Source organism: Pezoporus occidentalis, unplaced genomic scaffold (genome assembly GCF_034315485.1).
Source record: "Pezoporus occidentalis ecotype Australia unplaced genomic scaffold, CSIRO_AGI_Poc_V1 ctg45, whole genome shotgun sequence".
NCBI classification, from domain to species: domain Eukaryota; kingdom Metazoa; phylum Chordata; class Aves; order Psittaciformes; family Psittacidae; genus Pezoporus; species Pezoporus occidentalis.
Window position 1 is genome coordinate 7,538,284 of NW_026915780.1, and position 144,179 is coordinate 7,682,462.

Below are 144,179 nucleotides of genomic sequence, written 5' to 3' on the forward strand. Positions count from 1 at the left end.
TTATGTGCTTGCAGTTGGAAGGCCAACATTTCCAAAAATCAGGATACTTAAGGGCTTGAATGCCGGAGGATTTGCAAAGGGAGTTAGGTGTCCAATGTCTATTGAGAAAAGGTTTAGGAGTTTCATGAGCATAACTTTCAGGTATCCATTAGGAAAATCTCAGCTTTGCTTCAAATGCCTCTGGATTCCTTAGATTTCATTCATTTGGCAGCCAGGCACCGAGTTCTGTTGTCTGACCCAAAAGAAATTTGCCGAGTAGTCTTTCTTTGGAAAATAAATAAATCATTCCAATGGAAATACTCAAATAGCTGGGCACTGGTCCAGATACAGTATGCCTAGCTTAGTGGCAAGAAGTTACGGCACACATCCTGTATTGTCGAGGACACTGAATGTTTTGGCTGCCCTAATAGAAAAACAATAATTCAATCATATATTATAAAGGAATTTCCTGGACAAGTTTGGCCCCACTCAATCATCCTATTAGGTTTTTTCCTTAATGTGGAAGAACGGCACATTAAATTCATTACATACATTAGGCCAGCTACATTTATTTCCAGATGGGTCTCCATAAAGTGGTTGAAATGCCTAAAAAAAGACATTTTGAAGATGCCTTTATGTGTTACTCATACAGCATAATAACGACACCACAGTCTTACACCACTGCGTGCTCAGTAATTCTTTCTCTTGGTGGAAGGGCACATTTAGCACAACTAGCTTTAAGTATATTAAAAATCAATAATAATAATAGGTCCATGGGGCTAGGATTGTTCTATTATTTTGCTGACAGGGGCCCACAGGGCTAGGATATTATGCAAAGATGAGAGAGGATATGTGAGGAGATAGTTATGCTAATATACAACATTTCCCCCCTCCCTCTCTTCTCCCTGGAGTCTCTTAACATTACATGTGGTGATTTGTCCTGAGCAGTTCAAAATTACCTACATTCTATTCAATGACTATGAGGAAAACACAGTTCAAAGTGCTCTGCCACAGCCCTACAGCTCTCACAGAAGTGTTTTAGATAGCTTTCAGATGGAGAGGAGTTAGCACCACAGCTTCTGGAAATAGGGATGCAGTGTGATCTTCTTTAGATGTAAGGAAGAAGTTCTTTACTGTGAGGGTGGTGAGGCACTGAAACAGATTGCCCAGAGAAGTGGTAAATGCTCTGTCCTTGGCAGTGTTCAAGGCCAGGCTGGACAGAGCCTTGGGTGTCATGGCCTAGTGTGAGGTGTCCCTGCCCATGGCAGGGGGTTGGAACTGGATGAGTCCTTTCCAGTCTAAACCAGTCTATGATTCTATGAAATCCTTAAGTTGCTGTTCTGGTCTGTGGAGCAAGTGAGAAGTAACCCTGCTTACTGACTAACCCTTTTTAGGTGACTGTATCAGGGTGGCATGAATCATTTGCTGAAATCTCTCATAGTCTCATTCATTGGAGATTCTATTTCTCTATGAATGAAAGACGGCACCTAGCTGTTTACCTACTAGTTACCTAGTTGGTAAACTATGCCGTCAAAGGTCACAGGGATTTATTCCAGTCTATTTTGTCTTAGACTGCATGGGGCAACTTCTCAGTAAGAGGATCAGAGATCAGCACCGTTCCTCAGTCATGACCTGTGTCTTAACCAGCTGTCACCCCCACACAAAGGAATTTTTCAGTAGAAATACTTAATACGATTTTTCATTTCATACAATCATCATAGACTCATAGGATGCTTTGTGTTGGAAGGGACCTTAAAGTTCATCCAGTTCCAACCCCTGCCACGTGCAGGGACGCCTTCCACTAGAGCAGGTTGCTCAAAAGCCCCATCCAATCTGGCCTTGACACAAATCCTTCCCATCTCATTCAAAGCAGATGCAGACAAAGGTAAGCATCTTGATGGCAACCTCCCTCTGACCTGAGGCTGCTCTGAGGAGGCTTCTGAGCAATATCAACACAACCAGGTACTTGCTGTACTCCGCTTTCTCAGCCGCACAGTCAGCACAAGTGAGCAGCAACATGGACAGGCTTAAAGACGAGCTCCCGTGAAGCTTCATGATTATTCATTTGCTTGCATTACCAGCTCACACTGTTTTAACTGTCTCTCCATCAGAAAAGCAGAACTGCCTCTCCAGAAGGAAGATGAGCTTATCATGGGAGATTGCTGTATGCTGTTCTGGTGTAGAGCACCTTCTGTGCTGATAACATTGTACCATACTGCAGATGTGCAGGGATGGGCTGGTGTATCATTTCAGTAAAAAATCATCCCTGAAATGGAATTGTATAAAGCTGCATGTAGACTGGGCTTCAAAAAGACATATTACTTCAGTAAAACAGGATATTTAGCAATTTGTAACTCAGGATATTTGGCTATTTGTAACACAGGATATTTATTTTTTTGCAGTGTTTTGTGTATACCCAGTGCCCAAACCAGACCAAAACATGGATGGGATTGTGAAACACCATGGAGCAGCTGGCCACACTCAGGTACTCAGGGCTGGGTGCTCCTTGCATGCCACTTTCCTTCTCCTTCTCAATCAGGGTTACCAGATACATGGAAGTTCCACAGCAGAAGTCTTGACAGATGCAGATACAGAGAGGCATTAATTACACACAGCAAGTGACTGCAAACTGTCATTTCAACTGCACTTGGTGCTGGGAAAGGTTTACTATTCTTGGATTTGTCACAAGAAAACATTTCAGTTGTTATAATGCCTCCCTCTGCAAAGAGGCAGAAGGCTCCAGTATTTCAGCGGTGCCAATGCAAACAGTTTCTTCATCACCTTCATTCAAGGCTTTCCTAATGACACCCCTGGGCCCTGTGCTGCCCTCCAATACACGTGTAGTCATGTATTTCAAAACCACCTACATTTTATCCATATGTAAATATTCCTACTTTGCATTCATGCGTGTAACACAGGTATCGCATTCCCAAGTACCTACAGGATCCGTAGCTTTACTGGTGCATATGCATGTCTTCTGCATACTTAGAAGTTATATCAACAAGATGCATGTGCCAAGATTTTTCAGGAAGGAATCTGAGTTGTGTAACAGCTGGAAGACAACCCAGAAACTGTGATATATGCCCATAAATTACTGCTACACGCAGTCGAGTTGTGTTCCTCCCAGCGCCGGCAGCGGGAGCAGGCAGGATGCTTTGTGCTGGCATCCCAGCAGTCCTCCTGCATGCCTGGAGGTTTCAAGGGAGGTCTCCTGGGTGTCCTTCTGTATGCTGCTGGTATGATTTCCCAAGGATATAATTTAACATATATTTGGATTGCTTCTGTAGGCTTAGGAAAACTTTAAAAGCACACGTTTGTAAAAACTCTGGGTTGCCTGGTATGCTCAGAACTTGTCAGGCGCCTTTAATGCGTTTCCTCTGACAAACTGAATCCTTTCCCTGTTCATTTCTGACAGGTTTTCCATAGTCCCAAAGTATCAAAGTCCTCATCTATCAGTTCCAAAATTGCTAGAACCATAAGGTTGGGGATATCTCCTATCATAAATGGAGAGTCTATTTACACTATTTCACTATGTGGCCTCCTGCTGCGCTGAACCCAGTCTCCCTGCTCTTCAAGCTGTAGGTCCTTTGTTCTGCACTGATGGAAACAGTTTCATACAATTTCAGATGTCCCACCGGGACAGTTCATTGTGGTTGCTACATTAATCATTCTCTGAACTTGCAGTGTCCCTAATTCTAGATCTGTGCCTGTAGTCATACTCCATCTGTAAATTTGTAAGCAAGTTCATTGTTTTCTTCACCTTTCTTAACAGTCAAACCCTTCCATCCTCAATGTTTATGATATCCAGAGCAAAAATAAGGAATTAAAGATAGAGTTCAACTGGACAGGCTCTTAGGAAGTCTTCCTGTGTATCAGTTAATTTTTATTGTTTATTAAAAAATAGAGAAAACCTGATAAAAAAGTGAAATCATTATTAAGTACACTGTTAAAACTAGGCAATAATTTGTTGCTTTTTCTACACAGAAGCTTGACACGTCTTTCTAGCCTGTATGTTTTCCAACCTTATTTTTCTCCATCACTAACATCCACTGCTGGAGAGCACAGCCACCCCCTGAATAAAGCTCTACAGACACACTGAGATTACAGACTGCATTTTGATTTCCCGTATATTAAAGAAATCCAGTATGATGCCAATTACTTCAGGGGGGAATGACTCTGGATTTATACCACTGTATCTGAGATCATAATTTGACTCCTTGTGAGTAATTGAGGTCATGTGTCTTCCTTTTTAACTTCACCACTGTAATGCCTACGCCTCATGCTGGAGGGTTAGTAGCTTGAACCATCCCAGATGACTGAGTCATGAACATTTTTTCTAGATGAATACATGAGAGTTTATATGAGAGCAAGTAATTGCTCTTCATATGTGCCTGGGATATTATTTCATTAAGCAAACTACTCCCTGTTCATGCAGAAGCCCTCAAGATCAAGCAGCTGCTAGTACCAAATTAAGTTCTCCTTGGGGTTAGAGCACAAAGTCAAAATTCTTGGGTCCTTTTTCATTAACTTCCGCAGTTTGTGTCTTTGGACAAACTCTCTGGGATCTCTATGCATCAGTTACCCGTCTATAATGTGGAACGAAAGCTTATTTTACAAGGGAAAAGTGATGTGAAAGTTGTGGGGCCAAATTCTGTCTTCTTACTCATGCTGAAACAGTCCCTGGCTCTGTGCTCCTTAACTGTTTGGCTCCATGACATCACTGAGGAAAGCCGGACTCAGTGTGAGTTTGTGTTTACTCCCGGCTCTCCAGGTTGGTAAAACACTCTGAAACTCTCCAATGAAAGCCACCCTATACTTGCAAAGTGCTCTTGTGACTCAGGTTCACTCTTTGGGTACAGATTCAACTCTCACTTCCTCAGCTCATGAGACAGGTTGTTATTACAACACTCTTTCCTACCTCCTAACACCTACTTAAACAGAAATCACTTCTTCTGCTCTCACACTCAGGGCATAGAAATCTATTTAAACTTCCCTTTTGACATGAAGGAAATCATTAAAATCAACCTCAATCCCTCTCCCCCTGAGGGACTACTGTCTTGTTACGCCAAACCTCTACAGGTACAGCTTACTGCATGTCTTTAACTTTGCTTTTCTTAGGAAGGACCTCAGTGTTGGAGACTGAAGAGACTTCTCTGTAGCCATGAGCAGCATAGGACAGCAAGGGCATGGAGGAAAAGAGAAGTTCTCCTCCCCAAGGGGGAGTTTTAATATGCCTGAAGAAGGGAATTAAGACTTCAGACTGAGGCTTTAGCACTGTGTTATATAAGTGACACCCTTTAGCATAAAATCACTTTACTGAGGGAAAGCAGGACATTATCAACTATGTTTATATAACCAAATCTGAGAATATTTTGCACCCACTTCATGCGTGTGTAAGTGGCTACATAACCTGTAAAGCACTAGAGGTCTGTTTTGTGAAGTTTTTGCCCTATGGTAGTAACTTTTCCTCCCTAAATGTAATATTTAAGCTAGAGTCAACCAGGGTAGTGATAGAAAACTGTTATTTTCAAGCTCTCACAGCTGTAGAGGTGGCAGGTTGCATTAGTACCAACACAGCGTCAAACAGAACAGCACTGAGCCCAATAGACACCCACCCAACACCCCCAACACACATACACTGGACACTTCTTACCTTGCCTTGCACAAGCCTGAGGTTCCAGTGCCACCAAACCCAGATGTGCTCCAGAGATCTACTAGTGCAACACTAGAGAGCTCATTTATGATACCACAAAGGTTTAAGTGTGGTCTATGAAAGTGGGAGGAGAAACTGCTCGCTCCAGAAGCTTTTGGCTACAGGATTTCCCTATCTTGCCAACCTCCATGCATCCCCCTGAAGCTGTGGGTTTGGTGGGGAGGCCTCTGATAATAATCTGGCATCGCTTATAATGCTCATAAAAAGAGTTGGTGAGAACACCTTACGTATTATCATCTGTATTTGAGTTTCCACAGGACAAAGCAACACTTCCAGGAAAGGAGGGAGAGAGCATGCAGTTGATGCTAAGGCATTTGGGGAACCATCTGCCAGGGGATGGCGTGGGGAAGGAGGGATCCTGCCAATGTGTCTCAGAAAGCTCAGGCCAGCTCGTTCCCTTTTTGCTTTCTTGTTAGGAAAATTTGGCTTTACTAGAATATTATATAGTGGGATTGTGAAATGAAGGTGATGAAAATGGGTCATTGTTACAGGAGACTCCCTTTCAAAGGGAACAGAAGGCCTAATATGCAGACCAGACCCACTTCTTTGGGAAGTCTGCTGCCTCCCTGGGGCCTGGGGTAAAGATGGGAAGGGAAAGATTGAAAGTTTCCTAACCCTGGTATGGCCCTCAGGTTCTTATCCATTACCGACTTTTCAGGTAGGCAGGGATGAAGTTGCAACAAGAAGTCTGAGGGCAATCTAGAAAGACTTCAGAGCCTTGGGATGAATGGTTAAGGGATCAGGAGCACTAGTGTTCTCCTTTGTCCTTCCAGCTGCAGGGAATGATGAGGGAATAAATGGGAAGGGCCAGAAGATCAATACCTGGCTACTGCCAAATCTGCTGGAAACAGATGGGTTACACCTATCTCAGAGGACAAAAAGGATCTTTACACAGGAGTTAGCAGAGCCCGCAGAAAGATCTTTAAACTACATTTGAAGGGGGAAAGGGATAAAACCATGCTCAGTAGAGATAAGCCTGTGGGCAGCATGCCAATATTTGGGGGAGGTTGTGCTAGCAAGCCCCTTCAGTCTAGTGACTCAGTGGAGGTAGGGGATGGAGATCATGTGGCAGTAAAGACACAAGGGTTATTGGTGTCTTAGAAACCATAGAAGCACCTGAAATGGCCATGTAGGAATTAGGGCTTCTACTCCAAAAAAGGTGTTGGGACCAATAGCCCAACTGAATTGCACCTACACCAATGCATGCAGCACGGGCAACAAACAGGAGGAGATGGAAGCCATTGTGCAGCAGGAAAATGATGACATAGTTCCATCATGGAAACATGGTGGGATGACTCACACAACTGGAGTGCTGCAATGGATGGCTATAAACTCTTCAGAAGGGATAGGCAAGGAAGGAGGAGTGGTGGGGAAGCCCTGTATGTTAGGGAATGTTTCAGTTGTCTAGAGCTTAATGATGGTGATGATAGGGTTGAGTGTTTATGGGTAAATATCAGGGGGAAGGCCAACAAGGCAGATATCATGGTAGGAGTCTGTTATATACCACACAAACAGGATGAAGAGGCAGATGAAATACTCTGGATAGAGCAGATGAAACGTCTGCTGGAAATACAATACAGTGGACAGGAAACAGTCAAGGAGGTTCCTGGAGCATGTGGAAAAGAACTTCCTGACCCAGCTGCTGAGAGAGCCAACTACTGAAAGCGCCTTGCTGGACCTGCTGTTTGTGAATGGAGGAGGAACTGTGGGTGATGGGATGGCTGGAGGCCATCTTCAGCACAGCGATGGTAGCTCCTGATTCTCAGAGAAGTGAGGAGAAAGGGTCAGAACTGCTTCCCGGGATTCCCAGAGGGCAGACACTGGTCTGTTTAGGAGACTGGTTGACAGAGTCCCTTGGGAGGCAGCTCTGAAGGGCAAAGGAGTCCAGGAAGGCTGGACATTTCTCAAGAATGCACAGGAACAGGCTGTCCCCAAGTGCCAAGAGATGATCTGGTGTGGAAGAAGACCAGCCTGGCTGAACACAGAGATCTGGCTGGAACACAAGAAAAAAAGGAGTTTATGACCTTTGGAAGATGGGGAAGGCTTACAAGGAGGGTTACAAGGATGTCATGAGGTTATGAAGGGAGAAAATTGTAAGGGCCAAAGCCCAACTAGAACTTAATCTGGCTCCTGCTGTAAAAGACAGTAAAAAACGTTTCTATAAATACATTAGCAACAAAAGGAGAACCTCCATCCTTTATTGGATACAGGGGAAAACATAGTGGAGGTTGTAGCAACGTGGGGTGGGTTTCTTCTCCCAGATAACAAGATGGTGGTGCATCTCCCCCTGCCATCCTCCTCTAGGATCGGAGGAATTCTCATCAGGCCTTGGCCTTTGTGTAATGACTGCCTCCCTCCTTAGCCATGCAAGAGTTACTCGCACGGTCAAGGGACACTTCACTGCCCAACTCATTACACAAAGGCCAAGGCCCGATGGGAATTCCTGAGGAGAAGAGGAAATGACCTCAAGTTACACCAGGGATGTTTAGATTGGATATTAGGAAAAACGTCTTCACCAAAAGGGTTGTCAAGCACTGGAACAGGCTGTCCAGGGAATTGGTTGAGTCATCATCCCTGGAGGTCTTTAAAAGATGTGTGGATGTGTCACTTAGGGACATGGTTTAGTGGTGTATGTGGCAGTGTTAGCTACATGGTTGGACTCAATGATCTTACAGATCTTTTCCAAACTAAACGATTCTATGACTCTATGATCTTAAATGACAAATTAAATTTGATATTCAATCTCCTGTTTTGGACTGATAAATGGCTTTCCCACAATATGCTAGCTTGATCAAGAGCCAATTCAAGCCTCTATGAAATCAAAATGATCCTTGATCCAAAGTTTACATCTTCAACTGAAAACAAGGGATCAGGTTCCCTCCCTCAGGCTGAGTGGATTCTTACTCTGCGAGTAATCCTATTGAAACCAACGGGACTACAATGGAGCTGAAAGATGTACTGGCATGGTGTAAAGGTCACTGATATGGTTCCATATATCTATTCACCTTGTTTGCTTATTTCTGTATTAAAAAGCTTTTAACCCTACAGGCATTGCAGTGTACTGGGACTAAGGCACAAAGGATGAACTTTGCTGCCTGCTTGGGCCCTCCCAGGGTATGTAAAGAAACCCAGGGTCTGGAAGGATGGAGCAATTTGGGCCAAAATGACGTTCTGTTTCTTCTGGTTGGTTTGTTTTGTTGGGTTTCTTTGCTTTTCTTCCTCTCTCTAGCCAAATTTCCGCTCGCAGTGTCAAAGTGAGCTGTGTTTCACTGGACACCCTGCCTTAAAAAAGAAAGTAGCTTTTCCACTAGCAGAAGAAAAAGATGGATCCCATATGCATGGTGTTGCTACCTCTTTTTCTGAGCAAAGTCAGCTGATTAACCAAAGTACCTGCTCTGTATACCCTCTCTGGGGTTACACCTAAGTACCCGTGACATTAATACAGCTCTGCACATGATGCCATTTCCATGTGGCATTAGTATGGCTCCACACGTAAGGAAACAGGTGAAGAGGAGCTCTGCAGACCTCCCTGGGTCACCCTTCGGCTCTCACTGAAGAGGGCTGGAAATTCCAGGGAGGGAATTTTGACCCTGGCACGATGCCAAAGTGATTAAAATCAAATGAACCTCCCAGCAGAAATCAGTCACGTTTCTCAGGTTTCCAATGAGCTCAGCAGGCTGCTGCACAGCCTGGTGATGGAGAGAGCCCCAGCTCAGTCCCTTTAGACCCACAGCTCCATTAGAGAACTGGGTGTTACTGCTGTCTTTATCTGTGTGACTGCAAGAAATTCATCAAGCTGATGTAATCCACACTGGACCAAGCTCCTGGGTTGAGTGATGAGGCTCTAAGGACATGCTCTGCTCCTCTGGAGTGTAATGGAGCTTGGAAACGCTGAAGCTCAGAAGTCCTCTGCTTTGGGAAGTACCTGAACCACCCTGAACGCCACAAAGTGGTTCACAGGAGGAAGGTGCCCACTCCAAAAACTACATTCAAAACCCTTCAAGGCAGCAAGGAGGAGCTCAAAGGCAGTAATTTTGGGTTGCCTATAACAACTTAATTCCACCTTGTGCGTAAAATAAACTCTCCATCCAGCTCTCTGGTCCTGTTCTCCTTTCTCCTCCTACACTGTCACTTAGTCTATAAATGACTTGGGGACCCCTGCCTGCCTAAAGGGGACAAATATGGGAAGAGTCCAATTCATCTCTAGAAGTCTCTACTGGGTATATATGGTTTCTTTCACAATTTTCTTTCTAAAAAATAGATTAATAGTTTTATTCCCTTGCTTCTCAGATCGAGGCAGTAAATCTAACAGACGTTTTCAGATTGAACAATGAAAGTTTAGTGAAGCTATACCACATGGGAATTAGCACCTTCTCCTGGGATGAGGTGGGACTCAGGAAGTGCAGGATAGACTGGCAGAATGTTCACTGTTCAGGCTGGTGAGTGGTGTCAGACCCTCCAGAGCACTTCACTGAGTGTAAATGTACATGATCTGCCCTGAGGTCTCAGGGGAGCAAGGCTGATTCCTGCTTTCATGATGTTTTCTACATGATTGTTCCAGAATCCCTTATCTTGCCTTTCTTCCCCATAAAATCCCGGTCTCTCATCCAAATCTTGATGTCATCTTCCCTTTTCTCTCCCCAGTGTCCTATTTAATCTCTTCATATCAATCAGATTGATTCCGCTCTTGTCTGTGGGGATGCCAGCAGAGCAAAGATATCACAGAAAAGAATTTGTTCTCTCATCTCCGCTATTTCCTTCGTTGCAAGGCTTCAGAAGCAGACCCACCTCTCACCTGATGTCTATGCAAGTGTCCAGCCCAGTGGGATGGATCTAAAGAGAACTCATCCTTAGTGACCTGGCTGGTGCTTTGTCTCTACTGCTTTTTAGTATTATAATACACAGGATCAGTCTTTTATCCTCAAGAAAAGCAGCAGATCTGCACTGTTCCCACAGAAGAGGCAGGGAAAGGGGGTGATGAGCTGGCATTTAGCACCAGCCCCAGGAAAAGCGTGGAGCAGGGTCCCCCAGCTCATGACCCCGGGCTGCATGGACATGTTCCTACTCCACAGTGGCCTTGACATGGTGTCATCATTCTAAAAGCTGCAGTTTCTTCCCCTCTATCCCAAGGTCCCATCCCTGATGAGCAGAAGGTGTCTGGCAATGAAAGAATACAGGCTGTGCATGTGCATCTTCGCAGCCACAGACAAGGTGACAGGCATGCGATGCTGATAGAGAAGAATGAGATGAAAAGTTCTCACAAACCATAAGTAAAATAATATTTCATTTACTCCACATTAGGAGGGGCTTTGGTTTGCTCTCCTAAAAATCCTCTGAAATGGAGCAGTAGTGACATCCAGTGGCTGCAAACTGACACAGCTACAGTAATTGTGGGTTGTAATGGTGTGGGTTGAATATACGACTATTCACATGCACCCTAAAAGTGTTCTGTGTGCAAATAATATAGATGGGTTTTATAAGTACCACTGTCCAGGGAGCGAAGAAAAACACCACATCCATCCAGACCATCTTTTCGAGGGCTGGTGCAACGGCCCTAGTCTTGGAGCTATTACTCTGCTCTGACCCACACAATCAAGTATGTTCTCTCCCATTAGGACTGATTTTTGGAAGATTAATTCACTGAGCAAGGTGTTTTGAGGTGAGTTAAAGGTCTTAGGGATGAACTTGGGTTGCCTGAGCAGGTTGCGTTTGTTTTATCAGTTTCCTGAAAGGTCTCTGGCTCTCAGATGGTTTCAATTTTCTGCTTGGCTTCTTACATGTCTTCTAGCAATGCTATCTGAACAAAGGGGAAATCTGCGCTGCCCATAGGCCTACAGATGTAATGGTTCCTGCATGATGGGTGAGGGAACTGCTTCTTTAAGGGAAATGTGTATGAAATACAGAGTTTCTTGGTGCAGACACTGGTTAAAACTTCCACAGGATTATCTCCAGAGCTTTAGAAATGGCCAGTAGACCTAGGTAGTCCAAGTGCAATCTGGCAATCCTACATCATGAGTGCTTTTTCTACAGCATGAGCTTTTCTTTTCTTACTATGTTATCACAGTGTTTCAACCCACAATGTGCCTAATACAGCAAAATGCATAGTTCAAGCGTCCAAACAGCTCCCTGACCTTGAACAACCAGATACAGCGGCACTGCCTTGGATTGCAGCCACCCAGCTTCACTTCTTGCTGATCCAGGGATGCAGAGTGACTTAGCTCCTGATGGGGAATACACACCAGGCCACTGATGAGTGAATAAGTTGGTTTGTATGATTCAAGCAACTTGGAGAAGACCTTGCTTCTCTTTTTTGGTGTGCTAGAAAAACACCGACCAGCCCAGCGTGCGGCACTGAACACTTCTTACTGAGTAAACGTGCACTAAGAAATGCTCAGCTCTCCCTCAGAGACAATAGGCTTTTTTTAGTAAAGTGCTGACACTGCAACTCCATGAAGTAAATCCTTGGTAAAATATTGTTTCTTACTTGATCTCACTTGCAATTTAAGAAGTTAAATTTACACGCTCTCCAACAGCCTCATGCCTCTCGCTCAATTCTAATCTGAAGTGACTGCTGTGGTTCAGTTCAGGGTTGGAAGAGATAATCAAGTTACTGTTGGTTGGAGGGTTACTGTGTGTTTGCTGAGGCTGGGGGGTCAACCACATGCATGCTTCTAGACCCTCACAAACACAAGGCAAAAAATGCATTATCTTAAATCTTCTTTTCCTTGCTGACATTTAAATGAACACATTTTTCCTCAAATATCTCAGAGGCCAAGAGCATCTGGCTCCACTGATGCTCAGTAACTCATTCATTACACTGCAGGGGCTCACTTATTTTTGAGCTGTGGGCTTTGGTAATACTCTTGCTCGGTTTATGGCACTGGTGTACTTGATTTGTGCCTGAGCTAGGGTGTTATATTTAGGTGCTTGAGCAACAAATTTTGCACAGCAATCCAAACCTTTCATTCACAGCTATGGGAAGGGCTGGAGTAAACTCCCTGCTCATTACTCATTGTTTACATTTAGAATACGGATGCTTCAAGGACTGACAAAATGCACGGAGTCTAAGAACATACATATTGAAACTAAAAAGCAGAGGCACATAAACCAGCCCTTAAGATCCTGCTGATGCTTTATCTGAGATACCAACTGATAAAACATCCTTCTCGTCTGTTTAGAATGCTTGCTGAGGGACATTATGATGACTGACACTTCTGGCACACCTCTTTTTGTTTTGTGATCATCAGAATGGCTCTCATTTCTCTTCTTCTATCTCTTGTAATGCTTTTTTACTTACATTGTAATGCTTAGTCCTCTTGGGGATTGAGAGATGTTAAGGCTACAAATAAGACACAGATGGCAGCAAGCTCCTATTATTTATCAGGAAAGCACCAAACATATACAACTGTTTACACTCAGCTAGGACTTACAATCGTATGGCAGACAGAATTATAGAAATATAGAATAGTTAGGGTTGGAAAGGACCTTAAGATCATCCAGTTCCAACCCCTCTGTCATGGGCACGGACACCTCACACTAAACCATGTCACCCAAGGCTCTGTCCAAACTGGCCTTGAACACCGCAAGGGATGGAGCATTTACCACTTTCTTGGGCGACCTATTCCAGTGCCTCACCTCCCTCACAGTAAAGAACTTCCTCCTTATATCCAATCTAATCTAAGTTTTAACCCATTACTCCTTGTCCTATCACTACAGTCCCTAATGAAGAGTCCCTCCTCAGCATCCCTATAGGCCCCCTTCAGATACTGGAAGGCTGCTATGAGGTCTCCACGCAGCCTTCTCTTCTCCAGGCTGAACAGCCCCAACTTCCTCGGCCTGTCTTCATACAGCAGGTGCTCCAGTCCCCTGTGATCATGCATAGTGATTTGTAACAGAGATGGGTATCTATCTTCACAAAAACCCAGATTCTGCACCTTTCAGAAAACTTTGGGATAACTTCCCAAAAGGACTTATTAATACTGCAGCAGTAAAATCAACACCCCTCTGCTAATGTGCTGAACAGACCAAGAAGTTCATCATTATCTAGAAGTTTGATTCCTGCTAAGGAAACAGAAGAGTTATTATATCTGTCTCCATAGTAGCTCGGAGATACTACCTTTGTATCCCTCTGCCATGGCAGAACGTGAAAGTTCTATGAGCCAGGAAAGAGCAAACAGATTACTACTACTACATGTCAGGATAACATCGGAGGAAAACATTAGTCTGTAAGGGAGGAGTTAAAAATGGAAAGCTTTGTGTCATTGCTGTTGGGCTGGGTGACAGAGGAGGTCAGTTGGAAGGAGAAGAAGGGAGTCAGTGAGAATACAGGTCACTAGCAGAGTCTTTATGAGGCAGTGTAAGTCTAGCAGGGGTTAATGGAAAGTAATAGGATTAAACTTGGCTGAATTCAGAGCAAATACCGAGATTTGTTTTTTCAGAGGTTTGAGATTTGGAGGTTTGGCAGTTCACTAAGAAATGAAACCTTAAAAGGGGTGGTTGGAGGGATTATTATTATTACTATTTATTATTATTATTTATTATTATTATTACCCTTTCAAATCCCTGGTATGGATATGGTCCTTAGGTGACCCACCTGCAGAACAGGTAGTTTGTATGGAGGGTGACTGGTCACATAATGTTGCACTGTCTTGGAGTTTGGCGTATTTCTGCTTGGGTGACTTGGTCTTCCTCCAAGACCTGAGACCGCCAGCACCATGGTGAAGGATTCACAACAGCTACCTGCTGCTGGAGATACAGGAAATATAGATGTAATCTTTACTATGTGTGGAAAAGGGATCTGTTTTGTTTGTATGGCCAACAACTGTTGGCTGTGTCTCTGGTTTTATTTTTTTTTTTAATTTATATTTTTAATTCTTGTGGCAAGAAATAAGGGAAATAAAGTAATTCTTACTGGCTGTCTTTTCTCTCAGCTGTCCTCTTAGGACCTCACATAGAAAAGAGCTCATTGCAGCTTTCCTTATCGACTCACCTACAGGTGAAAGAAACTAACTGGAGGGTGGTAAATGTACTTGTGCTCCTCAAAAATCGTTAAGAAATGAGGGTTATGCTCCCTGGTGAAGGTGGCAATTGCATAATTAGCCATCGATGACAAAAAGTCACCCAATGCTGCATACTTTTATGCATGAGCTCATGTCTCTTTGTGTTGATTCTAGCTCAATAGAGGCTCAATCTGGGGGCAAAAAATGGAAGAAGCTGGAAACTCTTCATTGTAACAAATGCTTGAAGTTTGCCAACGCAACTACAAAGCTTTCCTGTTAACAGCAACAAGCAGTACTGGAACCAACCATTTAGACAAGCTATAATGGCATATTACTGCCTGTGAAGGAATTGCACTTCTTAGGTTTTCCAGTATTGCTCTGTTGCTAGATTTAGTATCACATTACAGGAAGCCTGGACAAACCTTGGCAAGATCTAATAGCCTCGTGTTCTTTGCTGTTCTGTTTTACATGCCGATGTGCAGATGCTGATCTGTTTCAGAGAAAGTATGGGCTGGCTTTGCATCTTTTGCTATTCAGAAAGAACCAAGTTTTAGAGCCCCGTGTCCCAGAAGACCTGTGAGGATGAAGCTTTAGACTGTATTTTGTCTCTTATAGACAAGACTATCTCCAGAAGCAGCTGTACAAAGGATAATGTATTCTTATTGTGCTGGTTAGTCAGTAAGGCTTTTAATGCCACAGGAAACCTGAGGGATGCAGCTATGAGTTTCCATGTGGTTAACTCCTGAAGCACACAAGTAATGTCATGGAATAATATATTCCACACTTAGTTTTAAATCCCAAAACAACCAGCCCAACAAAAAAAAACTTAAAAATTACAAACCCCGGTAGGTTTTCTCCTTTCTTACTACATGAAAATGTATTTTCTTTGATTATAACCATCCTCTATGTGCTTTTTCATCCATTCAGTTGTCTCCAGTCCCTGTTTAGCAATGGCCTGTATGGATCTAAGTGTCCAGCAGAATCTAGCAAGTTACTCTCTGGCATCTTTATTGCACTTACAAATAACAGGCCACATTTTTTAAGTTCTTCACCTGTTACTTCATCATAGCACACAGGAACATACACACTGTGTGCCAGACCAATACAGGGCTTAATTTCCTTAGATGAGCTGACCACAAACAGGCTCCAGCTAAAGTAGAATGAACCAAAGCAATAGCAGAGAAGTCACTCAGAAAAACAGTAAGGAAAAAGAAATGCATGAGATTTCTTGAGCATGAAATCTTCAGATGCTAAGGATCAGATGTTGCAAATTCTCGCTATCCTTCACAAATGCTGGACTAAAGAAGCACTAAGTACATCTGTGGTATTGCTGGAAGTATTAACAGTTGGGTCCCATGTGTAAGGAGCGGTCTATGGAAAGGAGATGTGTTTGCATAAAGATAAGCCTTCCCCAGAAAAGCTGTGAACCTGAACTCTTAATGGCTACCAAGAGTCATTTTTATATTGTTTACTAAACCCCAGTTCTTCTGAATGCTTCTCTATTAGAAAAGGATTATTTGTATTGTCGGTAAGTGGGATAATAAGGAAGTGTGAAAGATGAGTCACCAAGCCACAGGGAAAATAAAAGTACCATGAGCAACCGCAGCACCCTCTCGCTTGCCCTGTGGTCCTTCGACAGAGCAGAACGCAGTTTCCTGCAGCCGTGGCCTCCAACAAGAGTTATATTCAGCTCACTGGTGTGGATGAACATTAAGGATACTAATTCCAGCTGCCCAAGATGTCCCTACATGTCCAAGTTATCTAAACAGCTTGCAGTTTTAGTAAGTACATTATCCTGATCTCATAGGTGTGACTTTAAGGCTTAAAGAGCTAAGTCGCATCTTCTCATAGGCTTCGGGTGACAGCATACCTTCTGAAGATATGGAGCTACTCAGTTATTGTCTGTGTTGAGAGTTAGGTCAGGAATCCTGGCATTGCTGCTTGCGAAGCTGTCCTCTCCATGTTTGGTATCCAAATCATTACAATACCCTTCTTGAACAGCAAGATGGGGCAGATTCAAAGCAAAACCACCCTGGAAGCTGGGCAAAGCTGAGGCCAGACACAGAATAACACAGAAGCAAAATGCTGGGCCAGAATGACAAGTAGGGAGCGAAAACAGGGCTGTGCTGCTGAATTCCGCCTGAAACCTGTTTCTGTACAGAACACTGGTGCCAAAAAAGCAAACCAACAACAAAATGAATGCAAAATGCAAGCCAACCACAGAGCAGGATACTATTGCTAACACCACTAAAAGTTGGAAGTGGAAGAAGTCAATGGTGTGTGGTAAAGCAGCAATATCTTGTTTTTAAATCTTCATTGCATCTGTGACCTCCTCCTTCACCTAAATTTGAACCTCGTGCTTGCTCTTAATGGCACCTGTCTTGTGTCAAGTGAACAGTCTCCCCTGGCAAATGCATCATTCCCATAAATGATGCTAGAGAGAAAGCTACTGTGGGAAAAGCCATACTGATGAGATTAACTGTGCGAAGAAAAGAACGTGGCCTTGTAGAAAAGCAGTATTTTCACTGTTCTGCAAGGGTTTCACAAATAACTTGGCCTATACTTTGAAAACGTCCTTGGCGGTGCCCTTTTAACCAACGAGAAAGCAGGCAGGCTCACGTTACAGCATCAGATATGCTGAGCAACTGGTGTGGAGGAAGTATTAATGCCCACAGATCTCCTGTGTAAAATCAAGCGCAGACAATTACCTTGGTTATGAACCACACTGGTGTAACAGGCTTCAGCTAGCAGCCTGGCCAGCTGCTCTTTGGCACGGATCCTGAACAGACCTTGCCGTTAGTCCTTAATCTCCAGATCCTTTCCTCTTTCCCCTGCTGCTTGGCTAGAAGCTGTACTGATTACATTAAGCATTCACATAGACACTTATGGTTGCCCTATTCCTAGAGATAGGGGCAACTTGGCCAAATTGCCATAGGCAGTCTCTCTCCCAGGCTTTCCCAGTAAAACACCACAGAATATAAGTGAAAGGGGGATACAGTCTTGAGGAAGAACTTCACAATCACCCTCCTTACATTCTTAATTAAAGCAATTACAGAGCTGTGATTAGCTGAAGAAATCTGTGCTCCCTTCCTAACAGAAGAGAGAGGAAGCCCCAAATATACTACGCACCCCATGCAATTCTGTTGTTCAAATGCATCTCTTTGTGTATCTCTGTCAAAGACCTTTGCCCGCCCTTGAAGAGATTTAACATGGGACAGAGCTCACTACTTTCACCTTATCCTTGCCTGTTCTTGACAAGGCCTGTTGTCAAAACCCCACTCATTTTTGTCCTCATATCCTTCTTACCATGTAATGTATACATTTACCTGTGATTCCTTTCCCCTGCCTTTGACATCCTTTCTGCCTAAACTGCTCCAGAGATGGAGCAGAGGCGTGTGTATATTAATAGAGTGGATAACACGTGAGTATACTCTCATGCTCTGTGGCTCATGGTCTGAAAACAGGCCATTTCTGCATGGTACAAACAGCATTGCCAGACTATGCTTTAAGAGTTTAAGGTAATGAAACAAAGATTAGCACCTCAGAAGTCTATTAACAAACCTATGAGGGTTGGTTTATTACTCAGTATGTGCATTTATATATTATTCATGAAATCCAAGACTGGCAGTATATACCTCTATTCCTCCTGTACCACTCCTGTGTATGGCAGTGTATAAATTATTCCTATTATTGGCCCTTGCTGGTTGTGTCTTAAGAAGTTAACAGTGAAAATAGCGAGCTTTCTGTTCCTTCCAGGAATGAAACCCCACTACCGCACTGAGCACTAGGCTGAGCTTAGCCTGCTTTCTACCTGTTTCATCTGCCTGAGATCTGCATTCCCTCCCTGAAAACTGCTTTAGGGGTGAGAACCCAGGGGCAAGCAACAGGACTACCCTAAGATAATGAAGGAAAATGCTGGGTACAAAGAGGTTTGTGAAGCCACACCAGCCTTAACTCAGTCTTTATGCTGGCATCAGCAGGGGATGAAGCTCAGCAGAAACAGGTCTGAAGGAAGGGTATGCAAGAAAGAAACATGTGCTCCTTCATTTCTCAGAAAAACATTATTGTCCTTCCTGCTCCTCCTCCAGAAGCACCGTTTCTGATCCACGAGATAAACACAACCGTTTTCTGTTCTTCCTCTTTTAACCAAGCTCTGCTCCTGCAGCGGCTCCTCCGCTGCAGTGCCTGTGGCAGTTTTCATGGGGGCTCAGGGAGATGCCTTCCAGCTTCCTCTTCCTCCTCACCACATTACCTGCGAACTCTGCCTCCTGCAGCCCCACTCATGCATGATGTGCATCTTCCCCAGCCTCTTATTTTCCATCCTCTTCCCATTGCTTTGGTGCTACCAGTCTGCGGGATCTTCAGGCACAACCTTCTCATTAGATCCTTTTTACTCCCATATCCCTTCCTCCTCCTTGCAAGAGGAGAGGGAGCTCCTGCAGGTTTATTTTCCAGACCAGCTGCCTGTTGATAAAGAATTATGCAATATTTAGTGGGTATTTACTGACTGCAAAGGAAAGCAAGCCTGCAGTGATCTGCAGGAAGACAAGGCAGGGATCACTGTTTCAAGCCTTGACAAAGGAGTTTTGTTGGACGACTAGCTCACAGCAGCATCTGCAGTGGAAACAGTTAATAGTCGCACTTAAAAAAACATGAACGTGAGACTAAGGTAGAACATTTAAAAATAACTGTTCTTAATGTTGCTACGGAGACCTTTATTATAGCCATTGTACGTGATGTGCATTGGTTATATTCCATGTAGGTAACATTTCTCTCTCAGACTAGTAGATGCTGACAATACTCCCACTTGCAGGAGATGGTAGGTAGGAGCATACAGGTTGTGGAACTAAACAACAGCTCAGAGGAGGCTTACTTCATTTTTCACCACTTAAAAATTTGTAGATGTGCAGTTTTAGTACTCCATGAAGAGTTTTCACCCTTGCGGGTACTCCTTGCTGAGGACATTCTGCCTTTCCTAAAGCAGAAGTGCTTAGGATCATTATAATCGGGGTCATAAACTCAGCAATACTATTAGAAAAGTAAGGGCTATCATTCCTGTGGCTGGCAGTGCATGCATCTGGAGCTTCTTCAGTTAAATCCAAGTGGTTTCAACACATGGCATTCAAACAAAACCTGTATTGACTGCATTAAAGATTTTATTTGTCTTTAAGCCTAGCTGATTAGGTCACAGTACTGAGGGCAGAACATGTATTTCTGGTGCTCATGTAGTTACATGGGCTGCTTTCTTAAAATGCTTTTGAGAAAACTCTGATCAAAAGTGGTCAAGTCAAACTCTTGCCAAAAAAACCCTCCAAGCTTTCATTACCATATTCCAAACTTTACCCATTCCAATGAAAATAACAGTATTGGGAAACACAGCCCTCATAGAACTTCAGTTTCGCTTTTTATATGACAGTTTTCATCTTCCTGGCTTTATTTGATTTAATATTGATTCGGATTAAATAACCTTGCATGGATGACAAATTTTAGCAGAAATTATTCAGGAAGCCAAGCTTCTTTAGGGCTTATTGCAGAGCAGTTTTACATTTCATATTGAAAATATTTACTTCAGTTTTTCCATTTGTTAGATGGAGAGCTCAATAAGTAAATTCAAACAGAAGTGTACGGGCTGCAGTTCAGGAGGCTGTGGTTTTAGAGACACACTCTGAAAATGATTGGAATAACTGAAGAGTTGTAGTGGGAGGAATTCCTGATCTGCTGTGTTACTGAGGACAACAAATTCCTTGCTTCCTTCTAGCCTGCAGACTAGAATTTCACCTTCTCGGTCAGTCCCGTATCCTCAGCATCAATGAGCACCTGGGAAAAAAAGAATGGAAATTGAACAGAACCAAATCTGTATGGACATCCATGAGTCTTGCTTCTGGCTTAATGAAGCTACAAGAGTAGTTTGTTCAAAAACAGGGAAATTAATTGTTTCTCCACAAACATGACTGCTACTGCTGAACCCAGGACACCAGTTAAAGGGGGATTTCAATTTTCCTCCCTGTCAGTAGTTTGGAAGCAGACATGGAGAACACTGCTTTAAATCACTACTTTCTGCCAGAGGTTTGTATTGATTTTTGCTGATAATCCAAATATTAGAACTAACATTTTTATCTTTTTAAACCATAATATTTTTCCTAATTATTTTTCTTTATTTTTTATACTTTCCGTATACAGGCAGTTCACTTTGCCCATTCCCCTGCAGTGTTTTATGCACAAACAAGGCAGAAAGTGTGAAAAACTTATGGCCCAGACCCACTGTCAAAGGATAAGGCCACACCTTTCTGTTACTACAGAGATAGTAACAGTTTTGCAACTTGCAAAACGTTTGTGAAACTGTAAGCTGCTTCTGTCCTTTCAAATGTCACTTTTTGAGTGTGAAACATGAGGTCGTGTTTCTGGGTGAATTTAAATCTGGCTGGCTGGAACAGAAGCAGCACAGAAGCAGCACAGACAGCATAACATGAAACCAGACCATTAAATAAACTCTAACAGGAGAAAGACAGGAATTGTAATGTTATGCTTTCTCAGCTGAAACGTGTTACTAATGGTATTTACAGAGATTTCAGTAATATAGCTATTTGTCTTACACAGCTGAACAGAGTAACTTATGTTATTATAAATATGTGGCCCAGATTGATATGTATTACATACACATGTATATGTACTACAAAATATAGTCTAGATATGTGCACAAATGATTATTATTAGTCACTGAACATGGTCTTTGGGCCATATCCTAAAGAAAAGCTGCTTGACTGGGCAAAAATATGTTGTGAAGGGACTAAAACTAGATGTGTAAAGATTAGCCATGGGAGTCTGCATGCATTTTTTATTCTCTGAATATAGAAGCACCAAGCACAGGAAAACTGTTGTGAAAACCTGCTAGTAGGAAAGTCCAGAAATGAGAATATGCCAGTAAGTGTTTCCATCTACCTTTATTGAGCTTCCTGCCATTATAAAAGATCACACAATGAAAAGCCAATCTACTTTTCCATGCTCAAACGGACTTGACTTCGTACAAGCAATGGAGCTGAAATGGCCAGCTTCCAGCTTTGCAGTGGGAACTGAGGAAACTGTTTCTTTACTTAGTGCTTGTCAGACTCATCTCTAGAATAGATATTTCACTCCCCTGAAGTTTATTTACATCAAGATGCCTGGTCTAGTTTTGGCTGCCTGGAGCATGTTATTTTCATTTAGTTCAAACTGTTAGGCTGGAAGGAAGAATGGATGAATAAACAGGAGGGAAAATGAAAAGGTCTCTTCAGGCATTTGTGTTCTGCTCTGCAAACACGTTTACATATGTGTTGAAGGACAGCTTTTATGTACAGCCCCACACAGATGCCCATAAGCACTGAGAAGCCCAAGGAATCCCACTACACAGGCATACCACACCTTCTCCTTAAAGCAAGTAGATGAGCTAACCAGTAATTCCATTTCTCTCCTTTCAGTGGCTTTATACTGCGTATGAAACTCTGAGGCAATCAGAGAGGCAAAGGTGAATAATGAAACCCCAGAATCCTCATTTTCCAGAAAACTCTCATGGATCTGGGATACACTTCCTGAGATACTCGCTTTGGCTTGGAGAATCGGGGCAGGTTCCCTCAAATCCCCTACTGCCCCCTTATTTATTCTTTCCAGCGGAGCATCAGAATACACAGGAGCTGCGAGCAGCTATAGAAACTCAAGACTGCCACAGCATGTCACTGATCCCAGGGCTGTAGCTGGTGAAATAGGATTACTGAGTATTTGCACAAGTAAGCACTCTCCTGAGACCATGACATGGATCTTAGGCTCGGACTGTTGAAGTGCTAGGCATTTTTTTCCCCACTCCCCCCCGTTGCAGCCCTTCACGGCCATAGAAACTAATAAAGAGCTCTGCACTGAAATGGCTGCAGCACGGACATGTGTTCAGCCCTGACCTTACTGCAGGGGTGCTAACCTCCAGCAGAAGGAAAGAAGCCTCTCTCCATGGCCTGATTTGCCTGAGCTTATCAGGAGGCTAAAGAGACAGAGCAGACAATCCTCAGCCAACTGCTGCCAGAACCTGAGACAGAAACCCCAGCCCAGTAACCAGCTACCTGTGGAGTGGTGCAGGGAGTTACACTTTTAATGAAGGGCAAGTGAAGCACAAAGCCTCACAGGGACCCTCATCTGAAAAATTACATTCAAACCTGAAGTGTGTGTTAACTCTTTAGCCATTGAATCCTTCTACAAACTCAAAATCACTTTTCAATGCAGGCTCTTGAAGCCAAGCCTCTCCAGCAGCCAAAGGCTGCTTCAGACTAATACAGGAAATGAGTCAAGTATTAAAAGAAATACTATGGGGTTGTGAAACATCTAAAACATATTGATCATAGTGTAATTATAACTGAAATGTATTAGGGAAAGTAGCCAAAACAAACTCCACTCTGAAAAAGATGACTGGGGAGTGTGCAAAAGGGCCTCGGGCAGGCCACCTGCAATTCTTATGAGGGATGGTGAGTCTGCTTCTGAGTATGTAAGGAAAGGTACTTGAGTGAACACTAAATGACAGCTGTGATGATAACTATCCTAAACATATCCCCTTCTAAGCTTTAGCAGGCCCACATTTACATTAATACCAGAAATCAGTGAAGCAAACGTGGGAAGAAGCAAAATACGTGTGACAAGCCTCACTTGCGTCTGTGAATTAAAGAACAGTTTCTGCATTTAAGATGTAACAGCGGCAGGGAATAAAGGAAATCTTCAGTTTGCCTTGGATATTGGTGATATAAAAACCCTGAATTTGTTATATTTACAGTTAAAATGTCTTTTTAAATTTTAATTTAAATCTTGGAAAAGCTCTCTGAGAGCTACAGTTCCTTAGTGGAGGATCTTATTTCATGACATAACAAAAGCCAGGGTCTGGGAGAGATAGTAACAGAATCCCTAATTTCGAGGCAGGATACTTTAAGCTTGAATATGAGCCTCTTGAAGTAAGCACCCAAACCACCTTTACACCCAGAATGTTAAGCTCTTGATTAAACAAGCAGAACACACTTTTGATGCTAATTAAAGATGAGCTTCAGTCAAAATAAGGGATTTGTATTTGGGCCAAACTAAACCTTGGATGCAAACTCTCACTCTCTTTTTAACATGTTCTGATCCAAACTATTCAGGCCCTAAGCCATAAACACCAATCAACTCAAGTGCTTTACTTGTTACATGTAAGATTTCAAAGCTGTTCATAAATAATGAGAGTATTCCTGTTGTGAGACATGTTAGATCACCTAATTGAGGGTTGAAGTTAAAAACCTCTTCTTTTTCAGAAGTGAATGTCAATTTGGAGCATCTACATCTTTGGTCAGCCAGTGGAGTTGGGGTGTTTTAACCCTGCTGCACACAGTATTCACAATTACAAAATAAACTCTAGTTTCTCACTAGCCCTGAATATTGAGGCTTAGGTGTCTCAGGCAGGATTCAACCAAAGAGCAGTATTTCATATGCATTCCAGTCTTGAAAACATGGGTCTAGATTCCTTCACTTAATTCATGCAGTGATTAATTTCTAGGGTAGGAATAAAACTTCCTAAAATTCTCAGTCACCATCCTTAAAAACAACTAACATTTGGGGTGAGGGTGTGTGTGTCAGATTCTTCAGTAGGATGAATGGATGCATTCAGCTCAATGGGTCCAACAATTTATTCCAGCTGACAATGTGCTGGTGGTTCACTATGGCACTAATACAGCCTAGAGTAAGACTGAGCCACCCAAACTGTATAGTTTCCCCCCCCAGTTCTGAGTGAAGGAGCTTAGCTTGCAACAGTAAAATTTACGGCAGGGATTTGGCAATACGGAGCCACAAGAGATGGGCCTTTGTGTGAGAAATAGGCTCAGAGGAGTCATGACAGATGAGCTCCTCCAGATGAACTGAAATCTTCCCAAGGACCAACTGGAGGTGGGGTGAGCCCTTTGCCAGCACTGGGAGCAGACTCATGGTGCAACCTGTCCCTCCAAAGGCAGAATTAAACAAAAAACAGTTTAGATAGCATCAAGGGAAATCTCACATGATCTAAAACCTCAGTGTTTTTAAAGAGCTTCACTCCAGTAAAATGCAGGATCACCTGATAAAGACGTGGTGCTTGAGAGAGTTCAGAACTAGAACTGGATGCAGTCCAGGTTGCTGCATTCCTTTATTTCCTAAGGTATCTGCAGAACTGGACGAGCCAAGCTGCCCTCCATGCAGTGTATCCTGTCTGAAATTGTGGATGCCTGAGGACAGTCAAAAGGCCACCCCCAGCAGACCGTCACCAGCATTAAATTCCACTAATCTTTGTATTTAATAGCCTTCAATGGGCTTTTTTTTCTTCCTCATGAATTTACCTAATCACCTTCTGAATTCCATTTCATGCAGCACCATAGGAATGATAATCTAATTTTGGTCTCCAAGAGATGTAATGCAAAAACAACAGGAGGCCCAGGAAAGAACAAAATAATTTTGACAACAGATACTACAAAAGCAGAAAACAACTCCAGTCCAGTGACAAAGAAAATTACTACAGCCACTCGTTACAAAGCACTTCCTGCCTTGAGAAATGATCTATTTAGACTACTTTGCAATTTGGAAAAAACACCTGCAATCGCCATTCTAAGCTTGTGATATTGATGTTTCTTGTTGCTTTAAACTGTGCCTCTTCAACTGGTCCTACTGGCTGGGGTTAACTAAAAATGCCCCTAAACCCAAAAGAACCTTGGACCAGTCATGAACAGTCATTTTGGAAACCTTACAGCAGCCTTCCAATACCTGAAGGGTGCCTACAAGGAAGACTCCTTATCAGGGACTGTAGTGATAACACAAGGGGTGATAGGTTTAAACTAAAACAGGGGAAGTTCAGGTTAGATATAAGGAAGAAGTTCTTTACTGTGAGGGTGGTGAGGCACTGGAATGCGTTGCCCAAAAAAGTGGTAAATGCTCCATCCCTGGCAGTGTTCAAGGCCAGGTTGGACAGAGCCTTGGGTGATATGGTCTAGGGTGAGGCAGTCCTGCCCATGTCACGGGGTTGGAATCAGATGAACTTTAATTCCTTTCCAACCCAAATTGTTCTGTGATTCTGTGAATGAGGGGAATCCAGACAAATGTTTCCAGGGTTCCACTACTCTTTAGAACAGGAAAATAGGCTCAAACATGTTCCTTCTATGAATTTTTGCTATGTGCTCTCTGTTGAACTACCAGGCTCTGTGTGTTTTGCAATCTTTGTACATTATCCCTGTTGCAATCTCCTGCAAAACACTGAGAACTGAAGCTCAACACTTACAGGTTTGTTGCCATCATGTCTTAAATTGATTTGCCAAAATAAGGAGTGTTTTCCTTGTTTAAATATAGGTGAAATGTCATTTTTAATAAACTCTCCCCTAGTACTTTAAAAAAAAATCAAATATAGGTACATGTAAGTGCATACACCTTTCTACTTATACAAACTTCCAGAAAATGAAAATAGCACCTTCTAAATTGAAGCCAAAGTAAAATATGCTCTTAAAGGCCTTTTCTAGATGGTATTAAAAGGAATCTTTTTTTCTCCTCTACCTGGAAAATGCAAGTAATTTTCTTTTCTCTCTTATTTCAATCCTATTTTATTATATAACATTTTCTCCACATCCTTTGTGTATTCACATTAATGTCTTTGCTTATTCCTTTTGTTCTTTCATTCTCTTGAAAATGCTGAAACACGCCCGACCCTTGCTTCATAACATGTCATTAAGATAACACAGCTCCTGCTGACAACCTTCCTGGGAAAGAAGAAAAAGCGATTACAGAGCTGAACATTTCAGAGGCCCTTAAGCTGCCATGAGGTGAAAAAAATGTGCCAACTTTCCTCTTCTGCTTGTTTAACAGAAGAAAACACTCAAGATATCCAGACCATGACTTCCCCCCAACCTTTTTCTCTCCTGCTGTTCTTCCTGACCCAAACCCAAGTCTGCTATTGCCTTTCTGAATACATTACTCCTTATCTGAAGAGCCATTTAGTTGCAAATCCAAACCCTTTCCGTTCTTGCTGCATATGCTTGTATTAGCGTTCAGAGCAGTTCAAATGTTGGGTTAATGACCTCTGCGGTATTTCTACAGAAATGCTCTGTTAAACACTCAGGCATTTCAACTTTCAGTCACAAGACCTATAAAAAATTCATACTCTGCATCTCTAGTTTCAAACCACAGCACTGCATCATGAAGAGCTTTTCAATCCTCCCACCCCACACGCTTTGTGAAGGAGAAGGGAGAAGAGAGCCTTTATCTTCCTACTATTTAGATTTCACATTTTCTTCTTCTTGTTTGCATTTCTTAGTTCTGGAGGTTGCCAAAACAAAACCCCAAACAACCAAGTGTGCGCCTGAGGTTTTCTCTTATTAAAACATATCATCTATGTGCCTTTTAGCTTGATATTTAACTTAAAAGAGATGTAAACTCCAAGCTCCGTCATTTCAGTAACTTTTGTCTTAATTGTGGCTGCCTTTCAGAAATTATAAAACTTCCAAACTGAAAGACAAGACTACCCTGACACAGGGAAGCACCTGGAAAAACACTGTGCAGCTGCCATAGTAGGTTCTCCACAGGACTTACAGCTTTGATCTGGCCTTTAAAGGAGCTTGCTGGATTAGAATAACATGGCTTTTTTGAAATACGTTTAGATTTTGCAGTAGAAATATGGGGGTTTTATACTTCTGTAAATCAGATTTTAATATATTAGATCTTAAGGGTTAGAATCTCAAAATGTTGAGCATAGAATCATAGAATAGTTAGGTTTGGAAAGGACCTTAAGATCCCCTAGTTCCAACCCCCCTACCATGGGCAGGGAAATGACTTCTGAAGCACCTCCACTGTGGCTCTGCCTCATGTCATGTTTCTTCTTTCTAAGCTTGTTTATTACATCCATTCTTCCTGTGTTCAGTTTGATAGGCTGCTGCTCCCCGCTTCCTGCATGCATTATGTTCCTTCTCCTGCATGGGTTCTGGGTAGCCTGATGCCCTCCTCCCCTCACCTTTCTGACTTCAAAGAAGCCAGAGTCTGTCCTACAAAACTGCCGACCGTGATTGTCAAGTAGCGCAGTCCTACATGCAAGACAACAGTGACCTTGAGCACAGCACAGGCTGAAATACCACGATGTGCACAGCTCTCAGCTTTCATCTTTCTTTCCTCCGGACACTTGGTTGGGCTTTTTTACTTCATTTATTCACTGACAGCTTTTAAGTGTTATCATAGAGTTGGAAGAGAGTGGAAACTGATTTCTGTCTTATCAACAATGGCAGAGCCTGATAAAATGTTATCTATGTGGTATGTATGTAAGTTCCTAAAAGCATCTCCCACCAACAGAGAAGAGGTTCTAAATATCACAGGACTCCCACAAATTTCTCCGCCGCTCTCCAGAGCAATTTTACAACAGTTTTAATTATTTAACAGTGTGTTTTCGAAGGGGGATGCCTGAACCACCACAGCAGGCAACGGCGGCTCAGGCATCGCTTACCCTCAGGTAAACCCTCACCCCGGCCTTCTGCTGCCGGGATAACGAATAGACCCTAACCGAACGGAAGCCGCTCCTTCGGGAGTGCCTGCCTCCCCACATCCCCGCTCCCGAGACCCACACGCTCCGCGGACACGGCCCGAGGGCTCGGGCTCCCGCGCCCCCCACACCTCCATCCACCCCACGCATGCGCCGGCCGCGCTGTGACATTACGCCGCTCAGCGTAATGACGTCCCCGGCGAAACCTTCGCTGCTCCGCCAATGGAGACTCGCGGAGGGGAGGGCCAAGTCGCCATTGGCTGGCCCCGCAGCCGCCCCGCCCTCACGGAGAGGGCGGTGTGGGGACCCGGATGAGGCGGCCTCCGGTGGCCGCGGCCGTTAAACAGCGTCCTGCGGGAGCGACCCCCGGCATGGCGGCGGCTCGGTGAGGGCAGCGCGCCCGGGGTGCGGAGAGGATGCAGCTGATCTACGTGATCCTGCTCTCGGCGCTGGCCGGCTGCGTCCTCACGCTCCTTTTCCAGCTGCTGCTCTTCTACTGGGGGAAGCCGGAGCCTGTCGGGACGGCTGGAGACACCGACGGGGTCGTCTACGCTCGTGTGGCGGCTGACCACAGCCTCAGGGACTATCTCCAGGGCTCGGAGCCGGCCGGCAGCCAGGCGCCTTCAGATTCGGCCCCTACCCCTGCTCCGGCCTCAGCGCCGGCCACCGCTGCGGCTCCTGCCGCCGCCCCGGGCTCGGAGCCCAGCGCCAAGCAGCAGCAGCAGCCAGAGCCTTCTCCGGACCCCTGCCGCGAGGAGACGTGCCACTTCCTCAATGCTATCTTCCTCTTCCTCTTCAGGGAGCTCAGGGACACAGCCCTGGTCAGGAACTGGGTCACCAAGAAGATCAAGGTGGAGTTTGAAGAGCTGCTCCAGGCCAAGATGACGGGGAAGGTGCTGGAGGGGCTCAGCCTCAGAGACGTCTATCTCGGCAACGTCCTGCCTGTGTTCAAAGCTGTCAAGCTCATTCGGCCAGTGGTCTGCAACGAGGAGGGCTGCCCCGAGGAGCTGGGCTTTGAGGTAGACCTGGAGTACAATGGTGGCTTCCACTTGGCCATCGATGCCGACCTGGTCTTTGGCAAGTCGGCCTACCTCTTTGTCAAGATCTCCCGGGTGCTAGGGAAGCTGAAGCTGGTCTTCACACGCCTGCCCTTCACTCACTGGTCTTTCTCTTTCATGGATGACCCTGTGATACTCTTTGAAGTGAAGTCTCAGTTTGAAGGCAGGCCCATGCCACAGCTCACTTCCATCATAGTGAACCAGTTCAAGAAGGTTATTAAGCGCAAGCACACCCTGCCCAATTATAAAATCAGGTAAGACATCCTGAGTCTTCAGTGTTATGTTGGGTGGTGAGCATTAGAATTGCTGCTTTGCTCATAATAGGTAAAATAGATTTCTGTTGGCACTTCCACAGTAGGGATATTTGTATATTGCTTGTCTGATATGAAAATCTTTCAATGAAGGTAAGCATAGTTTTCCATTTATGATAGGTGAAGAAGCCATTGCACAGTGAGACTGATGTGCCCCAAACTGTGTTTAAGTAAATGGCAGAATTAGTAGGTATCAGAAATGTTGAAATCCTGGCAGGTGTCCAATCATGGGACCATGGTACCTCTCTTTGGAAAAGGTAGAAGGATGGATCTGTGGGTAGCATGTGGGTTTGGAGTGCTCTCCCAGGCATCTGTCACTGGTGAGCCACCTGGGCAAGCCCTGTGGCTTTGCTTATCTATAGAGGCAAAGTGGCTATTACTTAATGATAGGATAAAGTTCACTCTCTGGGTATGTTTGAGGTGCCAAGACAGGTGCTGTCCTTTTCCTTTTTTGGCTTCCTGAATCCCTTCAGTAACTTTAGGGAAATCTAAAAGTTGATCAAAGTATTGCCACTATTGTGGTAAGTAAAACTGTAGGGAAACTTTTGTGCTTTTTATTTTTTGTAATATAGCATGTTTTCTTTTATAAATGCAGATTGCATTTTATAGTTAATATGATGAAATGTTCAATGATACTTCTGTAATGGAAGTGGCAGGTGGCATCTTTACTTTGATTCCATCCTCATTTTTGATTAAAAGATACTGTCTCTTAGCACTGTTCAGGTACCATATTCCCTTTCTGTCATGTGGCTTACACTTCTAGGCTAACATGTTTCCATTCTCTTTTGTTTGTTCTCCGTAGGTTGTATTGTGTGTCAAATAAGGATTTGTGTTTTGTTTACCACATTCTTCTGCAATAAGCCTTTTCCCTGAAATTCATCAGAGATGAGTAACTGAAAATGGCCTTTTGAACTTTGAAGTGTAATTAGCTTTGCAGTGATGTAATTTTTAAAGCCTTTTCTTCTGCAGTTGAATTTGAGTTTTCATGAAAGTGGATGTGTAAAATACCTGGGATTTGGAAAGCCCTGACAGGGCAATAAGTAGGTTCTTTAAGTAATGTGGTAGTCCTTTTAAATTTTGAGGTACTGAATTGCTGTCCAGAAGAAGAGAGCAATCCCTGGGCAGCAGGGAAGCTGTCAAGGGCAGATTTGCTTCCATTCTCTTACTGTGTTGGACAGAGTCTGAAACTATTAACAGTGGAGAAGAGCCCAAAGGAGGGGCACCACCGTGAGCACTCTCAGCATGCCTAGAAAGAGCAAGTAAGGTGTATGATCTTTACACTCTACAGACAAGTTTTTAAGGTGCCTGTTGAACCAGCGGTGATGCGCTCCTCCCCTTCATTGTTCTTCCCCTGAGAGATGCACCTTGGTGCTCTCATCATTTAGTTAGAGGTAATGAATTTTCCACGTATTTCTCAAACCTTCTCTGCCAGAAGGAATGGATGAAACGTGAGTCACTGTTATGTTAAAGGGACTGGAAGAAGCAGAGTGCAGCGTTTGGGACAGAAATGAGTAGAAGTGTGAGGATAGAAGGTAATTGACACTGAGCACAATATAGGAAGCATAAATTATTATAGAAACAAGAATGGACTTATTTTAAAATGTTCTCTTTAAGTTCTAAGGAGTTAAGAATTTGTGAATTGCTTGAGAGGCAAGTAGGATATCATGGTTGATTTTCACACTAGATAATAGGTTGGTAGCACAGGGTGGCAGATGTGAAACGGTGTCCAACCCTGCAGATGTGAAACAGTGTCCAACCCTGCATATGGTGCTTTTGACCTTTAAATTTCATGCTGTGCTCCGAATATGTCATTCTGAGGCACTGGGTTGTGAAGGGGGTGGCAGGATGTTAAGCTTGATGCTCAGCAGTGAAATTATCTTAAGGAAGGAAGATTGGGTCACTGGTGTCCTAACCGTCTAGAACTTTGCCTTTAAAGCTTTAGGTGGGAACAGAGACCCCATGCTTGGGAACCTTTAGCTGTCTTTGAACTTTTAGCTGTCCACAGTTGCCCAAGATTTTGTGGAACACAGACTGAAAACTTTTATTCTCCACCAGTGTCTCAGATGAATTTAGGCAGGTAGATGCCTAGACAGCAAAACTTGGTAAGACCTGAGTAGTAACAATACACTTCTATGTGGTGGCTTAGTTGAGAATTGAGACATTATGGTTTAGATGGTATGGAGAACTGACTTCACAAATCAAGCCCCCTGCTGATAAGATGCAAAACAATATTTTTAATTGAATTTGTAAGAATACATTGGCTTGGGGTTATGGTATGTTAATATATTCCTTAGCAATGAATGTGTAGGAAGAAGTCAGGAGAGTTGTCACAATTGCATAACAACACCTTACTTAAAGCTGAACAGTTCCTCATCTACAGGGAATGTGCTTATCCACTCCCATTTTTTCCCTGTGGCCTATGTACCTTTTGTTTAAATACATAGTGTTTGCTTCTGTGTGTAGTTCAAAACCTTTTTGATGTCTCTTTACTCTTGCTCAAGTAACTTTGTAATTACTGCTATTCAAAGATTTATTTACAGTCTTGTACACAAAAGCACTTGGAGTGTGAGGAGTTCTCCTTTTGGTTGGCTAAGAGGTGCACTTTGTTACCCTGTTGGTTTCCAGACTTAAGTCCACAAAGGAGTTTTATATTGAAACAGGATGTTAAGTAGCATTAAAAAAAAAATATACTGTTTTCTTTGTCTTCTTGTATTAGGCAACTTCTAGAGGTTATTACTTGGTAGTAAATGACATGAGAAGAGAACTTTTGCGAATAGTTGCTTTTGAACGACCTACAAGTAAGTTGTGTAAAGCAGGTCCCCCTTTCCTCTCTAATTTAACTAAATACTGCATTAAAAAAGTCTTGAGTATTCATTCAAGCACTGCCTGTTGCTACAGCCAAATTACTACACACATGCTTTCCAGTTATGTATAAAGCTTTATGCAGTGATTAGTAACATCAGCATCTCTTGTATCATCCATTGCTAGGAGTGGCTGTGCTATGTGTGTAACTATAGCTTCAAAGTGGAAGAAGTCATCTTGCATGCCTGATCCACTCTTAACTGTTTTTGTGGAGAGGCCATGTAGACTAGTAAATGCATTTTAAAGTTTGCCTTGTGTGTTATGTACAGTTTTCTCCATAAAAGCAATTGTCTACTAATTGAAAAAGGAGGGCTGCACTTTATGTCTAAACGAGTAAGTAGTAGTTTGTGTGTTATCCTAATAGCGTGTAATCACTTTTGGCTCTTTAAGAAATGTGTTTGCGCCTGGTAAAACACCCTATTTTGAAGCTGCTCTGCCATTGAATGGTAATTACTATCTCATACAGTAGAATTTGCTTACATCTTTATACTCAGGGCTGGTAAAATTCAGTGAATGGCAGGTTGGTTTTTCTTTTAGTCATCATTGGTAAAGGATCTGTGCAATTTGGTTGATAGTAGCGAGAGTTACTACTGGTTTATAGTTGACTTGAATCTTAACGTGTTGGTGCTTTGTGATAGAAATGCAAGCAGCTTTTCTGAAAACGTCTGTCAGTTTCTTGTTTAGATGCGGGGAAGATCTAAAATAATCCCCCTTTTCCCCCCCACCCCGCTCCAGTATAGAGGAGTTTTGGTGCACTCTTGAGAAACCAGGTAGCTGCAAGACAAGATTTGTTTTTAATAAGTAGCCCTATTCTCACTAAGGTAATAAAGAACTGTTGGTATCATTTAGGTATCTGCATACTCCATAAGTCTATTTTGACTTGAATTGACTGCTTAAATTGCACTTTTTTTAGTTCTAAGTCAAGCTGGCTGGTGACTGGAGCTTGAGAAGGAGCATGGAAATCCTTGGCTTTCCCATTGTTTGGTTGAGATGTCAGCTGTTGATGTTCTGCAGGGCAGCTGCTGATGCACCAGCTGTGTCCCAAAATCCTAATGCTGGCACTCTCAGGACCACATGCAGTCAGTCTTTCTCCGTGCCATAGCTTGACTTGACACTGTTACATAGGTCTCTTTTACTAGAGCAAGTGGTAGACATTAAGTATCAGCACAAAGTGGAATTTATTTAGTTGCCTGAATCTGACCTTTGGTTTTTCATTGTGTACACTCAAACAGTTCTTTAATAGTACTACTGTAGGCATTGTTCATGTTTGTTTTAACTTTCTATATCATGTCCTTTTAATAGTAGGATAAAGTGGTTAACATTAAGCTGTAGTTATTAGTGTTGCCAGAGTGTGCTTAGTATTTAAAGACATGCAGTAAGGACTATTTCAGGTGTCTGTCTCCTTGCTTGTGCCATTGCAGTGGTCACAGATTCATCTCTTAGTTCTGTAATAAGCTGTACCTTGCTTATTAATCTTTTGCCTTTGTATGTAAAGGGTGAGGAGGAAGTACTTGCAGTCTAGTATCCATCCAGAATTTAACTTCCTGCTATTTAATAATGATGTCAAAAATCTGACAGCTACTGTTTTTTTCTAAATTCAAGGTCTTGCAAGTTCATCCCTTTAGGTTCTAAGCAGATTAAGTATTGCCTAAGCGGTGACTCAGTTCTGTATATTTTAAGAACACTTAGTTCTCAGTTTGTTACATTAAAAAGAACCAATATTTTTTGATCCTGGCCTGTTTGAGAAACTACACTGTGCTTTATTTTAGTGCATGCTACCACAGAGTGGAATAACTTTATTTTCTTTAGAAGTGCTCTCAGAAAGCGTTACTTTCGGTATTTCTATATCGGGTATTTAGATGACCTCCTTGGGTCCCTTCTAACGTGAATTATCCTTGGAACTGATCATTTGCAATATAGTTAGTCATGTTAAATAGTTTTATGCTGCATTTGGAAGTTGGGGCTATATTGAACTTCACTGTGAAGAACCATTAAACAAGCCTATTTTAATTTACCATTATAAAATGCAATTTGAGAGTTACACAGCAGTTTCTTATTTTTGGCAAAACTGAAGCTGAGATGTAAGTAGCTATTGATTTGAAGTGTGCTTTATAATAGAAATGACTTCATAGTATGGCAATAGAGGTATTGGGAAAAGTATAAAATAAAAAAAAGTATGTATTATTCATATGATGAGGTTATACTCAGAAATACCAGAAACAATTGTAGAGATTGGGATTTTGAGCATGTCTTAACTTCAGAAAGCAGCAGCCAGTAGAGATACCTACTTTGTCTAGAGCTTCTGCAAAGGGAGAGGATATAGATATTCGTTTCCTGAGTGGATTTCTACTGTAGTTGATATGAGTTTCTCTTACTAGTTAAATCTCTGAGGCATGTTTTTTCTTTTTATGCCATAGCATGTTTTGTTTTTGTTTTCTTTTTATGCCATGCCTATTCTAGGTGCAAAAATCTTCCAGTATACAGAAGCATAAAAAAAGCCCCTAGCGTCTGAGTCTTTTTGTCTGCAGAGAGGTAAAGCTCTGAATGATGCCAGCATAGATACTTGTTCTGCTAATGGCAAGGCAGCAGTAATTGGAATCGGTAGATCTGTCTGCAGCCAGTAGCTTCATGCTTGGAAGATTATAGTGCAGGGACAAGTAGTTATTTGTACAGGACTTCGACAAATGGATCTGTAGGGAACCTCTGACGCACAGTAAACAAATTCAAAATCTGGAACATTAAATATTCTCATTTCTTTGAGTGCTACATGGGTAGAAGGAAGCTTTTTGTAGTGCAGAGTTTTTTTTATTGTCTTTATTTTGGGAATAGTCTATCTCAGACATATGTTGTGACTAGATGGTCACTAAATACATGTTTCTTCAGATTAAATTAAAGTCTGTGGTACAAATATGTATCTAAATCTCCTTATGTAGATATCAAGTTTAAAATCTATTGTTTGTAGGGGTGTTGAAACCTTTTAGTCATCTTCCCCAGCTCCAGCACTTCACAGGCTTTCACATTGGAAAGCTCTAATTCTGAAAGAATGGCAGTTTGAAACTTGTTCATAATAAAGTCAGATTTCATGAATGACATGTTGGACGTTTCCCAGTATAGAGACGGCACTCTTCTCAGGTCAAGAGTGAGCCTTTTCCTATGATTAGTCAGAAAATGTTACTTTTTTGTACCTGCAAGAGTGAGGAACTAATAGAGCACTCGCTTGAGCTGGACTAATGAAGAAACTGGAAAGCATAGCTGGGAACAAAAAAATAAACTCAGTTGGAGAGAGAAATGGATGAAGTCGAGTAAGTTTTGGTGCTTACTGTTTCATTTGCTGCAGATAGCAATCCAGTAAGGTTTAAGGTTAATTGGTCTGACAGGAAAATAAAACCTCCTTCAACTCGCTTGAAACAATGTATAAAAGATTCTTTGTCCAATAATAATGAAAATTACCTCATTTAACACCTTTGCTATTTTGTATTTAATAGCTCCTTGGCCTTAATCCGTCAGTGAATGTCTTTCATTTGGATAGTGAATGAAGGCTCTGAAAAATCAAGATTTATTTAGTACTTCATGATGTTTTGTATATACTACCATTGAGACTTCACACTGCTGTTCGTCTGAACTCTGGTTTTAAGCATCTAAGCTGATCTTGCTTCTCAGTGAGAACAAATACAAATTATGCCAGCTGAATAAAAAGTATAACTTCTTAAAGTACAAATTAAGCAGTAGCATTTTCTATTTTTTGAAAGGCAGCTTATTTCCAAATCAGCATAGGACATATAGGAGTTAATCGCATTGCCAGACTGTTGGCATCTAACAAATGTTTGAGCTTGGCTCTAAGCCTGTCTGTTGGAGCAGGTAGCTGTATTCAGACACTAGAGCTGGGATATTCTGAATCTCCTTCTACAGGCTGTATTATAATTTTTGGTGTCTGTTAATATTCCCTGCCTGTCACACAAAGCTGAACGCTGAACTCTCCTTGAAGGAGATTACTTCGAGGAACGGGGGTGTAGAATGTATGTCTAAAAATGGGTAGCTAATACAGATCTCTGTAGTAGCTCATATGATGTTAAAACATATGAGTCTCTTGTAGAACTTATTTTCTATATATTAATCATGTGAAATAGTTAATCTTTTTATTAGCAAATGATAGCTGATAAGAAAGCCCTTGAATAAGCAGCCTGGGTAAGGACAGTAGTTCTCAGTAATCAGTGTAGTAGATTGAAGTGGTGCTCCAGTGATTGTGAGGCTTAGTCTCAGGCTGCCGACTTCAGTATTGGAGAAAGTGCTTTCACGTTGCTGGGTTTCTATGGGAAACTGCTTATTCTGCATTCCTGCAGAGATTTCCTGAAGTCACCCGATATGCTTCTGTGTTTACAGTTCATGTTCACATTTTGATTTAAAACTACTTTAGCATTTGGTTATTCTTGATATTATTGTTATTTAGAGAACACTAGAAGACTTTAACCCTTCTAGGTTTAATAAGCTGTATTGTACCCTTCTCTCCATAATTATTTTAAACTTGCCTATGCAGTTTGCTAATTTACTAGATAATGCCACTGCAATCTGCTAAAATCCATTAATTGTGAAACTAAAAAAATCTTTGCAGGATGGATCGCAAAACTGTGCTTTTGTCCAAAAGAAAGCAATATCCAATATTACCAGTGTTAGCTGGGAACAATTTGCTTTGAGCAGGTTCCGTTCTGTGGCTTCCATGAATATCAGTATCTTTTATAATGAAGAAAAAATGCTCTGCTGAAAGTGTTTGTTTTGATGTTCAGGGGTTGAAGAGAGCTTATTTATAACAGTGAATAAATTCTCATTTTGGAAATGAATGTGAATGCCAGTTTGTGTGAAGGGGGTTTGGGAGTCATCATTTTTTAAACATTTGTCAGCTTAATTGTGACATACTGAGCAGAACACAGAATTTCTAAATGATATGAGTAGTTCCTCTTTCAGTCACTGAGTTTCTGATTAAACTGAAGAATTTATTGCTGCTCTGGCGTTCATCTCGGTTGAGAGATGCGTGTCATATCCACACAACTTTTGGATGCTTTTTCTGTTGTTATTTACCTTCACTGCTTAATAAATGGCAGTTGTTTCACAAGCCAATCAAATCCAAGCCAGAATTCAGACCTCCAAAGTGGTCGATGATCCCACACAATGTATCTAGTAAATTAGCAGAAAAAATCTGCAATGAAATCTTCAGTTGACAGATACGTTTGTGTTGCAAAGAAAGGTTCTACAGTACAGTTAAAGTGCCCAACAACAGGGGAATGTTTGTGTACGAGGTGTCATATGTGCTCCTAAATTGCTATACCCAGCAAACTGAGTATGTGCTGTGTTGGGTTTGGTAGCTTGGACTTCCTTTTCACACCTGCACAAAGTCATTTGAGTGTATCTGCTTTCCTAAGCACCCTTCCTTTCTGGAAGGACTCTTGCTTCATGGAGCCCTGCTTGAATTCGTAAGTCCTCTTGGGAGTGCATCTCTGTTTACTGCACGACTAGCTGCAGCCCAGCAGCATTTTAGACTTTTCTGTGGCCATATATAGGTATGAAAACTGCCAAGGAGATGTTGGGTGCAGCAGAAAGGAAAAGGGGGAAAGCCCTTACTTTTTTTGTGAGAGAAGAGAAAGGCAGAAAATGTTTTAAACTCTGAAGAACTGGTTTGATTACCTCCCTCCAGCTATTGTAATTTATTTTAGTTTAGAATTTATTTTGTTTAGGATTGTAATTTATTTTGTAATTTATTTTTCGTTTTTTAGCTTTAAAACCACATGGGAACAACTCTCTTTTCTAATTTCTTAATTCCCCTGTTCAGCTTGTAGCTACGCTGTAGTTCAGCAGAGCAGTCTGTGAGTCCTCTGCATTAAAGCTGTTTCATGTAATGGAAAATGCAGGGATTCTATTAAAGCAGAATAGTTTCACATTTCTGAAGTCTTACCAGATGTCTGCAGTGAAGACTGTATTACAGAAATGAGCTGATGATAGAGTTAATCAGACTGTTCCACATACTCAAAGGCAGTGATTAACTACCAGATATGACTAGCGTAAAATTAAATTAGGATCATCATTTGGGAATACTTCTAGCAATTTTGTGTTGCTTTAACTGTAAAACTTGGAGACAATTTGACATGTAAATTTACAAAATTATTTCTGTCCAGTGTTTTAAAATGATCTGTGGATATCTAATGGGAATCAGAACATTCACATACTTTGTTCCTGACTTAACTTAGTCTTAATGCTAAGTTTTCAATATATCTTACTGTATCAGTTTTAATGGCACCTGTTTGCCTGAGCTGGAAGAGGAAGAGTAGAAATTGGAAGATCATAGTGTTGCAGTGGCATGACAGAAGATTTCATGGTGGTGTTCGAACCACTGCTGATCTGGCTTGGTAAATAATTCCTAAGTAATTAAACAGCGGAAATGATGCAGTGTAACTTCAGCAGTTTTTATATATATATATATATATATATATGAATAACTCTTCATATTTGCTAACAAAACTTAATGCAATATGGTAGAGTAAACAAAACAAATTTAATTGTTGCCAAGCAAAGAGCCCAGTGTGTTACAGGGGGAGGTGGGGTGGCAACAGCAATGTTAGTCATTGGTATTGTTTTAAAACAATACCACAAAAACTCAGATTTTTGTTCTCTTCCTGTTCCACTTAAAGAAGGGTAAATAAGAGAAAATATTCAAATTCCTTGTTGGGATGGTGAGAGAAGATTATGGTAATTTTGAGCAGCTGCTGATTTCCAGTGTAATCACAAGTCCTAACTGTAACTTGCCATCAGTAGTGCAGGATTTGCAAAGTGCAGGAATTCATTGCAGAAGCCCCTCCTGTATTTGATTGCCAACAGTGGTGCCACAGGTCACATCCAGACTCAGCTTCTATGTTGCTTGATCCTGTTACTGTACAGTATGAGCTCAATTAGTGATGCTGTGACTCACAAATGGTGACACTGTTGCTTGAGGGGCAAGTATGTGGTGTGTCCCTTGGTCCCCATCAGTACCCTCCCCACCACTGCAGTCTGAATTGCTGAGCTAAGAAACAGATCCATTATTATTGCTGTTTACAGCTTTAAAGTGAACTGTCGGTCATCTCAGCTTTGAAAATGGTGCTAATCCTGAGCTAGACTGTCTTCACCACTTTGTAAGACTGTAAGGGCATGAACTGGACCATCTTCTGTCTTGTCAGAAGTGACTAGATAAAAGTAGATTAGGAGAAGCTTCTGTTTGAGCATTTTTGAAACTAACTGGAGGAGTGAGGATAAACCTTGGAAAGCTGTCATGTCTAGAACTGGTTTACAGCTGTCAAGACTGTTTTCAGCAGTGAGACAGGCGTTTTCTGTCTAAGAGGATGTTAGTTTTCATATGGACATAGGCTGGTGTTCAGAGCAGAGGATTCAAACTCCTGAGCCCAATGAATGACTTGTGTTCAGAATTTAGACTTCTATTGGAACATCATTTTACATTGACCAGGATTGAAGAGAGGTGATGTTTGTAGAGAGATTTGAGACCCCCTTATGGGAGAATATGTTGCTGAACTGAGGAAAAGCTATCCCTTTGCATCAGTTCCTGGAACCAGTTTCTAATCCAACTGGCTAAAGGTAGATTTTTGAGGTGGCTTGGGTTTATTTGTTTGAGGGTTTGTGGTGGTGGTTTTTTCCCCTGTTGCTGTTCTCCTTGAACGCCTAGAAGATGGTTGCAGAACCACACCTGCCTCTTTTCCAGCTCTGTGTGAACAAGAGCATATTCTGCATCTTCTGTCCTATTTGGAGCAGTGCCACAGCGATTCAGGCTTCCTGGTTAGACAAGGAAATTTTGTCTTCATCCTGAGACTGAACTATAGCAGGATTTTTATCTCTTTCTCTTAATTTGAACCAACGGTTGGCTTCAGCTAAGTCATACTCGATTTAAAAAAATGCACAGGAAAACTTGGAGATCAAACAGGCATTGACTGCATTAAATAAGCTTTTTCAGTATTTATGGAATTTAAAATTTGGGAAACGAGTATTCTTTAAATGCCAAAAAAAAGTCTGTGTACGGTCGAGTTGATGTTGTTTGTGCTGATAAGTAGTTTTGATAAGCCTGATTCAAGATCTCTTTTTTTACCTGTGGCTATTTCAATACAGACAGCAGTGGGAAATCTGTAAGAGCTGTATTTACAATGACTTGCATCATATAAGCAGGAAAAATAAAGGTTGTTTTGAAGGAGCTACTTGACTCTTTAAATCTGTTCTTTTATTTGTTTTTGTAAAGAGGTCTTAAGGTTTTAAAAGTATCTTGAGTGTCTGATTCAAGATATATGTCACAGGTACTGGTATCAGTAAGACTGTACTTTTAAGAGTCTGGAAGTGTGTGAAACATATTTAAAGGGGGGAAGAATAACCCCAACCCTGAATAATAAAATCCTTTATTTTTGTGGAGGTCTTGATTTAAAAAGTGACTGCTCGTATGTTGAGAACTTATGTGTGTATGAGCCTCCCACATGCCTGTGGCAGAATATCCTGTACGACAGTGGGTGGAGTACTAAAACTGATTTGCAGTTTTCCATAAAGTTTTCCTAGAAAATAACCCCACTCTCTTAAAGTTTTTGAGGGTGTTTGTAAGGCAAATTTTCGTGACTGTCGGTAAAACTGAAATTAGTAGATTTCTGTACTGAGGAAGAGTATAATTTGAACTACTAACGTCCCCTGAATATGAATACTGACACAATTCTGCAGCTCTGTTCCTTGTGAAATTGGTAGAAGCTGGAGAATTGCTTTTACAAAATCTACAGTAGTGGTATTTTTTAAGCTACTTTAAAACAAAATCCAGAACAATTTACTAATTCTTTCCAAAGTAAGGATGAGCTCCATTTTTTATATCTTCAGTGTGAAGAACAATATAAGCTATTTGCATTATAATACCCAACACGAACAAGTTTAAACGTTGGCTGATAAGTCCTTTTAAAATCTTACTAATGTGATCATGCCATTTTAGGAGTGGGTTGTAATATTTTACCTTTTTTGTAGGAGTAAACTTCATCTTAAATTACACACAGTAGAAATGGAGGATTTTTTAAATGATTTAAAATACCTGGTGTCAGTCACACTTTGTGAAGTTTATACACTTTACAAGCATATGACTTATTTTTCTGTAAATCAGATAATAAAGGCAATGTAAAAATTAGTGAGTTCTGTTCTGTAATTAATTGAAGCTTTTGAGAACTCCTTGAACTGAAAGCAAATTCAGCAGTTGCTCTTTCAAAAGGATTTTAGATATTAGAATCTTCAAATACAGTAGTATTGACAGAAGTAAATTGATGCTTTACTAAACACGGTCTGCCTTTAGATTTTGATTTAATTTTAACTTAGAGTGGTAAACAAAAGTGTAAGACTTGCAGTGTATTCAAAGTAACTTTATGCTAAACATACTTGCATTTTTAACTGGTGGGCTCTGCTGAGATTTAAGGTCTCTCTCTGCCTTTTTTTATTAGGATTTAAACGTTTAGTTAACGTGAATCAATTAAAACATTCATAAACCTGACGATGTTTAATCTTTATGACAGCAGAGTAGTGCTGGAATTCATACAAGTGACTGGTGGCCTTAAACAGATATCCAGTAATTTTAAACCACTGGTTTAGATATCAAACTTCCTTGATAAATCCAGGGAATAATTTAAAACTTTTCCCATAATTTGTTATTGGAAAATGTTCGTGCTTCTTAGCAAAAGCTCTGCAAAATCCGAGCCTCCTACTGCATTTACAGATCAAGCTGTAACCTTCTGCTTCTGCAAGCAGGAGGTAGAGTAGGGAGAGCTTTTGAAGTTTGATTCTGTCCTTAACAATTTGTGCTTCTGGATATTCTTAACTGACACAATGAACAGAAACACGTAAGTGCATGGTTATCTTTGGCCAGATACATTGACATTTTTGTCTCAGTTCTTAATAGATTTCCTCATGCAACTAAAAATACTGTAGTTTAGTAGATACTAGTGGGAGCAGTTAATTTAGGCTGTAGGGTAATTAAACTAAGGTATAAAAGACTTCTGTCCTCTTCTCTGTTAGAAGTTGGCTAAAGGACCACAACAGAATTATCACAGAATAGTGACTACAAATTAATGGTATTAGAGGTCAGACGTTTCTAAAACTAAACCATTGAATTACAGTCTTGTTCCAAGTAGGTGAGTTCCTCTCCCACAGACCTGGCAACTGGAAGGAACAATAACGTTATTCAGGGGCTGAAAGCACCCCAGATGAAAGGAACAAACTGGATTTGTTTGGGGGTTGTTTTTTCAGATGCAGTTTTGATGTAGACATCCAAAGTGAGGTGGTGATGAGATGAGAGCAAATGAGCCACTAAAGTGACTCTGTGAAATATGGAACAAACGGAGCGTAGAAGTCTTCCGTGTGAAGGAGACATTCTGACTGCGTGCTGTGTGTCTGGAAACACTTTTTGCTGTGCTTGGTATGTGGGAAGAGCTCAGTATTATGCTATTTTAGAGTATAACTTTTTAATCCTGTACATTAATTGAGTAACTTTATCTTAATTATCTTTCAGTATAGTCATCTAACCTAATTCCTTATGTGGAATTACTTTTCTTTTTGCTGTTTGTGTCTTGTGGTTTTCTTTGAGAAACATACTGGCTACCCAACAGCTTCTTTTGGATACTATTTCTATAGGGGTGTTTTTTTTTGCACTCACTGAAACTTCACTTGAGGTTTGATTGATGGATATTCCTCTAAGTTAAAATGGTGGCTTTTAAATAACATTTTCTTAATAGTGTGCTGTTTGAATTTCAGACTTCTGGACAAATAATATGATAAATTTGTGGAGGGAGACTGATAATTTGAAAGCAAATTGAAACCACACTATAAGCATCTCAGAGAAGTCACTTTTAAGGACTTTTTTTTATTTTAATAGTATGTCCTATCCAAGCACAGTTTTGGGGCAGGGGTATAAGGGGTCTGTTCGGTCGAATAGCAATGATGTGCCTATTCTGTTCCTCTGGAGATGATGAAAAGCTTACAAAGGCGTAACAAATATGGTTTAAAGGCAGTAAAATCTCTTCCCCCATAAAATCTACCTTATTTCTGGTAGTTCAGTATCACAGGTTTGGAATTGAAAAAGAGGCTTTTGGATATACAGATTGAGTTGGTGTAATCCTGTTTGTCAAGATTTGTGACATGAGCGTGAATTTTGCCTTTTGACCTTGCTGAATAAGGAGATGGCAGCATTAGACCCCACTTGAAAGGGGTCAAATATAGGTGCAATGAAAATCTGCCTTGAAGAAACTTGTAGCAGCTCAGCAGCGTATAGAAAGGTACTGTATTTCTTAAAAGTACCTTTAGTAACATTTTATTGTCTTACTGTCGGGAGCAACTCCAAGATTTCCCCCCTCCATTGTCATGGCTTAAAACTTTTTTCTCTGGCTGCAGCAGCAAGTGGACCAATTACAAACCATTTGTTAAGGGCTTATTCCCCTCTGATGGAGGTCCGCTAACTTTTTTGGTTAACGGTTGAAGTCAGGAAAAGGAGCTGAGAATACCGGCTGAGTGCTTAAAGATCTAGACAGCCAAATAGAAAACGTTTTTTTTTCTTGTTCAGAGTTTGCAAAGTGAAAGCCTTGAGTTTACGGGAGCAACATACCAGACCTAACCAGATCCTAGGATGACTGCTGTGGGGAGGGCAGAAAGCGGCTCAGATTAACTGAGGAGTTTAGTTTGCTGTCAAAGTTTCTCTATAGACTTTTATATAGAGACTTGCTAGTAGGATACAGAGTCTTTGTCAATGTGATGAATTTCTCTAAAGCATTTACTGGTGGATTTTTTGCTCTTCAGAGATAGATTAAGCATTAGAGGGTAGCAGACTGCACTGTTAAAGCTATTATGAAAGTTACAACAAGGTTATTTACACAAGGTATTTAATACAGCAAGTCCTACATTATAATAAGGATCCCAGGATGATAGGAAACTTATTTCTCCTTACTTAGGAAAGTCTGGAATAAAAAGATACTGAATCACCAAAGGTACTTTAATCTGCAGGGTTTGTATCTCTTGTCTCATTCACTGAATTGTGTTATTGGCACTATCAGCTAAAAGTCTACTTTAATTAGATGAAATACAGCTTAGCTTTCATATAAAAGTGTGTTTTGTTGTCCCTACAGCAAATGCTTTCTGAAATAAATTCATAATTGCACTTGTCTGGCAACATGATTGTTTTCAAGCAGGAAAATTAGACATTGCAGAGGTGGAGAGTCTGGTTTCTCCACAGAGAAAACACCCACTGCTGTTCTGCTGTGTTCCTGCTAGACTGAACAAAACTGCAGCACGGATGGCCCTGTAAGAACACACTCGCCGGAGTGCCTTTTGTTATTGGGGATGTGTTTTCAAAAGGTAGGGGATGTCAGATGCTTTCCCTACGTGGGGAGAACCTGACACGGGTGTGTGCGTGAATTGCACGTTGTGGTTTTAGAACTCAAAGGAATGGAATCTGGCCTCTTACCAACTGGGTCTGTATTAATTCACCAGTTCCCAGCAGGAAACTCTTTCCAAATAAACTTAAGATATCTTGTACTTGCATATCTTCTGTCAGCAGTTCACTTACCTACCATGTAATTGAAATCTACTTGAAATAGTAATTTGTCTGATAGTTAATTTTAGAAGTGTAGAAGCTCTCAGTAAATTGCCTTAAATAGATAAGTGCTGCTCTGAAGCCTTCGAACTTTACAACATGGCATTTAAATAGTAAAAAGCATTTAATGTGGGGTATTAACACTCTGTACATTGCTAATGCCAATGCAAATAGGTAACTTGCAGGGTTTTTTGCGAAGGATTTTGCAAATTAGTTGCAGTGGTAAAAGAATGTGAAAATAAGCACTTGTAAATGAAAAATGATGTGACTGCTTTTTAATCCCGTATTTGTAGAAAAAGCAACTAGTGGCACACCAAGTCCAGCAGACACTATTAACTGTTAAGCAGACACTATTAAGTATTTTGCATATAACTGCACTAGTGTGCTGGAATTTTTTCTCTTTAATTTGCCTCATTTTGAAAAGAAATCAAAATTACAGTAAACTTTATATCTTAATCCTCAGAACAAGTCATTTTTCTTGGGAGATTATTTCATCTTTCCATGCTGCAGCAAAAGATTGCAGCGTGTGCTGCACTGAGCACTTGGCTCTTAGGTTACTTAGGTGATGTTTTTTGTTTGAATATATAGGTAGAAATGCCTGTGTCCTTATATGCAATATATTTTAGTCTGTTATTTTGCTCTTTTTCTTTTGTCCTTATTTTTAATACTGAAAATAGATTTGGCTGTGTTTGTGGGTGTTAAGTGGCCTGCAGGCTTTTCTGTGGTATATATATATAAGGGAAAGACTTTATCAGTGCTGACACTTTAAGCTAGGCATTTGCAGAAATTCAGCAAGGTGCTGGAAACCTGTTGGATCCTCTTGCCTCAGTAGCTCACTGAGGCTTCTGATGGTGCTCATAAGTTTGAGGTCCCCATTTGTTACTATTTTGGGAGAAGGTATACAGGCAGTTGCTGCTACTAATTGAAAAGCAGTTTATTTGTGCTGGAAAAAAACCCCAAGCCTACAAGTAATTTATTTACTCAAGACTTGGCATTATTTTCCAGTGTGCTTGCCTAAATCTTACCATTTTTTTTTTTTGCCTTACAGAATCTGAGCTAAATGTGTATTTTGGGGGGACAAAAAGCATTCCTAAAAGAACAGGCTCTCCTTGCCCATGCTTAAAGTGAAAAGTGTGAGGCGGTGTATGCTGTGATGTGACCAAGGAGGTGGTCAGGCCCTGAAGTGGCAGCAAGTCTTGCAGAGTGAAGATAGCATGCTTATCTAGGTGGTATTTTCCCTACCCTTGTGATCCTTACTATTTATTTAATAATAAGGAAGATTGAGTAAAATACCAGAGCAGATGATAGTACATGCTCAAGGCATATTTTGAGTTGGTTCTTATAGTATACTCATAAGCCTAAACCAATAGCTTCCTATTTTTCATACGCAGACTTAAAAATAATAGAATAAACTATTTAAAATGGAATTATTTTTACTTGACCGATTTCAAAATGGTTTCCTTCCTGAAAGAGTTAATGGGGGAGAAACTTGGAACCAAATTAAAGTTAGAAGTTGAATTGGATTTCAGGGAAATAGCTGGAGTGTTGAGTTGTATTTATTCACAAGAAGAACAAAAGAAATGTCTTTCTCATGGCTCTGTATGAGGCTGATGCTCATACAGAAATGAAGTGTCCCGAATCAGCGTCAAGCTCCCTCCCAAAGAGTGTGCCGACAGTTAAAGGGTGCTTAATTATTTGTTTGAATTTCTGAAACTCCTCAGTTCAGGTCCATGTGACTGTTTCCTGAACATATTGTGATCCCCGAATGTGACAAGCAGATGCCTCTGATGGTTGAGCAAAGAGTACTTATGAAAGGCTTCTTTCTCATGAAATGGCAGATACATCCTGCAGGCAGTGGTGCTCCTGTCCTGCTATTTCTGTCTTCTCAACAGAAATCATCACTGGGAGGCAGTGCCAGTGACAGGAGGGAAACTGAGGCATGGGGCAGTGCTAGGAAATGAGAGCAATAAATAAGAATAGAAAGAACGATACCAAATTCAAATAGTTTATATAATGCTAGTGCAACTTCTGTGGTATCTTGCTGTTTGCAGGGTTGTGGCCCTTGCTGTTAGGATTGCATATGTGTGTCAGCCGTGTGATGGGCCAGCAGCCATGCAGCATCTCCCCCTTCTTCCTTCCCTCAGATCTTGGCTGTGTCTGACACTATCACTTAAAAATGAAACTGGTATTTATAACTTGGTATATTTTAACCAAAGAGAATTATGTGGCGAGTGAAAAGTGTGTAAAACATTTGGTATCTTGAACTGTTTTTTGTGTGAATCATGTGCTGTGATGGGGGGAAAGAAAGCTAGAGGACAGATAGTTAGAATACCTGCATCTTTATTTGAATTCAAGAAGAGTGGCTGAAAAGAGCAACCAAATGTTTCTTACAAAATGAGAGCAGTTTCATTCTCTGTAGCTGAAGTGTGGTGTTTATTAGGGCGCACCAGCCCTCTAAGTACAGCACTAGCATAAAAATTCATGCTTCAGGGTCACAGTGTATTTCTGCCTTTTGATACTGTTATGTTTTATGCAGATAAACTTAAAACTGTAAGATCTGGTAAGATACTTGCTGCAAAAAGGCTCTTGTGTTAAATCACGTTTGTAATCAGGAACGCATTCTGATTTGATCAGCTTCCCGCTTTCGTAAAAGTATCTGTACCAGTAAACGTAACTCGGATAATCTATTCCTGTGAGGCAACCTTTGTTTTTGTATACTGCAGTCATCTGCATTCAGAAAGCTTTATTTAGTAGCTTCTACTTGTTCTTTTGGACCAATGAATATGTAGGAATGGTAGCATTTCTCTTCAGGGGTGTTAGAGATTAAAAGGAAACCTGTTAACCTGATTCCTGTGTGTTAGTGTCACTTATAGCATTTGTGTTAAGATAAGAATCTTCTTTATTTTTCAGGTTCAAGCCATTTTTTCCAGTTCATGTATTGCCACCTGATGAATGTGAAGATCGCGACCTCTGTATACAGGAGCTTCTGTTGACAGAAGGTCGTCTAAGAGTCACCTTAATTGAATGTACAAGGTATGTTTTGCGGTCTTTTGCTCATTCTTGACTCAGCAAGTACCCATGTTTCTTAAGGTTGTAGTAATTGTAGCTTAGGCCTGTTTTGATTCATAGAGTAGCAGCTTTGGTGTCATGTTTGTACTCTAACCCAGAAATGTATTTTTTAAGTAAAAATGAACAAACGGAAGTTGCAGTATGTTTCTGAGGCATTTCTGTGTTCTGTGTGGGAGCATGAACTTGCCTTTCTTCTGACTTTTGTCTGCTTACAAACTCATCTTGCCTCCTGACATTTGTTTTTGTGTGTTACTTTGGCGCACCAAATTATGAATCTCTTTCCAGGACAGTATAAATATCGTAATTATCCTATTGTATTGTGTTGTAAGCAAAGGGGAATAATTGTTTCAGTCGGTCTTACTTAGATTAATCCAAGTAACTTTTATAAGGCATTGTTTGTCCTTGTCTTGAACAAAATAATGGGAAGAAATCTACTTCATTTGCTGAAGAGAAAATTAATTCTCTTTAAAGCTGGAGAAAAGGTGTTTGGGCTCTTGGTTTGTTTGGTGTTTTTTTTTTTGTCAAACCTCTTAGTTCTTGGTTTATGTTAGATCTTATCCAAGTAGTGCTTAGGCTTTGATCTAGTCATATGCTCTCCTGCTCTTTATGAGCTAAACTCTGGTTTGCAGCAAGACTTTTAACCTGTTCTTTTTATTGCCTGTATTACCATGTGAGCTCCTCTTTGCACTCTTTTTCCCCTGCAGCCTTGTACAGCTCTTTGAACTGTATTGGCTGTATTAATGTGGTTTATCAGTGCTGTGGATTACCAGAAGATATTCTTCTGCTTCTAGGGATGGTATGGGCCACAGCAGTGATTATTTTTGGCATTAAAATTGCTGCTTACCTGTCTTCCTAGCTTTGTGGTGTTTTCTGTCGGTGATAGAGGAATACTAAATGACTCTGTGCACTCCTTGGCTGCTAGGAGCGCTTTCTCTTTACCATACTCAGTCAGGGAACTCATGATGTCTCTTTACAGGCAGCCTCCAATTTCAGTCCAGTACTGCATTAATTTTTATTACAAGAGGGCCCAAAATAACTCTCAAGTTGTGTGCAGTTGTTACTAGTTTGGAAAGTAATCTTTTAAATAGTATGTCTTTCCTGAATCGGAAACACTGTGTAACATCACAGACATATCACTAGTGTTGTGTTTCTTTCCATTGTGTTTAGAAGCCAGATTGCTGAGTTTGACATCATCATCTCACTATTTTCAGCTGTCACAGATGCTTATCAGATGGCTGGAGAGAGGAGGCAGTTGCTGGCTTGTCAGGTCTTTTCAGCTTCAGGTCTGACTTAATCTGACTGGTTTATGTGCCTTGGAATTTCTTGACGGACACTTGAAAATGATGTCTTAACAGACACGTCTTACTCTTGATGTCTGACTCTTGACACCATAGTAATTCCTCAGACCTTGCAGGTGTCCCATCGTTTTTTGAACTAAACAAGTACAAATGTCCAAAGAGTCCCCCTGTGAATAAGTACTCTTGCTTACTTTGCACCTGAAGATACTGATGAGACAGAAGCTGAAAAACACATAGAATCTTCTTAGTAGAAGAAGAAATGTAACAATATATATGGAAGTAGCAATGACAATGTATAATATGTAGGATAGTAACAGTGACAAAATTTCCCCTTTTTATCACTACCGTGTGTGAGCGGGTGTGAAGGTTGTTCTCAATGGCTCTTTTACAGTACAGCAGTGCATGCTGAAACAAAGCTTTTTCACTCATGTCTGCCACCGAGACCTGAAAATTTTTCTTGGCGATCATTTTCATTCCAGAATGAAAGATCACTTTAATTTCTGTGTGTTTCAGTTTTGCTCAGTGCCCCAGAAGGTTTGCATCCTGGCAGCACAGTAGCTGTTCCCTGGCTTCTGTACAGAATTTGGAGCAGGATTCTTGACCATTGATGTTGTCCCAAATTTGGGCTTATTCACCTGGTGTGCAATAAGCCAGCCTCACAAACAGAGTTTTGAGATAATGTTAAACTCATATTTGCACAAAGATGAGCGCAAGAGGATAGTTCCACAAAGCTAGCACACCCTCTGTCAGCTGCCCACTTCTATATGTTTCACACAGTGAAAATTCAGTTTGTTCTTTTACATTCTCTTGTCTCTGTTTAATGGCACAGTATATAATATGTATACACATGTTCTGTGAGTAAGGGTCTATGTAGGCAAGGGTCTCTTATCAGGGGGATGTGATTCTTAGTATTACAATGAATGAAGTTCCTTTAGGAACACAGTAATCTTGCATTTTGTTGAGTTTTTAGGAAGACATAAGTAATTTTTAATCTTTCTGAAGTTGAGTATTACTCTTCTGATCTGGATGGTCTCTTTTATCCATCTTCTGCCTCTCCTGAGGTCAGTGAGCTTCTAAGGAAACACTGTTTTTCCTTGCTACATGCAATTCTAAACTCAAGATTTTCAGGCTTTCACACAACAGTCCTTCACAAAATCTTAATTTCTGGATAACAGTGTTTGTATTCCATCTACTCTGGTAAGAGTTCTGCTACTTCTCTTGCTTAGGTCTGAAATACAGTGGTAAATCTATAGCGATAAAACATTTAGCAAACTACTTGTATGTTATAAATGTCTAGTTTTAATTTCCCTATATTCACATGACCAAATAGATGTACTTCTTGCGCTTGTTTGTTTTTCAGTTGCAGGCTTGACCATATTAATTTCCTTGCTGTCATGCTATTGACAGAAAAACTGAGTCTTGCACATCTTTAAAATTAAATGAATCAAAGGATGGGAACTTTGGTGTAAATAATAAGGAATGTTTTGAAAATTTTTGTCTAACTTACTGAAAATGTAAGTTTTCTTGTACGAATGCAGTGCCCTCACAGAACTGAGTCCTTGCAAAAACAGTTACCTGTTGTTACCTTAAGGTTTTAAGGCAAAGGGAAAAACAAAGTGACATGCTGTTAAATTTTAAAGGTACACTGTGAAGAAAGTCTTAAAGCCTATAAGTTCCAATTATATTATTCAAGAACACTTCCAAAACTGTGCCATCAAGTAGGCTTTGTAACTCGGCGTTTGTTTTAATAGATAGCGGTTGCAGACAAGGAGATTTTCCCTAGGTAGTTTACTAAAATACCACAGAGCATACCTGGGGCCGAATTGTCGAGTTTGGAGTTTTATGGACAGAATATTTCCAGACAGAAAAATGCATAACGTGGCTATAAGGACTTGAAGTTCTTGGCTTGCCTCAGCTCTTGAGCTGAGGTGACCACAGCCTCCATTCACTTGTGTTCTGTATCAGAGGACAAACTCTTCATGGCTTGGAGTTCTTGTAGCTTTCACATTGAAAACCAGGACAGCTATGAACTGTGTTAACTGTGTTCATGTCCATAGCTACTCTATTGAATCACTTTGCCTCATGCTTGCTTGCTTGCTGCAGGGAGCCATCTGATTTACAATTGGGGAAGGAATAGAAATTCACTTTCTGTATGCATATTTCAACTACTTGGGTAGTAATTTAATCACATTTCTTTAGCAATTTAATTATAGCTGGGGTTATAAACTTTGTTTCAGGATGTCTTTCATATGCCATTTCGTACTGATTTGCAAACTTTCTATCTGTAGGATATCTATATATCTTAACAGATGGGTGTTTTGGGTGTGTTGTGATATAGTGTCAGTCTTTATCTGCAGCTGTGTTACAGAATACGGAACAGGTATGATTAAGACAAAAATTTCCTTTAGCGTAGGAGCAGTTAAAATTTCCCCTTTGTCTTTCTGGAACTGGAAACTGAATTCCAAACTCCAGCATGCAGAGCTCTTTAAGTATGTAATTTTGCTGTCTTAATGATGTTTCTTCAACTTGGGTATCGGTAACCTAAAATGAGGTGAAATCTCAGTTCTTTTTTTTTCCTTGTGACTACTATCTTACAGTTCTAGCTGAAACTTATGGGCAGGAGGGTTGGATCTAGATGATCTTAAGGTCCTTTCCAACCCTAACTGTTCTGTGATGCCTGTTGTGAGCTACCTCCTGGCCTTGTTTCCTTAGTTGCCACCAGTACAGTACAGCTAAATAGCTACTGTGCTGGTATTTTAGAGGGGCAATAAGCACCCCTGGAAAATTCCATGAGCTTGTGTCTAGGTGAAGAAGGAACATATGCAAGCAGTGATGAGTTATGGAAAAGCTTTAATGAACTGAACCAATGAGACACTGAGGAAAACTTGTGATACCCAAAAGAAGCTACTGAAAGCAGAACAGAAATGCCACAGAGGGTTCCTGGTGGCTTAAAAATAAGTAAAGGAAGTTTGAGTTCATCCGTTCCAGTAACCTTCAACAAACTTAGTCTTGTTCAGACAAAGTACCTGATCAGTTGGTTCTGGGGCTGGATTTCTGCTTACAGTAATCATATCCATGTCAGTAGAGAAACAGAAATGAATGCTGAAAGTCAAGCTGGAAATCGGATTTTTATGGTGTTTTCCAAGATCATGGCATCTGTCCCTCTTAGAATGGGGTTATAGGGTACTGCCACTACCTCTGAGCCGAAACCAGTTGACACTTGGTAAAGCAGGTATGCTGGGTACCATCATCTCCCACATGAATTTGTGTAATCAGCTAAAAATGAGTTAAACACATTCTTCATAGAGAAACATAGAAAAGAAATATTTATTCAGCTGCCCTTGCTGCAGTGCAGGCTGGTGAGCTGTCATAGCCAGAGAGGTGTTTGCCTTTAGGACAGGCTTAGTTTTACCAGTTCTCATTGTTGGTGAAAGTTGGTTTCAGTAGCTTTACTACATTTTTGTAGCATATTTACTGTGTATCTCCACATGTGGAAGATGATGCACTTTTTAATCATGAATATTTAACCTAGAAACACTGTTTAACAGCATCAGAATAAACAGAAAATTGACTTGTTTTTCTGACAGCTTTTGTCTATTATCTGAAGAGTTGTGTAACACATCACAATTGCAGGTAAGTTACTTTGGATGAAAGCTTAGAAACCGCTCTTGTCATAAGCGTATAGAAAGTTTGGGGGGGAAGTAAAATCTTACAGGTCTTTTGAAATAGTAAGATTGAAGTTTCTATTCCAAAATATTTATCTGCTTCCAGCTACTATGTACAAATTTATTGCTGTTCTGTAGGCTAAAGGTTATTGCTTGTTTTCTTTTATAGTACTGGTGTCAACCTGAAAGCCTTTATAGCCTTCTGGAATAGGGTATTGTGAATGAAAGACCAGCCACTCATTTATGTCACAGAATATTACAGGTGTGAGAGGATCCCAGTTTAGTGAAACAGGAACATAAGCGGTGGTAAATGGTGACTTTACAGTAACACTCTTTTGAACAAAGAAGATCTGCAGTATATTGTGAATTTTAGAATTAGGATGGAAAACTTGTGGCTATTTTTGCTTAACCTCCCCAAACCCTCAGAATCTACACTTTTATGGAAAAATACCAGCCTGCCAGTTGGACACTCCTTTTTTTTTTTTTTTTTCTTAAATAAAAACACAATAGCAAAAAAAGAAAACCAAAAAAAAACCAAACCCAACAAACAAAAAAATAGCTAAAAAATGTTAATTATCTTTGCTATTTATAGAGTTCTTCCACTAGAGGGTGGCAGTGTCTTTCCTTTGGCACAAGACTGTGCCTGCTGCATCTTTTCAGTGTGGACTGCTGTATGTGTACATCTTGATAATTAATAATAGAGTATATAAATGAAGAATGGTGAGTTAATATATCTAGAGCATTAACAGTAATACAGTTCTTACTATAGGCTTTTCTATTTCAGGTTATTTATGTTTGGATCCTATGAAAGAGAAGCGAACGTTCATTGCACAATGGAGCTGAGCACTAATGTTTGGGAAGAAAGATCAAGAAGTTCTATTAAAACGGTAAAAAATGGTATAATCTTTGCATATTGCAGTATTATGCTCTTAATACATTGTATAGGAAGCGTGTATCTTTGGACAATCAAGTGGGTGGTTATAGCAGAGCACCCTGAAAGCATAACAGACCAATTATTTACTATTTAGTTCAAAGTATTTCACTGTCCAGTTGACATGGATAACATCATTTCAGTTATGGCAGCTGTGCTTGAAAATGTACCTCATTTGTGTATGTTGTCAGCTGTCCATCTGCATTAAAACAAATAGTGTAAAATAAGCATTTTTATAGTCCTGTTATATTTGGGTGGGTCAATGTTTAGCAAACAGTGAGTAAGACACACTTGTCTTTCACTGGCCAGTAGTGAAACTAACCAGTTTCATCCCTTCTGATGCGAGTGTTGAAGGCAAGCATGATCAGAGGGTAGCTAATGTGATGCGACTTCCTCTTTTCCCCTGCATTTTGTGAAAATACAGGCAATTGACATAAATGTCTAACTTCTTGTAGAGTGTATGAATCCTTCCTTGTCTGCTAAAGAAAAATGCTTTTACAAGTGTCTGCAAATATAGAAAGTGGTGGTGTTACTGTAAGCTCATGAAATCCTAAAATGGTTTAGGACTGTAAAGGTCATTCAGTTCCAGCTCCCTGCCATGGGCAGAGACACCTTCTGCTAGAGCAGGTGGCTCCAAGCCCCTTCCAACCTGGCCTTGAACACTGCCAGGGATAGAGCAGCCACAGCTTCTCTGGGCACTTTGTGCCAGTGCCTCAGCACCCTCACAGGGAAGAGCTTCTGCCTAAGAGCTCATCTCGGTCTCCCCTCTGGCAGGTTAAAGCCATTCCCCTTGGCCTGTCCCTACAGGCCTTTGTCCAAAGCCCCTCTCCAGGTTTCTTATAGCCCCTTTAGGCACCAGAGCTGCTCTAAGGTCTCCCTTAAACCTTCTTCAGGCTGAACAAGCCCAGCTCTCTGAGCCTGTTAATCTTTTACTAATTATCATACTTGATAACATGAGGTTAGCAACATACAGCCTATAAATTGCCCTATGTGTGTGTTTGAGAACGAGAGATACCTCAGGGTTTTTTTTTGCTTTGTTTATCTTCAAACAAGAGGTGGAATGTATGAAAGAGCCTATCAGTTTCACATTAGTATGATATTGTGGTAGTCATCAAGTTGAATTGGGCTTATGCTGAGCAATAAGTAATGTGCCTATTGAAAAATATCCAAGAAGCTATAAAAAGACTTTAACAGTTAGTTTCATGCAAAGAAATCACTGTAACAAAATCAATGTCCTGCATTTTACTCTCTGCTCTCTTAGTGCAACTGGCTTAAGCCCTGTGCCTTTGTTATATCTGGCTGGAGTTGTTTCGACACCAGCACTGTCTTTCCACTGGAGCAGCAAGAATTCAGAATTTTACCATCTTGTTCAGTTTCTGCAATTACATTCTGCTTTGCATTGTTTTTAAAACTCCTTGTGACAAATTATATTGTTTTCAGCTCACTGCTTCTTATGTTTTGCCAGAAAGAGTGTATGGCTGAGCAACAGGCAGAAAGCCTTTTTGTTGTTACAGCTGCTGTATTCTTAGTCAGTTGAAATACTTGAAGAGGGGTTAGTGGTTTGCCTGTGCTCTGATAGGAACCTGTAACACTGGATGGCAGTTAGCTTTCTGAAGTATGGCACCACCAGAGGTGATGGCAGAAAGCATTCCAGTGGTCCCAAGAGGAACTCCTGAGTTAGCTTAGCTCAAGAGGTGCTAGACTTCATTGAAACAGTAGGTGGGAGCTAGATTTGAGTAATTGATTTTCATACCTTTTTGTTTAAACTGGTTTATGCAGCAGTTTTAAATTTTGTTTAATCTTTTCTGTTTTGTTTAAAGGTTTCAGCCTCTTTGCGTGATCACATAAGAATGAGGTGGGAGTAATTCAGGTTTAGTAGTCTGGCCTGTTCTTAATCTTCACCCTTTCCTAATTATATATAGGAAACAAGCAATACTGCCAGTGTTAAAACCAAAACCAACAATCAAACTCCCCCCCCAACATCTCCCCAAACAACACAAAGCACCCAAACCCAGCAACAACAAAAAACCCAAGGAACTTTGGGGTTTGGACCTGAGCCTGCTAAGACTTACTCATGGGAATGGCCCTTTATTTGGGATAAGCTGTGTATGAAGCCGGGGTCTGCAGGCTTGATGCTCTAGCAATGAAGGTATAAAAGTGTCAGTACGCTGAGTTACCATTAAGCTTCTGTGGACAAATGAGTTTGTGCTTGTCTTTAGATGATTTTGAATAGCAATATTGGAATAAAAGGAAAGAAAAATCATTCTGCAGACAGCGTGGCACTGATGTATTTGTGGCAGCAGATGGCAGTAGGACTAAACCGATGGAAGGTGAATGGCTCCTTTTTAAAACTACAGAAAATTACTCAGGGTGAGGCTCTCAAGAGCTTCATCTTGTATTTCAGCATCTAAAATGATGGTTTTAAAGATATCTTAGTGCTTAAAAATATCTTTAAAAAAATCTGTCCTGCAACGTACAGAAGGGTTTTCTGTGCATCTGTTGCAGCCCTTCATTAAGCATTGTTCAAACACTGCCTGTCAGCAAGCAGACACAACTTGATCTGAGTTGCTGCGTTTCTTGCTCTGCTGTTGGTATGAAGAATTCTCTATGCTGAGTCACCTTGAACTTTAGACCACTAAATAGGTGAACTAATATTAAGATCCTGCTTTTGACAATCTTAATATGGTAGAATATGGAAACTGAAAATTAACAACTTGCAGAACTGTTTTTTGCATACTCAACACATGTAGTGAAATCATGGCAGTCTCTTTTTCCTAGGAAGTCAGATTAAATATGCAGGTTAAGTTACAAAAGTGTTAGAACATCTCACTGAGTGGTAAGAGGATTGACAAAGATCCTCAACAAAATGAGTTTTGCTAACACACTAAACACAGGGCTTTGGTTAACTGTGTAAAATAGTTAAATAGGAAGTTAGAAAGAAAAAACATTGTGATATTTTTCCAAACAAAAAGTTTAATTCTATCTTTAATTGTGATTTTTAGCTCTAATGCAATTTAACTGCAAAGCAGCTGATGGCTGATATCTTTTCTAATATAAAGTCCCCCTTTTAATGCTCATGTGCAATAATCATTCGAAGTGAAGTTGATAGAATGAATAACAACTTCCAAAACTACAGAAGAGAAATCATGGACTAAATTGAAGTGAAAAGTAGAAAATTGTGTTCTGGTCTAAAGGCAACTAATAAGAGTCTCGCATGGGCATGACAATGCAGCTTCTGATTCAGACTGTGTTCTACAATGCTCCTGAGGAAAATTCTCATAACTTCCTATACTTCCTGGCATTTTCATTCCTTTTGTTATGTTAGTAGTAGTGATAACAGATTAGACAGGTTTAATACTTCATAATGAATTTTGGCAAGACTTTAATCTGATCCCATCATTTATGCAATATTAGGAGGTGTCAGAATGGGTTTTGAATAAAGATGCCATGTTATTGAACATATCTAGAGTATTATTGAAATGTCTGTTATGATAAAGGTGTCTCAGGCTTCTGTTTATCAAATTAAGCTGAAACACTGATAAAACTTCAGATTTGGCACATTCCTGTGTGACACGTGAACATTCTTAAATACCTCAATTAGTAGTACATGCTACTGGAGTTCACATTAATCACTGCATTGCTATGTAAAACTTAACTGTGTATGGATAGGATGTGTTAATGAGCATTAGCAGTATTGGATTACTAGATGTGTTCTATGGCTAAATAATTAGATATGTCTTAATAATTACGTATACATTCGTAGATATTAAATGGAGGCTGTGTCATTAATGTGAATGGTTCTCAATATCGAATTGATTTCTACAAAAAAAAAACCGTTCTGTTTTTCCTTTGGGCACATCTGTTCAGTGTGGACCCATGGCCTTGTTACACTTGGTGACTGCTGACTTTACCTGTGCCAGCACTTCATGTATGATGTTGTGAAAGAAAAACATAGTTTTTTAGCAGAAACAGGAGTTGCTCTATGAATTAAAGGGTAATAGACTCTGTCTTAAAAGTGTCAGAAGCATGGACATCAAAACGATCTTGAAATATGAGTAACAGAGACCTGAGGTAGCTTAGCAGCTCTAAGTACCCCTTACATTGACTATGCAATGCTTTGAGTGACCTATGGGTGCTCAGCTGTCCCAGGCGTGGCAGGTGCTGGTGCTTTCCTCTGGTTCCAGCACTATAGAAAAGGCTGAATCAAGAGTATAGCAGTACAGAAGTGTTTCTTAGGAATTTCTCTCCTATCTAGGTAGTCCTGTTGATTTTAGGTACTAATTTTTGTGACAGATGAAGTCATTTTCTACAAATTGTAGAAACTATTGCAATAATAGAGTGATATTTATCACATACAGACTCTAAACAGTTTGTGCTTTTCGTTGGTTGTATGAATGTAAAGTAATGTGTAAGAGATGCTGAACTTCAGAACAAAATTCCAAGTTTTCTCTTAGGTCTTTCTTTTTATATAAATCCAGGAGCTCAAGAAAATCATTATTGATTTTGAAATAATCAAGTTAATCTAAGGAAAACATGAGGAAACACCTTTAAATTCTAGTGTTCAACTAATACATTGTCTGAGGTAGGAATAGCTGCAGTTTCACCTTCATAAAGGCAGGAAGTGTTAAGGCTTTTCTTTTGTTGGTGTTTTTACCTATTTTTTTTTTTTGGAACCCCCTTCTGTAAATATTAACTTTAGCAATACAGAAACTGCATTTCATATTCTGCAAGTAAAAATTGTCATCTAGAACATCTCATCTATTAGCCTATAGGATGTATTTTTGCAGGAGTTGTCTCAGGAGCACACCGATATCCTCTGAAGTAACCTACTAATAGAAAGAGTTAAAGAATTAAGGTAAGTATTCCACCAGGTTTTTAGGAATTCTACATGGTATTTTCTACAGTTCATTCTGAACATAGTGGTCAGCACTGGAGTAACTGAAGGGGAGGACAGTATTGCACTCTAAATTTGTGCATATATACACATACATAGGCCACGGTAACCTCACTGAAAGAAGTGGATATCTTGGTAGATACTGCCTTCTCCAGGTAAATGTAATGGTAACTTTGAAGAGGCTGTAGGCAGGTTGGTTAAAACCTCTTTATAAAAAGCAAAGCAATATTTCTCAGCCTTTCATAAAACTAAATTTTCTTTATCATGGATTAAGGGAAACATAAAGCTATTCCAGCACTGTAACATATGAATGTAAAATGAGAAATAATGTAAATCAAATAAAGCACCTTCTGAAATGAGTTGCCTGAAGCTACTGAACTATAATGTCAAAATTTAAAGCAACTGTGAAGTGTTAATTTGTAAATACATGGAGTTAACTGCCTTACAGTTGGCATTTCAGTGTGCTTTTTGAGCAGGCTGCCATTTCAGCATCTAATCCTGTCAAAAGAAAGGAGGAGGATTAAAGCACGAGAAGCTTTTTGAAAATGTCACTTTTTATGAAAATTCATGATCTCGTAAAATTTGATAATATTTGTAAATACAATGGGGAATAGTTCTGAGATTTGTGCCTTACATAATATTCTGTAATCCGTCTTTCAAATAAACTTGAAGGCCACGAGGATTTTTTTTGGTCCCCTCCTGAATGTTTAAGCTTTTTGACTTGGGGCTTCAGAAAGCTTGTCTGTGATTTAATGAGAGGCCTTCTGTGCAAATGCACTGTAGTTCTTCAGTGCTCAGGGACTATTGAATATGAACATTAACTGACTGCTTTTATTTTTTAGTGTGTGTATATTCAGATAATTGATTAGAACCAGATGTCATCACTGGAGTCACAGCCTGGCCTGATACTTCTTGCCTGATTATAAATCATTCAGAAGCTATAATGTACTGTATCTTGGGCTTGCATACCCTTGCGTGGGACAGGTAGAAAGCAGAGCTTCCTACAGCTTTGTGTTTGTACATCATGTACAACCAAGACTGTCGCTTTCTTACAATCACATTCTTTCTCCTTATGTTCAGGCTTGAAGTTGTGCTCCTTCCCAGCCTCCCCGGAGTGCTGCAGAGGTTGCCTGCTTGCAATGAATCTGACTTGCTGAGTTTCAAATTTAGAATACCAGATTAAAGGATAATGGGTAAAAAAACTTGAGTGAGCAGAATCTGTAATGAGCAGGGTCTTAATGCTTTGTGTGTGCATGTGCTTCCCCATCCCCAGCTGTTCCTCTGAGAGCTCACATCAGAACTCATCCATGGTGTTCAGACTTAAGAAGTTCTTCTGCAGCCAGATACTTGTTTCCTATAGTGAAATGTCTGTTTTGAAGCCACTTAGCTGCAGTCTAAATCCCCATAAGATTTTGTAAGTGAGTTGTAGGGTAGGTGCCTTTGGTGGTACTGTCTGATCATTTGGAGTCTTCCAAGTTGTTCTGTTGCAGTGTGGTAATGGCCTACTGCCACAAAAGAGGCACAAGCCTTTTAGGTGGCTGAGTTGGATGAATTCACCTTTGTAAGACCTCTCTGTATTACTGTTCTAGGACAAAAATTACATGGAACTTCAAGCTTCATCAGGGATTAGTTCTGTTCTTTAATTTTGTTTTTTGCAAAGCTGATAACATTCATTTTCAATGTGTTTTGTTTTGTTGTTGTGTTTTGTTGTGGTGTTTGTTTTTTTTTTTTTGAAGGTTACTGGTGTAATAACCAACCTGTAATACAGAATCTTTGAGTTATATTTAATTGCCTATATTCCATATCCTCCTAATAGTATCCAGTTTGAATAGCAATTGTAAGCTTTTCTTGTCATCCTTTTAAACTTACCACTTCCTATTTAAAATATAAAACTATGAAGTAAACACTAAATTACGGTTTTTCCTTAAAAATGCTTGTAAAAGGTAAGAAACCCTGTCTTTATGTCACTAGATGTGGTGCTGAGGACTTGTTTTTTGTATTCTTGTCATCTCTTCTGCTGCATGTCCAAATATTGGATGCAGGCAAGAGTTTAAGTAGTTCTTACAGCATCTGTGTTTCTCATTTGCAAAGAAATTGATTTACAGTGATAGCTGATCTTGCTAAATAAATAGATGGCTGATGCATGAGAGCTAACTTTGTTTGCATAAACAGTATGGCCTATTGTAAGAGAGATAACAGTGTTCTATTGACCAGAGTAAACAAAGTGGTTTCTGGGTAATTCAGTATATTCCTGGAATGACTTTCCTAGACCATTTTGTTACATCCTATTGCAAAGTTACGTGGCCAGATGAACCAGGAGCTCAGTTTGAAGGCTGCTGCATATGGCTGGAGTGGATGAGAGGGACTTACTTAAACACACAATCACCTTTGGGGAAAAATAAGCTATTTGCATACTGGTTTGTCTTTTGTTTTTGTTTTCAAGCTTCCTCTTTACTTTTAAAATCTGTTTTCTCAGAGCCCTTTTATGAAAGGTAACCTCTTCTTAACATACTAGATTTTTTTTCTTTTCAGCTTGAGAGACTGGGATCTGTTCCTATTAAAGATGTAGTAATTGGATTGAAAGTAATTTAGCCATTTGTATGGATTTTAGTGATGCTATAACGTTTCCCTACCAAATCAGGACCTTGCCAGGCAAACTCTTGGGCATGTTGGAAACTATTTCCTTCCACCAATAAACAGTTAAAAGTCTCCCAAAATAATAAAGAAGGGAGCTTGTGTTTGAATGTTTAATTACAGAACAGAAGCATGTTTTCCAGGTTGTAACAACACAAAGAAGGGTTGTGTAGAAAGCCTTGGAAAAGGGGCCCATGCCTGTGAGTAAAGTACCTGTTAAGAAATAGTGAGGTACTGGCACTTGGTGCTGATACGCTCTCCTAAGCATATAGGGTTTGATATATGACAGAGTTTTAGGGGTATTGACTTCTGACTGAAAGTTGCTCAGTGGTAACTTGTCTGCTTCCACAAGTAGTTCATCATCTGGAAGTTCATCTTGCAATTAGGGAAGAGAAAATGACATTGTAGTTTCTGCAGGTTGTTAAAGGATAGGCAAATGCATGTATTTATCGCAGAACCACTAATACTTCTGATCACTGATGCCTTCAGCAATCTGGTATTGCCTTTGGTTCTTCGTATAGTTTATTTACCTGTTCAGTGAGAAGTTGATGAAAGTAATAAATATTCTCTTGGTTCCATGTGATTTATGCAGTTGCTCTGTTTCAAAGTGACTTTGCACCTGGTAATATTTTAGATAGCTTACCCCTCTTTTTAGCGTGGTTGAACTTGGTTTAAGTCTCAAAAAAAAAGATTTTCCTGAAAATAAAGAACTAGAGGTGGAAAGATATGAAAATGGCATCTCCAAAGCAAACAGTAGCAGAATGCCTAATGCTAAGGTATGTGGGAAGATGGTAACTCCAGGCATCACAAATGTAGCTTGGTGTGAGCTATAGAATGTCTTCTGTCATGGTGTGTGAAGGGAAGAGGAAAGCTTATAGGCCAAGTTGCCTTGGAAGCCTTGGTTTAACTTCTCATGAAATTCCTTTGTATAGAAACATTATCATTAGTAGAAAACTCAACTGCTTGATTCTGATTCTCATTTACACTAGCTACATTACATTAGCTTAAACAAAAGCATAATGAGGTTAAATATCTGGTCTTTAAGTATCCTGAATATACATATATAGCATGATAATAAATTATTAGCGTTAGTGATTTAACTAATAAACCACTGTTCTTTAATGTAGATCTTTGCCCTTCTAAGGGGACAGAAATGAATTTTCCTACGCCATCAGTAGTTGCTATCTAGTGGTCTTAAATGTTGTGGTTCAAGTCTCAAAATTCGGCATAAAAAATACTGAGTGACTGCAAAGAAAGCCTTTAATTTTGGAGGAGCAATTTCTTAATCTGCATACGTTCTAATGTAGTTATTTTTATGAAGTCAAATGAGCTAAGTAGTTCAGATTCTTGGAATTAAGGTAATGCAGTACTGTTGCATTGTCATGTGTTATCTTCCTAATAATGTAATTATTTAGCTGAATGTTATTTCCAGTTGACTGTTTCTTTTTAGCTTCCTCCCTCTTCAGTCATAAGTCAAAGCAGAAATTAAATGTTTGCCTCGGTGTTACAAGTCTCTTCTAGGCTTAGTGAGGTGGAGCTCAACACCTGGAGGCAACACAGAGTGAATGAGAATGGTGCTTGGAGTATTTATATATTGCCGTTACAGTTTTCACTAGCTACTATACTGTGGCTATTCTATGTCTGTAGAACAGCAGGAGTGAAATCTTGCTTTGTGGGCAAAAGCACATGTGATTCTTCTTGCTTTTTCTGAAGGGTGACCAAGCAGTTAAAAATTAATTTCCATAATTTAAAACAGAAAAAGGTATAAGCAAGCATTTTGTAATGCAAGTGCAGTGCGTGTTCTCCAAATGCACTATAATGACAGCAGATAGAAAAGAGAAAGTAATATGAGTGGGCAGCATAGCAATTGCCCTGGCAAAGCCTTGGGGATCAAAACTGGAATTGCCGATTCCTGTCATACAAATGAAATGACTAAAAGGTCATTCTGGTATATTAAGGTTAGATGTAGCACAGTGATGCCTGCAAAGGACACCTCTGTATCGGAAGTAATCGGTAGTGAATCAGCATTAGAAAATGGAGCATTTCCCTTAATGCAGTCTTTTAAAAAGCTCCCTCCATTCAAGTCTTGGTAAGATAAATAGAATCTTTGAACTACGAATGTCTTGACAAATCTTTTAACCAAAAGTCTGCATCTTCAGATCTCTGCTTATGTCATCTGTTTCCATTTTTAAGCTGTGTAGTTTGGAACAAGTATCATGTCTGTGCAGCCTCAGATCCGTTTGATATTAATTGAAGCTATAGATTTTTCCCTCTCTGAAGGAAGAAAACAAAACCAAAAAAAGCCCTTAGAAATCTGAAGTCAGATTTGCAGAAAGTTTTTTTAATTATAGAAACATAGCTTTTCATATCCAAACAAATATAGAAACATTTTCATTTTGTATGCACAATTTATATATATTTCTAAGTACATGCACTTTATATATAGATCTCTCTGTGTGTATGTATATATATATAAAAAAAATATCAGTTGATCTTTTTCAGTTAAATTTAAATGGAAGCCTCGTGGATAACAAGTTGACCATGCATTAAAAAGTGTAGATACTTGTAAATACAGTGAATAACCCCGAGAAATTGGGCTGGTCTCATCTGAAGTGCGTGAGTTCTGAGGACAGACAAAAGAGTCAAGAAATACAGAGGTAGTGTTTATGAGAACAATCACAGAATCTGTTCCTAGGTTTCTTGGTAGTTAAATAACACATCTGTGGGAGTATATTAAGAATAGGCAACTTGTAAACTGAAAATGCAATCACTTTACATAACAATGTGAACTGCATGTGAAGTGAGCATAGGATTAGAGTGTTCATAACTTCGTAACGCAAACAAACGCGGTCCATCTCCACTATAATCCCTTCCCCTTTCAGACCAGTGAAAATCACTGGTCTCAAATCAAATGTACATTTGTGATGAACAGAGGCAAAAATACCGAAGGTATATGGTTGCATTAAACTTAAGTGTGTATAACTAGCTGAAATTCATATATTGCTGGTAAGTCACATGGTATTTCTGTGGAGTTGAAGTCTGAGTTATACAGCTGTTCTTGGGGAATATGATAAACACCATGTGATAAAGGTGTTGATAGATGTTGTACATACTCATGTATGACATGCATTTAGTGATAATTTCTGCATCTGAGGCCTGTGTATAGACTGTGGATAAAGTTGTCCTCTCTATAGATGTGTATATGTAAATAAATGGTAAATGGATGTGCATAGCATGAAGTGTGTTGACAATAGGATGCTTAGGCTGCCATTACATTGAGTGGTACAGCTACATGGCTGAGACCATGACCTCCCCACTGTGCATGTCATGGAGGTTTTACTGGGGTCTGCTTCTGGTCTGTCGTCCCTTTGTGTGCTCCAGGAGCACTTTGGAATGCAAATCAAAGCACAGTAGCTGGAGACTATTTGAGATTCTACCTGAAAAGCACATACCTGGTATGAGCTAAAAAGCAATGTATGTTTTGAGCAACCGTTAAATTGTCAGTTCCTTCTTCAGTGTTGGCTGGCTTGCTGCTTCTCTTCTGTCTGCTAAATGAGCTAAAAAATACCCCTATAAAATTAACTTTGTCCCCGTCTTGCATGTGGCACATAGGTCTGTCTGCAAATGGTCATCAGGCATTTCTCTTTTTCTGTTCATGGGGTGCATGGTGAAGAAGTAACTGAGGGGTTGTTGCAGCTTGATTTTAAACTTCCCCTCCTGTGGAGTGGCAGGGAGGTGGGTTGCTTGAGTTTGGTTTAGGGGGCAGTTGTTTAGGTTATGCAGTGAGTCTAATGCAGAAGTTTTGTGTAAAGGGCAAAGAAAGCATTTCACATGTCAGCATAGGAGAAAAAAAGCTTGGAGGACTCCAGCTGCCTGTATATTAAGTATTTGGGAGGGGGAACTGTGGCCAAGGTAGGAGAGATCTGATACATATGACTCAAATTCCATAAAATAGCTCAAAATGGAAAAGAAACAATAGCGATGTTGTACAGGTAAATATATTCTTCTGTCTAGCTAACTTGATTTCTTGTGACACCTAAAATGAAGCACTTATACTTGCTTTGGTAATTGTTACATCTTTGAACTGTAGCTTTACTTTGGAGGAGTGAAGTCTAGTGCTGAGTATTGATGCAGTGAGAATTTTGAGGGTGCTCCTGAGTTTTCTTAGCTGTCATGTCTGTTAAAGTACAGCAAAGTTAAGGAATAGGTTGGAGTGAGTGTGTTTGTTGGCAGGGCTGGTTTTGTTGTTTCAAGGCTGATAGGAATGTGCCTGAACTGCAGGCACGCAGTTTGGACCTGAAGTCTTTCCACTTAGGGTGGGGTAAGATGTATTGGGAATGGAGTACTGCACTCTCTGTTCACCATGGGAGCTTAGGAAGGCCAGAGCAAGAACCCTGGTGATTAAGTATCCATGTCAGCAAGGATAAATAAGGAGTTCAGGAAAAAGGGTTCAGTTAGCTGGAATTTCTTTGAAAGCTTCCAGTAAAGAAAATACCCTAGGTGCTAAGAATTAGTTTATTTAACCAAACCAGTTCTCTAAGAAGCTCTTAGAGATGTAATATGTGTTAATTATTAAAGGAGAGAGCAGGCACGGTGGTGAGGGAGAATAAATAATGACTTAGCTTGGTGCAGGAGACCAGGTGTGGTGATGAATAACTGCATCAGTTCAGCTGCATAAACAAAGAGCAGAGGATGTATGACAAGAGTAATACTACCAACAAAGTCATAGGAGTAGTAAGGTCATGGGAGTAGAGCAGCTGTAAATATTTGGCTGGTGTGGGATCTTTAAAGTGTCTGATTAATGTGTATTATCAATAGGTTATAGAAACTGCCAGGAAATGTGTGGTGGTACTATCAGAAATGTTAAACAGCTGGCTTCAGGAGGAAATCTGGCTAGATTTCAAGCATTTCTTCATATATATATAAAATATGTAAAATAATATATAAAATGTATATATATGAAGAAAGATATATTTTATATGGATATGTATGTAATTCCAAATAAGAGTTAAATGATATCTGCACAAGGTATCTGTTTGGTTATTACACTAGAGTCAGGTAATTCAGAACAGAAAGGACCTCTATGGGGTAATTGGGTCCCAAGGAGGGAGGGCAGCAGACCTGTCTGGACTATTCTTGACTAGTTCAGTAAAAATAATTCATAAAAAGAGTGATTAAGCCATGAGACCAGTCTAGGGCTATTGCTATAGGGATGGCTTCAGAAGGAGTAAAATTTCTTTGTGTTGTAGGCAGTTTTAACCTAAAAACTCTGTAATGGAATTGCATTGAGGCTGTGCCTGAGCTTACAGACCTGCTGGAGAGAGAAAGTGTTATATATGTAATATTTTTGTTTCATTTATTAAACTCCTGCAGTCTGGCAACGATGGGTATTTAGCCAAAGCATGGGAAGATCTGTCATGGATTTTTATTCCTTGCAAGCAGTATTTGAGCAAAGAATTACGGTTCTGTTCAGAGTTTTTTGCCAGGTTTGATTAATGTTTCTATTTCCTCTACATTTCTTGATGCTTCAGCTATTGGAAGACAATCTGAAATAATATATATTCTAAAAATATGGTTGTAATAACTAGGAACAAACTTTTGGCTGCCCTTATGAGCAAAGGCATTCAGATTCTTGCCAGCTGATGTGTAGAAGTGTGTTAGGAACCACAGTCTTGGTTACATATGATTGGGGTAACCAAGAATTGTAATAAATTCCTGAGCTTTAAAAATAGCTACTAGGAGGAAGTAATTTTATGAAAGGTCATTAAAGCAGTATCCTCTAATATCTAATAATTGGAACAAAAGTAAATGAGATTTTACCAGAAAACAGTCTGATTCTAGCTAAGAACTCACAATTTACTTTTACAGAGATGAGTTTTATTTCTGGATTTGTTTTGACAGCTGGAAGTAGTAACCTATAAAGGCACTAGAAATATGTCCTGGACAGAATAAATTCTTTTCTGCACGTTCAAAAAAATAATTTAGTGGAGCAAAGAGATCTTTTTGGATATTGCGAACCCCCCCCAGCCCACTGTAAAACTCTTCAAATGCTGAAATAAATATTTTCAGGTTATGGTAAAAGGGAAGCAGGGAATGTTGCTGTGGCTGCGGGAAGAACAGTTCAGGGAAGGATGCTATATGGGTCTTGACTGATTGCATCCTGGGCCGCCTCCTCAGCACAGCAGTAGTAGAACAGGAGAGGTGCAGGCAAATTCCTTCCTCTTGCTGCTCTTCTGTCTAGATCAGAAAATAAATCTTTGCTGTTGAAACTTGGAACTCTTTGTTATTTTGTACTTTCATGTTTTACTGGGGAGCAATTTGACCAGCTTCTGAAAGGAGTTCTTCCTCTTCATCCTTTTGAAAGCTAGATTTCATTTTCCTTTTCTTGCTATATACTTCCTCGAGGCTGGCATCTAGCAGTCCTACAGATGACTAGGTAAGCATCAAGTGTTATATATTGTTAAATGCAAAGCACAGGAGTATAAATTCTGTTGTCAATAGAATAGATTGCTTTAGTTTTTTTAAGGTGGGATTTCTGTTGAGGCAACAGCATAAACCCAGAATAGAAGAGCAATGGTTAACTCACCATTGCTGAAGAGAGATTTTGCACTTAGATTAGGAACTTGGAGTGTATAGTCATCCTTTTATCTATCTATAGGTATCGTCTACATATCATTTATTAAGGACAGAATGGCAGTTGAGAATGCTGAATGAGCAGGCAGCTAGTAGCTATCAGTTGGCCAGAAACACTTTAAAACAATGCTTTCAGTGAGAGCAAGTATTGCTGATATGCAGAGTGTGACTGAATGCACTGTACACGCAGATAGGCTTTTTTGAGAGTATCACTTTACCCCTTCCCCCAAAAGATCTTTAGTTCCATTCTCTGAGTATTATTGCCATGTATCTTAAATACTTGGTATAATGTGACTGTTGGCTAGGGGTCATATCTAGTGTAAAGATTATTTTTTGATCAGTTACTGTTAGTATTGCAATTTCTTATTTAACAGTTCAGAAAATCATATATAGCCTGATATACTGAGTTAGTTATGCCTCCAAATTTAAGTGATGCTCATTGACATAAGTTTAATATCTGTTTCAAACCCCATCTATTTTACATGGCAGCAAGCATGTTCACTCTTCATGTAATGAAACCATAGTTCTTTCAATAATTATAAGCAAAATATTACTTGATTTCATCCTCATATGTTACCACCTTTGCATGCTGTTTTTAACCTGGAACTGCTTTGTATGCAAATACTGTTTCCACTTCAAATATGAAATGTGTCTTTGTATGAAAGTGGCAAAAAATCAGCGATGCTTCTGCTGAAGATGCTTAAATTGCAGTTGATTTTGGTATTTGTATGATTTAGCAGTGTAGAACTGCCTCACATTTAATTAGTTTGCAATGCTCGTGTTCAAATGGTATTAAACAATGTAAGTCGAAGGGTATTTTTTATGAACTTTAAAGAGTTTGTCGAGAAGGGCAATCTGCATGATGAGCACACATTTTTTATTCTGGCATTGCAGGCTAGCAGACTGCCCACAGAGTTTTGCTTTTTTAGCTCCCCAAATTGGCTTTTCTTTTCTCTTGCAAAAAGAGACAATTCTTCATACCATTTCTCTGGATATATTATAATATGCACGTGTCGGTCTCTACTTCACTGTAACATTGTACTCAAATAGGTAGCTTAAGCTATGGGTTTCTTGGTAGTTGATGTAAATTAATAATGTTTTAATAATCAGAAGAATGGGAAAATTAGGAGTGTTTTGGCACGGTTCTGCACCTGTGGACTTGCAGATTGCCGGTCTCCAATACACATCTAATGTTTTCGATCTCCATCCTCCTTTCCATCCTCATCTCTACATATGCTGTGTTTTTACCTCTCTCTCCCTCTCCCCTCTGCCCAATTTTGACATAATATAGTGTCTGTAATAATATTATAATTTACATTTTTCTTAGCTTTACTCAGTTCCAGAGGTTATAAAAGCAAACTATGTTTTCTTTGAGTTAACACATCTTTTGTTCTCATGAACTATGGTGGGAGTTAAGTGACTGTATAACAAACTGGGAGCGAGTTAACCATTAAATTTGTGATGTTATAACCTTAAGCTTTGCTATAAGAGATTTAAGAGATTTCATATTTTGTACATTTTGTTTTACTGTAAGGTATTTTGGCATTTGTCACACTGCAGATTTCAAATAAAATATGTAAAAATATAGCAATTTAAAAGAGAAACCTCAGACTTAAAATACTTAATACTGAATGTGCCATTTGTGAACAAATCAAAGAAAAAAACATCTCCTGGTTTCAGAACTGATGTGGATTCCATCCCTGTAATACGTAGGAAGGTATTTCACCTTACTAATATTTCCCACTTTTAAATAAACAAGATCTACTTAAGGACATACGTGTGCTTTGAGAGTGTTCTACATCACACACCTTGTTCAGTATGACTTATCTTAAAATATATTTATTTCTTAGGCGTTCTATGGTATTAATGAATTCTTGGTTCATTTTTAAATTAAAGGAGTTCCAAGTTCTTTGGGCAAGGAAATTGGTCGCAGGCCCAAGCAAGCCCTGTTTCTGCTGGGAAAGGGAAATCGATGTTATGTTATGAAATCTGTGGGGTGTTTTTCTTATATTTCACCACCTATCAATAAGATCTGTTGCTAATTTAAAAATAATAGAGCATAAACCCAGGGTATAGGAAATTTTATAGGGAGCGCTGAAGTTAAAGAAGAAGTTTTCAAGCTTGACATAATTTCCTGTTCATTCTTCCATTTAACTTATGATAGGGAGATGAGGAATTGTTATATATTACTTCCCTGAGCCAGAAAATACTTGGAAAAAAAAAAAACCAAACCAGTCAAAATGATGGAACTTTAGCGGCCATTACGGGCAGTGTCCTATTCCTCTTGTAAATTTTACTTCTATTTATATTTTTGACTCCTCCTGAGAGGTTTCTAGAAGAGTATTTTTCTTTTGGCACTTCTGCACGCTTTAATGTTAGTGTTTTGGGGTTGGTTTCTGGATGGGGTTGGTTTCTGGAGAACTCGTATGTTCTGCTACCTCCACAGCTGATGGGGGGAGGTAAATTTTGGGAGAGATTTGTGCCAGAGTTGTGACTAAGCCTCGTAGTAATGCAGAATCCCAGTCTCAGAGCGTTTAACAGGAATCTTTGTGGCATGGCTAAGTGGGTTTTGTTCTGTTGCGGTTTTGGACATCTATTACAATAAAGTTTTTTCATAGTCTAGAAATGGAGGATATCCAGCTCTTTCTCTAAATAGTTATAGCAATTCTTTTTCTTGTCATTCAGGTATCTTGCTATATGGAGAGGGGGAAATCCTACTTTTTGTTAGCCTGTTATGATCACATCAATTACATGGACAGAAAGCTGTTAACATGAAATCCTTTTCAAGCCGAACCTTTCTATAATTCTATGGAAACTTAAGACCTTTGGCTTTTCATGAAGTATGTATAGAGGCTATGTTGTAAAGCTGGATAGCATGGTGATTCCAATTTACAGCTAAAGCTCAGTGTCTAAATCATTCTTCACATATATTGGGAAGTGATCTTTATGTGTGCTGAGGGTGTGGGGGGATATAATCTAAATTATTTTTCACATGCAGGTCAAATAGAGCTGGGCATTGATTTCTTTTGCAAAGTGAACTGTCAGTGTTGACTTAGTTGGTATAAAGATCTTTTCCAGTTTAATAGTTGTGGCAATTTTTGGAAGCAACGAACAGTACCAGTATGAAAATCTGGCTCCTAGGTGTGCTGTTGTCTTGGTGTTACTAATTAGATGTGACATTGAGCTGCTGTTTCACTGCCTGGCAGCAACTTGTGCCCTATAACCATAAACAAATTGATGTGATGTGATGCGTTCATCAAAATAACCAGAAATAGATGTATGGTTGTGGAAATCTTCGCTGGTTATATAGCTGTGTGTGTATACTGTAGCGTTTTGTCCAGAAGTTAATTGAAAGCAGTTCAGTGTGGTTTGGCTGCCTTTCTATGTAGAGGAGGATTATTGTACACAAAACCTTGGCCGCCTTACAGCAATCGTTTGGAATAATCGAGATATAAATCCTCATCTCTTCTGGCCTGGGTAACGTAGAATTTCAGAAGAAAAGGGATCTTCTGGATTTACCAGGCAAAGGGTGGGGTTGGGGGGTTGTATGCAACAGGAACTTTGTTTTGATACAGTTGGATCTTCTGTTTCATCTCTGAAGAGCTGTTATGATGATGAATCTTTTAAATCCGTCTGCTCTCGTTCCTTTGGGTTTAGCTACTTCTGTGGGAATGCAGGAGTCTGAGAACTGATTGGGTCACGCAGAGTATTATTCAGACTTGTGCTTTACTTGAATAGCCATCTAGCCATTAATATTAATGAGAAATGTAACTGTTGTCAAGTTTGTGCAGTGCAGAAATAACAAATTGCATTCACATAACTCATGATATTTCAAATTGTATGATTACATTGGTTCTAGGTACATGCGAGATCCCTTTTTGCTGTCTTATCAATAAGAGTGTAGAATTGTATGAATGTATACAATGTATACAATTACCAGAATTGTAATGGTTTGGTTATAAGAGTATGGGCGTTTTACATATTTTTAGCAGATGCTTGTATAAATAACTGCTTAAATATGCTGCATCTTTAATAAGTCAGATGACATTGCTTGATTTCCTCAACTTCAGTACAAAGCTTAAACTGATGATCCTGTTAGAGCTGAGGCTAGTGTAAAGGTTCAGCCAAGCTGCAGGGCTGGAGGGAGATGAGAAGGCCAGTGCTGTGCCTGTGGCTTTGGTTTCCCTTGGGACTCCCACTGCCCCTGTGAGCACCAAGCTCTTAGAGGAGAGCTGCAGCAGGGCTTCTATCCCAGATCCAGGGCTTTGTCTGAAGTTTCCCAGGCAAGGAGTATTTATGAAGCTGCTGCTCATTTCAGAAGATGCACTGTACTCCAGATGTAACTCTGCCATTAGTGTTGCTGTTGCTCTAAAGGAAACACTTCTGCTCCAAAATAAAATCAACCCCTAACTAATGGACTTACTCCTTCCATCAACATTTTTCCATCAGAAATGAAACTTTTAAGCCCTTTCAAATATGACTTCTAAGTCCATTAGTGAGGTCTGAGAGTTATGATTTATATGCATTAGAAAGTAGTATTATGTATTTTATTTCCATAGAAACTAGCATCTGTGGTGCACGTTACTGTAACTACAGTGGATAATAACTTTTCTTGGCAATATCCATGTCAGTAATCAGGTGGCTAATGCTGCTGGGTGTGATAGTCAAAACGGCCAAGCAATTTCTTTGTGGGGAGAAGAAAACTCTTCACCATGAATATTATTTCTGTTATAAAGAACTTTTACCTGATAGTTTATTATTTTTAATTTATTACATGAAGACTAATAGCAACAGGTTTATCATTATTAATTAGGTACTTCCAAGAGAAATATGATCCATTACTAACTGGTTTAGAGTATACACTGTATTACCTTTTAATGTGTGCACTTGAATGTCTTCCAGTTTATTGGCTTCCACCTCAGATATGAACAAACCCCTGGGTTGATCTCTTTCTTGCGTGCATGAGTTCCTGTGTTGTCATTAATCTTTTGTGTGTAATTTGCTTTGCAGCTATTCATAACAGATTTATACAAAGAAAACCGTTAAATAGGTAAACTTCTTATTGGTGTCACACATGGTATTATTAATGAACTTAATCTGCTTTTATTTAATCTCCAGTTTTAGTAACCTTAGTTCAGTATTTGCTATTAAACTACCTGAGTGGTTTAGGAAATATTTATAAGATGACAGAGTCATGCTTAAGCACTATTAAAGGAAGTCTTTTTTTCAAAGACATAAATAGTGATGTAAGATTTTTTTTTTTGAGAAGGGAAAAAAAATCAATTTTTTCAGTTTTTTTCAGGGACAAAGGAAATCATCACAGTTGGGTTTAATAAAGAGTAAAAGGATGTCAGTGACTAAGAGCACTTAAAGAAGACCTACATTGCTGTTTGTACTAAATTGCTCCCTGTAGAAGAGCTCCACATAAGGCATTTTACCTGCTTCTGACACTTGGCAAGTGCAGGTTTTCTGCTGCTTTGTCTTTAACTCCTCCATTCAACTCCTGTAATTGCTGTTTAGTAAGAGTACCTCAGCAATTCTGGATAATTGCTGAACAGTTTACTTTTTCTATGTCACATACCCTGTTTCACCATACAGTTGGAAGGTACACTTGTTTTACTAGTAGCTTAGTCCAAGAGTACCGGCAACATGTCAGAAGTACAGCGGAAAATAAGATGTAAGCCCAGTGTTTTGTTCACTGACTAGCCTGTTCTGGATTTTGCTGCTGTCAAATGTTTTTGGCGCTCATCAGGCAGACATGCAGATGTTTAACTTCACCATGAATTGTCACATTTATTTCAGGCAAATAACTCATGATGGTGAAGTTAGACATGTGTGTAACATTTGCAGTGTTATGGCTGTAATGAATGACTACTTAAGTATGATCTTGGTCCAAATTACCATTATATTTTGTAACTTTTTTTTGTTTTATAATATATATAGAACAGAGAATAAATCTTGCTATATGAGATGACAAAAAATAAATACGCTTCCTCATAAAAGTAAAGAAAACTGCAACCTTCATCGGAGATAGTTGTGTCTCCTTGTGCACTGACCACAGTTCACACAGCTGGAAAAATTAACATCAAAAAGTCTTAGCATCCTACTTCTATTTTTTTTTCAGTGTTTTATTGTCATTAAAAAGCTGTTCCTAGTATTTCACAAAAGGCAAAGCTGGACTTTTCCAGACATTGCTAAGAAAGAAGAGGCAATGAGTCCACTGCTTCTGAGCCCTGTTCCTCTCTGTGACACATTTGCTGTACAGACTTTTGCTTTTATAATTCTATTTGATTGCTTAAATGGAAAAAGTGTGTCACACTTAAATTATTTTTTAATTATTTTTTATTCTGATTCTTAATTTGAGTGGCTTAAATGTGACCTACCCATTAAGGGGAAATCCCGTCCCTTAAAAACTGCATCCAGTGTAGCTTGGAGAAAATTGTTCTGCTTAAAGATACTTGGAATGCATAAGAAGTAATTAAAAACAGTGGCAAATAGTTAAAAAATCTTCGATGCTCAAAGCAACTGAAGGTAGGTGCATACTGCAGTACAGCATTTGGTATACTTGACATAACTGTGCAGTAACAACTTACCTGTACTAAGATTTAGCGCTGTCTTAACATTGAACTCAGAAAGGGCTAATCCATCTTGTGATGGCTACTTTGTGACCTCGGAATACAAACTACCAGCTTTAAAGTCATCACATGCGTACTGATGTTTTAGTCACAGGAGAGGGTAAGAGCCGATTACTTACTGGCCACTTCCAGATGGCAGTAAATGTAGCAAGTCTTTTGAAGACAAAAGTGTTTCATGTGTGCCTTTGGGGGGGTATGGGGTTGTTTGGTTTTGGTTTTTACTGTTCTTAGTGAAGGTGAGAAGTCGAAAGTGGTATGTGAGTCATGTGCTGAGTAGCAGGATAGTAACCACAGTATTTTTCTGGAGCAGAGTTTTTTCACAACTTAATAGCACTGGACCTTTTAAAGAGCTTTAGGCCTCCAGCGTTTCTTAGCTTCTCTCTGAATGCTTTATTTTCTAGTGTTTGAATTTAAACTGTACCTTTTGGAATGGTTGTGTCATCCATCTGCTTTAATCGGGGGTCAGAGCTCCCTTTGGGAAGTTGTGGCAGTCACGCTAACCTTGCGGAGACACTCGTGGTGGTGGGTGAATGCCTGGGTCAATCCATTGTATTAGAAATGGGTAACTTTCTAAAGTTCCTTTCAAGGAAACATGAAGAGTCCACAAGCAAATGATTTTAGTATCTGTTCAGTGACACCCAGAAAGTCACAAAGGTGTAACTAGTCCCATAAAGCAATGTGCAGTACAAAGATCAGTAGTGCCATTGACACCTCATTTTCCAGTTAATAATCACTGTTTTGGATATGTATAGTACAATCTGCAAACATTTTCAGCTGATAAGATATAGAACACAAATATATATATATAAATAAATGCAGTAATTGCAAACCAGACAGTACTGAATAAAACTACACAAGCTGAAGTACATAACTGCTGATACTGTGAATATTTGTACTAGAAAAATGATGTGAATATTAATTCCCAAGATGATCCTCAGTGTTGGCTGATTGCTTTACTGATGAAGATGTTTCCAGACAGAATGTGTTGTTCAGAGGTTTCTGGTGTTAAAGATCACTGTACAAAGAGTGACTTCAAGTGGGTAATAGGACAAGTGGATGGCTGCTGAGGACACCTATGGAAAAACCTTACTGGAGTCACAGGGTTTCAGAGCAGGGTAAGAGCAGCAGTGGAGGAAAGCTGAACAGCAGGTAAAACAAAACGTGAGTAATTAAAACTGTCTAAAATTAGAAGGATCAACCCAGTCCAGAAGCACACTGCAAACACTGCAGTGAACATTGGCTAGTGACATGGATGTTTTAACTCTCCAAATAAGTGGTGTAGGATGGATTAAGAGAATACAGTTATGCACCTAAATAAAATCTGTAATATCCTTCTGGAAACAGATTTGTGACAAAACATTCATATTTTCCTATTCACTGTAGTTCTCTAATGTTTGACATGAAGTTTTGTGGTATCTACTTACAATAAAAACTCATTCTGCAGCTATTGGCTTTTTCCAAATTTATTCTGGTTTCACATGTTAAGTTTTTAATAGTTTTATTAAATTTATTCTTCTTTTTCTAAGCCAAATGTGCAGAAGAATCTCTTTTTGGCCATTGCTCAGTTGTGTACAGTAAAAATAATCCTGCAAGAACAATAATTTGGTCATTTGGATCTTCAGGATTCCTGTTTGACAAATTACCTTTTTTTTTAATTAAGCAGCAGAAATTTTCCTTTTCATTTCTTACTGAAATTTTTTTAATACATATTTCAAAATTGTTAATTATATTTATAAATTACTTTGAAATAACAAACAACCCCCCCTCCTCATTCTAGTATATCTAGAACAAATACATGTTCATTCAATATATGTTTTTAATACCTTTTGGCAAAATATTAAGAAATAGAGGGGGTGGGAAAGGACACAAATCAATTCGTTTGCAAGCATTTCAGTCAATGTAAACCTGGGAATGAGGGGAAAAAACACGTGAAAATTTTCTACGAAGTATACTATTAAAGGTCTGTCATTTTGGTACGGAGAAAAAGAAAAAGGAAATAGAAAGTAAATATAGAAAAGACATATGCCTCTGTTCAGTTTTAGGTACCCAGTTCCTGGGTTTGTTCTTCTTGAGTCTGTATCTGGTTTTGCTGTGTATTTGAATGCATCCTTACCGCAGAGTTGCTTGGGAAGCCAAGCCTATATAACAAGTTTATGAAGCAAATCTTTAATGGATTTCTGTGCAGCTGTGTGAGTGTATGTGTGTATCAGTACACGTACATATGTGTAAGACATAATAGTGAGCACAGTTTATAATTGGTAATCAGTACATATTTTGTTGAGTACTGAACTATTTAAGTATCCCCAGAAGAAGGCTGCTTTCAGATGCTCAGAAAACTTTCTGCTCTTTCTGTTGTTGGGAGTTTTCAGCCTGGGAAATTGAAGTGTTTCTGTCATCACGGCGTTTTTGGTCAAGGCCCACATAAGACACTCACTATTTGAGATTGTTTTCCTGATGGTTTCCCCAGAACACTTCAGGGGTTGTCCTGCTGCAGGAATGGGAGAGCTAGAGCAAAGGTTGGGAAAGGTTTGCATTACTCTGGCCTCTTAGTTTTGGGCTTTGAGCCTGTGTCACAAAAGAATAAAAACATCTACTTCTTCCTTAAAACATAGATGGAAATCCTCTCGGAACATTATAAATTCTTTTTTTCCTGTAAGTCTAGTATTACTAAGGAGTTTGTCATGAGATTGGTGGTACCTGGTTCCTTTCACTGTCTCTAACCCGTATAAGTAATCTAGCCGTCGCTTCACTGTGCAGGTCATACATAATGACTGCATCCAGTAATAGGGTTGAAAAAAGCAATAATGTTGAAGTCCACATTTTAAAGATACGTGCCAAAACCCCTATTTTAGCATACAAGTGTCTGAGTCTTCAGACTAGAGGAACTGCTTCCTACTTTTTGTACTTCAATGTTTTGGTTTTCTTTTTTTCATACATGAAATATTCCTTACTTTCCTCTCAGCAGGCAGGGTTCTCTAGGAGAATGTAATACTTCGCAGGCATATTCATAGGCATTATCTCTTCTTTTTCCCAAAAGCACACTAGACCATACCTTAAAGAATTCCCAAGATCCACTGGAATAACTGACCGGTTGGAAAAAATAAAGCTTTTATCTACAGGACAGCACTGACATGGTGTCAATTTGTGATACATAGAGCGTGCTGCATACCACTGATGGGGAATAAGTATTTGTAAAAATGTTATTCTTTAGTTGCTGCAAAATCAATGAAATAGGTAAGGTTTTCTTAACTTTTGTTCAAAAGAATGCAACATGCTTACTGAATTCTAATAAAGCTTTATTATGTTAATACTTACAAATAGCAAACATGGAATATTAGTTAGAGTAAAATTGAGCTTTCAAAAAAACAATTTCCTTTTTAGTTCCTGAAAATAAGCAGTTCGGTTTAAAAGCAGAAATCTTATGTTCTGATTATTATGCTCTGGCTTAATTTTGTGACTTTTTATTTTTGTATGCACCTAGTAGTTTTTAAAGTTTAGCTGGATGATGTTGCCCTGCTGTTAAGAGGTTGTACATACTTATCCATATGCTATAATCCCCATATTTATTAATGGACATTATTTATTACATCTTGTCTTAGAAAGTGCTATATATCATATTAACTTACATTGTAGTTATGAGACTACTGTATTACTGGTGACATTCATACAGCTGTATTCAAAAATAACCTAACTTCATAGGTAGCTGTTAAGCAAGTAGTAAATGGCATTACATTTGTCTGTTGCCTGTAACAGCGGTGTTTGTCATCCCTTTGGTTTTACAAATTCTTTCAGACCGACAATTTAATGAAGCATTTAAAGATTAAAGCTGCCTCCTCTGTTGATGGTCACAAAACTCTTTGGCCATTTAAATGGTATTAGCAAGTTGTAAACTTCTGAATGATCGCTGTAGCTGTGGAATTCAGGATCAGTATGTTAAAAAAAGGTTGGGAAACCTGGTATTTTTCACTGACATCTGCTAAGCTTTCAAAACAACAAGGCCGAGGTAAGGAAGGGCTGTGAGCCACAACGTAAATTTCTGCTGCATTGTGTTTCCAGAGCATACTTCCAGTATTGAACTGAAAGCAGTCGTGGGGTTATGTTCTGCGGTGGCTCATGCACTGATGCATATAAATGAACTAAAGCCTGTACTGTGAAATCGATGCTTATAGACTTTGTCCTGTAGAGTCAGGCATTCGTTGCCCCACATCAAAAGGTTTTATTAATTTTAAAGAGAATGGACATCTTGTGTCCTCTTCTTGGGCTTTTTCTTCAATAATAAAACACTAAGGAAATTACTTCTTTTCATTTTCCCTAAGACAGTCATTCCTGTTCTGTTGTGCAGGGATTTCATATATTGTCTGGGGTTGGTTACCTTTATAAAAATGCTACATTTTCTAAGTTCTGTGACACAGTTTAACTCTTTTAATATAAATTACTCTGAATGTGTGCCTCTCATTGACAAGCAAGTACTATTATCTGCTATGTCTTGCTCCTTATTTAACTACTAAGATCTGCAGGAACAGAGCTATTAATTAGATCAAAGTAAAACAGTCTTGCTTTAATATGGTTAAAATTTCCCTTTCTCCTAGGCACGGCTTTTAATTTTTTGGCCTTGCAGCAAGCTTCTCTAATAATAAATGTCCTTTCATTATCAGTGATTTTCTTCTAACCTCTGTCTTTTATGTGATTTTTGCCCTTCTGTTGTTTCCATCCAGAAACATCAGTAGATCTTTGGTTCTCCACATGTATTATCAAGCTTTGATTTGAGGTAGAGGCAAAAAGGCATACAAAAAGGAGCTGTGCTGGGTATGCAGAGATGCTTGTTGGGGGTGGGTGGTGTTGGAGAGCTTGAAACTGTGTTTACCTGCACTGCAGCTAGTATCTGGGATATTGTGGTATTACTTGATGAATCTTTGAGTTGCCAGCAAATAAAATCATCTGGTTTGGGTTGATAAATAAAACCTGTTTACTTCGTGAGAAAGCTTGTGGCTGTGCCAGAGTTAATAAAAAGTTGAGATGAACTTTGCTGGCTATGTTCAAAGGCGCTCTCCTTCCAAAAACAGCTTTCCATCAGACACTGCTGGAATATTGGAAGTCTCCTTGCCATCAGTGAGTCATACGCGTTATAATCTGCGATCGGTGTCCCTGCATGGGAGCCAAATGTTCAGAGGTACCTTAGGGTCTTTGGTCCCAGCTGTCCTTTCGTGCTTTTATGTGGTCTCGTCCTGCGGGAGGAGGGAAGGGTGAAATACTGGGAATCACCTCAGAGGTTTCTAGTCTTTCACAATAGAGAATATTTTCACTGGTAAGTCATGCTTTATTGAGATCTGCTCAAAGAAGTCCTTGGGTTCAAAGGAAGCTCAAGAGGATGAGAGTCCCTACTGACAAACTCTGTAAGAAAGAGCTTTTAGTAACATTTCTTTTTGTCCTTTTTGCTTCTAATTATGCCCTTTCCCTGTGTCTACTCATCACACAGTTTGCCATGACTGCAAGTAATAATGATGGCTAAAGGTCGTTGCTGCCTTTCTTCAAAATGCAAGGTACCCCAGTACCAGCTCTTGTTTTCCTGATGACATGTGCTTGCAAATAAAGCTTGCTGCTTGCTGAAGGAAGGGTCTTTAGAATTCTATCACTTCTTTGTACCACTCTTTGAATGGCTGAGAAAATAGACTGTAAAAGAAAGTAGATTTGCACAAGGTAACTCCTGTAAAAGTGTTATAATGGCCAGCTTCCTTCAGGACTTGTACGTTTTTGTCATCTACTCAGTGATTGATTGCACAAGAGTTACCTCATGTTAGAGACAGTCTTACAGCAATGTTTCTTGTGCAGTGATGCAGAGCTAGCAGACTATCCATCTTGGATGGGCCAGGACTTTAAAACATCTTGTCTTATTAATTAACTCCAGGTCTGGGCATTAAGATCCAGAAAGAATGCAAGATTTCAGAAGGAACTATGATCAAAATAGATGTGTTCCTAAAGGAGTGTAACTAAATGGCCAGAATAGCTTAGTGTTAAGAGGAAAACCACCCTGTTTAGGTGTTTGTTTTTCCTCCCTCGTTCTATCTAAATTGTCTCAGCAAAGAGATTCATACTTTTGTTAGTGAAATAATAAAAATTAAGGGAAAAAAAGTTGTTATAGTTTGATTTTTCAGTCCTTTGTAATATTCATGTTTATCAGCGTTTCTTAAGTGGGAGTTTACTGTCTGATCTTCATTGTGATAGTTTTGTCACCTATTCAAACACAAGGGTTTGGAAATAGTTTTCTACCCTTAATCATTTAGAGCAAGATTTTCAAAGGAACCATCGTAGGACAATTGAGATTTGAGTACTTGGACTCTGAGACAAATCTGAGAAATAATGGTCTCCTCCTTGTTTGATAACAATATACAGCGCTTTATGGCATAGGGGAATGATTTTTAGGAGGCTTTTTTGTTGCATGTTTGTGTGCCACCACAGCAAATCCATGTCATCTGTGGTTTTGACAGTTAAAATATTAAACTAGTGTTGTTTTGAAATTGCAGTAATTGTTCATATTGTTTCCGTACAGCACATGCAGCAGTTGTGAATTGCTGACTTAAAGCTGTATTACATATAAAGGTCTACAGCAGAAGAGATTTATAGTTTTTATTGAAGTTTTGCTTTTCTTGCAGAGGTATTTCTCTTTTTTGTGTGTGTTTCTTAATACTTAAGAGGTTTTTATTTATTTAATTTATTTTATTATGGGAACTGCCATACAGCCAAGGAGAGAGTCATGTCCTGAAGTAATCCACTTCATCTGTGGAAAGCCATTGTACAAAGCTAAGCAAATGAACACATCCTCAAAAAAGGAGCACCAACTCCAGACAATTCAAACATCGACAGTTAAATAGCAACAAAGTAAATGCAGAAGGATGGAGGGGAAGACTGTCTACCTAAACTCAGTAAATTGAAACCAAATAGAACATTTCCTGTGGAGGTTTTCTACAAACAGTATCTGTGTCTCTGTATCTGTGTTCTGGGGATCAGAAAAGCAAATTAAACTTCCTTCCTTGGAGCTGAAACAGACTATGAGTTCCCTTTTCAAACAGACAGAATATACGTTGGTGGAATGGTAGCAGAGGGTCATTTGAAGAGTCCAGAAAGAAGGTGCTTTGGGGAGTAGGGGTAAAATACATTTTAAGACTCATTAACGGCAGTTTTTAGTAAGAAAAAAAGTTGCTAAAGAGTCACACATTGAGGTGTGTAAACAATTGACCACTACCTAGATATATATTCTTCAGTAGGGACTTCCAAATTGTAAGAGATCGGTGCATGAGTGTGTGACGAAACTCTGCTACGGAGATTGCCCCTCAGTCATTTGTATGGGTTAATTTTTCTTTTTAAAAGAATGAGATATTTGAGATTATAGAGTTAAAATGTATCTTGTATTTATCGTGCAAGATAAATGAGGAAAGGGTTCTGAGCTTTTAAAGAAACTTCAAGGTTATTGTTAATTTAAATTTGTTCTAAATATGCTTTAACAATGTGTAAGTACATAATAATTTTCTCATTCCAAGCACCTTTTTGGATTGACTACTAAAGAGCTACTCATAGTAACTGGCTTTATAACACCAATGTGATATGTTCAAAGAGATGGATCATACAGTGCTCCTTTTATTAAAACTAATTCCCAGTAAGATGGATCATTAGGTTGTGTAGCTTTGTTATGACTGTGGCTTCTTGTGAAGATGAGAGGTGTTTACAAGGCTGTTTTTACAAGGGCATATAGGGATGGGGCAGGGGGGAATGGCTTTAAACTGACGGGAGATTTAGATTAGATATTAAGAGGAAATCCTTCCCTGAGAGGATGGTGAGGCACTGGCACAGGGTGCCCAGAGAAGCTGTGGCTCCTCAATCCCTGGCGGTGTTCAAGGCCAGGTTGGACACAGGGGCTTGGAGCAAGCTGCTCTAGTGGAAGGTGTCCCTGCCCATGGCAGGGGGTTGGAACTGGGGGAGCTTTAACGTCCTTTCCGACCCAGATCATTCTGTCATTCTATGTATTGCCTTTCCTGCTGATTTGTATTTGCATAGGTTAGTTCTGTAGCATTTTTAACTGTATATAAACTATTTCTCAAAAAATGTAAATTGGATTGGATAATGGTTAATCCATTATATGAGAATCTGTTTAATGAAGTCAGTGCATGTCCTAATGTAATTTTTTTAATAGTGTCAGTTGTGTAATTTTATTTAAACAATTGTTAGTAACCATGAATCCCTGCAGAGAACTTAGTCAACGTAACAACTTCTTTCTCTCTAGGCAGAACTAGTGAAAGGGACTCTGCAAAGTATTGGACTTACGCTCCGCTTTGTGCAGTCCAAGGATGATGATACAGGGCACGTCGTCATCGAAACTGTGACTCCAAACTCACCTGCTGCAGCTGCTGATCTACAGAGGGGAGACAGACTTCTAGCCATTGGCAGTGAGTAATGTCAGCTTTCAAAATAAGGGTTGTCTTGTAAACTGGGAGGACGTGTCTGCATACAGTTCAGTGAGACTGCCTTTCTGAACAGTTACAGTTATGCCTGGCACTCATAACAGTTATGGCCACTTAAGGTTGTCGTTCATTTGATTTATTTTCTTCCATATTTACTCTTTACTACGTGAAAGTCAGAATAAAGCTGAATAAACATACCTTAACTGTTCTAATAGAGATGCTTTAGGGTTCTCTACTTACTTTCTTCTGGTGATGTTATAAAATGTGCTTAGCTAAAAACAAAACCATGAGGTTTTACATCCTAGGCCTGCATGCTCAGCTTGAACCTAAAGCTGCATGAACCTAAAGGTAGTAGAGTATGGAACAGATAGTACAGACACATTTTTGACTAGCAGAGTAATTTCTGAAATTATCAAAATTACCCAAGCAGATCTGCTGAGGTTTTGATAGTATTTTTATACTTTCAGTATACTTTTAGTATCAATTTTTGGACATGCAGAAGCCTAAGCAGTATTTAGAAATCTACTCTGAAGACTTTGGCCAAATTGTAAATTGCAGATAAGTGCTGCATTGAGGCAAAAAGTTAGTTTAGCAGGAGAGTGCACTGTGGGTGGTTGGGGTTTTGTTGGGTTTGGGGGGTTTTATTATTTTTTAAAGAAAGATTCTGTTGATATCCCTGGGCATTATGAAGTAGATTGATACTATTTTATATTTTACAATTTCAAGTTAGACCATCTCCAGATATTGCTTGAATACGGACCATGTCACCAACAGAGAACTAGATCATAGTCGTAAATCATAATCAAAACTACATACTGGCAGTGTTACTGCTTTAAACTTGAGAATTAGAGGGGCCCTGCAGAAAATGGCAGTGGGCTGCAGGACAAGTAAACCATTAACAAGAACAATGGCTAATCCACTTAGCGGAAGGAGCAGATAGAAACCCTGTTTATGATCGTTAAGAATAATGCCGTGTTTTCTACTGGATGTTGTGGGACTAAATAAAAGGTTATGGTCATTGGCAGAGAAAGAAATGCAAAACAAACTGTAATGGTGAGTTATATATAGTATCCCAGATATTTCAAGGCCAGGTTGGGCAGAGCCTTGGGCAGCATGGTCTTGTGTGTGGTGTCCCTGTCCATGGCAAGGGGGGTTGGAACAAGATGACCTTAAGGTCCTTTCCAACCTTAACCAGTCTATGATCCCAGATATCTCTGCATGTGACAGCAGACAAATTTATTCTCCAGACATCAACTGTATAAATCAGAGGTGAAGTAATTTTATATTTGGTTCTGCAAAGGCATTAAGATACTATAGAAGAGTTAGTGTGAAGATAGATGAAGACAGAACTTCATACACTTATGATATGAACTACTTTAAACTCCCTGCTAGCACAGTTGCATTATTTTTTCATATTATTTTTTATGTGAGAGGTGTTATAGACCAGAGCTTAAGCACTACGATGAGTTATTCTGATTAGATACTGCCTAAATCCCCATTGCATTGCTCCAGTGATTTAAAATGGCTTTGAGTTGCTTCAAACAGGCAGTTGATAATTGTTCTAGAACAAGGGAAAAGTAATTTTTACATGACCCCCTGCATGACTTTATTTGCATTGTCTGCTCAGTAAGAAATCTCAGCTTGCATGTACTTTCCTGAATCTTACCAAGGGCTGGAGATACTGTCAAATGGCTCTGGGAGTTCTCATGAGGTAGATGATTCAGTTCACTGTTCTGCATTACTGCAAAAGTAACATCATGCCTATATTGTGTTAACATATCAGAATGATTTTCTTTGTTAGCCTGCTTCTGTTGTAATTGAAACTGTATTTAAAGATACTCATCTCTTTTGAATCCTTCATGGATTTCAGCCTGCTGCTGAGAAGTGCAAACTTACAGTAAGATCAAGGTGAAAAATATTAGCACATAAAAGCAAAATTACTCTAAGATCACAACATTAATGACAAACAGCAAACTGGAGTATTTATATCTTTTCCAGTTCCTGAAGTAATATATTTCTATGAATAACATGGAAAGGATCAACCTATTACATTTCAGTTGAGCTCTTCTGTCGTAATTGACTTCTGTTGTTGAGCAACACATTTATTACCACTGTTAAAGATCGAAACGTTTATCAGCTATTTTTGGCCATTTAAACTGTTATCATAATTAAAATTTAACAATTTTTGTCTTTTTTTTTTAATAGGTGTTAAAATCACATCAACTGTCCAAGTGTTGAAGCTCATTAGACAGGCGGGGGATAGAGTTTTAATTTTTTATGAAAGGCCTGTTGGGTGTAATCAGCATGGTTCAGCACTGCAGGATGGATTTGGTCAACTGGAAGACGCTGCTTTCTTGACACAGACGGAAGATGACCAAGCTAGTATATCAGTTGATGTTGATAACAGAGATTTTGATTCAGAATTTGAGGACTTAGCTTGTGAATCACCTGAGCAAAAAGAAGATCTGCCAACAACTCTGAGTCCCAAACGTTCAGTAGTAGTACTTGCTACGAAAACCCATGGAACTATATCTCCGATTCTGAATCGAAAGCTGTATTTAGGAAGTCAGACAACATCAAAAACACAACAAAAAGATGGAAATAAATTGGCAGTACCCAAAATTATTGAGGGTTCAGATACATCACAGCAATCAGGAAAACAATCGCAAGGATCTGGTACCAAGCCTCCTGTGCCACCAAGGCCACAAAGTAAGCCTGTTGTATCTACTAGTGAAAGTCCAAATTTGTTAGAACCTGGAGGCGTATCTTCTGAAAAACCAGAGAAGCCACCTCCACCTACAAATAATGGAGATAAATGTGCAGAGAAGGTAGTAAAGAATAATGATCAAATAGAAGACCCAGCAATATCAAAAGTAATAACGACACCAAAACAAGATGCATTAAAAGATGGACTTTCAGAAAATTCGCGTAGCTGCAAAGATAGTGGAGATGATCGTCAAACATGGGAATCACCAGAAATTCCTTATAAAATCCGACAAGGCCGATGGCCAAAGACGAGAGCATCCACCTGTCTGTTTGAAGTAGAAGGATACCATAGGTACCTTAATATTGCACTGTGGTGCAGAGACCCTTTCAAAGCAGGTGGTTTTATCTGCTTAGGATATGCAAGCATAAGACTTGAAGAAATTGCTTTAGATTGTCTAGCTACATCCTCAATGGAGTATATTAGAACATTTAAACTGAATGCTCCTGCGCCTAAAGCTACAGTCACTAGAACAGCGTTGCGGAATTTGACAAACCATAAGGGATTCAATGAAAAATTTTGTTATGGCGATATAACTTTACAATTCAAATATTTAATAGAAGGTGAAATAGATGATTCAAACATTCTCCTGGAGAAAGAAAATGAATGTCAAATGGAAGAAGAAGCTCGTGCGTGTCAGAAGGAGGATCCTTACTTGGGACAAATTGTTTTTACGGAGAGCAAACATAACTTTCAGGATACTCAGTTTCAGAATCCAACTTGGTGTGATTACTGCAAAAAGAAAGTGTGGACTAAAGCAGCTTCACAGTGCATGCTCTGTGCTTACGTTTGCCATAAAAAATGTCTAGAAAAATGTCTAACTGAGACACCCTTCTGTGTAGCAGCTGACAAGCGACTTGATCAAACTGCGGGAGTTTGTAGAGCAGAAGGACAGGAAACTTCCCAAGCTGCATCTTCTCGTGTTGATGCAGAATCTAAATCTGTTAACAGAACTACAGGTTTGACCAGGCATATCATCAATACAAGCACCCGCTTCTTAAACCTTCGGCAAGTCCCCAAGGCTCGCCTTTCTGAGCAAGGAGCAGAGGTGGTAGAACCTTCGCCAAAGCACACACCAACCACTTCTGATAATGAAAGTAGTGATACTGAAATCAGTGGACCAAGCAGTCCTTCAAAACGTGCATCAAGTACTGGGATAAAATTGGTCCGAAAGGAGGGTGGTCTAGATGACAGCGTCTTCATTGCTGTTAAAGAAATTGGACGTGATCTGTATAGAAGTTTACCCACAGAGGAGCGTTCCCAGAAACTAGAATTTATGTTGGATAAGCTGCAGAATGAAATAGACCAGGAGCTGGAAAATAACAACTCCCTTGTTAAAGAAGAAAAAGAGACAACGGATGCAAGGAAAAAAGCCCTGATTTCTGCTGCACTGGCTAAGTCAGGTGAAAGACTGCAGGCCCTGACACTGCTGATGATCCACTACAGAGCAGGCATTGAGGATATAGAGTTTTTGGAGAGCATGTCCTTAGACCGGCAGTCCAAAGCCGTGACTAAAGATTCAGAGGAGCCCAGTGTAGCAGAAGAAATGGATAATGAAGATGTCAGTCTGATGGAGGCCCCAACAATCAACATTATATCAGAAGAATCAGTTGATCCGCCTGAATCAGTAGACTGATATTTGCATATTTATCCTGAGAAGGAATGGACTAAAAGAATACTTTGCACTTCATTTACAAACACACACAAAGGAAATGAAAACACTGGTATGATGTACGTGTCCTGCTTCTCCACAGTTACTTGCCTGTGTAAGAGTACAGCTAATAATGGGTCTTCTCCAGCTACAGCACCATCATTTTTATTACACTGGCTGGGTACAATTACATTGTGGGGTTTCTATTGGAAATTTATTTTTAATAACTTATTTTTATTTTTTCTAATTACGTAACCTTACCATTTCACATGAAGGTGTATGGTGTCCTTAATGGATTACTTGCCCTGTCTACCCTCCCACCCTCCCCCCTTTTTGTTTTGAGCCAGTGTTTTCAGCAGGAAACTGGCAGGATTTTCAATACGTTGAGTTTCCCTTGTATGATTCAAAAATACAAGCTTGTTGCATGCCTAAGCTGATGACTAGCACAGAAGTCACTGAGGGACCAGGCTTTAAAATGTTGATCACAGTTTTATTGTATGTCTGTCTACTAAAGAGTTGTGTATTTTTTTTTGCCAAACATGTCATGAAAGCAAACAAAGGGTCTTTCATTTTATCTGTTATTAGTGTTTACTGATGTTACTGTTGCATATCGTTTGTTTTCCATATTTTTGTTAAACACAAGAACTTTTCATAGTTTTTAATTAATATGAAATACAGTAATGCTAATCCTCCTTAGAACTTTGGGCTATTGTATCCTGATTGTACTGCTAGATATCAAAGTACATACCAGTATCTCGGAATAATTTAATTGGGAATATCTTTGAGATAAGAGGCTGGTTTGGTTGCCTTGCAGAACAAAATTACGTGTTTAAGTAGCGTTGTACTGTCAGATAAGCTGCTAAAGGAAAACTGTTCTTGACAAGAGTTGGAGGTTTCATAGCATTCTATGAAAAAGAATGTGATGACAGTTTAAGTGATTTAAAACCAAAATATTTTGCTGCAGACTATCATTTTTGGGAAGCTTAAGGTACAAAATACTTCACAAAATAGCTAAAGATGTTCTCTCAACACTTTTGAGTATCGTCATAGTGGTCATTGGCATTCAGCTTCTCAGACAGAAGAGACAGTCTGAGCAGAAGGATGACCTTTGTCAGAAAAATGTCTTATAGTGTATATAATGTTTTATTTGAGTCCAAATACGTGCGTCCAGTAGAGATGACAACAAATGTCAGTCAGCTGCTTTTGAAAAGATCTATCTGGTCTTGTGCTATGTGTAAACTGTGGATCTTAGCATCTTAGCTAAGGCCATTGTTCTTATTTATTTCCTGTCTTTGTTTCATCTTCTGTGTATAGAAATGCAGTGTGAAATATCATCTTTATTTTAGGTACCGTGTTAGGAACTGGTATCGTTATCACTGGTACCATGGTGGTAAGAAAGAAAAAATGCCTATGTGGAAATGGTGTTAAATCTACGATGGTAAAATAACTCATTTAAATTTTCAGGCAGTCTGTAATGTTCCTCTCCGTTAAATTTGCTTCTCAGTTTATTTTCTGATGGGCAAAACTAAGAAGCAATGGTTTTTACTGATGGCAAAGCATACTTGGACTTCTAAACAAAATTGTTACTTCCACTCATGCAACTACTTGCACTTCTTTGTGAGTTCTGGGCAGTTGATACTTACTTAATTGATGTATGGAAAACACTACCCATGCTAAAACAGGCATGTGACACACTTCTGGAATTAAGCTTCAGCAAATAATCGCACAAAATTAGCTTCCCTTATTGACTAAAAGTTATTTAACCTATACTTGCTTGAGATGCATATTAAGACTTCCCCACTCAGTTTTCTCGGCGGCTTACGATTGGTGCTGATGTGCATTTAATCTCCATCAGTGTTTGCTCTTATGGACTACTATAGAGCTTTTCAAATATATATCCAAGTACTTCATTTAAACCCTGGTACACACGAAGGAGCTGTGAAAACAATGCAAATGCCGATTTCAAAAACACATCTGTGGGTTTAGATTGACTTGTGTAATGCAGTGGGTAAGAAAAGCTGGATGTAGTTTTCCTCTTATAGTACTGCTAATGATGATTGTAAGAGAGAAATTAAACGTAGTGCAATATTTTTAAATATGCCGAATGGGAAAAGGGCAAAATAGTTGTATTTTAGTGATAAGAAGGAAAACATACAATTCCTATCTGGCATTAATTACAATATACGGTGAATCTCAAGGGGAAAATTGTAATACTACATTCCTGATGTAATCCTTGCTTCATGCTTGACTGTAAATAGCTGAAAATAAAGAATACCACGGAAAACAAGAATATCTTGACTTAATGATATCTGAATAGGTGGCAGCTACACACATTTGCAGAAGATCTGCCTAATACGATTTTGTTGGCTATTATTTTATCATGAGAATAAGCTTTAATAAAATAGTTTTGCTAAATTATCAACTACTTTGCATTGTGTTAATATTTTTGGTTAAATACTGGTATCGCAGTAGTTTATCACCTAAAGCCACTACTTAAAGGAAAGCTCACATTTTGCAGTAAATAGAACTGCTGATATGTGGATTAATTGGGCTTTTATGCATTCTTTCTATATGAATACACGTTTATTTTTGTTTTACAGAGTTTAATACTAGGTTTCTTTCAAAATAGTGATTCCAGTTGATTCATTGTGGAGCTAGAGGATCTTATAAAATGCTAGGGTTATTGGGGGATTTCTAAGACCTCCAAGCACTGCACAGATAACGCAGTACTGGTGGTAGTGACTACAGCTAGAGTTACATTGCATGGGGGGAAACTGTCGAAGAAAATTTCTTCTGCCTTGCCCTGTCCTTCAGAAATGTTAATAGATAGATAATAACTTGTGAGTTTTAGCAGTAAATTGGTTAATCAGCTGGGAAAGAAATTAAGATGTTATATGATAATTTAGAATTCTAACTTGCTATATTAGTTTCAGATTTAATGGATTAACAACTTTATCTTGACCAAAAGAGTTTAGTAAAATAACTTCTCTTGGGCCAAAGTATCACAGAATCATAGAGTAGTTTGGGCTGGAAGGTACCTTGAAGATCATCCTGTATCAAAATGATCTACGTTAAAATCTGAACCTAAATACTCCTCTATCTGCACAATTGTTACTTACTCAGTGGAGGTGAAGTATTCAGTATAGGACAGTCTTAGTTTGCGCTGTATTAATGTCTGTCTCCAAGCACCTCTCAGCCTTGAAGGAAGGATTTCCATCTGTTATATATTCAAAGGAATGCAGTTGAAAATATACCTCTACAACAAGCTCTAAGTGGGTTTATCAAATCAACATAGAACGTAATGCTTGGCCTTTCATGCTGTTTAAGCCTGTTAATGTTAATTTCTCAGAATCTTCACCCTTATTTAAAGAACACAGCCGGGTATTCCCTCCACTACAGATTTTGGGCTTACCTGTTTCCTAAAGTCACATCTCAGCCCAGCAGCCACATGACAGATTGATTTTTGGAAGCTGTTGTGGTTACTTAAACAAGTTGCATCTATTTATGACCTGGAGTGAAAATACTTGTCCTGAGTTACAAATGGACTAGATCTGAAATATTTGTCAGCTTTTCCCCCATCCCAGTATACAGTCAAACACAATGCATAAGGCAAATCATGAGGGGAATTCTTCCTTTGTTTAATTGTTTCTACTTTATTACAGTAGATCAGGAGCTTCTTTCAGATAACTTTATTTTAATGCAGTCTGCATGTGTAATTATTGACAAAGCAATACTTGAAGTTTGATCCACTATGTTTTGTATTTTCTGACCATGAATAGTATATGTGCTTTACAAAACTATATGTAAACATAGTATCTATGCTGTAGTACATAAACCATCTGCAATTACGTGAAAGAAGGCACATAAAGATTTTAGTTTTGCAAATGAAAAGATACACCACAGTTGATAAGGACATTGGACTGGTTTAAGATGCTTTCTTTCGAAGTCTGGTTCTTCTCAGAACTGCCTGACACAGTTCTTCGCCTGTATTAGACTGTCCCCAAACGGTAAGAGATACTGGCAACAAACTGGTCATTTCTTTTTAGCAAAGTTGATATTTAAATTCATTTTAGAACATAAATATATATTGAATTTCCAGATGTATATGCAAATGCATGTAAAATAGGTCTTTTTTTTGAAATTCTTAAGTTACAAGCCTACTCTTGGTACATACTAAAACTAAACAGTGTGATGCTGCAGCTTTTCTTGACCAGTCACCTAAGATGTGCCTAAACTAAAGTTGCGATATGTTCAAAGTAAAGCTTTCAAAAGAGAGAAATACAAAAAGTGTCTTCATGCTGTTCTTATTCCCTTTAAGGGAAAGGAACAGTGCACATTCATACCTCCTTGTTCACCCGGTGGTGTGTGGTTTGAGGGCTTTGTATTGCATGACTGGTTAACTAATTCTTCATTCAATAGTACTGACTGATAGCAGTACACTCACCTGTTTAAAGTACTGGTTTCCTTAACATTCCATGAATGGTTAGGGGAGAGCTCATTTAAATTGGCAAAGAAGTGTCTTTTTGGTTATATATATGTTATGACCTAAAATTGATGAAAAAAACAATCACGATGTCCACACTCTGGATTCCAGCCTTCACCCCTCACTGTAATTACAAGGGTATGATTTAAAAGGGTACAAAGGATGGGTTTTCTTTGAGCTTTGCTTTTTTTTTCCTGCCTTTCCAGTCAATAAGAAAGACCGGAGCTCCCAACAGTAGCTTATGACTCCAAATAAAATATGAAATGTTGACATGAGTTGACTTTAAAAACCAGCTAAAATTCACATTTATACAGATCTATACTACACAATTAATAAAAATATAATATACTATTCAATAAAATTAAATAAAATAAAGATTAACACTATACAAATCCTCTATAAAAAGCGTGTTCCCCCCCCATAAGGCAGTTAGCAGTCTGCTTTACAACCATGGGCGATGAATAATACACCTTTGGTTTTTTTGACCATTTCATTATTAAATGGACAGTACAACTAAAACCTATTTCTGGATGAGATGTTTCACATGAAACACTGCATTTTGTACACCAAAATATGTTATATGGCTTTTCATGTTATTCATCACTTTCATATTCTTCTTCTTCATCACCTATGGGGTAGGACTGGATGTTGTTCTGTGTGTACATTTTTGTTTTCACAGGACAGTTGTGATCCATTAGTATGGCCTAAAAGAAAACAAGAGTGGGAATATTAGCATTTCTGTGTAGCGCCCAGCTGAGGGCTGCAGTTGACCCCACTGGGATTCACTGAAAGCAGAGCCCAAACTGATTTCGGTTTGAATAAATCAAGACCTTAGGTTGGTGTGAGGTGGGATCTTGGTCCTAAAGACCTTATGAGCAAATTTCTGTTTCTGCCCATGTATTAAATAGAAATACATCTACCTGCTCTCCACTTACAGTAATTTACCTCTTCTATCATAGAATCACAGTTCAGGTTGGAAGGGACCGTAAGCTCATCCAGTTCCAACCCCCTGCCACGGGCAGGGACACCTTCCACTAGAGCAGCTTGCTCCAAGCCCCTGTGTCCAACCTGGCCTTGAACACTGCCAGGGATGGGGCAGCCACAGCTTCTCTGGGCACCCTGTGCCAGCGCCTCAGCACCCTCACAGGGAAGAACTAATCTAAATATGCTTAATCTCCATTTATTAAAGGCTGGATGAATGAGCAAGAGGAGTCCTACTGTCCTTCCTTTTGACTCTTCAAACCCTGAAGAAATGGCACATCGGGTGTCACTTTGCACTTAAAGCTATGGTGTGGAGGCAGACCCTGGAAGGTGTTTGAGCCAAGGGGGAGAGAAATCTTGTCCCTTCTGTGATTACCATGTTACAAGAGAAGCTCTGTCTGTGACAAGGGAGGCACATGATAAACTTCCTATCCCTAGCAGATGACAGCAGCTGTTTTATTCCTGTTCCTCAGCCTGAGTCAATGTAAAAATAATAAAGGAAAAAATCAGTGCAGTCTGCAAAGGTCATGACAAGGAATTAACTGGAATCTCTGGGATTCTGCAGTCCAAATATGTGCAAAACAAAAGGTCTCTGGCCTCACGTACACCAGTACTTCAGGAAAATTCATTTTCCCACCTTCTGTTCTGCTCATGCTGGTACAAAGCAAAAGCAGCATCCACAGCAGGGTCTGTTCTCGCCTTGCAAAGATGTGGTGCTGCATAGTAAAGCTGCAGCCATACAACATTACATTTTTTATACAGGTACAACCAGCAACTACATTTTGGGCCCGAAACAACCTTCTTCAGCAAGTGCAAGGATGGAGGCACTGGGTGGGCTAGACCTACAGATGGAGACAGATGTTGCAGGAAAGATTGGCACTTGTTTTCCAGGATTTTTCTAGCCTTGCAATCAGGACTGGGATTGTTCTGCCTCCTGACTGCACTGCCTTGTAATTCCTTTGGGAGCTTCTCATCTTCTTGCTGAGCATAGGAAACATAGTGAGCAAAGCAATGGATCCCCTCCTGCAGTAAAAGGGCTTTTGAACCTCATCTGGTATAAATCTATAGAACAGCAAGTCGTGCACCAGTGAGTAGGAGAGCAGACAAAAGGGCATTATAAGAAAGGGCAAATTGAGCTATAGAAATGGGAAAGGAAGGGAGAGATTAGGAAAAGAAGGAAAAGGGCTGCCAAAACCAAAGCAGGAATCTTTTCTGGGGAGTGACAGGCTGGGGAAGGAGTGAAAGGTTCCTACATAAAAGTAGCCATTCGTTTGTAAGGGCAGGTGATCTGTATGGAGGAAGAAGGAGGAGGAAAGCACATGATGCAAAATATACTGTAGAGGACCATGGAAAGAAAGAGGTTAAGGTACACAAAGGAATAAAAGAAAATCAGTCAATACAATTCTGGCACTTCAAGGAAAACAAAAGTGCGTTTTATACTGACTCCATCACGGTGTGTGCTGCTGCAGATCAGTGTCTGCTGGATCCTGGTTTGTGATAATCTCATTTGGGACTTTGTAACATGTAACTAATAAAATGCTTTTCTTTATGCATGTTGGACATAAAAAGAAGGGGGAGTTCATTCTAAGGACAATGCATGAGGGTGCAATAAAGTGTGCTGGTCCCATTTTGGGGAAGTTAGAGGCAAAGAAGAAGATACAAGTTATTTTCTTTCATTAAAGTAAAACAAAACCAAAGCCAGCCATGTTCCACTTACCATTTTCTCCTCTTTGGCAGGTGGGCTTCGAAGGAAAAAACACAGGGGAGCGAAGAGGATATCCACAATCCCTATAATCGTCATGAGCCATGGAAATCCGATGGCCTTTGCAATGGCACCGCCAGCAGAGGGACCTTGTATAAATAAAACCCCTTTTCTGAGGATCCCTCAGACACAGCATTTGCAGCAGTCACTTTAAGCAACAGTGATTTTATACACAAAACTCCCGCTTTACAAATTGGTTTGAGGAATGTAGAGACATGCTTGTAATTATAACATAAACCTTTCCTGGCTTCATGCTTCATTGAGGAAGAGATGCTCTTGTGGTATTTGTACCATGCGCTCAAGGAGGCAGTGGGGAGTTATTCCCCTCTCAGACTATTGAGAGCACAGCTGTGGTGTTAGTTTTAACTGTTCCAAAGGATATCCTATTTGTATTTAGTGCCTGAGACCTTCAAGCCTCTTACAGCTAATGAAGCTGAGCACGACATCGCAGCAGAGGAAAACAGATGCCAAACACGATTCCCTCTGCTTTCATTTCTTATAGAATATAAGAACCCCTGCTCATAAAGCCTGTGAATGCCACTGGGATTCACACCTGGCATCACAGCATATTCCCTCTTCTTAACTGTGCATTATAGGCAGGAAAAGGTTGGACTTACCTATGGCAAAGCCCATGCAGAAGGCAACATCAGCTATTGCATACACGCTGCCATAGACTGATACGTGACGCAGATCTACAAGGTAACCCATAATTGGCATCATGGAAGAATCCACCATTCCTGGTCAGGAGGGAAGGAAAAACACTTCAGGAAAATACAGCCTTTTTTTTTTTTTCCCCTTTTAAATGTTTTGGACAGCTATGTGCTACAAAGGGATGCAAAAGCAACTAAAAGATGCTTATTCTTAAATAAGCAGAAAGATGTGTGTAAAAGTAGACTGTATTATCTGCGGTTTTTATGGTCTTTACTGTGTCTGAGGTCATGTATGGACATGCATAGACATGTATGGACACGCATAGACATGTGCATATGGCACATGTGCAAATCTGCTGACCAGCCAAGAGCTAAAACCCAAGCCAGGTCCCCTCCAGCCTGTGTGCTCCAGCATAAGCAGAGCTCACACATAACACTTGAAGGCTTGGGAATTCTTATTTGATGAACACAAATTTAAGCCTGTTTTTTTCCTTTTTTTTTAATATGAAAATATCTCTATAAATTCTCTTCCACACCAGGGAAGTCTGTGGGTTTCGGGCAGTGCATGGCTCCATTACTGAAAACCATATATACGTTCATGGACATTCATTTGAAAGGTCTATGTAGGTTGATGGAGGAATTCTGGGCGCAGTTCAGAATCCAGCTTAACAGCAGCCTGGTTTAAGCTGCCCTTCAATCCTCCTTGCTCTACCTACCAGTTTGGGCTGCAGCTCAGGCATCACTATCGTCTGATCACAATGGCAACAAAACCAATTTCCCATGTAGTATCATATAAAATCAAGTTTATGCAAAAACCAGACTGTAAGAAGTCATTGTAATTTTTCTTACCAATGGCAAATCCAACTCCAAAGTTTGGTGCTATGAGCCCATAAATGTTTTTAGCAAATGGTACCTATAAAGGAAATGTAGGCAGTTCATTATGTCACAGTGCACATGCTAATGGGATGGTTTTCTTCTTCTAAGGTATGTTCTCCAAGTAGTTATGGCACACTTAGCGTGGATGTGAGAGTCAGAGTCTGGTCCTTGCTCTGGGGTACCATTTCAGACAACTGTGCCATTAAATCACTGACACACTTACTATTAGGAGCAACACTGGTAACTGCTCACTACTCACACACTGTTAAGTGATAGCTCAAAAGAAAAAAGATCACCTTCTTTCAGAGCCATTCTTCCTTAAAAGAATTGAAGCATTGAAATTTGAAAGCACTCGAAACTCTGATCTGGAACCTATTAACTACACATTGTTTAATAACATATCATAAAGCAAAATCTCATGGGGAAGGCACACATTTGAAGATGAACACACAATTACTTAGATGGTTTGAAAGATACATGATCGTCTACTTACACATAAAATACTTATTCCCACGATTAGCATCCCAAGTAAAGCACAAAGCCACCTATCAAAGAAGAAACATCACTTAGAGATCGGTGATACCGAGATGTTAGAGCTGATCTTGAATGCTTCAAAGCCATGTTTGAAGCGCCAAGTTACACAACCAAAGCAACAAAATGTTCCAAAAATCAATTTTGTTACTACAGAACAAAGCATAGTAATTTCCTATCACTAAACTGCCCTGGAAAACACTGGAAATAGAAAGACTGGAAGATTATTAATGTTTTTAAATTAAGCCTACCTTCCCATTTTGTGTGCGAGTATCCCAAAAAGATTAGTCCCAATAAGATAAGAGATACTAGCTGGAAGAAAAGCAACACCTGAAAAATACGAATGAGATGTTTTATAAGCAAGGATTTTAGTGAAGTGTTAGAAGAAACTAATAAATTCCAGACACTGCAATTTTGATCCGATCGCATCCAATAGAGCCTTTGTGCAGAGCACGAAGAATCAAATATCCGGTTTGTTGCAGCCCTCTTATGAAATCTAAAGGCATCATCTATGAAATGTGGGAGCGACGTGACACCTTTGAAAAGAGTTCTTCAGCCTCAGCTGCAAGAACTGGTATAGGAGAGGGGATGGAATAACAGAGAGCAGAAAGTTTATATCTAACTGCAATAAGCTTTGGGATAGGTCAAGGAAAGCCACTCTTTCATGGCTGTGTGGCTTATGGAGCATATGCTCAGCACATGCAGCAAGCCCACAAGTGTCAGGGGTGGGTGAATCCCTTCCTGGAGTGGGGGGCAGCAGGGCTGCTGCTGTGGCTTGGCAAGTAATGTCCCCCTCTATGGCTGCGAATGCCACGAGGCCTTGTATTACAAGTGAGTTTGTAATGCCATGGTGTGAAGTAATGACTGAAGTCAAACATACATCAATAATGTAAAGGTGAAAAAAACCACAAAACCATGGTTTTAACATTATTTAGCCAATGCATCTACAGTGAAAGTTAATTTAAAATAGTTATTGGTGTAAATTAAAGAATCTAGTTATCTGCAATGACTTACAGATAATGGCACCCATATAAATCCACCCTGATGGGAGGACGCCCTCCCATCTCCCCACATCCACTTGGAAAATACTGTTGGAGCCAGCCATTTTTTCTAGCCTTCAGGTTTCCACAGCAGCGACTGTACCTGGATTAGATGCTGGCGGCGTGATGGACAGAAATAACTCTGCTTTAAAAGCCAGTTACAGTCCGTACCTGAGGGTTCATCCTCTCCCTACACCTAAGTCACAGGCCAGGACCCCAGCCACAGGGGAGGTGTCAAAGGAAGATGTGCTAGTGGAGAGCACAGTGTGGCATTGTCCTGGCTGCATGAAGAGCACTAGGGAGGATGATGGAGGTGTGTGTGTGAGAGCAGGGGATGCCCTTGAGGAAAAGATATTGTATGACAGCTATTCAAAGGGGCAGAGCAACAGGGTGCTTGTGCCTAATGCTGGATCCTTATGCAACAGTGCTGGATGGTTCATGAGTCTTGGAAGAAATAACATAGTATTGCATTTTTTTTCTGGTTTTCCTGTTAAATTCCACATCATCCTAAGAAAAATAGAACTGGGACAGTCTGTCAAATTAGTGCATGCCACAAGAACTTCTATTTGGTCACCATTCACTCAGATAATTTAGATTTAGAAAGCAGCTGTTATATTACAGTACACAATCCAACCTTTTCCTTAAAGTGTATATGCTCCTCATCTTTCACCAAGGCAACGTAGATTTTCTCATTTCCTGCCTATCCATCTTCCTTCTTATCTCTCTGATATTCAAAAGTAAAAAAATCAAGGGGTCATTTTTAGCAGAGCAATATCCTGTGACTGAAATCCTTATGGGTTACAAAAGCGACGCTGGGGAAGCATTTTCACCTGCATAACCGCAGCTACTTCAGTCCTGCTTGGGGCTATCTGTTTGTGGCAAACGGGCACATGGAGTAGACCTTTACAGCTGGAAGAAAATAAATACACTACAACGACTTGCAGGTTGGTGGGTAAGCTGTGTGATGCTGAAGCAGACCCGTCATTTTCTAAGTGAGCTTTATGCACAGCAACATTAATTGACCAAATCAAGGTTCTTTACACCTTCTTCACATCGTGCTTAAGCAGCTGGGTCTCCAAATTGCATAAGACAACAATTTGCTTAGAACCCTGCAGTTAGAGATATAGTTTAAAAGGTTTAAGAACTTTAATTAATGCTGTCAAATCAGACAAAGTGTGATGGAGTCAATTTACTTATATCATTGAGAGGTAAAATTAGTCTTTGTTTAAAATGGATCTTTTCCTTCTAAGAACCTTTATTCTACCAAGAGATTTGTAAATCTCATTTCCGTTGCACCAGTAATAAGAAACTCTTGTGAGGGAGGTAGATAAGAATCTTTCTCTTTGTGAGGTTTAAAATACCTAAGTATGTGTGTTAATTTTGCTGTATTACCGTGGAGCCATTACCATGCTCAATAGCACAGCAGCACATCAAGTGCTACCCATAGCCACCCTACACCTGAGTTGCATTAATTAGAACTAAGGTTTGTGCTTTCTATATGGTGTAGGACACCCACATGCACACAGAGTAGGGATATTAGTCAAAGGCTAGCAGAACATCATTTTCAAGAAGGATTCTTATTCTCCTTGCAAATGCCATATATTGATAGTAAAAAATACCCTCCTGAAATGCCACAGCACAGAACACTTCATTAACTTTATCACATAGATATATGTTGTGTTTGTAATGGGAACTCTTCCTTCAAACTATTAAAAAGGTAAACACCATTCAGATCTATGCAGAGGACCAACACTATGCCAAGCACCCCCCAGACAAGCCAGTTCACATCGACCTGGTTTCCCGAGACTGTGTCCCTGTTACAGGTTATAAGGTCCAAGTGGGGTCTCGCCCATTCCTCTTTGTTGAATGGGATGACTCAGTAACAACTGAAAGGGTATCAAATCCATTAAATTAGAGGGAAAGTGCTTCTCATGTCCTTGGTGGCCACCTTTCAAGTAAAGGCTATCCTTCTACCACGTTACCAGAAGCATCCGTGGAAGGGGTATGTGCTGGCATGAGCGTGCTCTGCACCAAACAGAGTGCATCGGCTGCAGATTCCTGTGACTGCCTGCTCCTGGCAATTCAAAATAGGAGCTGAGGATGGATTCCTTCTGGGAAAACCCCCACCAAAACAACCCAAACACAGTTTTGCCCTATTGGGCTGCCTCTGTGGCTCAACAGGTATCTATCTTGCAGCTACCCCAGCCAACGTTCACTGCCAAATGTGCTGCTAGGGCTCCCAAAGAAGCCTCTATTGCAATAACATAGATCCACTACCTGTTTTTCCTTACAGACCACTGTTTGCAGTTGTAACACTGGTAATACTGAAAAATAAAAGCTGGTAAAACCAAAATTACTACTCTGCAGCTTATAATTACAGTTAATATATACAAGCTTATATAATAATATATAAGCTTATAACCATCATTAACAGGACCAGAACTGAGACAGCCATTAGATAAAATAGAGATGCAAATAATATACTGTACTTTACCAAGCTGCCATTTCTTTGAACACATGGTCTCCATCATCCAGATGGGTAAAGCTGGTTCCAGCATAGCAATAGCCATGTTTGCAAAGCAGATTGATCCTTAGGGAAAGGAGGAGAGGGAAATAAAATAGTAGTAATTATTTCATTTGACTATGAACAAAAAGCCATGCAAAGAATGGATGCTTTTACATAAAACGTTGCACTTTTTACAGTTCTAATTGTTGTGCATTGGTTAGTGTTAAATAGAACAGAAGGTAACATCGCTGAAGACTTTTACATATATTTCTATTCTCCTAGAAATTCTACAATGAAGGTTAAGCTACTTTCATAATGTGAAAGTTTGCAGTGAGCTTGATGATATTTAGAAAGTTCATGAGGTCTGGCTGTTGTACAAATGATTAGCTAAAACTACAGTCTTGTAGTCTTTATCTAGTCTCCTAGGGCAAAACCAGAGCCCTGTTGTGTAAAAGGCACCGGCTCTGACCCCGTGCCTCCCTCATCTGAAAACAACCATCACGAGATGTGGAGGTCTTGATCCTAAAAATACCAAGAGACAACCACAGAGATGTCTATCCCCTACAAAAAGGAATTCTGTGGTGAGATCCTTTTTGCCTGCAGCCAGTAAATCCATGCAGCAAAACATGGGTTTGGCTGAGCTTGCCCAACCCTATGAATTTCAAATGCTTCCAAATCTCTTTTGAATCACTGGACCTTTAGTCCCCAGATGCAAAGGATAACAAGAGGTGGAAGTGCTGATTCAGTCTTGCCCCCAGCTCAGCTCTGCCCTTCATCACCGCCTGCAGATCCAGACTCCAGTGGGTTTGTGTCAAGTTCATCTATCCTCAGTTGTGCACTTCAGCTTTAGCGCAGGGATTATTAAATCCCATGGTATTTCTTTGGATTCAAGATGTCTTTCCCACTTACTCAAAATAACCCAAGGCAGTCAAAGGCTAATGGAGGGTAACAGGACATGTCCCTTTTGCTAATCCCTTACAAAATGGCTTTGGAAGTCACTGCTACAAGTGACATCAAACCGGTGTTCTCACTTTTCCTCTGAATATATACAACCTCTGAAATGTAGGAAAACTTTCTGAACTCCTACAGTCATTTACCATCCAGATTTTACTTTTCTTAGAGAAATTCTTCCGAGGGCAGAGAAACATTATTTCTCCTGGAACAAGTTTCTCATCATGCAGCTCAAACCAAAATGAGCACCGATGTCATTCTTTGCTCAAACCTGTCAGAATACATTAGACTGTGTATTCACAACTCCCAAAATGAACTTGGCTCACTCCCTTCCTAGGGCAAAGAGCAACAGTTCAGCACTGCTTTACCCTAAAGAGGAAAGCTAACCTTTCCACTCCAGTACAAGCTCCCACTAATGCAGTGCCTGTGAGGAGCCGCGGTCAAACACCTCAGGGTTGCCCTCTTCCAAGCCAATATCAGCCATGCTCAAGCAGCTTCCTTGATGCTGGAAAACCACATTTCAGGCCACACAAAGCACAGCCAGAAGAAGCAAGGCAATTCCAACAGAGATGGATTAAATAGCAAAGGCCTTGTTCTACTCTTAACAAACTTAACAAAGAAATGAGATACAGGTGTGCGTGCACACAAGGGCGGCATCAACATCTCATTAGTTCAGGGAGCATCACCTGAGCTTAGCAAAGTACTCAGGTATACAGTGGCAAAGGTCCTTCAGATCTTTATAGGATGTACCCCAAGAGAAAAGTGAGAGCCTGAACTGGTACCCTGAAAATTCAGAGCAAAGTCCAGTGAAGGCCGAGTTACCTTAGCAAAGCTTCCCCCAAAGAAGATTATATTGGGTTTTCTTTCCCTCTGTCTTGCATGGAGCTGACCTCTTTTTAAAGGGTGATCTCTCAAGGACATAAACCCTACCTCGTGTCTTCTTTAAACAAGAATAAATGTCCTGTGTGGGCCAGAAGGTGCAAAGTTGCAACCTTCCAGCTGGATCCTATCTCTGTAGCTGAGAACCCACTTAGCTTTTGGCAGAGTGACATAGACATCACTGGTATTTCCCCATGAGAAAGCATTACTCAGTGCAAAGCTGTCACACACCTTCTCAAGATCCCATGTGCTCACTATGACATCTGTCTCAACTTTAGGGTTTGGATCTGATAGTTTCAACTAACGTGGTTTTTGCCTTGTGATAGCTATATATAAAAGGTACCCAGCCATTAGGACTAGCCATAGGGACTGCAATATACAGGGAGTGAATGAGAGCACTGGCCTCCTGTCTGTTGTGACAGTCAACATTATTAACTCATAGAAAAAAGGGTTTTATCAAGGGAAAGAAGTTCCACTTTCAGAAAGAAGAGAGAGGAACTCCATGCTTCAGTTCAAGACACCTTGTGTTCAAGAGTAATATCATGCTACAGATAAGCCAAATTGGTCAGAAAGTGCTTTGAGAATACAAACAATTATGACTCAAGTGCATGACGCATGCTCAGGAGATTGAATCTGAATTTGTACCATGAAATTAGTGCACCTAAATCGAGAGTGCAAGAAACACTGATACTGCCATGCCCGTTTGCAGTGTGCCTAAAGTGTCCCTGTGTTTAACAGCGATTAACAAGTCAGCCCACTAGAGATGCAGTCAATTTTTAATGAGGAAGTTAACTGCCTTAAAAGCCATTCAAAACCTCTAATCTTCCGGAGCAGTACAAACCCAGTGGGACTTACAGCCTTCTTCTCTCTAATCACTGTGTCTGAACATCATACACAGTGTGGGACATCCATATTCACAGCATCCTTGTGAAGCAGAAGACATATTATCCTGGCTTAGATATGAAGAAATGTGGCATGGTGCCTCAACTGATTGCCCCAAGGTGTCAGAGCATGGAGCTAACTCTGCCATCCCAAACAACTGCTTACCCATCCTTCCCTGTTAGGATCAGGATTGAGTTTCCATCTTAGAATATAAAGCAAGGAAAATACCAAACTCCTCAGGGTAAGAGAGAACAAATGAAACTTTCATACTCTTTTCACTGTTAAAAAGCAGCAGCTTCAGAACTAAAGCAATTAAGCAATATACTCCTGGAGCATCAAGAAAGCTGCATCTAGATTAATGCGCTCTCATAAGCCAGATAAAAGGCTGAATTTATAGTTGGTGTTTGGTGTTCATCATATTTGGTTTGTAAGGGAAATAAAACAGGAGGAGAAGGGGCTGAGGTTAGAGAACATCAGCATCATCCATACTGCGAAAGCACTGGGCAGTTTCCATCCTGCAAGGCAGAAGCCCTGAATGCTGCACCTAACCTAAGAAACGTAACAGTGAAAATAATTAGCTGTTTCCAGGTGTTTTATCAACATTAAGAAGGGCCAGACTTCATTACAGACTTCAGAATAAACATGCACCAAAATGCAACACAAAAAGGCAAACTTCCCTTGAGACAGAACAACTTATTAGACAAACAATGCACGTAATACCAAACGACATTCCCCATTCAACCCAGACCTTTTCTGAAATAGAATCCATGCTCTAGAGATCAAACCCACTCCCCCTCTTCAAATGGAAACAAAAGTTCGGTGTTATTCCCTATGCCTGCCTGTGACACGCTGGAAAACCCTCCCTCTAAAGCCTTCATCCTATTCACTTGCCTCATAGGAAGTTTCATGGCCACATCTCATTGCCTTGGCAAGCAGCTTCAAGTCATTAGTGTCCTTTCAGCTGGAAACACACATTTTAAGGTTTCTGCCTATTACATGTATACATATACTAGTATATTCATCCTATATTACCAACAGGTTCTTTGAGCTTGATGTAAATGAGGCCAGCAATGACAGTATTGTTAAACCATCTTAACCTGAGGCATTCCAGGTATAACACCAATGGTTTAAACAAAAAGGATCTGGTACCTGCTGCAATAATGATATACGGGTCCTTCAAAAGTGTCAGTAACGGCGTCCCCTTCTGACTCTATGAAACAAAAGCTCGGGATTAGGAAAGGCAAAGTGTCATCCATTGCCTAGAGTGTTTTACCTTAATACTTACTTCTGCTTGTGCTCTGGATGGCTGCAGAACAAATAATTGAACAGCTGTGAAAAGAAATCAATACTGTAACATTTCTTGGGGTTTAGACAGTAGGGGTTTAGACAGTAATATGAAAGGGATGTGCTGCATGGTGATATTGACTCTCCGTATTTACTGACCTCCATCTAACAGAGCTAGTGCTGCCAGCACCAGGAAAGGAGAACTCTTCCCCACAAACTCGTACATGACACTCCCAAAAGGTGGACCCACTGCCAGGGAGAAAGAAAGGACACAGCTGTGAAGCCACAACTCTGAACAAACATCCCCTACAAGCGGTTGGGCATCCTACTATTGGGGTTCAGTGACCAAAGCGCTCAGTGTAAAAATGCCCACAAAGCTCACTGATCATGACAGTAACCATATTCTTCACTCCCAAAGCACTCTTCCATGTAAACAGACCCCATACATCTCAGACATTATTGCCTGTCGTATGCATCTACATAAGAAATATGCTGCTGTGCGAAAAACTCTTCATAACGTGCACCATGGATGTAATGCGGAGACAGCACCATAACATTACACTCAGTGAGATCCCTCTGCTGCTTTCATAGATCACAAGCACATGCTTTGGGAAGGCTGGGGGGTGGTTTCTCTTGCCAGCAAAGCCTTCGACTCACTGACCTAAGACTCCCATAGCAAGGCCTCCTAGTGCAATTCCCATCGCGTTGCCTCTCTCTTCATCATCTGTATATACACTGGCAAGCATTCCCATCCCTAAAAAGGAAAAATAACAACACAAAATTAGGCATCTGCATACTACAATTTATGGTTATCATTTGCCAGCCCTACTAAATATTGTACAGAGGCAACAGCAGGTATTTGTGTATATATATATATATATATATATATATATATATATATAAAACATAAATATTCCCTCCCCATAGAAATCACATTGAAGTAAAAGGGGATTTGGCAATGTTTACGGTCTCCAAGAACTTGTTCTGCTGTACAGTATTAGGTAATTCAATGATGCTCTGATTTTCTAGATTCTTTGTCCTTGCCTTTGTTGCAGAGCTTTCAGATGAGGCTTTTCAGCTAGCAGAAACAAAGCTTGTGACGAGTATTCCCTGTTCTTCATTCCCTGGGTGCTTCACACAAAGGTCTGGTGACCACTCACAGCTGTAACCGTGGTCAGTGGTAGCTGTGCTCTGGGGCTGGGGTATTATGCAGAGCTGACTGCTTTGAAAATGAGTATTTCAAGTTCAACATCCAAAGTTAAAGGATTCTTTTGACCTTTATTTTCAAGTGCCTCACTTCTGCGTTTGATGATGAGCCTTCATTTCACAAAGGAAACATGAAGCTTATTTCATTTGTGGCTTTGTAAAACACTCAGACTCTGTAAGCGTAAATGCTGCAGAAGGGTCCTCATAGAAATTAACAAGTCTGTTTTCAAATCAAGGTTTAAGTAGGACTCAGTAAATAAGGTCCATGACTAGAGAAAATGATAACAAACTATTGCACGATTGATCATTAAATGAAGCGCATCAAAAGAGCAGAGGTCCTGTGTGAATTAACACCCTTATTCAAAGTTGTGGATGGCATCAAACTGTTTGCATGAGCAGTTGAAGAGCAAGCTAGGGAACGGTCTCAGAATTCACAATGAATTTGTGGCTTTTTGGGACATACTCTGAACGAAAGCAGTAGGCAATACAAAGAAGATAATGCAATGGTTTACATGTAGGTAGGAATGACTGCCTGCACAAATTCAGGTGCTAAACAACTGATTGGCAGCAATACCACAGAAAGCCTCCGTTGCCTGTGAAATACATGAAGCAACAATCACTGCTGTTGGTCTTTGCAAGGAGTCAGAGCTTCTTCCGAGTGCTGGGTCTGGTGCAGCATAGGAAGAAAGGGAAGGGTGAGCAAAGGCTTAGGGAAAGATCTGTGAGGGGAACTGCAGGACTTTCAATTGAAAATGGGAGAGGAGGAAAACTGATGTGATAATAATCTTGCAATATGAGAAAGAGCCATAAAGATAAAGAAAGGGTTCTTCATGTTCTCTCAAGTACAGGAAGCAGAAATAGATTTACATGACAGTAAGGAGGTTTTAGATGAGACATCAGACAAAAAAACTTCCTGACAGTAAAGGTACTCCAGCACAAAGCTAGATGCTGAGGGCATTTCTGGAGGCTTCTGAGAACATGTCTGTCAAGGATGCATGAGGAACTACAGATACAGAGCTGATCCTGCCTTCAGGAAGGGGGTGGACTAGAAGATCTCTTGGCCTTTTCTGCTCTATTTTCTACGTTGTCTGTGAAAAAATGTCATGTACTCGTCTATGAGCTGTATCTCAAGATGTGCACTTGCACAGGGACTGGGTTAAAGCTGAACAATGTTTAATTCTGGTATGTCTTCCCTTTGGAAAGTTTGCCTTGTAACCTTAACTGGTACAGGAGAAAAGATGGATTTTCTTGTCTCTACCTCTCATGCTGCTCTGCCTTCTCCATCCCTGGCTCCTTATACCAGCGCCTGCCTGCTCCCTTAGCCACATCCCTACTCTTGCCACTACTTATCCAGGCTTAAATCTCTTTGCTTAACTAGTGCTTGCTGCGTGGCTTCAAACCCATATTAAACATCAGGTGCTTCTTGCTCCCAGTTTGGATGCTCAGCCTGGGGTCTTGCATCCCCCCTGCAGCACTGCCCAAATGTGGGCTGGAGCAAAGTCCCTTCTAAAAGAACCTAGCAGGAATCCAGCTGTCAAGCTCCTGCTGAGTTTCCATGGAGTGTATGCGAACCCCGCTTGTAGGTTAATCCAACCTGGAAAGGGGAATTTTCCTGAGGAAACCAAGACACGCTCCTGACAGAACACTGCATTCACCTCCCTCCCAAACCAAATTCATATTTCTCCTGACATTATAGGAGATTTTTTCCAGAAAAAAAGTGCAAAATATTCTAACACGACCCAAATGTGTTTTCTTCAGTCTCAACCCCAGGAAGGGTTAAATAATTTGCGCTGAGAACCCGCAATCCATTTCACCTGCTCAGTTAAAGCCTTTATTGTATTGGAAATCCAGCCCAGGTAAACTGAGTCCAAACCAGCAGACAGCATGGTAAGCCCTTGTAAACAATGTTTCATAAGAGAAATCTCAGTAACAGACAGAGCTGCTATCCCTCCTATAACAAATACCAACATAAGTTCCCAATGACCTTTAAAATGGCCAAAAATGAATTTAAAATGTGGAAGACACAGATGCAGAAATCCCAGGGAGAGTGCAGTTCATTTAGTGTTCTACCTTACTGCAACCCAAATACCAAAGTAGGCTGAAAAGACATTTACTTTAGAGCTACTTTATATGAAAGGGACAAAAAAACCATGGAATTGATTTAATTGAACATTTTTGTATTAATTATTGAAAGTGCAGACAAAATACAATTCACAAAGTGACCGAAAAAATGACAGAATCAGTGATTTGCATTTTATTCTATCATCTCTTCTCTTACCTGCTACTGAAGAACAAGAGGAACCCACTCCTTGAAGAGACCTGGCAATAAACAGTAATGTGTAGCTTCCAGAGAAGGCAAACACTACAGGAAAAAACAGGGGCAAATTCTTCAAATTAGGTTAACTGTAACTAGGTTAAAAAGTTAGATTTCTTGAAACAACCACAAAAACTTCATACAATTTAGTCAAGCGTTTACAGTGCTGCTTTCAATGCTAACTGCATTATTTTCCCTTATTGCATTTAGAAGTGTCAGTGTTGAATGGCTCTCAGGTGTTTAAGCCTCCTGGTAACACAGAATGCAAGCACCCAAGCAGTTTTAACTAATTACTTGGGATTGGATTACATCCAGCTCTGATTCAGCTATACACAAGAGGAGTAATAAGACCTTTCTTTCCAGCCTTGCCTCCCCATGCTGCTACATTTAAGTCTGAAGCTCCAGGCATTTAGGGAAAGCAAGATTTAACACACCTGCATCCATGCACCAACATTTCCTTCCGTAGGTAAATAGGTGGAGAGAGGTTTTATCCTGCTGTTGCCAGCTCCACATTAGATGTCATGCAGCACAGCTGGCTGCAGGGGCAAGGAAGTCAGTTCCACCCATTCAAGGGCTGCAGCAAGGTCCTGATTCTGCCAACAGCACAGCATCAGAGTAACTGCACCAGAGGAAGGGCCTGTCTGTCTTTCTTTGATTTAACCCCAGGTTCTACTCTCAGCCAATATCTGTCTTCTGGGACACATCACCTGGATGCTGCTCTCATCAGTCTCACTAAATTCCCCATCCACAACTCTGCAAATTAGGGGCGTTCCAGAAACCCAAGCACAACTCTGCCTGTTAGAGCTTGTGTGATGTTCAGTGTCATTCAGCCTACAGTGAGGTCTTAACGGTTTTGCAGCTCTTATCTGTTGGCCACCTAAGGAATTTTGCTGGATAGGTTGGAGCTGTGGGAAGCTGTTACGCACCAACTAAACAGCAGATCCACATGTACTTCGCCCTGCAGTGCTGTGCCCCTAGGGCTTTCCAGCAGGTCTTACCAAAACCTCTACCCATGTGGACAAAGAAAAGCAAAGGAAAGAAGGAAGGATGTCAGCAGATCAACAGTACTCCCCTTTGCCATGAGCCAGGCTCACTGCTCTTATCTCCATCCCAACCAGAATTTGTCTAATGTGTTTCTAAAATGCAGAGTTGTCAGTGACTCTAAGACCAGCACTTCAGTCCCTGATAATACAGTTTCTCTTATATACAGTGGATATAGAAAACTCTTTGTTCCCTTCCTTTTTGTCATGGACTCTGATAGGTCTCTTATCTACGTTTGGAAACAAACCTGGTTCTTTCACCACTCTCACAGGCTTCTAAGGATCCTTGTTCTCCTCTGTACTCTTTCTATCTGGGACACAGCTTTAAGTGCCATGCCAAAACCAAACATAAAACAGCAGCTGAAGCCTTATCAATGCCATTAGAGCAGACGAATTATCTCAGCTGGCTTGCAGGCTGTGCTCCTGTTTGCACATCCCACAGTGATGTTCAGCAGCGCTATGATACTGTTGACTCATACTGTACTCATGAGCCACTGCAGCCTCATGATCTTTCTGATAAGCCCCTACTATAGCTAGCCGTTAAGGACCCTTCAAAATAGCCCTCTCATGGCTGATAGCCCTCCCATGGCTCTCTGTTTAAAGCTGTCTGAGCACTACTTCAGATTCTAAGAACCTGAAAAGTCAGCTAAGGAAAAGACACATCAAGGTGGGACGGAAGGTTGTGAATTCCTTAGAGCACATTCATGACAGCACACTTGTCAAATCTCATCACCACCACCATCCACATGGAAGTCAGTCTCTCTACATCAACAAGAAGTGATAATCATATGTATCATATATTTAAAAGCTACATCTGGACCAGACCAAATAAGTTGTGAACACTTACTGATTGTTGACACAAACATGATGCAGAAGCCAGCAAACAGGGGGATCTGGTAGCCTATTCTGGAAAACAAAATGAACACTCACATTTCTGGGATTGTCTCACTGACATTTTGGGTTAGACTTACTCACATGAGTGTGCACACCACAAAACCCCAACCTATAGTTCCTTGGTAGGCTTTGAACTATTTTCTGCGGACCACAGGATCAAATTTGTCCATGTTAGAAATGCCTTTTCATGTGGCACAGCAGATTTTATATCTGAAATCCTTGGAAGAAATCCTTCTCTCATTAGAATCTGAATGCCCTATTCTCACTCTACCATCATTATTCCCAATAAAGCCCCTCTGGGCCTCCATGGGAGTTGCCAAGGATATGAGTAGGGCAGATCTGTCTGAGCATGCTGGACTTAGAAATAACCCAGTTGGTTTCAATGCTCATCTGTTTCCATCCTCATGAGACAATGACTATAATGAGATACAGTGGTTCCAATGGCTTTTTTACTGGAAACGTTTTTCATCAGCTTTGGTGGGAGCTCTGCCTTCAGCAGCCAGGAGTGCTGGAAGAGTCCCAGAGATCTTGAGAATAACATTTTTGCTTTCCATGGACTTAGGAGTAAAAATGGAGTTTATAAAAGCTTTCCTCATCAGCTCGCTTCTTTTTTAGGGCTCTAAAGTGCCTGTGGAAATGCCTGGTTGCTATCAGCATTTTCAAGTTTCCAGGAAATAAAGAATTTTCTGTCTGGAAAGCAAATGCAATTTTAAGCACCTAAAACTGAAATTTCAACAAGAACAATTACAATATACTCTTTTCCATGCCATTAAAAATCTATCTTAGAATCAAAACCACTACCTGGGTAACTCTGAATACTGCGCATTCTGTTGTGTTCTGTTAAGCACACTTTATTCATGGCTTCTTTTTTGTAGGACTGTGCATCTCAAATGTATTTTCAAAGACATTATTTAATGGCCAAGTTCCTCAGCAATGGATGAGGCTTTTCAAAGGAGTTCTGACTGACTTCAGCTTCCAATGGTGTGACAGTATTGGGCATTTATATTGGCATTATTGGCTAAAGTAGGTCAGTCAAATAATGGTCCTTTTAATTCTTAATAACAGCAGTCACGACATAGGCAAATCAAAACAATTATTCTGAGCTTTTTTTCTTGTTAATATAGCTTTTATACAATTAAGGACCATCAATAATGCAAATCTCTCTGAAGTCCAGGGCTTGACGTTCATTACATGTCTCCCTGCAACGTTTGTTTGAGTTTTGTGAATGAACACATTTCTACATGCCACAGAAATCTCTAACAAAGAACAATTTTACCTGAAGTATCATTACTACATTAAAATATGTCAAAAACACAGTCTGCAGATTCTTTTAGTTGAACTTTTTAAGTGGGTGTTACACCAGCAGACACTGGTTGCTCATGTGCTACTTAACTGGACTGCTATTTCCAATGCAAATTAAATCCCTGGCCACTTTCTCTGTGGCCTTATGATAATCATTTTAATCTCTCAGCACCTTGATACCTGGCCTGTGAGAGAATAATGCTACCTTTTCTTGTCTGCTTTGTTTAAAGTGGATGATTTTTCTAAGCCTGCCTCTTCTCTTGCTGTGTGTATAATAGGTGTTGTACAATGGGATGCCAATCTCCTCTTCATCAGGGACTGTAGCGTTAGGACAAAGGGTAACGGGTTAAAATCAGAACAGGGGAAGTTCAGGTTAGATATAAGGAAGAAGTTCTTTACTGTGAGGCACTGGAATGGGTTGCCCAAAGACATGGTAAAAGCTCCATCCCTGGCAGTGTTCAAGGCCAGGTTGGACAGAGCCTTGGGTGACATGGTCCAGGGTGAGGCATCCCTGCCCATGGGGGGGATTGGAACTGGATGATCTTAAGGTCCTTTCCAACCCTAACGTTTCTATGATTCTATCATTCTATGTTTCTATGTACAGGGGGAAATAAAAAATTACCCATTATCAATGTCTTGCCTGACCCAGAGCTGAAGTGGGCACTTCTCTTCCCAGTGGGATCAAGGTGGAGCAGGCCACAAAGAGTTTGACCACAACAGCTTTGAATTTGAGTTCTTCAATTAAAGAAAGCACTGTCAGAAGGTCAGATTAAATAGAATAACCTAAAAATCCTGCAGGTATGGCTATGAAAGCAGAAGTTGAATGTCCTTACGCGTTCTTCCTTTGCAAAGTAGGGTTGTACCTGTCCAAAACATCTCAGAGATATTTGGGATGGGCACTGGGGGAGGAAGTCTGATTTCAGTACAGAAATCAAGCAATTCTTTGGCTTGACACAGGGGCCATAAGACAACAATTTCCTTCTGCTACAAGTACACTGAATTAAAATTCAGTTATGTACTTGAAGACAAACGCCATCCAAATTGGCTCCCACATTCACATTTCCACCACTAGAACAGAGACATGAGCTGTGAGATCTTCTACAAACATTAAGGAGTTAAGGTGAAGGCCTATCACACTAGTTCTAAATGATGCTATATCAAGCTAAAGCAGATTTCAACTCTTCCTACACTTGGAAAGTTTCTGGTGGTTGAAGGCTGTAGGAAAACAAGTATTTTGGTAAGTCACTTCTAATGCTGAATGAAATACTGTTCAAGCACAAGTTTTGCAGTCACAGACACTATTCCTCCATTATCTTGGACAAACAGGCCCACAGCAAGGTGTGAAGCAATATATAGCAGAGGGTGATGAGGACAGAACTGGAGCAGAACTCAGTCCTTCTCTTACTACCCAGCAAACCATGATGCTCTTTCACATACCTTTTCCTCCATGCAGAAATTAACCATTTCAGAACTAGACTCTGTCGTTTCAGCCAAAGCCTGCATTGCCAGTGATCCACCATACAAGATGATGCAAAGGCACACAGATCAGCAGAGGGCATACAGTTGTTCTAAACAGGTCATTACAACGCTCCTAAAAGCTACCTGGAGCTTCACCCACAATTTGGAGATGTGCGATTCTCATGTGCTGCTCCTGCCTGAGGCTTCTGAACCTCTAGAAGCTGTGGTCGCTCGTGCTCAGGAGATAGCCTTACCCGCATTCAGTTAACATTTAGTTCGATATGCAGGTTGTGCTTTCCTTAGCAAACCCTGCCTCTTAGCAAAGCCTGCCTCCTCCTGAAATAGCAGCACTAATTAGCTGGCAGTTGGGCTACCACAAATGTCTAAGCTGCAGCTGCATTCTCCAGTCTGTCCAACAGATACTAGCGAGCACAGACTGGGAGGTTTTGCTGAACTATTACACTATATAACAGAAATCATCACAAAAAGGAGAAGCGCTGCCTGTAACAGCCAACTTATTCATTGCCTCTGTCCCTCGGTCCTGGGCCATTGAAACCTGTGAATATGCAGTTCTTACTTCTCAGCCACGGCATGGCATATTTCATCACAGTTATCTCTACATTTTGTTTCTCTGCATGTATGATGTACAAAAGAATATTACAGCCTGTCTTCTCTCTTCTTATTTCTTGTTACCATGAGCATGTAATTTTCTTGGGTAATCTTCTCAAAACCCTCCCAGAAGCAGAGTCCAGCATGTTTCACCAAGGTTACCTGCAGCTAAAAGTGCTTCCTACAAGTATTTTAGACCCTGAAGCAGATGGAGTCAGTTGAAGGAGGGAGAGGAAAGGCTACCACTGATGGAGAACACCTGAATTCCTCTGTTTCAGTCCCATGTTGGCCCCACATTGCAGGACTGTTGGGAAGTGGATTATACCTAATGACAAGGTTACCCTACAGTAAGACAACTGATCAATGGGTGCTGTGCAGCAGTAAAATAAAGGTTACACTGCCTTAGTGGCTGTGAAAGATTAGAGCCTAATTAGCCACTCATTACAGTGCTGCGTCTTGGTCATGAACCATGGTCCCAGCCACTCATGCAAAGAAGATCAAAGCTGCAGTCAGGCTGGTACAAAAATGATAATGAAAGTATCTGCTCATTTTTTAATGATTATTGAGGCCATTACAGAGAAGCACAAGGTTAAAATAATGCATTTTTTTCCAGGCTGATAAAAAAAGGGAGAGAGACATTGGCTCCAGTGCATCGTGGGGCTCACGCAGCTGGGCTCACAGCCTCATTCATAGAGCTCGGGAAGAGCTGGAAAAAAATAATGGAACAAATCAGTTATTTATAAAGGGCACAGCAGCCTTTTGCCTACTCTTTTCACTGGAAAGGAGTAAGCAGAGCCTTCAATCTCCCCTCGCCATTCCATCCTCCTCGCGAATTGCTCTGTATCGAGTGCTGTACTGTTTGTGTAGTTTCTTACCAATTTCACTACAAGGGAAAACATAGAAGTGCATCTGAGCCACAAAATCATATCAGCTCTGCCCTGAAGCCATGCCACGGTGGGAAGTGTGTTACTGACATCCTAAAGCCATCCCCTAGAATTTCCTTTCCTAGGATTTTGTTAGAGCAAGGGTAAACTGTTTGTTTTATGACTTGTAATCCAGCTCCCTACACCAGGTGTGTGTTTTGTCTGATGCTCCATGGAAAGAGCTGGGCTTTAAATAAGAAATAGTTTTAGTAGAACATACTTCTTGACTGAAATCAATTTGAAAATTTCCTTTTAAAAACCTACGCCTCCAGTACTTGCAGAAAAGGGGAAAAAAACAACCTACAAACCTTCCAGAAAACCTAAAATAAAGCAATTATTGGCACAGACTCATATGACTAGAACATCCTGTTGCATCCTGTGCAAACTCAAGCCCTCAAAGCCAGCGCCTACTGAAAGCTGGTAACACCATACTTGATCAAAAATCTAAACCACCTTTGACTTTTTGATTCAAAAAATCAATTTTTGATTGAAAATTAGATATTTTGATTGAAAAAATAAATATTTTGATTGCAAAGAAGACCATGAGCACAGTGTGCTACCTGTTTGAAGAAGAAACTTACTGGGCACCTTAACAAACTGTCTACGCTAATCTTGAACTAAGCAACAGATTCTCCTTCAGCTGTGCTATTTTGCTGAAATTTAGCTAAAGTGATAATGGCAATGACGATTCTCACTAAACAGCTTATCAGTGGTAAGGAAGAGTTTTATAATGATAACTCACATATTTTCTGTTTCATTTATCATAATCACAGTTTTCACGCTGCTTTTTAACTGATCATATCCATCGTTATTAGGAAATGTCAACTTCAGGGTATTTTTTTGCCAATGACTTTTATAGGTGGTTGATAAATGTGCTAACTGATATTTCCCACTGAGCATTTCTCAGAAGAAGAGCAGATAGTGGAACCAAGATACAAATAATGCATGAAAGAAAAGCAGTAAACCTTAAATCTAATTTAGGGCCACTTTGCCGCTAAGGCACTCATTTCCACTGTATGAAAGAAGAGTTTATCACAGAGGACACTGGGAAGATGCACTCCTTGATCTTTCTTCTCGCATTCGTTGGGCGTCTTAGCTTGCCAACCTGCCCCTGTGATTGCAGTCACACACTCAGCCCCATACAGCAACCTGTAGGGCGTTTCCAGGAGGAAATCTCAGCTCGCAGCACTGATGTTCACACTTGTGTTTTGCCAACCCTGTTCCTAAACAGCAAAGGGAGATGCTACAAGAACATTCGGGGCATCCCTAAGGACGTATCACATGCGTCCTGGTAGCCTTGGCACAGGCCACACCAAGCTCCAGTCCTAAGATGCTCAGGTGCACAGAGAGGCATCGGCAGGGACATGCACCGTCTTACTTAGGCAGATGTCTACCAAAGAAAGAGTGATCATATCTACAGTATGATGTAACTGCACTGTTGAAAGCCATCAACAACATGGAGAATATTATTGCCTTTCTCCTGGTTTGGCAGGTTGTGGAAATGATGATACTGAAAAGTAAGTATTGACAGGGCAGTAATTTAGACACTGAGAAAAATCTAGAAGAATACCTAAAGAACTATTATGAAAATACTCCTCGATAACTCATGTTACTTTGCCTATAGACGAGCCATCATATCTTCACAAAACAATACAGAAATTCCAGGTAACAAAAATCTGTTTTCCTCCTCAACTTGCAGCAATGTTTGTGAAAAGGCAGTTTTGCAGTGGTGTACTTGTATCTATGTAGGTAGTATGCAGTAGAAGATAAGGTGAAATGAGAGAGAAATGAGACTCTCTGTCTCACAGAATCACAGAATGGTTTGGGTTGGAAGGGACCTTAAAGCTCGTCCAGTTCTAACTGGAATGTGGGATGTGAATCCTGCCTATAGTTTCCATATCATGTTTGACTAATATAGGTGTAACAGATATATCATCAATTCACAGTGCTTCATAACTACTATGTTGTAGTGTCTTTTGACCCCATGTAACTGCATTAAAGACGTTTCTACACTACTTCAGCAAAGGTTTCTGTAAAAACCTGAGGTCTCAGGAGCTGGAGGAAAAATGTTTGATACTGAATGTATCAGATGGCTCATGTGTGGTTTACCAATTGATTTGGGAAAGGACGTAGGTGTTAGGGAGTGTTCATCAAACTTATTTCACTAAAATATTCCTCCAGGTAAGTGTGAAGGCCGCTAAGGCAAGGCCACAATAGAATTAAAAACACTTTGTTTGAAGTAGTAACCCAGACTAAAACATCAATATAAAGTCCTAACTGAGTAACACAGCAGAAATGACATACCTGTTCGTCAGCGGCCCTATAAAGGGATTAGTGATTAGCTGCACTGTTGCTTTTGAAGCAAACAAGAGACCAACTTGCACATTTTCATTCAGCAGGTCCTTATCTTCCTTTGGGCAATCAGATGGGGAAGGAGTCACATTTACTATCATTTGTTCTGTCTGAGTAGGATGCAGCTCTCTGGGTTGTGTCTTATCAGATTCATTTCCAATGACCATCGTTGAGTTGTCATAGTAGGAGAAGATGCTCTGAAAATTGTCCGTCGTTGTTGAGACTACACTAGGTTTAGTAGTCTGGATTTCTGAGGCATTTTTCTCATGTTTGATGCTGTAAAGGTAACTGGGAATTATTGGCACTGGAAAAACAAATAGAATACATTGGCATCTTATTATCAGGTTATTTGTAAAGGGAATCACCAGCTTTTCTTGTTTGCTTTGCCATTTATTAGGAAACACAAGGCTTTCCTACAGAGCACATTAGTAAGGATTATGAATGGTGGAAACACAGAACTGAAACAGAAGTTTGCTCATGGGAAAAAACACATCTGTAACTCTGAAGTGCAGTTTAAAATAAGTTCTTTGATATGAATCTTTATTTTTTGTCAGTTTTCATAAACATAAGATTTTCTGTACAGGCATCATTCAAGAAGCAAAGTGTAACAAGAATCAAAACCTGCTTGAAGAGTCTCTTTGTTGCACATGACTGCACAAATCCATTTAATAGCTTGTAAAAGCAGGAAAGATGAGAAAAGCATTGAAACTGTTATTAAACCAAAATAGAAAAAAGTGTAAGAAGCCACATTTCTAAAATAAACCACAAACATATTGATAAATAACAGCCATAAGAAGGAAAAAATGTAACACTCTTATATTAATTAATCACATTTAGTGTGCAGATATTTGCATATCTCATTATATATAAAAGTCTGCATTGAAAAGATCGTCCAGAAGGGACCTTCTCTATACGCTTTAGGAACTTAGCTGCAATTTAATTGCATTCATACGTATCTCAGGAATTAGCATTTTAGAATTTGTAAAAACAGATGTCAGGTTCATTCGGTTTAACGTTAATGACAGAATCTACCCTCCTTGTCTTATAACTTCCTGGAAAAGTCTCTTTCAGTAGGTCTGCAAACTGTAATTTCTAGTAATAATTACCCTAGTAATTTGTAGGGCTTGTAGCATGCACACTACTGAGTGAGTAAACCACAGAACCATAGCATCATAGAATAGTTAGGGTTGGAAAGGACCTTAAGATCATCCAGTTCCAACCCCCCTTGCCATAGCCAGGGAGACCTCGCACCAATGTTAATAACTTTAGAAGAAAGTATATTCATATAGGAAAAAATCCAAAATCGACTTGCTACAAATATGTATGTTTTTAGCCAAGGTCTGTTTATGGCATCAGCTTTTCAGCTGAAGTCCCTCAAGAAATCCAGGAGTCTGGTTCAGAAGCTGACAGTGCAGCATCGTCTGAGAGCTGGCTCTGCACAGCCCCATCCGCTTCTGAGAGACACATGTGCATCCATGTGTGCATGTGTGCATCCATGAACCACTAGTTTCTCTGAGCCCTTTTCCTTAAATTCACATAAACACTGGAATATGAGGACATCTAAAATAACAACAGTGAAGAATATTCAAGCACTTTATTTGGCTAGATTATTGATGCCATGACACCGAAACCAGTAAAAGTTGCATTTCAAACTTTGACCAAAACTAGGAGTATTCTATTAAACTAACTCACAGAAGTGCTTTGCTTAAACCCCAGCTCGATAGTTTTCTTATTAACCTCTCATTTAAAGACCAAAGTTGGGGGGGAAGAGAAACTATCTCAAGGAAGCAGGCATCTCCAGTGTTATCTAGCCTGTTGTTTCAGTTGCATGACCACAGGAGAAAAAACGATGATGTGCTAAAAATACTGCTATCTGTTGTTCCCTGAAGTATTAGTGGCATTTAGTAGGAAGAAAAAGAATTACAAAGACCTTTTGTACAGCATTCATTATTCTGCAATTAATAGGGAAATAAAGCCAGACTTTGGTGTGTGACAGTGTTTGCAATACACAGAATGTAATTCGTGCTTTAAAAAAAACCAATCAGTGCTTGGAAATGTTTGGTTTGGGAGCATTAATCATGCATGCGGGGTATACATCTGTCACCGGAGATTATTTCTGGCATAATCCGAAGGGGAGAAAAATAAAAGCAAACAACCCAAACCCTTCCTACCTACCGACTACCGTAAGCAGCATGTTGTCCAGCAGCAGGGCGATGAACACGATGAGCAGGATGAGTTTCCTGGACTGCCGGCTCTCCCGGAGCCACCGGAGGAGGCTGAGCTCGCCCCAAGCCATGGTGCAGCAGCTCCGGCTGCCTGCAGACAAAGGCCTTCAGGGTCCGGGGGGACCGTGGAAGGGGGACCCCGCCGGCAGCTCCGCGGTGCGGGTGGCTCGGGGGAGCAGGAGCCCCGCTCCGCACCGCGCCCGGCGCAGGTCCCCGTCCAGCCGAACGCTGCGAGCAGGGCAGGAGCGGGGAGGAAGAGGAGGAGGAGGAGGAAAAGGAGGAGGCGGCACCTCTGATCCCTGTGTGAGCCCGGGGAGCGCTGGAAGCGGTGCAGGGGGGGTCTCTCCTGCTCTGCCCTCCCCTCCTCGGCAGCGATGCTGCGGGGCAAGCAGCGGGCTGTGGCTGGGGGCCACTGACAGAGGGGGAAAGTCCTTCCTCAGACGCTTAAACACGCGAGCAGTGTGCCCTGCTGGCGAGCCGAAGTGAAATAGTGCCACTGAGGGATGCTTTTCCGAGAATAAGGCATTTGCACCGTTTGGCACTTAAATCGCTCATCTTTCTTGCCTGCGCCGAAGTCCTAGTGTTGTACCCAGCCTCTGACACTGTTCTCATCATCATGAGTTTCTTTTCTTCTCAATCCAGGTTAGAAAAGAGATTAACTGTGTTGACCTGCTCAAAAAGCACCTTTTAACTGAGATTTGCATTTTATTAAAACGTTTTCTTTCATATCACATAAAACACCACTTGCTTTTAGTCACCTGGGACTGAACTTTGTGAACTGTTCTTTACTTCACTGTCTCCACTGGGCTTCACTTTTGGTAAAGCCCACTAGATGGGAGGGAAGTCTCTTAATGACTTTAATCGTCCCAGAACCAAACATCAGGGTGAAGCTGAAGCACATCATATGTTTCTTTAACTACATTCCCTGCTGTGTATGTTAACCAGTTTATAATCACAGCATCACAGAATCGTGGAGTGGTTTGGGTTGGAAGGGGCTTTAAAGCTCATCCAGTTCCAACCCCCTGCCATGGGCAGGGATACCTTCCACTAGAGCAGGTTGCTCCAAGCCCCTTGATTCTTGAATGAAGACTTATAAATGGCTTGTCTTTCCCAGACATTTCTGATGAGGGACGTGATTGTAGAAGCAACTTTCTTCTCTCTCTATTATGTATGCGACAAGGGAACCTTCCCCTTCTCCTTACCTCCCCTTTCATTATTTTCTTATAGAATGTTTCCCTTCATCCATCTATCACTGCAGAACTGATGTTCACTGGCAGCATCAGGCCACTTTGCTGGACTTCACATCACTCTTTTCTGCTGTCCTGGTTTCTCTTGCCTTCATCCAATTGATTGTTTGATAGATAATCCTGAAATATATATGCAAACCATGCCTGCACTCTTAGGACAGATAAGCATGAAAGTATTTGAATACCTTTATTTACATGTAAAGATGCTTACTTGTGCACAGATGCCATTGCTTTACTAATCCAGCTGATGAAATTGTGGTTACCTCTAGGAAGTGAGCAGGTTAGGAACCTGTGAGGTGTGCTGCTCTGTGGATGTAAACTGTTCAGGCAGATACTGATTCCTTCACTTATATTTATTTAATTAGTAATGCTTATGTCACTGCAGAACAAGCAGAAAAGGAATAGGACCCCATCCAAATCAGCAATTACCGCAGGGAAACTGTCAAGGATTTGGTTTTCCTATGGAACTTCTTACTCTGATATGATTTTTTAAACAAGATTGGTCAAAAAGGAGGGAAGAAAAGCCACGGGAGGTTTTTTTCCAGGTGTTATTTGAGCTTTTAACAGAACAGTAGAGCAAAATTTCATGCTTTGGAAAATGCTGGTCAGCTCCACCTCTTTTGTTAAGTCTCTGCCTTTTGCTTTAACTATCCTTTAAAGTATGCACTTTAAAGTAGGCCCTTAAAGTATCCTTCAAAGTGCTTACAATACCCAGAGTTAATAATATTATCATTTTATAAATTCTTAATAAGAAGTAATTATAAACTCTGAAATGAGTTCCAGAAACATATAGTAATTTAGGAATCAAAATTCTGAGGACTTATAAATCCTCCCGAGTGAAGCACCCCTAACACCATTAGGGCATGAGCCTAAAGGCACGGATTATCGTAAAGTTAGTGATGAATAAAGATGTTTTAATGTGGTATCTGACTCTTAGGCTTTGGCAGACTGAATGGAAGCATCCCCTGAATCACCTCTGTGGTGCCACAGAGCCTGTGTAGCCAAGTGAGTTATGCAGATAAATAAAATAGCCATAAACCCACAGGCAGTGATACTGCAGATGATGGCCGGTCTGGAACAGATGTTGGAGAATAGTACTTAATAGCAGTCCAAATTCTGACCTCAGCTGAAATTCCTCTGTGGCAGGATGTCCTGAATGCTGTCCTGGGAAGCGGCACAATGTCATTACAAGCACCAGGGAGAAGTGACATTTGGTGGTTTGCCTACAGGTTCCTTAAATGATGGTATTCAGAAAAAAATCACTTCTGGTTCTCACCATCCAGGCTGAAAAATGCACTACCTTGCTGGCGTCTTTGGGGAAAATAATCCCCTTTAAAGCTGTCTCTCTTTAAGATTTACATTCATTTTTAGTGCTTGGAGTTTAATTTGCAGTAATTCATAATTACCTTAGCTTTCTGTATGAATTAATCACTTGCAGTCATTGCTGTTGGGGAAAATTCCAGCTATAAATAATTCTTATGATTTAAGTTAGAAGCCACACCTGGCAGCTTATGTTTTACTCATAACAAGGAATATACTTAGTCAGCTTTTTGAACCTTTGTAGCTCTTTCAAGACCTTTTTTCCTTCGTGCCCCACAGTTATGCTACTAATTACTCTGTAGTAAGACTGTGCGGTAGTTAGTTCCACTGAATAATGCATCTCCTCTTCTCCAGGCGTTGAGGATATGCATTGCATTTGAATCTTCTGCCGTACAACCTAGAGTAAATGTGGATGTGAACGTGTGTGTGCCCATGTCTATGTGTGTCTGTGTCTATATGTCTATGTCTGTGTCTGTGTGTCTGTGGCTGTGTCTGTGTCTGTGTGTCTGTGTCTGTGTCTATATGTCTGTGTCTGTATCTATGTCTATGTCTGTATCTGTCTATGTCTATGCGTCTGTGTCTGTGTGTCTGTCTGTGTCTGTATCTATGTCTGTGTCTGTATCTATGTCTATGTCTATGTCTATGTCTATGTCTATGTCTATGTCTATGTCTGTATCTATGTCCATGTCTGTGTCTGTGTCTCTGTCTGTGTCTATGTCTATGTCTGTCTGTATCTACGTCTATGTCTATGTCTATGTCTATGTCTATGTCTATGTCTATGTCTGTATCTATGTCGGTGTCTATGTCTATGTCTATGTCTATGTCTATGTCTATGTCTGTGTCTATGTCTATGTCTATGTCTATGTCTATGTCTGTGTCTGTGTCTATGTCTATGTCTATGTCTATGTCTATGTCTATGTCTGTATCTATGTCTATGTCTGTGTCTGTGTCTATGCCTATGTCTGTGCCTGTGTTTCTGTGTGTCTGTGTCTGTGTCTGTGTCTATGTCTATGTCTGTCTGTATCTATGTCTGTGTCTGTGTCTATGTCTATGTCTATGTCTATGTCTGTCTGTATCTATGTCTATGTCTATGTCTATGTCTATGTCTGTATCTATGTCTATGTCTGTGTCTGTGTCTATGTCTATGTCTATGTCTATGTCTATGTTTATGTCTGTATCTATGTCTATGTGTCTGTATCTATGTCTATGTCTATGTCTATGTCTATGTCTATGTTTATGTCTGTATCTATGTCTATGTCTATGTCTGTGTCTATGTCTATGTCTATGTCTATGTCTATGTCTATGTCTATGTTTATGTCTGTATCTATGTCTATGTCTGTGTCTGTGTCTATGTCTATATCTGTGTCTGTCTCTGTCTGTGTCTGTGTCTATGTCTATGTCTGATTGGTCATTTTGGCCTGCAATGGTCAGAGGAGAGAGAGAAAAAAGCAGAAACTTTGCTTTTAAGAGGGTCAGTTATCAATCTCTAATGCTAAACATTCATCAGCTGAAATGTCTGTGTGTGTGATGACCAGGTCTGAGACTACAAGGGGTTCATTTTTAAAGTTAGGCAGGCTCAGCGTTGAGAAAGGATGTGGGGGAGAAGAAGAGATATTACAAAGTAATAAAAAGAGGTAAAACATCACTGGCTCCTGTTTACACAGAAACAGCAATCTTAATGTATACAAAGGCTGTAGTGGAAGGGGAGTAGGAGAGATGAAGAGAAATAGGTGATGCTTTGTTGTGAATGTTCATGGGAAGTGATAGATGTCTCGAGACATATAGATCTGTCATAGAGAAAGTCCTGCACTACAGTACATTACAGCATAGGCTATCTCCATGCAGTAAATAACTTAACCTGTTAAAAAGTAAAGTGTTTCAAGTTAGGGCACTTATAAACGGATGTTCACACATAGTCTTGACACAAGGAGCAGAAGCAGCCTGAGGTGCAGTCCCTTCAGGTTTTCTCTGCACCATTCACATGGCAAAACAAAACCAATCAAAAGCTGATATGGTTGGGAAACAGTATTATAAAAGTTCAATGAGGGTTTGAAACTTTCCAAGTGTTTCAGAACTAGGAAATTTCATCCTACAGCACAACATTCCTCCTCTAAAAGTCACTTTTAAAACTATTCTGCTATTCACATCAGAAAAAACATTCAGCTATTCTGGAGTTGGGGAAGTGGTCAAGTAGAAAATCACAGCTTACCCTGCTCCCTGTGCAAGCTCCTGAAGAAAACACATAGCCTGTAATGCTTAAGCTAGAACATAGAATCATAGAATAGTTAGGGTTGGAAAGGACCTTAAGATCATCCAGTTCCAACCCCCCTGCCATGGGCAGGGACACCTCACACTAAACCATGTCACCCAAGGCCTACGTCCAACCTGGTCTTGAACACTGCCAGGGATGGAGCATTCACAACCTCCCTGGGCAACCCATTCCAGTGCCTCACCACCCTAACAGGAAAGAATTTCCTCCTTATATCTAATCTAACATTATAACATTAAAACAATATTTAGCTATACATGGGAAAATATTCACCTACATATGGGTACGGTGGCTAAAGTAATGGCAGAATAAATGCCAGTAATGCTTGATCCTCTCAATGGTTTCCTGGTATGCCTGCAGGTGCATATCCTCGCCTGTTAGACTTGCTTGAAATTTGGCCTAAAGAAACCTTAAACTGATGAAGGAGCAGTCAGATATCAGCGCTGGTCCTGATGTCTCATCTCATCTTCCAGTGCTATGCTACTATTGCCTGTCTGCAACAGAAGGGCAGTCTCCTTCAGTTCCACACACACATTATCGTTCCTCTGCTGCCTTTTTGCACCCAGAATATGTTTCCTTGAGAGTGAACATTAGCAAGAGCTGCATGATGCTGAGGATTTAATGTGACTGTCCTTGGATCTGCCATCCATCAGGAGAGCCATTGTGCTCCACGATGGCCAGGGAAGCTATTTTTAGTGTTGTCTGTGGCAGGCTTTGTCTAACTACTCTGGTATTACTGACCACAGGTTAGTGATGGTGAGGTCTAGCTCATACACGTTTCATTGCTCTGACAAGAAAAGAGGGTCTGCCAAGAACATTAAAAGCTGGAAAATAATGAGGCTAAATAACACCTTGTTTTATATGTTCTTTCCAAGCTGGTATTCTGTTTGCGGTGAACACAGCCCTGAGGGCAACCCGCTGTTAGCTCCATGATCAATGGGAAGACATGCTGGCCTTGGTTTTACAAACCTAATTATTTTCTTCAGAAATCTGTCTGCAGCTAAAAGGCATCTGACAAGAAATCTTTCCTACCCCTGAAGCTTAGAGGAATTCAGTCATTGCATGTAAATTGTGTTTATATTGACCACTTACATGTCTTTTGAAACTGGTACCTTTTAGGTGGCTTTGCAGGAAAACACAGTCCCCTCCAGGCACAAACTGTGAGCTCCACATGTTAAGAAATACAGTTAGTAATAAGAATGTAGCTTTTCTTTGTATTTATACACACAGACATATGCATATAAATGGTTCATGTGTTTATGTGTGCCTGCTTCCGTATGTGCATGTCTGTACCACTCTGCATCAGTTATTCAGGTAATGGTGCACAAGACACAGGCCCTGGGAAGTCTGAATGCAAAGCAGGGGGTGAGAAGGCTGTGGGGAAGGGAAGCAATAGCTTTTCCTCCAGTGGCTGGGCTTCAGAGGCAAATACCTTCCTGCTTTTTTTAGCCCAGGCATCAGCTTGTGCAGTAACTCTGAGCATTCAGGAAGATTTAAGGTCAATTTGGTTTAAGTAGTTGCTCACCTTTAACATTTGTCAACTTGTTGAAAGATTAGCCAGCTTCCACGCACTTCTTAAGCCCTTTGCCACAACATAGCACTACATCAGAAAGTGGTTTCAACCTCTTCTTTGTGCTGGTATATAACACATTGCTTGCATTAGCACTGATCAGCTTTGCAGAACTGGCCAAGGCTGAGTGCATGAGTGCACGGGTCTCCTGAGCAAAAGACATCCCAAAAGTGAGGTAAGTCAAGCTTGAAGTATGACATGCATTCACCATCAGCTGTGGTGTTGGTAGAAGAAGGGAAATACTCACAGGGAGCAAAAGTCACAAAGCCAAAAAAGTTCACTGAGCAGAACTGCAGAGGTGAAAACATAGAACTCAGGACTGTTGAGCAGGGAAATAGTTTTGCCAGGTCTTGAATCAGGTGTAGGGAATAGCCTGTTTGAACTCAAACCAGGTATCTCTGTACATTCAAGACATAACTCAAGAGTTAGTGAAGGGGTCATGTGAAATGTTTGCCTCCAACAGGAGGAAATAGCTGATGGCCAGGGCAGGTTCTCCTCTTTCTGCATACCTTAGAAAATGCCAGGAGTAAAGAGATGGCTCCATACCTCCCATAGATCTGTAGTACTTCATTTAGCACAAAGATGTGCAAACAAGGAGAGAAAGATGGGTAAAACATATGAAGAAGCACTTCTATCCCTTGATTGCATTTCAGCTCACTCGCATTATAACCAAGATGAACTGTTTCAGGACCTACTGGCTGGCTCACCCATATATGTGCACCACTGTAAAGGGACCTCCAGTTCCCATGGGTTGAGTGGGTGTTGTTGGCATCTGCTGGCACATCACATCACAAGGACACAGCAGCCAGGTCAGGGCTGCCACACCTAATGGTGGGATGCTTGGGACTTCTTGTGGAGTCATTCCTCCTTCTTTAACACACTTCAGTGCAGCTGGCTTCTGCTTGTGTAAAAAGGTTAAACCAAGATGTAATCTTGTCTTTCTGAAAGACGAGTTGAATAGCAATAGAATAAAACAAGTTTTCCCTTGCCATGTTTAAGAATTACAATATTATAGTAGAATCCTGCAGAAACACAGTCATCATTAGTGGAAATGACTCCAAAAAGTTGGCCTTATTCATTAATGTTTAAGAGCAAATCCCGTCCATTGTGGAAAGTGAATCCACTCTAAAACCCTTGCATTGCCTGCCAGACCTACATCTAAATATATTACCCCAAATTAAACCCCATGGAAAATTCATAATGGAAAACAAGCCAGCCACAGAGAGCAGGTGTGACATGCAGGCTGCTGAATACTGTGATTGCTTCCCATAGATTACAGTTTTAGCAACACCTGGGCTGAATGTGCTGTGCTGATGCAACAGCCTTATGGATCCTGATGAAATAATTACAGGATAAGAACACAAAGAAACATGCAGAATTTGCAAGAAAAGAAACAACTGTAATGCAGGAATAAAGATACCAGATTAGCTGGGAGATGAAAATCTTTTGTGTGGCCTTATTTGTATTGCTGGCATAAACAAAATCTCTTCAGACCTGTGTGTAATCTGTGACATATAAATGCAGTCAATGAGAAACGTGAAGTGCCTCATCTGGAGGGAGTTGTTACAGCTTTGTAGAAGGAGAAGGGCTTAAATAAAATATCCTGGTCATATGATAAAGGCAAGAAGGCAGAGAGGTTTGTGGCACCTTCCCTTCTGGGCTCTCTGAGAGCTCAGGGAAGTGCAAAGGGCATTTTCATAGGGGCTATGCCCTTGTTGCAGTCTGAACTCCCCCCTGTGACTGCCTCTCTCTACACTAACTCATGTAACTTGGAACAAGTCATAAAACCACAACATAAACACTTACTGCCTCAGTATAATGTGAGTAAATGCTCTTTACCTATCCTCCAGTAGCTCACACAGCATTTTTAATTAACATATATATCTGAAAATCTTCCAGGAAGGAACAAGTTCTTCCCTGTGAGGGTGCTGAGGCGCTGGCACAGGGTGCCCAGAGAAGCTGTGACTGCCCCATCCCTGGCAGTGTTCAAGGCCAGGTTGGACACAGGGGCTTGGAGCAAGCTGCTCTAGTGGAAGGTGTCCCTGCCTGTGGCAGGGGGTTGGAACTGGGTGAGCTTTAAGGTCCCTTCCAACCCAAACCAGTCTGGGATTCTATATCAGTGAATAAAAAGCAAATTTCCTTTTATTTGAAACTATCTGGCCACAAACACAACAAAAGATTTCTAATAAATAACTAAAACCCAAGGAAGATGCAACTTTGCAAGTAGGAGCAACATGGGTCTCCCAGACAAACCTACAAAGTTGATGGGTTTCCCTTTTGAAAGCTCATAGAGGTCAGGCTGAAGGATACTTTGAGCAAAGGTACCAAGAAATAAATACATTCAAATTAAATACACACAGCAGTCTCTAAAAGCTCTGAAGGTTAAAAATCGGCATTTAACAGCTCCAAGTTCATGCAAGGTTTGGTTTTGAGTTTGTTCTAGATAATGCAGTAAAACACCAGTGAAATGTGGGGTCCATAAGCATTACCTTTCAGCTACATGTGTAACTCAGTATCTCCTTAGACACCTGGAACAAAAACTTGGCAGTTGTAGGGCATCTAAAGTGTCTTAAGCACATCCATGGGCTTATTCCCTCACCCATTGCTGATGGATGAAATTCAAAGAAGATTTCTACTCTAATACTTGGACATCCCTAGTAGTTACTCACATGTATAATCCCTGAATTTTAAGCAGTGGATTTTTTTGTAACCTTTTAAGAGAAATTATATTTCTCTGGAACATCTGTTCTATAATCAAGTAAATAGGAACAAAGTAAGTTCATATCTTATATGAGCTTTTTGAATTATATTTCTTAACACAGAGAAACTTGATTTATGATCTAGAATGACTGAAATCCTTTGCTTCATTAAATCTGTCATACTCTCTTAGATACCTGCATATACTACCGGAAATGCTGGCAAAATTACTTCAGCCAAATATCTTATTGAGAATCTTATTTGATTTTGTTCCACCAAGAGTGTTTCTGTGTTTGCATTTGTTTTCAACAGGATATTTTTTGTCCCTTGGATCATACAATCTTCACATGAGTCTAAATGTACTTGGAAAAATAGGAAGCACTGCCTGGGAATATAAATTGCACCGCTGTGCTTAGTCACAAATGGCTGAGTGCAATGAGATTTTACAATAAACCAGAAATGTCTGTGTTTTGTTGTGTCAATAAATGTTCCAGTGATGCTCTTAAAGACAATAAATTACTGGTAATGGAACACTGTTCTCAGCATGTAGAAGTCATTTTCCACTTCCAGACGTTCTCAGATTAGGTTTGAATTGCTATTAGAAAATCCTAAATGTGTTTGTTTGCAGAAAATCTTTTTAATGCCTAGAAATAATCCAGCGGTGGCTGGTTAGAGCAGAGTTAGCTGGCGTATTCCTGGGGAGCACAGTTTACACATTTGGAAGGGAGCTCAGCTCCAACAGATCCGTACCCTTAGAGGGAACAATACAGAGTTTTCACAGCCTGTAATTTGTAGCAGCTGCTTGATGGTACTGCTCAGCCCAAGAGAAAACATGTGAGTCTGCGAGGGAAATCAGCCTGAGAGTCTGAGCTTATAACATGGGTATAAAATGTGATCCTAAGTCTGGGCTGCAATTCACAGAGGGCACCTTTGTCATGGCTGTTCATAGAAAGCCTTTATGGTAGTAGAAGTAAAGAATAGGCACTGCAAGCTGTGTGGGATAGGAGGTGAATAGGGAGAAAGGAAGAAGTGATAAGAGAAGGAAACAGCAGAAAGCAGGACTCTGATTTACAACCATTAGCTCTTTTGTAAGTAGAGCTGTTGGGTTCCTTGAAGATCCACTGAAATCCAGGGTGTTTTCATCACCAGGTTAATGTTCTTGGTGGTGCTTACAGCCAGGACCTAAGGTACAAATACTGGGGTTCTTGCACATCCTCTTTTCTTCAGCACTGACTTTAGCAACCAAATAACAAAGCAGGACAAACCCTTTTCTTATTAATGGAAGCAATACTAAAGATCAGAATACCATATATGTATACAAGTGTAATGAGCTGCCAATAATCTACAAGACTGGCCCACACCAAAAAATAAAGAGTGAACTGGAGAGGTGAAGCATTAATTGGAATTTGCATATTGATTTTCCTAGTTTTTAAAGAAAGAAATCCACAAGGGATAGAGCTGGAATTTCAAAGGGGCTAATTAGCCTCATGTTCTATGAGAACCATCGCCGGCAAACTTAGGCTGTGCTGGATTGCACTGCACTATCTTACAGTTCTGTGTGAACAAAGCCAATCGCATATGGATATCTGGGGCCAGCTCTTCCATGGTCATAAATCAATAATTCCTCTACTTTCCATGGCAGTTCACTGTGATTGAACTTTAGATCCAATGAAGGTTAATCACTGAAAAGTTTAAACGTTTTAGAGGAGGGAAGTTCCAGAGTTAGATATTCATATCTAACGGAAGTTTAGCATCCTGATACATGACATGTGAACGGATATCACATACCTTTCACACCAGCATCACTGGATGTCCCACCTGCTTAAAAGCCTGCCAGCAGCACTTTACTAGAGGCATGGGGCAGCATCCCTGTCCCTCTTCTACTCTAGGATCTGATGTGCCAGGGTCAACCCGCAAGCCATCTGTAGCTGACATGATGCTGGAGCAAGAGCCAGGCAGCAGCAGCAGCTTTCTGCAGATGTGTGGGACGTGGGTATCACATCGAAGCGGTGTGGCGTGGGGTCAAGAGGCTTGATCTCACACGCAGCATGTGACGCTGGCCAGGTTGTGTATTAGATTAAGCATCCACATTTTCCAGGCACCAGATTTCCCCTGCAGGAAGAGTCAGTCATTGTCAATATTTATAAGGCCTGACGAGACCTTCTCACTGAAGGGCAGAAGGAATGAAGTGTTTCGTCATTACGAGTTTCCAGCTCTTCAGTGACATTTGATGAAATCATATTAAGCATAATTACATTTGAGGGGAGCACGTCTAAGTTCTAATGAGCCTTTATAGTTATTCATTATCTGATTTCCCAGTTTTTGTTTTCCAAAGGTTTGTTTGTTTCATTCAGTTAAATTAAGGGAGAGGCATTTTCATAACCTCTCCCCTTCAACTTTCAGCTCCTTTGCTGAGCTCTATGGCTCTATGCTGGTCAATATTTGCACCCACTTACTTGATTTTTAGCCTCTAGGGGGTCCCACCATACATGAGAAGTTATGGACAAGAATAGCTTTATGGATAAGCACTTTCAGGTTTACAGGCTACATTTGCTTGGTTTTTATCAAAGGAAATTGTAACATAAAGAAAGCAGGCTATTATTTTCAGACATGACTACAGTTAGTGGGATGAAATCCAGGTACTTCAGGTGCTTCACACAAGAATTTATATGCAGATTTAAAACATAAATCTCATGAGGCGCTGGAACTAGATGATCTTAAGGTCCTTTCCAACCCTAACTATTCTATGATTCTATGATTTTTGTCCATTTTGAAGGTATATTCTGGATTTAAATAGAAGTGTACAGAGCAGCACACTGCTTTGTACTAAAGATGAGTGTTTGTTTTTGCCAGACTGGTCTTGTTCATTATATAAGTCCCTGACATGAGGGGAAGAAAGGTTCTGGATTTTAACAGAGTGCCATATCTTCAGTTGTGTTTTTCCTTCTTTTTCTGTTCCTTTTTCATGAAGAATCCAGGTTAAAAACATCCACTGAAAGCTGCAAACTGTATCTGCAATTGTAATTATAATTATAATGAACTATCCAGATTGCTCACAGTAAAGAAGGTGAAGAACTGATGAAGGTGTTAATTGACTTCTGTGTAATGATGTGTTTGCCAATAACTTTTCCTGCTAGTCTCATTAAAAATCCTTTTTGGGGAAATGAAGGATGCTCAAAATAGTACATTGTGAATAAACGCTGTCAGAAAAAGCTTCTGATAAAAAACTCAGATGGAACATAGTTGTTCAACATCGTGAGTTTGTAACTGGTAGATTTCTAAAGTTAAATATTGATTTGTAAAATGGAGCTTGCATTTTGCCCACATCTGTGTTTATATCTATATCTATATCTATATCTATATCATCTATATCTATATCTATATCTATAAATATATCTATATCTATATCTGTATCTGTAGCTATATCTATATCTATACCTATATCTATCTACCTATCTATCTATATCATCTATCTCTATCTATTTATATCTCTATATATATAAATTCCCTTATCCACTTTTTTTATCTGCTGGACACCTCTGATTGTCTACTACAGATCTAGAGCAGACGAAACCTGAAGTAGCCTGATTTCTGAAGAGGCTTTCCTCTTTTTCTAGAGGACCATAAATCAGGCCTGGGTGAACACCGGAATTTCCTTCCCTCCTTGTAGCTGCAAGAGGCCTCACATCCCTCTGCTATATTTTGTGTTAAATATTAAACAACACACTGTCAACCATCTGGCTACAGTGAGATATTTGTTTGGATTGCCCTTATTCAGTTGCAAGCCTGGTAGTTCAATGCAGTCTTTCGGATGCAAAATTATCTCTTGGAGCAGTGCATCTTCTCTTTCGTTAACCTCATGCATACACCTCTGTTACTCTAGAAACTTTATGTTCTGTTGGTAACTTCTTCGATTGTCATGTAAGTGTGTTATTTGTAAATAGCCTTTGGTTTTGTTACGAGCTGGACGTCATCTGAATTCTGGACTGTTCCCAGTCTCACTCTGAATCCAGACTAGCTCGAACATCTCTCTAATATCACTTGTAGTTAAAGACTATGTTTTGCTTCCCTTGTTCTTTCTGTTTGCCAAAATAATCAGGTACTCCAATGTTCACTTTCTGCAAAAGATGACCTCTAATTTAGTTCTGCTGAAGCCTGCATCTACATGAAAGGCACTTTCAACGGGCTGCTTCCATCTCCTGTATTTTCAAATCACAGTATTTGCATGGGCTCTCTCTTCACAAGAGTAAATAAAAGAAAGCAAGCCGAGTAATAAAGGGGGAAATCAAGGATAAAAGAAATAATTTGCAATCCTAGTTAAGGCAAAGCATCATACTACAGCTTTGTTTTTCAGATGACCCAAACCAACTTCAAAGTTCGCCTCTAAAGGCAGGATCAATGTCCATAGCAACTAATTGCATTTACTGCACCTGCTGGAAAGTGTGGTGGCCATGAATACCAAACACTGCTACAGACAAACACAGAGTCTGCCTGAAGGTGGGTCTTTGGGTGCTTCTGTGCTACCAGGGTGCTTCCACTCTGCTGATGTTGCTTACTTTGTTATGTTTGTAAGAAATACCTTGCTCTTTCCTGCTGTTATTCTTGACACCAAAAGCATTCCCCAAAGGGGATTTAAATAAACTTTGTTGTCCTCCTTTAGCCCATGATGAGAACCAAAATCTTGGCAAGCAGATGGACAGCTGGCAGGTAGAAATTGCTGCCTGCTTGATCATTAAATGATACCATTTTCCTGCTTGTGCTGCTTAAAGCAGCTCTCCCTGCCCCTCTTCTGTTTGATGTAGATTGTATGCTACTTGCAGGCATTACCTTTATATTATTTAATTATGCAGGCATAGAATAAAGGGCTTGTCATGCTGGACTGGAACTACAAGCTACCTCCATACAGATACTAATACATCAATAGGGATTTATTAACACCCTCTATTAGACAGCCCTGAGCTGAGCAGCTTGTTCCACTGCAGGCTGAACACAACTATCAAATAGCATTTCTGTTAACCATTTAGCAGGGCTGTATTTAAAATGGTTGCAAAGCAGAAGCAGTAATTCTGTATCTGGAACTTCTCCATGTGGGTTTTGCCCAAGCAGAGCACACCTTGGCATTTATTAAATATTGCAATTAATTTGAATTCCTTTATGAGACAACAAGCCATTCAGCGCAAATGGCTGATAATATTAGAAACGCTTTCCTATGTGATTTAGTTCTATTTGATTACACAGATAACGTGCTTCTGTTTCTATTTGTCAGTTCTATGTACAGAACTTGTAGGACGGGGACTGAAAGATAGAGAGGAGATTAATAAATGGAAACAAAGAAATCTTTTCAATATTAAGCATTTCCTTTCTGGGTCACATAAGCCCTGCCAGGAATTGTCTATGGATATATGATGCTATTTAAAGCACGACGCTTTGATGATAGGTGTTCAAATGGTACCTTTGGGGAAGAGATCCTGTTCTTGTTAAAATCTGTGTTTGTCCAGAAGAAATTCATTAACGAAAGTTGACAAATACTCACCCAAAATCATTTCCTTGCTCCAGTAAAACTCTTGAGCATTTTGTTCTTGATTTCCAGTCATTCCTTTCTAATAAAAGAAGCAACAGTCATGGGGCAGATGGTAAAATTAATACTCATTTTCTGTACACGTACAGCCACCATCTCCCTCAGTGGATGAGCTGCACTTCTGTTTTCTCTTACTCTTATCTGACAATAACCACCGCCTGGGAAAATATAGCCTGTTGCTGCTCCAAGTCACGGAGTCACAGATGCGCAAGCGTCAGTGAGGACACTGACAAAGCCCAGAGTGATAAATATGTGTCAGGGAGGTGAATTTGGGTCAGTTTTTGCCCTTCTGTGCAGCCCTGGATCTGCACAGCAGCCCAATCAGCAGAGTGCTCACACTGCCCTGGTCCCTGCTGCCCTTTTCCTCTCTCTGAAGCCTTCATCGGCAAGTTCATGCTGCTCTAAGCAACATTCATTCCTGCCCAGGTTTCTGTCTGAACCGATGTGAGACTTGCTCTGGGGGAGGCGGGGGGAGAGGGAAGAAGATAGATGGATGGTGACCATGGTGTTTGCTCTGCACGCTCAGCATCTGCCCTGTCCCCTCCTTCTAAAGCAAACACTGAGAAACCCCTGTTCCATGCAGCACTGGCAGGCTGTGGGGAAGATGAAAGCGGCAGCACGAGGCCATCATCAGAGATCTGTGCCCCTTTCTCCCCCTCCACACAGAAAGGTACCCCAAGGTTGCACGCTGTACTCCATGGCCCGGGAATGATGCTTAGGAGCATGTCGCCTCTAGTTAACATCTCCTTTTCATTCCCAATTTCAACAGAATCATCCACAACGTATTTATTGCCATTGCTGGCAGCCATTGTATTTCCTCATTAATCTTATTTCCTCCCGCATTCAGGGCAGGGAGAGTTCAGTGGCTGGAGCAGCATTTGAAGGGGTGATGAGGTCAGTGTTATTCCAGGATGCGGCTGTGGTGCAGGAGCTGACATTTTGTGTATTTACATCAGATCTGCCTCATGCAGTTATAATCAGCCGTGCTGCCAAGACTATAGGCTGGAAATATTCAAGCCCCATGGCCTCTACCATTGCAACTTAAATTCCTCTAAAAATAGCAATAAGAAGAGAAACTGGCGACATTTAAGCAGAAGTCTGTGGTGAGTATGAGCAAGGTTGGAAGAGAACAAGCAAAAGATTATCTGTCCTTTCAAACACCCACCTTCTTGCCAATTCAAATATTGACTGGTTACAGAACAGGAAAATCACTGCTTGCAGGGGGATGGAAATGGCTGAGTTTGCTTCAGAGATAGCCCATGAAGGAAAAATGGTGTTTGGAGGCTTCTAACAAAGGCCAGGACTCCAAAGGAGGAGAAAGGTACTGTGTGCATGGAGGGGCTGTCTCAAGGGTCTTATTTCAGTGCGAAATCTGAGCGGAGATGTAGATTTCACCCCAGGCTGCTATGTGACATTTGGAAGAGCTCGGTAGTGACACCAGCTTTAAAGGGTGGCTGTGAGAACGTCATCCCCCCAATCTGTTTTCATGGGCTTGGTGTGAAATGGATGGGGGCACAGATCTGCCTGAAAAGAAGACTTGTGCATTCAGGATATTGCTCAAATGGATCCATTCTCTCATCCTGTTCTGGCTTGGCCACACAAGCAGAGGTGACACAAGCAGTGTGGGGTAGCATAGACGGATGGGCTGGGAGGGCCCTGGGATAGAAGGAAGAAGGGAAAAAACACAGAAGATGAGGGCAAGACCATGCATGCCATGGTACCAATGCTCACCACTTCACATCATCAAATCACAGTCTTAGAATAGCTGGTTGCTAAAATGTGTGCACAGAAGTGTCTCGTGTGGTTTCATCATTAAGAAGGAAGGTGTCTGGATTCTCACCCTCATCAGTGCTGAGAGGTGCGTTGGAAATGCCAGTTTCTCTCCTCTGAGCACAGAGCAGGATGTGACACCACTCGGACTGTATCCTCTGTCTGTCTCCAGTCAGTCCAGTCAGGCAGTGATCGCCTTCGGGGATAGTTTCCTGGACCTCACCTCCAACAGGATTCAGCATTGGTTACTGTATGTCTATGCTAGCAACTAAAGCAGCACAGTAGGAGCAGACCTGCAGGGTGCACAGCTGGCAGTGGGGACTCCTGCCCACACTATCTGTGTTTCAGGGGGTTTACTGTGGATTAGGTCTGGTTTGCTGCTGTCAACCCAGCAGCCATCAGCAATGGAAGTGATTCAGGAACGTTCCTGGCGAGCATGCGGGCATATATGTTGAGTTTCTAATGTTAGAAAGGCCTGAAGAGATCAACTCTGAAAACAAAGAATTAGAATCTAGTCCTTACTCTGGTATTAATTAAATCTTTTATCCTATACTGAGCAGAGAGCATATTAGGCTTTGCCACAGTCCTCAAAGGTACTATTACCAGACTTCAATGGATGAGGGGAAATGAAGCCAGGGAAGACTGTAATTGCTCTAGGTCATTCAGCCGAAGCCAAAACCAGAGCAGAACATGCCCAATTTGACATTATCTTCACTTGCCATTAGCTTCTCAGTAGTGAAGTGCAATGCTATGTGGGCAGTGATTGTACCCCTCTTGGCCTTCCTCCTACATGAGCAATGCTTGCAAAGGCCTCCGTTTTCAACGGCTGTCTCCCATATGGGTTTGCGTGGGTCTGGATTAGGAACTGGCAGTTTGTCACCTCCTCTGTCCCTGCTTTGGGCAGTAATCTTCACGTTTCACTAGAGAAAACTCTTTATTGCCATAATTAGGGAATCTGAGATGTTTCAATACATCCTATATATTTTTGTCTAAGAGAAAGGGTAAAAGAATTCCAAAATCTACGCTCTGTGTCGATAAATGTAAGGCATCACACTAAATCTCCCTGGTCCTTTCTCCCTTCAAAAGTAATAACAGATGGATTTTTCTATGTAAAGTTTAAGTATTTTGTTATTCTTTCCTTCCTAAACTCTATTCATCTGCATCTCCTGAAGTCCCCCCTTACAAATACCACTATTCCTAGTCAAAGAAACTTGCCCTTAACGTTGCATAAAATTTCTCTGGTCACCAAAGCAGGCGACAGCTAGCCGTGCAGGACCAGACCCCGAGGCGGTGTCAAATGGCTGTCAGTGTTAGATGAAATGGAAAGATTGACTCAAGCCATCTCCCCGCATCTCCTGAGCCCTCCGCCGTGCCATCTGGTGGTAGTTGGCTTCTCGAAGGAACGAGGTCTAGTTGCACCATCTAGTGGCTTAAAATAACCGAGCTAAAGGGATTTTCTGCTCACAGCCCAGAATATGATCATATATTCTTTTTTATTTCATATCATCACCGTTAAAAACACTAACATCAGAACTCATAAAAAGGAAAATTAGAAGGAAGGTTCTTCCACAGTAAAACCAAAAAAGGCATCAGTCCAACCTCACTTCCAAGGGCTGAGATTAAGGAGGTCAGTCCACAACTGTTATCACACATCCTTCATTTTGCAGTTGCTTAAGAACAGCTTTACTTTCCCCCAGAGAGAAGTAGAGCTGTGAAAGTGATGCTACACAGAGCGTATCTCATCGCTCTCTCTGAGTAAAAAATGGGAAGAAAGGGACCTTTCTAGGAAGAAATATTACATAAAAGATAATTTTCTATAAAGATATTTTTACTGTTTTTTTAGTGGCAAACTTAATACTGAAAAATGTAACCCAACCCCAGGATGCCTTATGTTTAGATCAAATAACTCGTGGGTTTTTTTTCCCCAAGTATTCCCCGAAGTAAATACCTCTGAGCCTTTCACTCTTATTTCTGCATCTTCATAGGCTGAGGTCTAAATCTTCAGCTGTATTCAGACAGGGAGAGTATGACCTGGCAAAGCATAGCAGTACAGCAATATTCAGCAGGTCCTAGCATCAGTATGACCACTGGAGCTGTATGGACCAGCCCTATGCCAAGGAGATGGGGTTTTGAGTGGTAGGAAGCAGCAACCCGTGCATCACTTTAGTGGTTAACCCCCACCATGAAGTTGTCTGAAAATCTGAGCATTAGGAGAGGTGTTCTGGCTGGCTGAGCTCGTTCCGTTGGACTCCTCAAGCCATTTTAGAAACTCCCACCTCTGCTCCTTCAAAGTCTGCTGCTGTGATGGGAGATACCATCACACAAGCACAGCTTGCCTTGTAAGGCCACGTAAAAGTCAAGTGTCTGGCACAAACCTGGGGCATTTGCCTATTTTAAGTGTGCTGTTAGTGTGAAAATTTCTGTATTTACTGTGCTTGTTTCACACCTTGCTCATGCCAGTGCACCAAAAAGAAGCAGCAAAGATATAGGTTTGATAGTGGCACAAGCCCTGAGAGGTGCAGATGGCCAAAACAAAAAAGCTGAAGACAGTCTTCATCATCAGGAAACAACTTGATCTCTGAACCAAAGTGACAGAGCAAGCTTTAGTGGGAAGAATTATGCCCTGTTTCTCTTCTCACCTTCACTTGGATTCATCCCTGTTTCCCAGGAAAGACAAGGCAGAGAGCAAGATGCCTGCCCAGGAGCAGAGCTGCTCTACTCATGGTGGGTAGCTCCATGACACCCAGACTCATGCACAAGTGGTCTCAGGAGAGCAGCTTAATTCGCAGCATCCTCTGCATTTCTCTTAAATCAACTCAATGAAAGGTGACTTCTCTTTCCCTTCCTTTCTTTCCTCCAGCCTTGCTGAAGGTAGGGAATGGAAATGTTAACTAAGAGCCCTTGATTCCAGCACTAAGCAGGACTAAACCATACATTTCCAAAGATTAAGTATCTCTGGTCAAGGACTGGAAGGCCAGAGCTGGCAGCTTATGGGACACTACAGTGGGTGACCTCAGGCATATATCTTCACTTTTCTACATCCCTTGTCACCCCACTTTATAAAATAGTTATAACCACTTAGCTTTGAGAAAGGTTTGGAAATATGAAATATCCAGCATTATTTCTATACTCTGTATGAAAGATAGTGTATTTTCCAGTGAATTACTTTCCTTATGTGGCAGAGAAGGGGAGTGCCCACAGCTGGGAATCACTAGGAATCTTCTGCACACACAATTACAGAGAAGAGAGCGATTAAAGACCTTGGCTCCACAGACCCTACTGAGTCAATAGTTCCCTTGGCTTGAATGACTGTATTATCTTTGAAGTGCACTGAGGCATCTCCCAGGATTTTAGCATACAACTAAAATGGCAGGAGATGCATCATTCAAGGATAGGGTCACATTTAAGGTCTTTGTTTTTCCTTTGAAGAAAACCAGAGTTTTCCAATTGGTGTCAGTCACTCCAAGTTTGGGAGTTTACCTCAGCTGTGCAAATAGCATGTGTCCTCTCACCACGGAGATCCATGTGAATCATGGCAGAGGGTGGAAAGCATCAAGGAATCATTGAGAGAGGCACTTGGCTGTGAAGTTCTAGGTTATATTTAATGGATGCCTATAGACTTTCTCAAATACAAGTAACTCATTTGTCAATATAGTATGTTATATACAGAAAGTAGAGCTTCACATGCTAGGAAACAGCATATGTCCCTCAGGACAATTAGAACTGTAAAACTTGGGGGGTGGGGAGAGGAGGAAATATATTAGCTGAGATTAGCATCTTGGTGATGACTACAAGTAGATGAGTTTCAAAGAACCAGTCATCAAACCGAAAGCGCTGCCAGCAAACACAAGCATCCTGTCAGTGTGTTGGGGTCCCTGGTAACCCAACAAGCCTACCTGCCCTACCTAGCTGATTGCCTCCACCAAAGGCTTCTGGCTCCAGAACAAAAAGGAAAGCTGAAGTCAGAAAAATCATACCTAGCACAGTGTTTTTAGGTAAGGCCTCAGGATACTTATTCATATTTATGACTCCATTTATTTTACAAGCTAAGCACATGACCTGCTAAACCATCTGGACTGAATTCCTTATACCATAGAATCATAGAATCATAGAACAGTTAGGGTTGGAAAGGACCTTAAGATCATCCAGTTCCACCCCCCCTGCCATGGGCAGGAACACCTCACACTAAACCATGTCACCCAAGGCTCTGTGCAGCCTGGCCTTGAACACCGCCAGGGATGGAGCATTCACAGCCTCTCTGGGCAACCCATTCCAGTGCCTCACCACCCTCACAGTAAAGAATTTCCTCTTTATATCCAATCTAAACTTCCCCTGTTTAAGTTTTAACCCATTACCCCTTGTCCTATCACTACAGTCCCTAATGAAGAGTCCCTCCCCAGCATCCCTATAGGCCCCCTTCAGATACTGGAAGGCTGCTATGAGGTCTCCACGCAGCCTTCTCTTCTCCAGACTGAACAGCCCCAACTTCCTCAGCCTGTCTTCATACGGGAGGTGCTCCAGTCCCCTGATCACCCTCGTGGCCTCCTCTGGACTTGTTCCAACAGTTGTTTATTATATCCTTCACTCAAAATTGCCTTTGAGTCACGTCAGAGTATCAACTACACAATGACTTGGAAAGCCTTTCTAGGAATTTAAGTGCTTACTAAAATAACGTATTTACTTTGACTGCCCTGAAGATTGCCCTACACCTAACAGAGACAACAGACTGTATGCACTCTAATGAACTCTCAGCTGGAAGAATAATGAATCTAAGAGTGCTAAAATGTTTTGATAGCTCAATAGTACATTATGACACCTCAGCTTTTATTGCCATGGGAATAGCAGTTAAACTCTGCATGTCCAGAAGCAAGTGGAACTACAGAGTATATAAAGATGAGCGTCAAAGACCCCAGCTCCAGAAGCAGATACTTTTATGGAGGACTCATTTATGTAGGCTCCTCATCTCAGGAGGAGGACATCACAATGAAAAAGCCTGCATGAACACTCACCACTTAGGTTCAAACCCTAGACAAGATAATTTCATCTCTCCACTCCCCAGTTTCCTCTCTGTGGAACAGAGACAGGAGCTCCTGCACCCATGAGGACAGCATGCTGATAAATAATTAGAAGACACCCCCAATATAATAGTGACCACAACTCCACAAGGGTGTAGAACTTATGTTTAATATGAAGGTACAGAAGTTGCTGAGATCGTGAGCACTAGAGGCCAAGCTAGGACATCAGTCTGTGGGTCAGCCAGGCTCCAGTGATCCATGGTTGGACAGAGCAGGGCTATGGGGAGCTGGAGATCATCACTCTATACCATCACTGGGGCAGGGACTGATGGCCATGGGCTGGTCCTCGGTAGCGTGCTTTCTCTGCTTTGCTTTTCTGTTGGCATTTTGGCTTCTTTTACCTTATATAAGTAGGAGGTAGCAAGGAGCCTGTTTAGTTTAAAAGGCTCTGGGACTTTCAGAGAACTTCAGCTTGCATGGACAATATTTTGTGTATATCACTTTCCAGTTGCAATACAAATTTAACTTCCTTTCACTCACTGTTATTTGGGGCTGAAAAGTAAATTAAAATAGTCCAGAGAGGTTATCTCTATGTTCACCTTGCAGGAAGGAGTAAGGGGTATATTCTCCTGACTGCAAGGACCTAGAGGCCTCTATAGTGCTAACAGACTCCAAGGATACTTCTTGCTTTGCTAATTACAGGTATCCATATAGGACTCCAGCATTGAAGGAAGGGCCATCCTAGGTCCAGAGTCTGACTCCCTGCCAGATGGGACAGTTATAACTTATCAGACCATTTGTGTGTTGCCAGATTCTTTCAGACACCATAATCTGCTTTGCTTTCCTTTTCTTTTCTTGAAATCCTGATGCTTCAAGCCCTTCTTGCTATAAAGATGTTTCCCAGCTTAGCATACTTCTGCTCAATTTCAACTAAAGTTCCAGAGAGTGAGCCAGGCAGGCTCTGAATTGAAACATTGCTTCTCCTTTGAGGATCTATCAGTCTCCCTCGGTCTCTTCTCACCAAATAGGAATTCAAGTGTGGTTGCTCTCCAGCCTGATCTTTTTTCTGCGCCTGTTCCAGCTTGGTTCAAAGGCAACTCTCATATGTGAGCCAATGATGGTCATGGACTCAGAATAACAGGTGTCTTACAGTAAATCATATACTCTTGACCATAACAATAATATGATCATAAATAATATCTATGACCATAATAATATGACCATAAACATATCTATATAATACATACATGCCTCCTAGTCAGCTTCATTAAATGTGTTCAGTGATTTGCAATTTTGCAACTTTATCACATTTCTGTTTCTCCATTCCAGAAGGCAGAAAAGTGTTTTATATGCTCTGTGCTTATCAAATTCTTGCTGGTTGAATTACCTTCCTCTTCCAGCTTCCCAGGTAGCTGCAAGCACCTTGGATGAGAGCATCCAGACCACACTGAATGATAAATTAAGAACTAGAGACTGACAAACTCATGCTTTTCCCAGTATTCAGAGGAATGATCCAAGAGGTATATGTAGAAATCATGTATAAATGCAAACACCCAAATGCATCAGTGAGGCATTGACTGACTGATGGGTCACATCAAGTGCCCATGAGCTGGACCACAGCTGGTAGTGACACAGCTGGAACAGGACAACCAGGCAATGCACAAGCTTCCCTTGCTATGAAATGCCATTGTGTTGCATGAGGCTTCTGCGTTCGCAGCTCTTATTTCACTTAGGTTTCTTCCTTTTTGAAATACACCGCAGCTGCTTCACAGACCTACTCAATCACCCAGTGACACATATTTGTACACTTGCCATAAAGATTTTTGCTTTCTTGCTTAGCCAGCACAGGCAGGAAGTGATAAGGTCTGCTTTAGTTACAGAGATGCATGCTGCGGCAGGCATGTAGCTAGAAACGCTTAGATAAAGGATGGTTGCTTAAGGTCCTTATCTAAGATGCTTCAAGGGACTGCCATAATGAAAATAAGAAACACCAGCAATAATAATTATTAACAGAATTCAAGGAGTCTGAGCCTAATCCCATGCTGGGTTTATAATTTAGTGATTTTGCTGACTTTGACAGAGCTGCTTCCCTCCGGAACTGCTGAAAGTGAAATCAGGGCCCAAATCTTTTGCCCTCCTTATTTATAATTGGGCTACTCTGAAAGGCTCTGAAGCTGCTTGGTGATGCTATTCAGATTCAAAAGCAGGTGAGGGGTTCAGATCTAAAAAGCATTGCCAAAGTCAACCACTTCAAATCCTGTCTGAAGCGGAAGGCTGGAGAATTTTACAGGAACAGACTTCCTAATGTTTTTTATGACGTCTTCTCCCAAACAGTAGAAGTACTGAGAACAGTTTTTAACATGGTTTCCTGTTCCAATCAGTAAAAGCTTATAAATGAAAAAAATTAAAATGCCTCATTTTAGAATCACTGGACTTCAATTAAGCTCAAAACTTGGTCAAAGTGTTTATTTGAGCAGCACCTCTAAAACCTATTTTAAAAACTCCTAGAGACTGAGTCAAATTACTTCCTCAGTTGCTGTGTTTATGGCATTGTTAATACCAATGCTTCTGTTTCCCTATTCTCTTTTAATGGAAAACAAAGCCAACAGAAGGAATCTCCACGCTTCGCCAAGGAAGAAATGAACCTCTGGCTCATCATGGGGGGAGCCTTGATGTCTCAAGGAACGCATCAGTGGGCCAGCGACAGGAACTGATATGAGAAGCTGTGCCCAAAACCAATGAATAAACATTGCCACAGAAAAAAAGAATTAATAACCACAAGAGTGCTTAATGTAGGTATAAAACACATCTTAATGTTTGCCTATTTTTGACCAAAAAGAACTTGGGTTTTTTTATGGAGAATTTTCCATCTCCGGTCTGTGATCATGTCCTGATTGCAGGTCACTGCTGACAGCGAAGGAAAAGAGCCAGCCCTTTCAGGAGAAAAAGACAAGCAACAACCATCAGGAATTTAGCCAGTTTGTATGTAGAAAAGACCTTTCCATGAGATGGCAGTTTAGGCATGAAGCAGCTCTTCTAAAACCAGGATCAAAAGAATTGGTGGCAAAACATATTCTATCTGTCACTTGTTTCCAAACCTGATTTTGCTAAAGGCACGATGAGCTTTGCCATGGATATCAAGATCAGAACTCAGCCCTCAGCTTCTTAGCTAGCATTTGGAAGTGGATTTTATATGAAGTAAAAAGACGTACACATGTCAGTCCTTAATCTCTCTGAGCATAAAACATATTTGTTTCATCAGCATAGCAAATTGCTCTAAAACCATTTGGCAGTGTCACTTTTCTTGAAGAGCAGATAGAAAAGAAGCACTGCTGGCTGTCAAATGTCAGCCAAAGCATGCACTTTTTATAGACCCAGACAGTACATCAAACTTCCTAGTACTGCAAATCACGTCCTGCTCTTAAATCCCAAGGAAAGTTCATGATCCTTCATTTGCTCTTACTCTCTTCACAGTAACTATGAAGCTGTCTTAAGATGAGACTATTAATACTGTTTAGGAAACATCTTTTAGCAAGAATGCCACATATTGCTTTGCCTGAAGTAAATCATAGCAGAGTTTGGTCTTCTCCATGGGAAATATGGAAAGACTTGGAATCACCCCTGGAGAAAGCCAGTCTTCTTTCATCAGCAGAGTGATGTGACACATTGTTGTCTCTGTGTGAGAAGCTGGAGATACAATGAACAACATGGGGGGATCACAAAGAGCTTTATCTTTCAGGCCCCTTCCTTCTTACACGAATGGCTCATGTCAGGAAGTCATTCAAACCTGAAATTGCTAAAACCTTTTCAAAAGCCCTCTTTTGACCATCAACATTCTGCAGTTCAGCCAAGAGGCTCCTACAAATTCAGATTTGCTT

The 144,179-nt window shown here is 40.5% G+C and overlaps 2 protein-coding genes across 3 annotated transcripts; one reads left to right on the forward strand and one right to left on the reverse strand.

The window, feature by feature from the left end:
• Positions 1 to 28,477: 28,477 nt before the first annotated feature.
• Positions 28,478 to 90,105, forward strand: PDZD8 (PDZ domain containing 8). The gene is made up of 5 exons (XM_062635340.1): positions 28,478 to 29,519; positions 47,971 to 48,093; positions 53,877 to 53,979; positions 83,095 to 83,257; positions 85,478 to 90,105. The coding sequence occupies exons 1-5, from the start codon at positions 28,624 to 28,626 to the stop codon at positions 87,670 to 87,672; spliced, it is 3,480 nt and encodes a 1,159-aa protein (XP_062491324.1). The 5' UTR covers positions 28,478 to 28,623; the 3' UTR covers positions 87,673 to 90,105.
• Positions 90,106 to 91,320: 1,215 nt separating this feature from the next.
• Positions 91,321 to 119,301, reverse strand: SLC18A2 (solute carrier family 18 member A2). Of its 2 annotated transcripts, XM_062635343.1 has the most exons (16): positions 119,126 to 119,301; positions 118,786 to 118,926; positions 116,563 to 116,914; positions 109,920 to 109,978; positions 107,997 to 108,080; positions 105,174 to 105,266; positions 104,672 to 104,761; positions 104,514 to 104,557; positions 104,378 to 104,438; positions 100,505 to 100,600; positions 97,222 to 97,300; positions 96,933 to 96,984; positions 96,413 to 96,476; positions 95,531 to 95,650; positions 94,869 to 95,002; positions 91,321 to 92,874 (listed from the first exon to the last, which is right to left on the reverse strand). In XM_062635343.1, the coding sequence occupies exons 2-16, from the start codon at positions 118,904 to 118,906 to the stop codon at positions 92,764 to 92,766; spliced, it is 1,560 nt and encodes a 519-aa protein (XP_062491327.1). In that variant the 5' UTR covers positions 118,907 to 118,926; positions 119,126 to 119,301; the 3' UTR covers positions 91,321 to 92,763. The 2 variants fall into 2 exon arrangements, with proteins under 2 accessions (XP_062491327.1, XP_062491325.1); XM_062635341.1 differs by lacking the exon at positions 119,126 to 119,301 and having other exon boundaries at positions 118,786 to 119,053.
• Positions 119,302 to 144,179: the final 24,878 nt, after the last annotated feature.

Bases quoted from the DNA above. Each gene is read 5' to 3' on its own strand.
- PDZD8 (XM_062635340.1), top strand. From the start codon at position 28,624: ATGCAGCTGATCTACGTGATCCTGCTCTCGGCGCTGGCCGGCTGCGTC. The intron at 29,520-47,970 runs GTAAGACATCCT...TTTATTTTTCAG, and splicing joins CTGCCCAATTATAAAATCAG to GTTCAAGCCATTTTTTCCAG. The intron at 53,980-83,094 runs GTAAAAAATGGT...CTTTCTCTCTAG, and splicing joins CAAGAAGTTCTATTAAAACG to GCAGAACTAGTGAAAGGGAC.
- SLC18A2 (XM_062635343.1), bottom strand. From the start codon at position 118,906: ATGGCTTGGGGCGAGCTCAGCCTCCTCCGGTGGCTCCGGGAGAGCCGG. The intron at 108,081-109,919 runs GTAAGTGTTCAC...TTTTTCCTGTAG, and splicing joins CATGTTTGTGTCAACAATCA to TGTTTGCCTTCTCTGGAAGC. The intron at 96,985-97,221 runs GTAGGCTTAATT...CTTCTTTGATAG, and splicing joins CTCGCACACAAAATGGGAAG to GTGGCTTTGTGCTTTACTTG.